The sequence below is a fragment of the Megascapheus bottae genome, chromosome 9 (assembly GCF_031878675.1).
Source record: "Megascapheus bottae isolate mThoBot1 chromosome 9, mThoBot2.hap1, whole genome shotgun sequence".
Taxonomy (NCBI): domain Eukaryota; kingdom Metazoa; phylum Chordata; class Mammalia; order Rodentia; family Geomyidae; genus Megascapheus; species Megascapheus bottae.
In genome coordinates this window covers 13,482,632-13,626,810 of record NC_143517.1, presented here as the reverse complement: position 1 = coordinate 13,626,810, position 144,179 = coordinate 13,482,632, and the positions used below count along the sequence as shown (strand labels likewise).

At 38.7% G+C, this 144,179-nt stretch overlaps 2 protein-coding genes and 1 pseudogene across 3 annotated transcripts; all 3 read left to right on the top strand.

Annotated features, from left to right (window-relative positions):
* Positions 1-45,759: 45,759 nt before the first annotated feature.
* On the top strand, positions 45,760-47,168 carry LOC150058798 (splicing factor 45 pseudogene; annotated as a pseudogene).
* Positions 47,169-54,076: 6,908 nt separating this feature from the next.
* Positions 54,077-76,972, top strand: Ttpa (alpha tocopherol transfer protein). Of its 2 annotated transcripts, XM_090338875.1 has the most exons (5): positions 54,077-54,280; positions 63,492-63,645; positions 68,548-68,741; positions 71,393-71,503; positions 74,457-76,972. In XM_090338875.1, the coding sequence occupies exons 1-5, from the start codon at positions 54,077-54,079 to the stop codon at positions 74,628-74,630; spliced, it is 837 nt and encodes a 278-aa protein (XP_090195001.1). In that variant the 3' UTR covers positions 74,631-76,972. The 2 variants fall into 2 exon arrangements, with proteins under 2 accessions (XP_090195001.1, XP_090195002.1); XM_090338876.1 differs by lacking the exons at positions 68,548-68,741; positions 71,393-71,503 and having other exon boundaries at positions 74,457-74,623.
* Positions 76,973-86,503: 9,531 nt separating this feature from the next.
* Ggh (gamma-glutamyl hydrolase) lies at positions 86,504-120,211 on the top strand. The gene is made up of 9 exons (XM_090338873.1): positions 86,504-87,024; positions 91,556-91,670; positions 96,915-96,965; positions 100,137-100,221; positions 101,953-102,091; positions 106,682-106,788; positions 106,869-106,959; positions 115,524-115,658; positions 119,398-120,211. The coding sequence occupies exons 1-9, from the start codon at positions 86,916-86,918 to the stop codon at positions 119,517-119,519; spliced, it is 954 nt and encodes a 317-aa protein (XP_090194999.1). The 5' UTR covers positions 86,504-86,915; the 3' UTR covers positions 119,520-120,211.
* The last annotated feature ends 23,968 nt before the right edge of the window (positions 120,212-144,179 follow it).

Here is a 144,179-nt window from a genome sequence, read left to right as displayed (position 1 = left end):
CCACTTCTGACTTTTTCTGGGTATGTGGTACCAAGGAATCAAACCCAAGGCTTTGTGTATGCTAGGCGAGCACTCTACCACTAGGCTACACTCCCGGCCCCCAGTTTCAGATTTTATTGTCATACTTCCTTCCTTAAAATCCTTCATGGTTGCCTTTCCCTTGGAATAGTTGTTTCCAAACATCATTGAACCTATATCCATAAAGTCAATATTTAGCCTCCATTCTTATAGTAGCCTGTCACTTTCATAATTTATGTATGCATATTATCATTCCATATAGTAATTATGTCACAAGATACACTGAAAGTAAAAGAATGAAATATATGTATATATATAAATATATATATCACTCTACCACTCGAGCCACAGTACTACTTCCGGCTTTCTCTGTGTATGTGGTACCAAGGAACTAAACCCAAGGCTTCATGCATGCTAGGTCACACTCCAGGGCCCCTAAAATATTTTTTCTTATTCTGAAATATCTACATTCACATTCACTTTATCTACTTTGTAAACATGGGTTCTCATGTTCTTCCACCTGTCTCCCATTAACTCACATACATATATATTCCCTGCTTCTAGCCACACTTTATCCTTAATAATTCTCACATTGTACTATATTCATTCTTCATTCTTTTTTTCTGTGTGTGTGTGTGTGTGTGTGTGTGTGTGTGTGTGAAAGAGAGACAGAGACAGAGACAGAGAGAAAATTGAGATAAAACTGAGGGCCTGACTGCTATGCTCAAAGCTAGCACTAGACTAGTAGAGCCACAGTTACAATTCTGGAATTTTTGCTGGTTAATTGGAGATAAGAGTAACACGAGGACTGGGAATGTGGCCTAGTAGCAGAGTGCTTGCCTAAGCATACCGGAAGTGCTACTATACCTCAAGTGGCAGAGGCTAGCCTTGAGCAAGATTGCTCAAGGACAGTGCCCCTGTCACCTGAGTTCAAGCTCCAGAACTGACAATAAATAAATAAATAAATAAATAATTAATTAAAAAAAAAAACTACCATGGAATTTTGTTCCTGGGGCTGGCTTCTAACATCAATGCTCAGATTTCAACCTTTTGAGTAGATAGCATTACACTTACACACCATCGTGTGTGTGTGTGTGTGTGTGTGTGTGTGTGTGTGTGTGTGTGTGTGATTAATGGGGCTTGAGCTCAGGGCCTTGTCCTCTTGCCTAGCCTTTTCTATTTAAGGCTGGCACACTATCACTTGGGCCATACCTCCACTTTCTTTTTTTCATAGTTTTTTAATTGTAATTAATAAAAGGGTTACATTATATTCACCAGATAGAAGGTGCATTACTTCACATACATTGATACCCTTTCTCATGTCATGGTCCCCATTTCCCTTCCCATCCCCCTTGCTGCTCATGTTGTTTTTCCCCTTTCCCTATCCAATTTCAAATAACCAATCAAGCATACATATAATATATCAGAAAACAAGGTGAAATACTGTAACAATATGAGATAACCAAGGGACAGCAAAAGAAATGAGAGATAACAGTACATTAAGGACAACAATCACTCATTATATGGCTTTTGTTTCTATATTCTGGAGGTCCTTTCATTTAGGGTCATACTATATGGCCTTATGTATCTAGGTTTTGTTCTATTGTAAATCTCTGCTAGGAGAGCCCAAGGTTTCTACTGATTATGACAAATGAGGGAAACCATTGAGCCTATGTTTCTTTGAGTCTGGCTTACTTCACTTAATACGATTTTAGATACGAGGCCTTTGTCCGTTGTATGGTTAGTAAAGATCTTCTCCCACTCTGTAGGCTTTCTAGTTAATTTTTGCTAGCTATGTCCTTTGCCATACAGAAGCTCTGCAGTTTAATGCAGTCCCACTTATCCAGCCTTCCTCTGATTTGTTGTGTTTCTTGGTCCTTATTAAGAAAGTTTCGACCTGTGCCAAGGAGACCTAGTGTATTTCCTATTTCTTCTTGTAAAGTTTTCAGTGTATTTGCTTTTACCTCGAGGTCTTTGATCCATTTGGAGTTAATCCTAGTACAGGGTGACAAAGAAGGATCCAACTTTGGTTTTCTGCAGGTGCTTAACCAGTTCTGCCAGCACCATTTGTTGAAGAGGTTGTTTTTCTTCCATTCTATTTGTTTTTGCTCTCTTATCAAAGATTAGGTGGCCATAGGTCTGTGGGTTAATATCTGGGTCTTCAGTTCTATTCCGTTGGTCTTCAGTCCTGTTCTTGTGTCAGTACCAAGCTGTTTTGGTCACTATAGCTCTTTATTACAGTCTAAAGTTTGGTATTGCAATTCCTCCTGTGCTGTTCTTTCTGCTAAGAAGTGTTTTTGCTATACGGGGTCTTTTATTCTTCCATATGAATTTTTGGATTGCCTCTTCTATTTCTTTAAAGAATGAATTGGGATATTGATGCATATTGAGTTGAATTTGTAGATAGCCCTTGGCAAGATTGCCATTTTTATGATGTTGATTGTTTTTAATCCAGGAACATGGGAGGTTTTCCCATTTCTTCAGTTCTGCTTTAATTTCCTTTTTCAGGGTTTTAAAGTTTTCCTCAAAAAGGTCCTTTACATTCTTAGTTAATTCCTAGGTACTTTATTTTCTTTGAGGCTATTGCAAAAGGAGTTGCTTTCCTGATTATTGCCTCGTTCCTCTCATTGTTGGCATATAGGAAAGCAGTTGATTTTTGAGGGTTAATTTTATACCCTGCTACCTTGCCAAAGTTTTAAATCAGCTCAAGGAGCTTGGGAGTGGAGTCTATAGGGTTCTTTAAATACAGAATCATGTCATCTGCAAAGAGGGATAGTTTTAATTCCTCTTTCCCTATTTGGATCCCCTTTATGCTTGTTTCTTGCCTTATTGCTCTGGCTAGGAATTCTAATACTATGTTAAAGAGGAGTGGAGAGAGTGGGCACATTAAATTGTTGGTTTGCAATTTTTCCAATTTGTTAATGTAGGCACTCAGAGCTATAAATTTTCCTCTGAGTATCGCCTTTCTTTCATCCCAAAGGAGCTGGTATTTTGTGTGCCCTTTTTTGTTAAATTTCATAAACTGTTGAATTTCTGTTCTGATCTTCTCAATGACCCATTGGTGATTCAACAATGTGTTGTTCAGTGTCCGTGAGTTACAGGGTTTTCATTGGTGGAGTTTGTGTTCAGTTTCAATTTTATGCCCTTGTGATCTGAGAGAAGGCAGGGAATAATTTCAGTGTTTCTGAATCTGCCCAGGTTTGTTTTATGCCCTAAAATGTGGTCTATTTTGGAAAATGTTTCATGTGCTCCTGAAAAAAATGTATATTGTGTTGTTGCTGGGTGAAATAATCTGCAGATGTCTGTTAGATCTAGTTGGTCTATACAGTTGTTCAATTCTGAGGTTTCTCTGTTGAGTTTTTGCCTGGTTGATCTGTCCATAGGTGAGAGTGGTGTGTTAAAGTCACCAACAATCACTGTGTTTCAAACTATGTATGGTTTCAGTGAAAGTAAACTTTGCTCGATGAAGTTCACACCTCTACTTTCTACTGTATTTATTCTTGGCTGTGTATCATTGCACAGTTCATTCCTTCTGCCTGAAAATCCTTTTATGCTTCCTTGCATTCCAGCCATTTATTTGTTTAATTCATACTTTTTCTTCAGGCTCGTGCTTGTTACTATTCTCAATGACATCTTCCTTAATCCTCTCAATCAGGGTTAAGTGGCACTTGGAATTCTCTACATTATCAGTCTTCTTAAATCTCCTTGATGATAAGAAGCAGATGTGATTGTTAATAGAATCACTGACAAGTGATGTTCTACAGACAGTATATAGTATATAGTGTCCATGTACTAATTTGATATTAACTGTTTTCAGAGGCCCATGGGTTAACAGTATGATCTCCTGCTTGTCAATACTCTAGTGGAGACCTGAACCACTTGGTGAGCCCTAGAGGGAGGTCTTTGGGATGTTGGTGTGTCCTGTAGGAGGGCTGTACATTGCCCAGCTTCTTGCTCTCTTGCTTGTGTACCTTGGTTTTGCTCCCTTATGAACTCCCACTGTGTTCTGCCTTGCTACAAGCTAGAGCATTGTCATAAATTGGTCATGAACTAACAACTCTAAAACTGTGACAGAAATATTTGTGTGTGTGTGTGTGTGTGTGTGTGTGTGTGTGTGTGTGTGTGTTGTGTATGCTGGTTGTGGGGCTTGAACTCAAGCCCTAGGCACTGTCTTTGATCTTTTTCCCTTCAAAGCTGATGCTCTACTACTTGCACCATGGCTCCACTTCTGGCATTTTTGCTGGTTCGTTGGAGAAAAGAGTCTCTTAGACTTTCCTGACAAGCTAGTTTCAAACAATAATCCTCAGATGTCAGCCTCCTGAGTAGCTAGGATTACAGGTGTAGCCAAGCAGAATTTTGCTCTTTATAAGTTTATGATTTATCTTGGATGTTTGTTATAGGAGCAGAAAGCAACAGTAACATTACTATTCTGATGAGAATAATTTAGCCACAGGTATCTTAGAATAAATTAAGCTGACCAACAAATGTCACAGAAAGAGTTTTATACTTTTATGTATTATTGAGAATTGAAGCATTTCTTCCATTCTTCCGTCTGTTTGTTTCTCATTTTAGTGGCAGGATTATATGCTATTTAGTTATTTAGATAAGTTAGTTATTGAACTGTTTTTCTTTTCCAGTTTATTTGCAGGTAGATTGCTTGGACTGGCCTCAGATCACAATTCTACTCCTTTTGCTGTCAGAGTTTCCGGGATTATAGGCAAGCATCACCACTCTCAGACAGGCAGGTGTGTGTGTGTGTGTGTGTGTGTGTGTGTGTGTGTGTGTGTGTGTGTGTTGATACTTTGTTTTGCCTGCTCATGATTGGTGCTCTATCACTTAAGCCATGCCTCCGGCCTAGCACTTTGCTAGTTAACTAGAGATGAAGTTCCTAAAATGTTTCTGCCTAGGCTGACTCTGAGACAACTTATATACCCAATAATTAATTAGTAGAGAGCAAAATAATACATATATTATTAAAATAGAAAAATGGCACACATGCTTTACATTTTTTTAGCTGTGCACCAGTGGCTTATACCTGTAATCCTGACCACTTAGGAGGCTAAGATCTGAGAATTGGTATTTCAAGCCAGGCTGGGCAGGATAGTTCATGAGACACTTACCTCCAATGAGTCACACTGCCCTCCACCCCCAGAAAAATGCCAGAAGCAGAGCTGTGACTCAATGTAAAAAAGCTCAGGAATAGCATTCAGGCTCTGAGTTCAGGCTTAGGACCAGAAAGAAAGCTAAAGGTACCATGCAAAGTATTAACATATTTTGTTATTAAACAAGCTTGTATTTAAAAATATTCTTATTTGTTTGTGACACTAGAATGAAAGTCAGGGCTTTATGTATAGTAGATAGATAATCTGCTGCTAAAGTATGCCTCCAGGTTTAGGTTTTTCTTGCTAAAACACTTCCTGTTTGTATTCAAAGTCAAAGACTACAATCACGCAAATATGTAAAAAGAGTTGTCAAGGCTAGGCATGGCAATTCATGCTTGTAATCCCAACACTTGCTTGTGTGTATCTAAGACAGGAACATTAAAAGTTACAGGCAAACTTGAGTAATAAACTGACACTGTCTCAAACCTCCCCACACACCCACATCAAAAAAGAAAAAGGAAAGCAAAATTTTCACCATTCTAGAAACAATCATCCATTTTATGGAGAGTTTGAGGACAAGGATGAAGAGATGCACCTTTGAATTAGAGATTGGTGGCTTTATTGCCAAACATTTTCTTTGTTTTTTGGCCACTGTTATCTATTCTACTCTGCTCTGCAAAGCCCTTTCTTCCTTCACTTGTTTTTCTCAGGTATCTAGTCTTAGTGATCATAAAGTGATTAACAAAGACTTTCCATACCATAGAAGTAGAGTTGTCCTTATAACTGAACCTTACCATGTGGTTCTTAAGCTCTTGGAAATGATTTAATGGGAAAAATTTAGTGATGCTTGACATGACATAATGTAGAAAAAGCTGGAAGTGATGCTGTGGCTCAAGTGGTAGAGCTTTAGCTTTGAGAAAAGCCCAAGGGCAGTGCTCAGACCCTAAGCTCAAGCTCCAGGACTGGCAAAATAAAATAAAATAATAAAATAAAATGCCTACATAAGCAGAGACGAATGGGAAACCTGGTGGGAGCCAAGAGGACCAAAATTCTAATAGAAATGTAGATGGTGAAGGCCTAGCTCAGAAAGTTTCAAATGGGAAGGAAAACTTTGTTGAAAGTGAGCTAAAGGCCATTCATGTGATATTCAGGCAAAGAACCTGCCAAAATTTTGTCCATGCTCAGAGATTTTGTTTGTGAATCAACTTGAAGGAATTAGTTACTATGGTATTTGAGATTTAAAGGCAGATCAGTGAATCAGCCCACGGATGCTTTGAGCATCAGTGAGAATCAGGAGCAAAAGCAGAGCAGAGAGACTTGAAAACCTTGTAGTTCAGTCAGGAAAAAAAGAAACACACAGCACAAAACTGTCAGAGTGCTCACTAAGGACATCAGGATTTCTGGTAATATTAGCACCAGTAAAAAAAGTACTAAATACTTTGCATCAGGATAATAGGACTTTTGGAGAACATCTCAGAAATGGTCCAGAATCTACCATCAGACTCTCAGTGGTTGGAAAGAGTAAACTCATCTGACCTCTCCCTGAGAAGAGAATGCCTCTGGGGCACCTGTTGACAGGACTGCCCAGGAAGTTGTTTCTCCAAGGATTCATTTCATTGTGCTTAGTCACCCAGGTATTCAGAAGTTGCAGCAACAATGACCCAAGGGGTTCAAGTACTGTTCAAGCTAATAGCAGACTTAGATCATGTCTGTGTGGTACTGGTTGGGCAGGCATACAGAAAACAAGAATGAGGAGGTTGGGGGCTTCTACCCAGAATTCAAAAAATAGGTATGCCAAGCAATGTGCAGAATGATTAGGAGCTTTGCAGGCAACTCTTAAGAGTATGGTGCAGGAAGCTGTGAAGGGAAGTTTAAATTGTAATAAGGACCCAGGTCTCCAGCTTTTTAGGGATCTACATAGCCCCCAAAAGAAGTCATGTAGGCTGCAAATGGAGGAACTGTGCAGGTAGACTTGCTCAAGCCTTTGGGAGCTAACATTGGGAGATCATAGCTAAGCATTTGCTTAGTTCATAGAATACATTTGAACTTGCAATTGTAAGTAATATAGTCACTATTAAGGCTGTAGGGGGTGGTTCTTGACGACAGACTACATATATTTTGCATTATATATATATATATATATGTATATATATATATAGGCTTTTGGGGCCGGGAGTTTGGCCTAGTGGTATAGTGTTTGCCTAGAATGCACAAAGACCTGGGTTCGATTCCTCGGTACCACATACATAGAAAAACGCCGGAACTGGTGCTGAGGCTCCTCAGGTGGCAGAGCTCTAGCCTTGAGAAAGTCCAAGGACAGTGGTCAGGCCCTGAACTCCAGCCCAGGACTGGCAAAAAAAAAGATATATAAAAGCTTTTGGAGTGCTTATTTGTGCCCTACACGTCTTTGAAAATATATCTGTTCAATTTTTTAAAATCCCTGTTCATGAAGTTGTGTTTCTACTCATTCACTGACCTATACATTTTAAAATATTTAATATAAAGATTTTTATCAACTTTGTACTTGCAAATTTTTTTCTTTCAGTCTTTGGCTTCTTTTTATATTTCATAGTAGTGCTTTTCAAAGACCTTTTGATTTTTTTTAATGAAAACTAATTTATAAATTTTATCTTTTATGATTTATGCTTACTAGGTTCTACTGAAGAAATCATTATAACCAAAATAATACAAAAAAACCCAACAAAAATATAGTGCCGGTACTAGGATTAGACATCAATGTTTGTTTGCAGGGTAAGTATTATAATCATTGAGCCCTGCCACTCTCTTTCCTTACTTTTTTCAAAAATTTATTATTATTTTTTGTAAAGGTGATGCACAGAGGGATTACAGATGGTGTGGGCCCAGTGGCCCCCTCTCAGGCTCTTTCTCTAGGCAGCACCAGGCCCCTTCAGTAGACATAGTAAACTATTAGCCACCATCCCCCTCACCTGGGATCATCCGTGGGGGCTGAGCTATAACCATATAAGGCAGCAAGGTTCCCCCTAAACCTCACAGGTCATATAAATCACCTGAGGTGATATACCTCTGATCAGCCATGAGCATAGAAGAAGGTAGTAGAATCTTCCAAACCTTGCAGGTTATAAAAGGTTCCCCCTACTTTTGTAGGCACCCTTCTTCTGGCTGTGAGGAGGGGGTCTTCCTAGTTTCTTTCCTGGCAATAAACCCTCTCTTTGTTCTCTGTACCTGGATGTCCCCGTGGTTTTCTGGCGCAGTCTGTATATTTTTTTTGACAGTTACATAAGTCAGATAGTGAGTACATGTCTTTTTGAACCATGTCATGCCTTCCTTCCTTTCTCCTGTTTTCCCTCCCAAATCCTCCACCCCAATGATATAGTTTATTTTCAATATAGTGTCTAGTGAGTATCACTGCTGAATAAGTTCAGCCTTTATCCCATTGTTCTTGTGCTTCCCCTTCCCCTCTCCCAAGCAGTCAAACTTACATACAAGACAGAAAGGACAGAACTCAAAAACAGCAACCAAAGGGTGGGGGGGAGGGGAACAAGAAGATAATCATATAAAATAAAATTTGAAAAAATCATCTTGCTTCTCTTTCTTGGAATTCATTTCTATAAGCATCATTTTATACGATCATAGGCAAACTGTTGAGCCTTTGTGATCCTTTCCTAAGGCTATCCTCTAGACTCCTTTGGTCTCACTATATGAATGTTTAGAGTCTTGTTTGGTTTATCATGTTCAAGTGTTATTTTTTATCTTTTATTATCTATTATGTTTATTTGCAGTTTTATTTGTATAGTCTAATTATTACAAACAAGGAAAGCCTTGCATCCTGTGTTTCTTTGGGTCTGGGTTACTTTGTTTAATATAGTTTTTGTTTTCCCCCAAATCTTTCCATTTCTCTCTTCATTTTCTTGGAAAGTGTTTTACAGCTGTATTCTATCATGTGTATCTAGTCTACCTTTGGGATTAAAATTGTGTACACTGTGTATAAAATTAACCTTAACAAAAAGTTAAGAGACAAAGCATTCTAACTTTGTTGACCTTTACATTCATGTGATCATTACTGTCACTCCACCTAGTGGATGTTTAGAAAACATGCTTACTCTGTTATTTCAAGTGGCATTTTTAACAGTTCATGGCAAAAGTACCTTTCTTTTCTTTTCTATTTTAAAAAGTAGCTTTATTTTCTAAAAAACAAAAATAAAAACCAAAAACCAAACCCCAAAACCATGTTTTGAGAAAATGCTTAGAAATCAACATTATTTTTGCTCTTGAAATATCTATATCTATAAACAAATTTCACCAACTCATTTTTAAAGTGTTCCATTTTAAAATAAAACATTACAACAGGGACCGGGAGTTTGGCCTAGTGGCAGAGTGCTTGCCTAGCATACATGAAGACCTGGGTTCGATTCCTCGGTACCACATAAACAGAAAAAAGCCAGAAATGGTGCTGAGACTCAAGTGGTAGAGCCTTGAGAAAGTCTAAGGACAATGCTCAGGCCCTGAGCTCAGGCCCAAGATTGGCAAAAAAACAAAACAAAACAAAACATTACAACAGAATTTAAATACTTTGAAGACTTTCAAGTTTTTTTTCTTTCCTTTCACTCTCCATTCCTCATTTCTTTTCAGTACTTTCTTTTTCTGTCATTCCTGTCCGTTTTGTTGTTGTTTTCTTTCTTTTAGTTTCTTTTGAGGCTTTGGGGATTGAACTCAGATTCCTGTTCGCACTAATTTTTTTTTTTCCCCACTCACTGCTGGCTTTCTATTACTTGATCTACACTTCCTGTTCCAGCGTTTTGCTTGTTAGTTGGAGATAAAAATCTCACAGATTTGTCTGCTCCAGCTATGAATAAACTTCACAATTCAACCTTTTGCACAGTTACTATTACAGGCATAGTAGGTAGCGCTTTCTAATTACTTGTCAGTACATTAGTTTACAGTAGAGAAGGTTGAAATTTACACAATATGTGTGTGAATGTGGTTGTGTGTGTGTGAGCATGTGTGTATGTCTGTTGGACGTCGAAGCCAGAGCTTTGTACACACTAACCAGATGCTCTGTCACTGAGCTCTAATCCTGATCCTCAATAAGACCTTTTGAACAGCATTTTTTTTTTTTTTTGCCAGTCCTGAGCTTGAGCTCAGGGCCTGAGCACTATCCTTAAGACTTTCTCAAGGCTAGAGCTCTACCACTTGAGCCTCAGCACCACTTCTGGCTTTTACCTATGTATGTGGTACCGGGAATCAAACCTGGGTCTTCATGCATGCAAGGCAAGCACTCTACCACTAGGCCAAACTCCCGACCCCTGAACAGCATATTTTTGAACTGAAAATTAGTACCAAACCCCTATCAAAAGATACAATTTTGTTTTGTGAGGCCAAGTAGCACAACATAGGGGTCGGACAAAAGGAAAAAAGAAATAAAAGTCATCTGCGGCCCGGGAGTTTGGCCTAGTGGTTAAAGTGCTTGCCTAGCATGCATGAAGACCCGGGTTCGATTCCTTGGTACCACATACATAGAAAAGCCGGAAGTGGTGCTGAGGCTCAAGTGGTCGAGCTCTAGCCTTGAGAAAGTCCAAGGACAGGGCTCCGGCCCTGAGCCCAAGCCGAGGACTGGCAAAAAAAAAAAAAAGTCATCTGAAGTTACCACTTATGGATTGTATAAAAAAGTTATAACTTAAAATTTAAAACAAAGATTATTATGTATATTCTCTTAGCTTCACTAAACACTCAACAAAAGTATTTCTAGCATGAGCAAAAGGATTTTATATCATTGAGAGAAAATAGACTTATTTTAAATTGTTTATTTCTTTATGCTATGAATTGATAATCTATATTTTATTATGTATATATATAAAGCATCATTGAACAAATTACTCAGTTGGGTTTTTTCCATTTGTATAATAAATGATTTTCATTATGTAACTTGCCCATGTTTACTTGAAAATTATTTCGTTATATAACTTTCCCTCTAGAGATCCTGTTTTAGGACTCTATGTCTCCATTTTTAAAGTAATACTAATTTTAGGATTCTCTGTAAGTTAAAACAACTGTGAAATTTGGATTTTTTTCCTTCAGTTTGAGGCCTCTCATTTCCCCATGCCTGAAGTCAACCAGAAAACTGTACAAATATTCTTTGAGGAATAAATTCACTATTTTTCCCCATGGTGGGGGAGGGGATACAAAAGGCAAAGAGATTGGAAGAGGGTGCCACTATGAGTGCTTCAGGAATGAGAACAGACACTGAATGTCATAGATAAAAGATGAAAAAACAAATCAAAGCCAAAAACCAAACAAAACAGACATGTGCAACAAATAGACATTAAGTTTGAAGAAAGAATTGACAGAACTTGGTGATGGGTTGGAAATGTAAAAGACTATGATGCAAGCAGAGTTTTAGTATCGTAGGCCTGTAAGTCTAGCTACTCAGGAGGCTAAGATCTGGAAGATCAAAGTTCCAGGTCCAGGTAGAAAAATCTGCACCGCTCCATCTTCATCTATCCAGCCAAAAAAAAAAAAATATATATATCCAGGCTGCAGCCATGCTGGAATGGAATAAGTGGTAGAGCACAGCTATGAAAAGGAAAACTGAATGAGAGTTTCAGTCCTTGAGTTCAAGGAGGGCGGAGGGAGACACTGGATTATAATGGACTGAAAATATGTTCTTCACCCCCAAAGTTTGGGAGGCAATGTCATTTATAAGGGTTTAGACCTCATGAACTGGATTTGTGCCCACATTCAAAGAATACCCAGGCAGTACTTTCACATCCATCTTGCAAGGACACATGACACACATTCTGCAAACCAGAAGTGGGTCTTCACTGGAACTCAATTTCATGGGTACCCTGATCTCAGAATCCAGCCTCCACAACAGAGAAATGAGTTTCCGTGGTTTACAAGCAAACCCAGTTGTTTGTGCTTCGGGGTTCCAGCAGCATGAAGCACATAGAGAACATGATTTTTATGAAAGCTGTTCCAGTTTTCTGAAGGGAACAGGGCGGCAGAGCGTGATAGATGAGGAAAGACTGATTAGGATACGTTATGTAAATGTGTGGAAATGTCACAAACTTTTGGTACAATTTACTCTAAAGGAAAAAAGGAGGGATGTTACACAGAAGACTCAATAGGAATTTGGAAAATTCTAATTTGAGAGGTTAGAAAAAGGGTGATATTGCGATTAATTTATAAGAATAGCAAAAAAAAAATTGTTAGCTGGCCACAGCAGGCATCCGTGGGGTTGGGGCAGGGGAAGATGGGTGCCATCTGTCGTGCCTCCCTTCCTACAAGTGGGGTGGGGGGTCGCGATTCTGCAGGCGGAGAGTCCCTCACTTTTCTCTGAATTAGCTTGACCATAATTGCAGATGGGAATTGCAAACTTAAAATATAGTAAAATTGATATTGACAGTGAATGTGTAGGGACCTGAGTTAATATTTCTCTAAATATTGGAAGTACTTGTATTACACTTTATTAAGTCCAATGTTCTCTTGGAGTTGTGTCTGTAATATTATAACACTGTGATGTGATCTCTCAAAAAGGCATCAAAATTTTAGAAACTGCACATTTGAGAAACCAAATTCAAATTGGCATTTGATTTTTCTTAACAATATATGTAACTTGGCATTGGTGGCTTAGGAGGCTACTCAGGAAACTGAGATCTGTTCAAAGCCAGCCAGGCAGGAAACTTCATGAGATTCGTACTGCCAATTAACCACCAAAAGGCTAGAAATGGAGGTGTGGCTCAAGTGGTAGAACATAAGCTTTGAGCATCCAGACCCGGATGCTATAGTAAAATAATGAAACAAAAATGCATGTAAAAATAAACTAAATATTTGTTTACTTATGAATATAACCTTATTTGGATACAATCTTTGCAATAACCAGGTTAACAAGAGGTCGTTGGGGTAGGCCTAGTCCCTTGTATGTTCATGAGAAGAAGAGGCATCATGAGAAGACAGACCCAGCAGGAACACTGTGACAGCAGAGGCAGAGATGAGGACTGCAGCTGCAAGTTGAGGGGCACCAGAAACCAGAAGGAGGCAAGGAAAGGATTTTACCAAGAGTCAAATACCTGGCTTGGCTTTCAAATACCTGTCCTCCAGAACTGTGAGAATAAATTTGCTGTTTTTAAAAAAGAAAATTTCTATCTGAGCAGAGAGGCATGTATCTGTAATTGCAACACTCAGGAGTCCAAGCAGAATTGTGTATTCAAGGCCAGCTCTGGGCTATATAGAGCAAGACATTCCTATAAATAAATGAACAATAGAGTAAGTAAATAAGTAAGTAAATAAGCAAGCCAGTTTATAATAGGAGAATGTCCAGCTCAATTGTAAAAGGCAAATTTGAAGTAATTGTAAAAAGTAAAAGTTTTGTTTGAAAAATCCATATTGCCCTAGGCTGTCACAAGAGAAAAAAAAAAACAACCCAGAACCTGTTAAAGATAAAACATCAGGAAAAAGATCATGTGGACTCTAGAGAAGAAATTCAAAAACAACATAATGAGGACACTTCATTTCACAAACTTCACAACTGTGGTGGTGCAATTTTTGGCAAGTCTAAATCTTGAGAGGAATGCAGTTAATTTGCTCATCTCCTTCTGACATACTGTTCTCTAATCATATGTCCTTATGACTTCCTGGTATTCTCCCTGAATTAAACCTTCTGAGGGCTCCTCACTTGGCAGATTAGAGTTTTTGCTTCCCCACTCCTTGCTACATGGAGTGGAATTTGGGGGCCTATCTATGCTTGAGAGAGGTATATTTACAAAAAATGTAAGGAGAAACCAGGTGCCAGTGGCTCATACCTAAAATCCTAACTACTTGGGAGATTGAGACCTGTAGGGTCTTAGTTTGAAGACAGTCAGCTCAGGGCAAAAACAAAGCAAAACAAAACAAAAACCCGAAAAACAAAGTTTGCTAGAGCAAAATAACCAGCAAAAAGCAAGGCTTAACTCAAGTAGTAGGGTGCCAGCTATGCAGCACACAGACAATACAATGCCCTCAATTCAAATTCTATCTGAAAATAAAGGAGAACCTGAATCTGATCTTGAATTGACTTCTTTGGATCATTTGTCTTCTTGGAGAGATAATAGCTTTGTGTCAGCTGCAATTTTTTTTTCTCTATGTTTTCACAGTTGACAAATATCAGATGTCTAAAATTTCTGATAACACATATAAGTAGTTGATAGTACATAAAATTTGCAGGTCAGGTGGTGTTAAACATAGAAATGATCTATCTTATTGTTTGCTAAGATGGTACCAATGTATTAGTTGATATAATAAAAAAAAAAAAGAAGTAATGTCTGGGAAGACTGACCAGAAACCGTGCACTCCGAAATGATTTAGGGGTTGGTTGTCTAGTTTCCTGCACCCTCTTTTGGGACTGTGCACACCATCGGCTGCTGAGAGATCACAGTTCATTCCAGAGATTACCTTCAGCAAGAGGATGCCTTGCTCAAGCGCCACCGCAGGTGATGGACAATGGACCTCCTAAGATACCTGCGGCTTTGACAGAGACCTGCCCAGCTACTGGATCGCAGTTCAGTGTTTTTTCTTTCCTACCCATTTTTACTTCCCTTAGTCCCTGAGAGGTGTGTTTCTGGGTGCATATCCAGATACACTCCACTCTTGCTGACGACTATTTCAAGAAAACTCAGACACTCCCAATAGTCTTCCAGAAAGTTCAAAAAACCTTGGAGATTATAAAGAGGTGGGCTTCTTGATAGTTTAGTATTATTAGCTGTTACCACAGACTAGCTTAGTTTAACTTTTAGTTTTTGGGGGTGGCACTAGGTGTATGCTTGCTAGAAAGGTGCTCTGCCACTTGTACCACAACTCCGGACCCTTTCTGCTTTGGCTATTTTTACGATGGGGTCTTACTTTTTGCTCAGGCTTGTCGGGCTTCAATCTTACTTAAGGCTCTCTCTCTCTCCCTCCCTCCCTTCCTCCCCTTCCCTCTCTCCCTCCTTCCCTCTCCTCTCTCTCTCTCTGTCTCTCTCTCTCTGTCTCTCTCTCTGTCTCTCTCTCTGTCTCTCTCTCTGTCTGTCTCTGTCTCTGTCTCCCTCCCTCCCTCCCTCCCTCTCTCTCTCTCTCTCTCTCTCTCTCTCTCTCTCTCTCTCTCTCTCTCTCTCTCTCTCTCTCTCTCTCTCTCTCTCTCTCTCTCCCCCCCCACTCTCTCTCTGTCACTGAGAGTGGCAGGCACATTACTGTGCCCAGTCATTGGTTGAGATGAAGTTTCATGAACTTTTTGTCTAAGCGGACTTTGAATCTTAATCCGCTGATCGCTTCTTTGTAATTTAGGATTATAGACTTGAGCCACTGCATCTAGAATTACTTGAATTTCCTTTGATAAGAATGATACCATAAAAAATCCATTTCTCTTCTATATTGTCATTATTTTTATAATTTCATTTAAGGGAGTTTATTCTAATGGAATAATCATTTTTTTAATATCTGAAGGGAATTGGTTCCAGGTCCCCCGTAGAAACCAAAATCTAAGGATGTTCATACTTCATATATATAATATATGTAGATAAATATTTTATTTTATTTGCTAGTCCTGGGGCTTGAACGTAGGGCCTGCCCAATTCCCCTAGCTTCTTTTGCTCAAGGCTAGCACCATGTCACTTGTGCCACAGTGCCACTTCATGGCTTCATGCATACTAGGCAAGCACTCTATCACTAAGCCGCATTACTAGCCCTAAGTAAACACTTTCTAGTGCTGCGATGTTTGCATATAACCAAGTTACATTCCCATACACATTAAGTCATGTCTTGTTCAAGGTTGACACTCAACAACTTGAGCCACACCTCTAGTAGTTATAATGCCGTACTGTTTACTTATTAATTATGAAAATGCTATGAAATGGTTGTTATATTGCCTTGTTTGGAGAATAAAAAGCAAAACAATTCTGTACATCAATATTTTTATGTGGCTAAATGCACAATTTCAATTTGGCTATACGCGCAAATATGGAATTTATGGAGACAGACAGCAGATTATAATAATACTTGAATGCAAAGATATATATAGGTAATGATTGTACCAGTTCACAAGTAAGATATGTTGCAAGCTGTAAATATTCATTACTGGTATTGTTTAATCAATGTTTGGTTTATTGTTTTGGTGCTAGAGATCAAATTCAGCACTTAAAAATGTTCTAGGCAGGTGCTCTATCACTGAGGTAAATCTCCAACACTGCATATATTCTTTAATGACAGAATAATTATGAATGAACACCTTCTTATATTTTGTAAAATAAAAAAATGTATGTCTCTATAACTAGAAAACAAAAGGACTTTTGCAATATGTTGGTGTTTCCTCTTTCTAAACACAGCAGATGAGATTCTTTGCTTATTTTAAATAGTGCACATAATTTATACTGAGTTGGCTTTTAAGAAAATCGTAGTGCTTATCACATTTTTTTTTTGCCTGAAATGCTGAAAAAAAAACCAGGGGTGGACGTGGGGGGGAGGGATATGGGGACCAAGACATGTGAAAGGGTATCAATGTATGGGAATTAATGCACCATTTATCTGGCAAATATCATGTAACCCTTCTATTAATTACAATAAAAAATATATGAAAAAAACAACAAAAAATGCAATTGATTTCTTCTGAAATTCCACTAGGTGGTGCTACAGTGAAATTAATCAATCCCACCAACACTCATAAAGTATGGCTACCAATTTATGAAAGATCAGCTCAATACGAGAATAGTGGTGACTCATAGAGCTATGAAGAAAATGACATCTATTAAATACTATTGAAAATAAATGAGTTTTTCTAGGTCACAACATAAGCCATAGTTTATGGTAAACAATTCATTGACGTGTATCTGATTCTTGTAACCATGAGGCCATTGAGATAATTGCAATAATAGTATAATAGTAATTTTCCCATTACTAACTGTTCTTAAAATTGGAATTTTCTTCAGTGATCCTAAATTATGGCTGAGTGCGGACCACAGGCATGTTATTATGGATGGTATTTAGAACCCTGAAAAAAATGTAACTCAAAAATTTCAGTGTTCTGGACAAAGGCTCTTAATCAGTGAAGCTTTTTTCCTTTGCTGCATATTGGTTCCCAGTGACCTCTGACTCATGGCTACAGACAACACTTTCTGATAAATACACCTCAGCTTTCTTCAGCTTGCATCATGGATCAGCCTAAGTGAATTTTAGGCTGTTTGTTTCATTTTGTGTCATTGGATTGATTCAGCAACTGAAAAATATGTCCAAACTTATTACTTGTAAATAAATGTGTGGACCGCTCACAAAAGCTTTCTGTGGTAGGCTTGATAAATAACGTTTAAATCTAGCTACACATTAATACTTGAAACCTATGTAGTTTAACTTATAGGGCTTATAGGGCCAAAGGGCTTTGCCTACATGATTGCATTAAACATATTGAGAAAGGAGACTACCTTGGATTATCTGAGTGGGTCTGAAGTTACATCACTGGTTTTCAGAGCAATGTAGGAGGAATCAAAGTCAAAGAAGGACACATAATGGTAGATGTACTGATTAGAGAAATGTGTTTTAAAGATAAAGATGAAGGAAAGGATCAAATACCAAAGAACATGATCTAGAAGCTGGAAAATTAAAAAAACAAATTTTCCTTTAACAGGTACTATTTAATAAAAGTCTCATTTTTTGTCTTAATGTAAAGGTGATGTACAGAGGGGTAATAGTTACCAAAAATAGTCTTAAAATTACTTTATTATTGCTTCAGGGATGATCTACAGTGGGGTTACCATTACATACATCAGGTAATAAGTACTTTTTTCCTTTTGTGTAGTATCATCCGTTCTCTCATTCTCTCCCATTCCTTCCCTCCAATCTCTGCATGTGAATTACATGGTTCCCTTTCATCAGCCTGTGGGCTCTGCTACTGCACTTTTTTCACCTGTTTTCCACTGAGTCTGTGCCCTCCCCCCACCTTCTCTTAGATGTTCATGTGTATACATTGAATACGAGGTCAAAAATAGTGTCATCTAAAACTGAAAAGACAAAAGGACAGAGGTCCTTGTTTTCCTTATCTTGGGAGTTTGTTTCAGTTTGCATATTATTTTATATGCATATGAAGAAGTGCTTGGGTGATTTTCTTCAAGAGTATCCTCTTTTGGTCTCACTGTATATGTGTGTCTAGAATCCTGTATACCTTATCATATCCTATGGTGTTTTCATACTATCTTCTGCATATCATGGAGAACCTGTACTATTTGTCTTTCTGATCTTGGCTTACCATGCTCAACATGGTTTGTTCCAATTCTATCCATTTCCCTTTAAATGCATTATTTTACCATTTCTAATGGCAGTGTAAAATTCCATTGCACATAGGTACCAATTTTTGATCTATTGATCTATTGTGGGGCAACTTGTTTCCCTATCTTGGGTATTGTGAGTAGTGCCCACCAGCAGTGTCGTAGGGTTCCCTTTTTTCAATATCCTCAACAGGATTTGTTGTTATATGATGATGAACATTTCCCTGTATGATTCTTTGCCATTCTGAGAAGTCTCTCTTTAGCTCCTTTGCCCATTTAGAGATTGGTTTACTAGTTTCCTGAGCTCCCAATATATAGGCCTAATATGTGGAATAAAAAAACAAGTCTTACAAACACCATAACTTTAGCCTGCATTTCAGATCTACAAATATCCACAGTATAAGACAATAAATTTACATTGACTTAAGCCTTTGAATTTGTGACTATTTATTAATGTAGTATAAGGAAGCTAATATCCTCCTAAACATATTATAACAACTCAGCCAAAAATCCATAAAAACAGACATATATGAAAGGACATATCTAGGCTCAGGTTCAGTAGTAAGTTTTTATATTCCCAGCCTCTTATGAGTTTTGAGACATGAGGAATATGATTTTGAAGACAGATTTAGCAAACTACCAAAGCTGAACCAAAAAAGAAGTAAAAATATGAATGGACCTGCAGCAAATGAAAACATGGAATTAGTTATTAACAACAACAACAACAAAAGCAACAACTTATTCAGTGATTTTTTGTTGTTTTTTTATATAGTTTTTATTGTAATTAATAGAAGGGTTACATTATCTTCACCAGATAGAAGGTGCATAACTTCACATACATTGATACATGTCTTGGTCCCATTTCCCTCCCTCCACATCCACCCCTCATCTTGTTTTTCCTCCTTCCCTATCTGATTTCAAATAGCCAAAAAGCATATATACAGTATATCAGATAACAAGGTGAAATACTGTAACAATATGAGATAACCAAGGGACAGCAAAAGAGATGAGAGATAACATAGTACATTAAGGATGACAATCACTTATTATATGGCTTTTATTTCAATATCCTGGAGGTCCTTTCATTTAGGGTCATACTATATGGCCTATGTATCTAGGTTTTGTTCTATTGTAAATCTCTGCTAGGAAAGCCCAAGATTTCTACTGATTATGGCAAATGAGGGAAACCATTGAGCCTATGTTCCTTTGAGTCTGGCTTACTTCACTTAATATGATTTTTTTCTTTTCTATTTTTTTATTGTAATTAGTAAAAGGGTTACATGATATTTGCCAGATAGTATGATTTTTTTCTAAGGCTTTCCATTTCCTAACAAATGGGGCGATGTCATTCTTTCTGACAGCAGCATAGAATTCCATTGCGTGTAAATACCACATCTTGTTGATCCACTCATCAACTGAGGGACATTTGGGTTGGTTCCATATCTTTGCTATGATAAATAGTGCTGCAATGCTTATTCAGTGATTTTAAAAAATGCATCTGAATCCAAGAAGCTTTTTTTTTTCTTTTGGTAGAAATTTCTACAAATTAAACTTAAAAGGGAACTAGGGACCTATCAAAAGAAGAGGTTAAAATGGCAGAAAAACATATGAGAAAGTACTCATCATCCATGGTCATAAAGAAATGCAAATTAAAACAACTCTAAGATATCACCTTACCCGAATTAGAATGGCCAGTATTTTGAACTCAGACAATGACAAATGCTGGTGAGATTGTGGAGAAAGAGGAACACGACCACACTCCTGGTGGGAATGTAAACAAGTTCAGCCACTCTGGAAAGCAGTTTGGAGGTTTCATAAAGAACTGAAAATAGACCTTCCCTACAATCCTGCCATACCACTCCTGGGCATCTATCCTGAATATCACAACCCAGAATATAATAAGGTCACCTGCTCAGCCATGTTTATCTCTGCATTATTCTCAAAAGCCAAGTGATGGAAAAAACCCAGATGCCCTACTGCAGATGAATGGATTCAAAAAATGTGGTATGTATACAATGGAATTCTACATAGCCAACAGACAAGATAAAATAATTGCATTCGCTGGGAAGTGGATGAAGCTAGAGCGAATCATGTTGAGTGAGATAAGTCAAGACTGAAGGAACAAAAGTGGCACTGTCTCGTTAAAATGTGGATATTAGATCCAAACAGTACGAGAGCAATGACTCAATATTTGGGTACCCAATGTTATGGACATGGTATTGGAGATATAGGCATAACTACATAGACATAAAAATCTATGATGGGCTATATACTTTATAGACATATTTTTTTATATAAATTATCATGTATCTATACAAACCCTCCGCTTAATTTTAATTATGTCCTAAAATTTAAGTGCCAGTGATTGTATAAAGAGATTCCCTTCTTGAATACTTGTTTGTTAAACATGACATTTGAAATATGATGTAAAATAAATGTTAATAAATTATTTAATAAAAAATTCATATGGAAATATAAGGTTCTCAAAGTAGTTCAAACAATCAGATGGAAAGAAAAAATATATCCATGACCCATGTGAAAACTTTCATTAATGCTATAACAATAATGATCTTGGTGGACTTGGAGCATAGCTCACTGCTAGGAATACACACACACACACACACACACACACACACACACTCACACCACTGAGTACTAGCATGCTAGCATGCTAGCATAAGTACTCATGCATATAAACAGAATTGAAGTGAGAGTCTAAAAATCAATCTTTAATTGACAGGCAATTGAATTTCAATGGAGGAAAAAATATCCTATAAATGGTATGGAGGTGATTGGATGGTCACAGGCAAAAGAATGAAACTTGATCTCTTCCTCACACCGTATACAAAGCACACCACCCTGGCTCCAGCTGTGAAAATAAAACCATCTCCCCAGGAATTCTCAAATGTCTTCAGGATGAAGAATCAACCTTGGTAGAGAAGCCATTGTTACAGATAATGAACTTTCATCAGCTGGACACAGTCCCTTCAGCTCCTTGTCTTCATTTGTGGTGTGAACTAGAACAAGTTAATAACATGGTCCGTTTATTTTGGAACCTGCACATTCCTTGATCCCCTTTTGGACAGAATTTAAAGCAGCACACTACTGGTTTTTGTTTTTTGTTTTGTTTTGCCTTCTCAAGATGTGTGTGGGGACATTAAGCAGTTCCCCTTTCTTCCTGCCATAAAGAGTGGCTACTGGCCAGGTGTGTTGCCTCATGCCTGTAATCCTAGCTACACAGGAGGCTGAGATCTGAGGATCACTGCTCAAAGCCAGCCCAGGCACTAAAGTCCATGAGACTCATAGCTCCAGTTAACCACTAGAAAATTCGACACGGTGCTGTGGCTCAAGGGGTAGGATAGTAGCCTTGAGCTGAAGAGCTCAGGGGCAATGCTCAGGCCCAGAATTCTAGCCCTAGTACTGGCAAAAAGACAACAAAATCCTCATATTACAGGGGTTCAGTTTTTGAGGGAATTAGTTGGGATTTGTGCAGTGCTGGGATCAAACCTAAGGTTTGTAAGTACTGACAACCTAAACAAATGAAATGAAATAAGCATTACTTATCATGCTGGACACCATATCATAAATAGTCTAATCATTTGAGACTGTGATTTGTTCATAAACCTCTTTTCACTTAGTTGTAGGCAGTTGTATTCCTGCTATAGAAGAGCATGGATTGTTTAGAAAACAAATTTGCATCAATTTGTTTTCTAAAGTTCAGTGTACATATTGCATATTGTAATTGTTTATAGAATATATTTCTATTCAAAATTTGAATGCATGATATATATTTAAGGATAATATTGGACTATAGTTGTATCTTTACTGATATTTCTCTTCACTTACATTGTTCTTAACTTCCAAGAGTATACTATGTAAGGATAAATATATATACAAATATATATTCATAATATGCTATTAGCATTAAGTCCCACAATAGCATGCAGACATCAGTATTTGTTACTCTACAACCAAGTATAGTTTCAAATTTCTCATAGATATTCATCTGTATTTGCTGAATGAGGTAGTTTAATCTAATAAAGTATTGTAGGGAGGCTAAAGGGAAAGAAGAAGTGGAATAGATGAGAAAGATGGACAGGGTTTCTTTAATCAATAAGCATCAGACCCTTAGATGCATATGGTAAACTGTAATCCCCTTGTACAACCTTGAAGTTCAGAAAAGAATACTTTTTTTTTTTTGAAAAATTCCAAATCTTAATTGCTCATGTCTACAATCCTAGCAGGACTGAACCCAGAGGTTCAAAGCCAATTCCAAAAGAAGAGACTGTGAGACTTTAACCTCCAATTAACCAGTAAAAAGTGAGAAGTGGAGGTTTTCTATTCCCTTACAAATAGGACAATGTCATTCTTTCTGGTGGCAGCATGGAATTCCATTGTGTATAGATACCATATCTTCTCCATCCATTATCTACTGAGGGTCATCTGGGTTAATTTCATATCTTGGCTATGGCAAATGGTGCAGTGAATATTGTGCTAGTAGCTATAGTTTGTCCTTGTTCCTAAACATTTGGGTAAATGCCAAGGAGTGGGATTTCTGGGTCATGAGGGGAGGAGGGGGGCTCTACATTGTCTTTTGAGGAACTGCCATACTACTTTCCATAGTGGTTGAACAAATTTGCACTCCCACCAACAGTGTGGTAGTGATCCCTCCTGGCTACATCTCTGCCAGCATTTATTGTTATTAGATTTCTCAATAATGGCCATTCTACTGGAGTGAGGTAGAATCTCAAAGTTGTTTTGATTTGCATTTCTTTTGTGGCTGGAGATGTTGAGCATTTCTTCATGTGTCTATAGGCCATTCTTATTTCCTCTTCAGAGAAATTTCTCTTTTAAGTCTTTATCCTACCTTTTCTTTCTTTCTTTCTTTCTTTCTTTCTTTCTTTCTTTCTTTCTTTCTTTCAGGTAGGATGGTTGTTTATTTGAGGATTTTTTTTGAGAGATTCAGTTTTTTGAACTGTAGGTATATTTTCAATATGAGGCCCTTGTCTTTTGTATGGCTAGTCAAGATCTTCTCCCACTCTGTGGGTTTTCTATTTAAGTTGCTAGCTATGTCCTTTGCCATACAGAATCTCTGAAGTTTAGTGTAGTCCCATTTGTCCAAACTTACTTTATTGTGTTTCTAGGTCTTTATTAAGAAAATCTCGACCTGTGTCAAGGAGCCCTAGTCTATCTTTTATTCCTTCTTGTAAAGTTTTCAGGGTGTCTGCTTTTACCTCAAGGTCTTTGATCCATTTGGAATTAATTCTGGTGCAGAGTGACTTAGAAGGATCCAACTTTAGTTTTCTACAGGTGTTTAACTAATTCTTCCAGCACCAGAAGAGGCTGTCTTCCTTCCATACTATTGTTTTTTTGGCTCCCTTACTGAAGATTTGGCGGTCATTGGTCTGTGGGTTGATTTCTGGATCTTCAGTTCTATTCCATTGGCCTGTTCTTGTGCTGGTATCAAGCTGTTTTAATTAATATAGCTCTATAATACAGTCTGAAGTTGTTAGTCATATTTCTCCAGCATTGTTCTTTCTGCTAAGGATTGTTTTTCCTATACAGGGTCTTTTTATTATTCTATATGAATTTTTGGATTGCTTCCTCTATTTAATAAAGAATGGCATTGGGGTATTGATGGGAATTGCATTGAATTTGTAGATGGCCCTTGGCAGGATTGCCATTTTCACGATGTTAATCTTCCAAATCAAGGAGCATGGTTTGGTTTTGATTTCCTTTTTCAGATTTTTAAAGATTTCGTTATGGAGGTCCTTTACTTCCTTGGTTAAGTTAATTCCAAAGTATTTTTCTTTGAGGCTATTAAAAATGGAGTTGCTTACTTATTTCTGCCTTGTTGCTCAATGTTGGCAAATAGGAAGCCACTACTATTTTAGGGCTATTTTTATAGCTTGCTACTTTGCCAAAGTTTTTACTTAGCTCCAGTAACTTGGGAGTGGAGTCCACAGGGTTCTTTAAATACAGAATCATGTCATCTGCAAAGAGGAAAAATTTTATTTCATCTTTCTCTATTTGGATTCCATTTATGTTTGCTTCTTGAGTTAGTGCTCTGGCTAGGGATTCTAATAGTATATTGAGGAGGAGTGGAGAGAGCAGACATTCTTGTCTCATTCTGAATTTTAGAGGAAATGGCTTTAACATTTCTCCATTAAGTACAATGCTAGCTGTAGGTTTGTCATACACAGCCTTTGTAATACTGAGGAATGTTCCATGGATTCCTAGTTTCTCCACAGCTTTTAGCATAAAGGGGCGGAGGTGTTTGGATCTTATAAAAAATGTTTTCTGCATCTATTGAGATGATCATGTGGTTCTTGTCCTTGGTCCTGTTGATGTGATGAATTATATTGACTTGCATATATTGAACCAGTTTTGCATCCCTCTGATGAATCCTATTTGATCATAGTGTATACTTTTTTGATGGGTTGCTGAAATTGATTAGCCACTATTTTGTTGAGAAGTTTTGCATTGATGTTTATCTAAGAAATGATGTTCTCTTCCTTTGATGAGTGCTGGTCTGCTTTTGGGATGAGGGTTATGCTGGCTTCTTAGAATGAGTTTGGTAGAGAATTTTCACTTTCAATTACATTGGTAAGTTTGAGGAGTATTGATGTGAGTTCTGCTTAGTAGGCCTTATAGAACTCAGCTGTGAATCCATCAAGTCCTGGGATTTTCTTAGATGGGATGTCTCATATTGCTATTTTTATTTCATTACTTGAAATGCATTTGTTTAGTTGGTTTAGTTCTTGGTTTAGCTTGGTTGTATCAATATTTGTTAGAAATTCGTCCATTTTTTCCAGATTCTCAAATTTGTTGGCATAAAGGTTTGTAAAGTATTTCCTTATGATATTTTGGATCTTTGTAATTTCTGTTGTGATATTTCCATTCCTGTCCCTGATTTATTTGGGTGTGCTCTCTTCTTTTTTTTTTTGGTAAGAATTGCTAAGGGTCTGTCAATTCTGTTAATTTTTTTTCAAAGAACCAACTCCTTGTTTTGTTGATTTTTTCTGTGTTTTTTTCTAGATTCTAATTCATTTAATTTTGATTTATTTTTAATAATGTTTCTTTCTACTGGGTTTTGATTCTGTTTTTTGCTATTTTTCCAGGTGCTTAAGGTACATCACTAAATTGTTGATTTGAAATTTCTCCAATTTGTTTTTTTAAGTTAAATTTAATTTTTTTTATTGTTGGGGAAATGTGTAGAGGGGTTACAGTTACATTTGCAGGGTAGTAGGGATATTACTTCTCACACGTTGATATCCCTTCTCATGTTTTTGTCCCCATTTCCCTCCCCCAACACCTTTCAGTCATCTTGTTTCCCCCCTTCCCTTTCCAATTTCAAATAAACATATAAACATATATACAATATACCAGGTAATAAAGTCAGATACAGTAACGATATGAGATTAACCAAAGGCAACCAAAGAGAAGAGAAATAACATAGTACATTAAGAACAACAATCACACAAGATAAAACTCTTGTTTCCATATCTTAGAGATCCTTTCAGTTAGTCTCGTCCTATATGACCTTATGAGCTATTGAAATCCTATGTAGGTATTCAGAGTTATAAATTTTCCTCTGAAAATTTGCTTTGTTGTGTCCCAAAGGAGCTGGTATTTTGTGTGCTCCTTTATGTTAGATACCACAAACTTGAATTTCTGTTCTGATCTCTTCAATGACCTACTGATGATTCAACAATATGTTGTTCCATCTCCATGAGTTACAGGATTTTCTATGTTGGCATTTGGTGTTGAGTTCCAATTTTATACCATTGTGGTCTAAGAGAATGCAGGGAATAATTTCAGTGTTTCTGAATTTGCACAGATTTGCTTTGTGCCCTAAAATGTGGTCTATTTTACAAAGTATCCCATGCGTTGCTAAAAAGAATGTATATTCGGGTGTTGCTGGGTGAATAATCTGCAAATGTCTGTTAGGTCTAGTTGGTCTATGCAATTGTTCAGTTCTGAGGTTTCTCTGTTGAGTTTTTGCCTTGTTGATCTATTCAGAGGTGACAGTGATGTGTTAAAATCACAAACAATCACTGTGTTTCAATCTATGTGTGTTTTTAGTGTAAGTAAAGTTTTCTTGATGAAGTTGATTGCTCTGTCATTTGGTTTGTAGATATTTAGAATGGCTATACCCTCCTGAAGAGATTCGTTTATTAGTATGTAATAACTTTTTTGTTTCTTGTCACTATTTTAGTTTGAAGTCTGTTTTACCTATTGGCAACTCCAGCCTGTTTATGGTGGCCATTTGCTTGATAGATTTTATTCCAGCCTTTCACTTTCAGAATATGTTTGGTTTTGCATGGGCAAGAGGCATCTCTTGAAGACATTAGAAAGATAGATCTTGCTTCTTGATCCAACTAGACAGTCTATGACACTCAGTTGGGGAGTTAAGTCCCTTGACATTGACAGTTAGGATTGAAAGGTGTTTGTTAGTTCCTGACATCGTATGTATTTCATTAGGGACTGTGTCTTCTCAATTCTTGCTGTAATTACTTGGTAATTATGTGCCATTTCTCTGTCAATGTCATGTTGGTTTTCAATGTGTAGGTTTTCTGTAACGCTGGTTTGGTTGATATATATTGTTTCAATTTTTCCTTGCTGTGGAAGGTTTTCATTTTTCCCTTGGCTATGAATAAGAGCTTAGCTGGGTACAGTATTTTTGGTTGATAGTTATTTGTCTTTACATCATTCCAAGCTCTTCTTGCTTTCACAGACTCTATTGAGAAATCTGTGGTTATTCTGATTGTTTTTCCTTCGTAGGTGATTGTTCTCTTCCCCTGTCTGCTTTAAGGATTCTTTTCTTGGTCTCTATTAATCCTGTTGGATTATAATGTGGCTGTGGGATGTCCTGATCTGGTCTGGATCTGTTTGGTGTTCTAAAAGCTTCTTGTATCTGGTTAGGCATTTCCTTCTGGATATTTGGGAAGTTCTCTGTGATGATTCCCTTAAATATATTTCCAATTCACTTACCCTCCTTTTCAGGCCTTCCTCAATACCTATTATCCTTAAATTAGGCTTCTTAATTGCATCTTGGAGCTCCGGATGAGATCTGTCATATTTATCTAGTACTTGTTTTGACTCATTTTGGTCTTTCTCCATAAAATCTAGGCTATCTTCAATTCCAGAGATTCTCTCTTTTGCATCATCTAACCCGGTATCTATACTTTCTATTTTGCTTTTTAATCTCCCTCCCTTCTGTTTGGTCATTTTTGATGGCTTGCATTTCTTGTTTTAGATCTTGCATGGACTTCTTTATCTCCATGAATTGGTTTTGAGTGCTCCCTCTGATGTCCTTTTGCTGAGTGACTGTACTCTGGTTGGCCATTTTTTTGGGAGTTCATCCAGCTTTCTGTTTGTGGATTCCATGAATTCCTCTATTAATCTTTGATTAGCTTCATCACCTTCACACATAGCCTATTCATGCTTTAACTTTTCATTCATCATGTTTACCAGTAGCATTTGTAGAGCATTTTGAGGACTCTCCGCTAGCTTTTTTATTTAGAATGGGAGATAGGATACATTGACTTGCTATTTTTCTTGTTTTGCCCACTTAGAAAGAGAGCAAAACTAATACCACGAAAGATTACAATTTCACAATAATCAACCTAGTGCTCTATAGCTGCACAGACTGTAGAGGGTCACAATCTTAGACAGGTATTTTCACTCTCTCTATCCTTTTGTACATTTCAGAACAGACCCAATACCATCACTGACCACAATTTTAAGGCAAAAACCAACATGATCCCTGTGAGATTTAAATCAATTTGGACTTACAGTATAATTCAACAAATACAGATACAATCTGGATCAATATCAATCATCTATAGCTCCTCCAACTATGGAAATGAAAGGAGCAAAGGGCCAGAAATAGAGGTATAATGAAAGGAAAGAGAAGAAAATAAGAGAAGAGTAATACAGGAAAAGAAGGGAATAGAGTGAAGATAACAGATCTAAAGTGAGAGAAAGGGAAAAAGAATGAATAAATAGTTAAAAATTAGAAAAAGTAAAAAAGAAAAAGAAAACTTGAAAGTAAGAGAAAAAATTCATGGAAGAGATAAATAATTAAAGAAAGAACTTAAAATTATGTGAATTTTAATACTAAAATTAAAAACACTAAGATTGAAAAATAGGGGTCCAGGAGTTTGGCCTAGTGGTTAAAGTGCTTGCCTAGCATGCATGAAGACTGGGGTTTGATTCCTTGGTAACACATACATAGAAAAAAGCTGGAAATGGTGCTGAGGCTCAAGTGGTAGAGCTCCAGCCTTGAGAAAGCCCAAGGACAGTGTTCAGGCCCTGAGCGCAAGCCCAGGACTGGCAAAAAAAAGAGAGAGAGAAAGAGAAAAAAAATAGGGGATTGAGTAATCAAAATATAATCTGAATTAACTATGTATGCAATAAAGGAGAAAGCCTACTAATCATTGTTGTTATGTTTCTAGGATTGAACAGAACCTCAACGAAGTAAAAAAGGGGGAAAGGATGGAGAAGAAATGGACAAAAAAGGAAAAGTTGATTGTATTGGTTTGTGGAAGGTTTGTGTTCTCTGCAGAATTTTTCTCTGGTGATCAGGTTAGGTTTCCATTGCTTTGAAGTCCTGTGTGCTGTTTGGAGAATGAATAACTTCCACTCTCTCAGGGTTTTTTTGGGTTAAGTGGGCAGGGCATGCCATAAGTTTTCCCTGACTGAATTCCTTATTTTTCTAATTTGAGCCTGCACTAGGTAACTCTTCAAATTCTGTCATTCCTGCACCCAATTTATGGGGGCCTGCCTATAGGCATTCACTTCATTATGTCTAGTGTTTCTTTATTTGTCCCCAAAGTGTATAATTTTTTAAAAAAGGAAAAGTTAAAAATGAAAACAATAAAAAGTAGTACTATTTTAAAAATTATAATTATAAAAAATTATTCAATTTATTTGGGGAAACATGTCCTTCCTGTGTCCAGGATCCATTCACTTGATAGAGCCTCTGATTTTCTTGTGATAATCATTTTTTTTCAAATCAGTTTGTTTGAGTAGGCAAAAGAAGTTTTTCCTTACAGACTTGGAATCTTTGTGGCTGTCCTCCCAGGCTAATTTTACTGGCAGGGCAACTGGCTTTGTATGTCCCTCAGGAGAACGTTGGCTGTTTCCCTGTAGCTTGAATGTGGGTGGAGTTGTATCATATCTGGAATCAATGGTGAGCTTCAGAGACTCTCTTTGACCCAGCCTGTAGCCACTATTGTTTTTGGCAGTTCAGCTGAGAGTGGCCCAGGGATGCGGCCACCTCTGGCTCTGTTTACCCAGAGAGGAAAGCTGCCTCATCCTGGGAGGAATTTCTTTCTCTAGGGCAGGGAACCAATACCCAGACTGAGCTGACACTGGTCAGATTTCTTTGCCTTTTGGAAAATGGCAATGCACACATTGCTTCACAGGCTCCAGTTATCTTCTAGGTGGTCTGGCAAGTTCTTTGCCAGTAGACAAGCTGGCACTGTTCCTGGCTTGTGGGGGAAGGGCTACCTTCCCAGTGTTGTTCTGTGAAAAGAAGTGAGACACTGTCTTTTGTGGGGGACTCACTCCCCTTGATTTTCACAGCTGTCTGCAATTTGCGTCCCTCCATAGTCCGGAGGATGAAGATCTCTACCTGTAGTCATCTAGTCTGTGCTGCAGGTAAGGGAGGAGCTGGGCACTCAGACTGTCTCATTTGCCTTGGCACAGCTGCTCTGGGGAGTGACTGTCACCATGGCAGCCACTGCTGATGATGTGGGCTCAAAATGATTGTTGTCCTCAATGTACTATGTTGCCTCTCATCTCCTTTGCTGTCCCTTGGGTATCTCATATTGTTACAGTATCTCACTTTGTTATCTGATATATTGAATTTATTTGTATTTGGTTATTTGAAATTTGATAGGGAAGGGGGGAAAACCAAGACGGGTGGGGGGTGTGGGGGGGGAGGGGAATGGGTACCAAGACATGTGAAAGGGTATCAATGTATGTGAATTAATGCACCTTCTATCTGGCAAATATCATGTAACCCTTTTATTAATTACAATAAAAAATTTAAAAAAAACTCTCTTCTTAAGCAGACTGTCTGACTTTTTCCTCTCTGCCCGATATTTCTGTGCTCTTATGGATTACTTGCTGTGATTCTTTAGCTAGAACATTTCGCTAGAATGCTATAACTTGTATCATGGTGAGAGCTCAGATAGAATCCACCTGAACCTCCACCATCTTCCCAGAATCCTTTTTCCTGATGCTCTTCTAACAGTTTGACCTTTTAACCAATTCCCATCTGATGTATTAAACTAGAGTTGTATTCTTTGAGTACAGTTCAGCTTCTTTTTAGTGTGTGTGTGTGTGTGTGTGTGTGTGTGTGTGTGTGTGTGTGTGTGTGCCAGTCCTGGGGCTTAAACTTAGGGCCTGGGAACTGTAATTAAGCTTTTGTGCTAAAGTCTAATGCTTTACCTGTTGAGCCATAGTTTCACCTCTGGCTTATTGGTGGTTAGTTGGAGATAGCAGTCATCTTGTGTTTGTCTGCTCCAGCTGGATTTGAATCATGATCCTCAGATCTCAGCCTCCTGAGTATCTAGGATTACAGCTACGATTTACTGATACCTGGCATTACGTCAGCTTTTTACACATGTATGAAAATAGCTGTTTAAAAAAATGCAGTTTGGGATCATTTACATTATGAAAACAACTTTATGCAAGCTACATGTAAGTAAATATTATTTTGAAGAATTATTTTAATTTGGCAAATAGGAGAAGGTAGATTTTCATAACTGATCTCCAGAAGTAATTCAAAGGGCAAGGCTAAGTAAACACATACCAGAGCTGGTCTTTGGATATTACGACACTTAGTAATATTCTAAAGGCCACCACTGAATAAACAGAGGCAGATGCCATATGTTTTCTAAACCTTTGCACACAGACATAGCAATACCCAGAATATGATAAGAAAAGATTTTCATATAATAAGAGAACTATTTAATGTTTTATTATGAAACAAGACACAGTATCATTTTATATTGTTAATAATGTTAAATGACAGCCAGCATAGGAAATGGTTTTCCTTAGATAAAACTTCTTTCACGAATACCACTCTTCTGCTACACCATGGGTGCAAGTGGGAGCTATTTGAAGGGTTTTCATTAGTCCTTTTTCTTCCATGTTTATTTATTTGTGGCACTAGGGACTGAAACCATAAGCTTCCAAGGGCTAGGCAAGTAGTCTATCATTGAACTACAGCCTCAGTCTTCTTGCTCTTTTTTTTTCTCCAGTCTTGGGGCTTTAACTCAGGGCCTGAGCACTATCCTTGGGCTTTTTCAAGGCTAGAGTTCTACTACTTGAATCACAGCATCACTTCAGGCTTTTTCAATGTACGTGATACTGAGAAATGGAAACTGGGTCTTTGTACATGCTAGGCAAACACTCAACCACTAGGCTAAACTACCAGCTCTCTTGTTCTTTTTATTTTATTTTTTTCTTGTCCTGGGCTTGAACTCAGGGTCTGGGTACTGTTTCTGAGCCTCTTTATGTTCAACGCTAGCATTCAACCACTTGAGCCACAGTGCCATTTCAGGCTCTTTTTAGTAGTTTATTTGGAGATATGAGTCTCATGGGGACTTTTCTGCTCAGGCTGGCTTCAAACCACAATTCTCAGATCTCAGCCTCCTGAATAGCTAGAATTAAAGGCATGAGCCATGAGTGTCTGGATCCTCTTGCTCTTAACTGCACATCTGGTATGCTATTTCAATGTAGCTACTTATGTTTATTATTTTGTTACCCTATGGAAGTGTTTTCTAACAAAGATTATATTTTTAGATTCTTCTTATTAAATTATTGAATTTAAAACATTATAGGAAGGGAAACAAATTTTAGATTGATCGAATTTTCTAGATCTAGGCCAGGAGTGTGGCCTAGTGGTAGAGTGCTTGCCTACCATGCAAGAAGCCTTAGGTTCAATTCCTCAGTACCACATATACAGAAAAAAAAGCCAGAAGTGGTGTTATGGCTCAAGGGGTAGAGCACTGCTGTTGAGAAAGCTCAAGGACAGTGCCTAGGCCCTTAGTTCAAGTCCCAGAACTGGTAAAAAATAGAATTATCTATAGCTATAAAGCATATATCTAGGAAAATATTTAGTTCAATTTCTTTCTTATTTAAAGAAGGTAGATTGAAGAAGGGTAAAATTTGTTAGCTTGAAGATTACAAAATAGTGTCATATTATCTTGTAGGGAGAAAGTACCTGACAAAAATTTACACAGCTAATGAATGACTAACAAAATCTTTCTTTTTCTCCTTTCTTCCTTCCTTTCTTTCTTCCTTCCTTCCTTCCTTCCTTCCTTCCTTCCTTCCTTCCTTCCTTCCTTCCTTCCTTCCTCCCTTCCTTCCTTCCTTCCTCCCTCCCTCCCTCCCTTCTTCCCCCTCTCTCTTTCTCTTTCTTTCTTTCTTTCTTTCTTTCTTTCTTTCTTTCTTTCTTTCTTTCTTTCTTTCTTTCTTTCTTTCCTTCTTGTCCTGGGGCTTGAACTCAGAGCATGGGCACGGTCCTTGAGCTTTCTCAAACGTATCTCTCTACCACTTGAAACACAGCACCTTTTCTGCTTTTTCTGTGTATGTGGTACCAAGGAATGGAATCCAAGGCTTTGTACATGCTAGGCAAGCACTCTACTACTAAGTCACATTCCTGGCCCAAAGTCTTATTCTTCATACTGGCGCTAGGGCTGGAATGCTGAGCCTGAGTGCTGTCCTTAGTTTTTTCACTCAGGGCTAGTACTCTACCACTTAAGTCACAGTTCTACTGCATTTTATAGTAGATAACAGAGATAAGAGCCTCATGGCTTTCCTGTCTGGGTTGGCTTTGATTCTCAGTTCTCAGTCTCTAGTGTAGGTAGGATTACAAGCATAGGCAACTAGAATCCAGCAGAGGATGATTAATGCTTCTGTTTATTTTCTGATGTTTAATTAATAATAAAGATGCTTGAGTGACTTTTCTCAAAACAGCCTGGCAAGCTGTAATAGATATAATATATAAAATGCTCTCTACATACCTGGCACATGGGTCAAAGTGTCTGGGTGATGTATGATGTAAATCATCTCTGTCCACCTCTATATTCATGGCTCCCGAGCCACAGGACTCTCCTTTGTTCTGCACTGCAATGATGATAAGCTTGGAAAAGATGGCTTCTGGAGGAAGAGACTAGTTGAGGTTAAGAATTTAGTGCCCTTACTCTGTTACAATCTCAGTCATTTATCTTAATGCTAATGCATACTGGAAATAGGTATATAATACAACTAGGTCAGCTCATCTTATAAATCAAAGTTTCCAGGATACTTGATGATCCTTTCAAATTGTGTCCAGTTGTGAATATTTCCTTGTTGGGCTCTTTGATGAAATGAGACAACAGGCAAAAAAGAAAAAAGAAAAAGAAAAATGAAAACTAACGATCTTCAGTCATATGATTTTGTGATAACAAAGGTCTTAACAAAAGAGATCAATGTGCCTTGATAGATGCCTTTTGCACTACTAGATAATACAGTAACAATAATGAATATAACTGTTTTTTGTAACTTCTTTCACTTGGGTGAATTTTAGTAGGACAGAATTACAACGTAGCTGAAGATGTACATTCTTTGATCTAAGCCAAGAAGAACTTCGAAAGGTTGTAGTTTACTTTCTTCAAAATGAAGATGGGCGCTGGTGACTCATGCCTGTAATCCTAGCTACTCAGGAGATTGAGATTTGAGGATCCTAGTTTGAGGGCAGGATGGCAGGAAAGACTGTGAGACTCTCATCTCCAACAAACTACTCAGAAAAAGCTGTAAGTGGTACTGTGGCTCAAGTGGTAGAGCACTAGCCTCGAGCGCAAAAGCTCAGGGACAATGCTCAGACCTGCGTTCAATCCATGTGACTGAAGACAGTAAGTCATAAAAAGATTTGTGGAGGTACCTGTTAACATTCCAGATTTCGGCATGGTGCCACATGTCTGTAATAGCAGTGAAGCTGATGTAGGAGGACTACGAGTCCAGTCTGGGATATCTAGTGAGAATCTAGATTTTTAGACTTTGGAGACTCAGCTTAATAAATGTAGGTGGGGGTGGAAATTTCTGGCTTTAAGAAAACTTGTGGTAAATTATTCTAATGTTTTATCACATTTTGGAGATAGACTCTGATTATCACCAGCAGTGGCTCTATGCCTCTTTTAGAGCAGTCATCCAGTAAGAAACATGGCAGGTTCCATCTCTGGATGGAAGCCCTTTGGCTTTACCATCGGAAAAAAATGGTATCATCATTAACACTGCATGTGAGAAGCCATGTAATAATTGGTTCTGTGCATTAGATGAGACAAAGATGTGCACTTGAGAGAGTAGAAGTATTCTAATATTCATTCTTGGATTTGTTTTGTATGTGTCTCAATATTGGGGCTTGAACTCAGAGACTGGGTGATATCCTTCATCTCTTTTAATGACTTTTTTCTTTATTGAGATTAAGTAGGTACATATATTTCAAAGTACTGTGGCATAGTATTCCTTAGCTAAAGTCACAATCACTTTTTAACTTTCATAATACTAAGCATCATTGTTCTAATCTACAAAACTTATAAATGTTGAAATATACAAAAACCTCTAGTCTTATATAGACAAAAGATTTGACTCTTCGAACACTGACAATAAAATCATTTCTTCCAGACTGTCATGTACATTTCTTCCCTTTGCGAGGGTATTAGTTATTCTCTCTTTCTCTCTCATTCTCTCCCTCCCATCATCCCTCTTGCATTGCTTAATTTCATTTCATCAATGTCTGGGGCCACTGATAGGCCCAACTGCTGCACTTTGTCACCTGCTTTCCACTGATTCTTTGCCCTCCTCCCATCCTCCCTCAGGTGTGTTCCTGTACACTCCATATATGAAGCACACCAAAATACAGAGTCATCTAATACCAAGAAGACAGATTAAAGTGGGGTCCTTTGTTTCCTTATCTTTGGGATTCTTTAAATTCTATATATTATTTTGTGTGCCTATGAGGAGGTGCTTGGTTCTTACACTTTGGTGATTTTCTCCTAAGACTGTCTCCTTTGGTTTCATTGGGTATGAACATCTTAAGCTCTTTTTTGTTTGTCTTGTCAAGTCTTAGATCGAACACCTGCATAACAGGGAGACCATGTGCCATTTGTCTTTTGGCTATCACTTAGCTTTTGTGTTCAAGCTAACATTTGAGCCACAGTTCCCACTTGTGGTTGAGGGGGAATCAGATACAAAGGCAGATTTCCTGTAAAAATTGTGTATTATGAAACTTCTTCCCCATGAAACTCAAAAAGATTTGCAGTCATTTATCAGAGACACAAAGAAGTAAAGGGGACACTTAGAGATTCTGAGGATTATTAGGTATTAGAAAGCTAATCACCAAAGCCACTAAATGCTGCCATAGTCTCTAGGCAGAACAGGGTACAAGAAGCTCAAATTGTGACCTGAGTTTATTGGCTCTGATGGTTAAGGAAACTGGTTTTGTGATTATTTCTTCTTTTATAGAACTTATAAGAACAAACCTATTTTGTATGCCTGCCCACTCACCCCCCAAAAAATCCCCATATTGGTTCCTTGAGATCCATGGAGTAAATGTTAGTTTTGTACGGAGAGCCAGATAGAGGCCCTTGAACTTGACACTCTCTCTCACTCTCAACTGCCATGCTCCTACAGAGTCAAGGCAGTAAACCAAAAGCAGTAGCCCGTCCCCACAGCAACTGTAGAGGTGTTATTTAACTTGCCCCTTTGGTTAGCAAACGCCAGCTGTTTTAGGAGATAGCCAATTTACTGAAAACATAATTGGGCATTGATGGCTGTTGCAACTTAGTTTCTAGATGTGGTTTTTTTTGAATGTAACAGTATAGCAAATAACTTTGTGGTAGCTGTCCTATTTCTATTAGCAAGTTAATGAAAAAAAACCAACTTGTCTTCCTGTAGCTGGCATTGTAATCTTATCTCAGGGCTATGGAGAATCTCTACCTTAAAAAAAGTGTTAAATTGTTATTATAAAGACAATATTCAGAGGGGTTACATTTTATAAGCCAGGTAAATAATACATTTTGGACAATGTCACTCTTTCCCTGACTCTCCTAGTGTTTCCCTCCTATCAATACCCACACTTATTTTCAATACAATTTCTAGTGAGTACTACTGCTGCATTTGTTCACCCTTTCTTCCTCCATTTCTGTGCCCTTTCCCTCCCAAGAATGATAAATGAACAAGACAAAAAGAAAGCAAAAATAGCAATGAATAATGATAATAAGAAAACATTGTTTCCATTAAGAGTCTCTTGTTCTCAAATATAATAGAGTCTAAAGAGTACTTGCTCATCATTGTAGCCTATATGTAGTGTGGGCAGACAGACTTCTTACCAAAAACAGAATATTCAAATTGGTTAATTAGGGTCATTTAAGGAAAAGCTTTTGCAGCTGTGAAAGATGTGAAACTAGTGATTCCTACTTATAGACCTTATCTTAGGTCTTACTTCCTAAAGTAAGCATCATCCAAGATACTCAGAATGTAGCCTTATTGGTAAACAGAGATTTTGTAGATGCAGTTGAGTTAAGATGACTTTGTAGAAGTAATTGAGTTATGAGGCCCTAGTCCAATGTCACTGATGTCCTTATGAGAGGGAGAAAATAGAGGCATAGGTGCAAATATGTCACAAAGAAAGGAGGAAGATGTGATGAAGCAGCTACCAGCCAAGAGACACCAAGTTACTGTTGTCAGGAAACAAAAGGTAAGAAGAAAAATAAGTAACAGGTTTGCTTTCAGATTTTCCCCCCGAAATACCAAAATCGGTCTCCAGAACCAGAATGAATTTCTGTTGTCTAAGACAACTGTCTGTTGTCTACACAATTAAGATTATACTCTTTGCTATAGAATCCTAAGCAAATTAATTACAGACCTGAACAGACAGAGCATAAGCAGAGGAGAGCAAGTAAGTAGTTTTGGATACCGAGAGAAAAAGACTGTAGTTATACAAGGCCACGAAAAGGTATGGGGTCTTCAATAAAGGGTGTATGAATCCACAGAAGGAGATCAAGAGAAATAAGACTCTGACCTCAAATCACTTATCTCCAATCAGTGATTTCTGTTGACTAAACACAACTGGAAGGTAAATCACAAGACAGAACATTGCAGAAATCAATAAAGTTCAAACTTGTGGCACATAGAGTCATGGAGGGTGTAGCTAAGGTGATGAAATGGAAAAAACTGATTGCATACTGATTGGGCCTGGTGAGAGGGTCACCATGTGAGGTGACTTGGTAAGATGCAATATACTAGAAGGGTAGATCTGCCTCATTTTCATTCAAGCGCTGTTACATCAGTGACATTTCTAGTTTGGCGAGCTACTCCTACTAATGCGAGAAAATTTGTTTTAGTGTTGTATTTCATCACCAGGAAAGACAGCCATTTGGTTGCCCATCTTATTTTGGAGGCAACATATTATAAGTGAGCACATCTAATTGGAAACTCTGAAATCTAAAATGCCTCCAAATCTGAAGTTTGAGCTGTGATGCATTTCCGCTAGTGGAAAATTCCACACTTGATCTTTTAAGAACTGCATGCCACAGTAAGCATGCAGGTACATCAAAAAAAAATTAACTTCAGCTTCTATACATGTGTTTATGTCTATGAAACAGAAATGAATTACTTGTTTAGACTTGGATGGGTCCCAGTCAATCCTCTGGTGTCTTATTGGGCATATGCAAATGATTGGGTGTGGTCTGTCTGCTAGGGCCCACTGGGATTAAAGGCTTGGTTGCCAGGGTCACTGTGTTGGGAGGGAGTGGGATCTTAGTGAAATAGGGCCTTGTGGGAAGTCTCAGGTAACTGGGGTATGAGGTACTTCTTGAGCAATCCTTGGATTCTCTTGACAGGATTATAGAAAGAACAAGTATAACCCCCGCTATCTCTCTTGCTTTGTAGTTTCCTGTCAAATGTGACTAATTGCTCCTTCTTATCTTCTTTTTTTTGAAATTGAGTTAGTATTCTTTTTTCATATATTTTTATTGTAATTAATAGAAGGGTTACATTATATTTGCCAGATAGAAGGTGCATTAATTCACATACATTGATAACCTTTCACATGTCTTGATCCCCATTTCCCTCCTCCCCACCCACCCCTCATCTTGTTTTCCCCCCTTCCCTATCCAATATCAAATAACCAAATACAAATATATCCGATATATCAGGTAACAAAGTGAGATACTGTAACAATATGAGATAACCAAGGGACAGCAAGAAAGATGAGAGATAACATAGTACATTAAGGATAACAATCATTCATTATATGGCTTTTGTTTCTATATCCTAGAGGTCCTTTCATTTAGTGTCATACTATATGGCCTTATGTATCAAGGTTTTGCTCTATTGCAAATCTCTGCTAGTAGAGCCCAAGGTTTCTACTGATTATGATAAATGAGGGAGACTATTGGGCCTATGTTCCTTTGAGTCTGGCTTACTTCACTTAATACGATTTTTTCTGAGGCTTTCCATTTCCTGACAAATGGGGCGATGTCATTCTTTTTGACAGCAGCATAGAATTCCATTGTGTATAAATACCACATCTTGTTGATCCATTCATCAACTGAGGGACATCTAGGTTGGTTCCATATCTTTGCTATGGTAAATAGTGCTGCAATGAACATTGTTGTGCTAGTGGATTTAGTATGTCCTTGTTTCTGGATGATTGGGTAAATGGCAAGTAGTGGAATTGCTGGGTCATAGGGGAGCTCTATGTTTAGTCTTTAGAGGAACTGCCATACTGCTTTCCATAGTGATTGAAAGAGTTTGCATAAGGACCAAGAATCACAACAAATCAGAGAAAGGCTGGATAAGTGGGACTGCATTAAACTGCAGAGCTTTTGTATGGCAAAGGACATAGCTAGTAAATTAATTAGGAAGCCTACAGACTGGGAGAAGATCTTCACCAACCATATAATGGACAAAAGCCTCATCTCTAAAATAAATCAACAGCTCAAAAAATTGAATCACTCCAAAACTAATCTCCAAAGTAACAACCATCCCATTAAAAGATGGGCCAAAGACTTAAAGAAAGTCTTCTCTGAAGAAGAAACAAAAATGGCCACTAGACACATAAAGAAATGCTCAACATCTCTGGTCATAAAAGAAATGCAAATCAAAACAACTCTAAGATTCCACCTCACTCCAGTTAGAATGGCCAGGATCAGGAAAATGAATAACAACAGATGCTGGAGGGGATGTGGCCAGGAGGGATCACTACTACACTGTTGGTGGGAGTGCAAACTCATTCAACCACTATGGAAAGCAGTATGGCAGTGCCTCAAAAGGCTAAACATAGAGCCCCTCTATGACCCAGCAATTCCACTACTTGGCATTTACCCAACCATCCAGAATCTAGGGCATACTAAATCCACTAGCACAACAATGTTCATTGCAGCATTATTCACCATAGCAAAGATATGGAACCAACCTAGATGTCCCTCAGTTGATGAATGGATCAACAAGTTGTGGTATTTGTACACAATGGAATTCTATGCTGCTGTCAGAAAGAATGACATCGCCCCATTTGTGAGGAAATGGAAAGACTTAGAAAAAATCATATTAAGTGAAGTAAGCCAGACTCAAAGGAACTTAGGCTCAATGGTTTCCCTCATTCGTCATAATCAGTAGAAACCTTGGGCTCTACTAGATCTGCAATAGAGCAAAACCTTGATTCATAAGGCCATATAGTATGAAGCTAATTGAAAGGACCTCCAGGATATTGAAACAAAAGCCATATAACGAATGATTGTTGTCCTTAATGTACTATGTTGTCTCTCATCTCCTTTGCTGTCCCTTGGTTATCTCATATTGGTATAGTATCTCACTTTGTTATCTGATATATTGAATTTATTTGTATTTGGATATTTGAAATTTGATAGGGAAGGGGGGAAAATCAAGATGGGGGGGCGGTGGGGGGGAGTGTAAAGGGTACCAAGACATGTGAAAGGGTATCAATGTATGTGAATTAATGCACCTTCTATATGGCAAATATCATGTAACCCTTTTACTAATTACATTAAAAAATACCAAGAAAAAAAATAAAAAAAGAGATTCTTAACATTCATTAAATTTCAGAATTCTGCTTCAACCTATTTATTGTGAAGCTCTCAGATTTTCAGTGTTGAATGGGACTTGGGATAAGAAAGGGCTTGACCATAAGTCTAGGTTTGCCATTTGGTTTTACAGGCAATCTATTGAGAGGGCTGAAATTGTTCTATGGAATTAGCTTTGTGTATTGATGGTGGTATAGGAGTTTGAACTTAGGGAACTCATGCAGGTGTTCTATTACATGAATCACATCTCTAGTCCCTTTTGTTTTTTGTTTGATAGACTCCAGCTCTTTTCCTAACCAGTCTGGACTCTGATCCCCCTACTATACTTTCTGTTTAGAATGGATGACAGATGCAAACCATTGTAGCCAGCTGTTTTTTTTTTTTTTTTGCCAGTTCTGGGTCTTGAACTCAGGACCTGAGAACTGTCCTTGCGCTTTTCTCAAGGCTAGCACTCTATTACTTGAGCCACAGCACCACTTCTAGATTTTTCTGAGGAATTGAACCCAAGGCTTCGTTCATGCTAGGCAAGCACTCTACCACTAAACCACACTCCTGGTCCATGGCCAGCTTTTTAGTGGGAGTCTTGTACACTTTTTACCTGGGCTGGTCTTCATATTTTCCTGATTTCTGCCTCCTAAATAGATACTACTGGAGGTGAGAGCTATATTAAACTTAAAAAATTAACCCTACCCCCAAATTAAGGCCATGTATACCTTGTTCTTTTTATTTTATTTTATTTTATTTTATTTTATCTTTTTGTATTGGTGCCGAGGAATAGAGCCTGGATCTTCATGCATGCTAGGTAAGCATTCTATCATTAGGCCAAACTCCCAGCCCCCTTACCTTGTTCTTACAACATTCTATTATCATCTGGATGAGTATAGCTCCAGCTTACTGAGACAGAGGTATAATTTGAGTTTATGAGTTTGACACCAACCTGGGCAACATAGAAAGACCACTTTCTAAAACAATCATCAAATGAGCTCCCCTAATGCACAAGTCTGGCTTCATGATGATTCCCCATAACAGAACCCATTTTATGAAAAGGTGTCTCTGCATTTTAATGCCAGCAGATGATCATGGAGCATGACAGCCCCATGGACAAATATCTCTGACATGGATGGAGGGAAACCTTCCCAGTGGGTCAAGTTTCAGGTAGCGCATCTGATTGTATACTTCATAATGGAGAAAAGAAGGCCTGAAATTTGTATTTGGCTTTCACCTAGGGCAGTGGCTAATTGACCAGTGAGAACCTTGGGCAGAACAATTCTAGGGACTGGCTATGAGGCAAATGAATAAAAATAAATGTGAGGCCTAGGCGTGTTCTAATTATTACAAATGAGGGAAGTCATTGAGTCTATGTTCCCAAAACCTAGATACAAAAGGCCACATAGGATGAGGCTAAATGAAAGGACCTCCAGGATATGGAAACAACCTATATAATGTATGATTATTGTTCTTAATGTACTATGTTATTTCTCATCTCTTTTGTTTCCCCTTGGTTATTCTCACATTGTTACAATATCTTACCTTGTAATGTGGTATATTGTATATGTGTTTATTTGAAATAAGAATAGGAAGGGGGGAAAACAAGATGAGCAACAGGGTGGGGGGAGGGAAATGGGGACAAAAACATGAGAAGGGGTAGCAATGTATGTGAAGGAATGCACCTTCTATCTGGAGAATATAATGTAACCCTTTTATTAGTTACAATTAAAAATGAACTTAAAAAAAGAATATACTCTGAGAACAAGGAGAGGACAATAGGAAGTAGTGGATCTGTTTCAAGGAAGTTTACTTATATACCAAAGGCTTAGAGGAAAGGTAAGGAGACATTTCAGGAAGGAATTGGGGATGGCTTCCTGTTTCCTCTTCTTATCCAGAGAAATCACTTTATTCAGCTTCTACTCTACTTACATGTTTGGTTCTGTAGAGAACTCTTGCTTGATCTTACATTTAAGCAGGAAACATTTTGCTTGACTAATTTTGCTTTATAAAGGACAAGTAAATAAAAAGAAGCAAACCCATGTTTAAATGACTCTGAGATGTGAAATTAGAATTTTGTCTCTGACACAGAATACCTTACTTAAATATTTAAGGTAAAATTAATAAAATGGAGTAGCAATATCTTTTTTTATTTTTTTTGCTATTCCTGGGGCTTGAGATCAGGGCCTGGGCACTATACTTAAGGTTCTTTTGCTCAAGGCTAGCACAATGACACTTCCCGGTCTTTCTGTTTATGTGGTACTAAGGAATCAAATACAGGGCTTCATGCATGCGAGGCAAGCACTCTGCCACTAACCCACATCCTCAGCCAGCAGTATCTTATTAGGGATAACAATACCTTATTGGGGAAATGCAGTCAAATAAGTGTGCCATTATATAGGACTTACTTTGCAGTTTTGAAAAATTACTCCAATAAAAAAAGAAAAATTACTCCATCTTTTTTGTTGTTGTTGTTTTGGACAGTCATGGGGCTTGAACTCTGGGCTTGGGCCCTGTCCTTAAGCTTTTCAGCTCAAAGCTAGCACTCTATCACTTTGAGCTAGTGTCACTTTTGGCTTTTTGGTGGTTAATTGGAGATAAGCGTCTCATGGGCTTTAGTGCTCTGGCAGGTTTTGAACTGCAATCCTTATATCTCAGCCTCCCAAATTGCTAGGATTACAGGAATGAGCCACCATTACCCAGCTTACCATACCTTTTTACAATTTCATTTTGATTTTAATTACGTAAAACATTCACTGGATTGAGTGTGAAGTAATATAAATGAAAGAATATCCCGAGAGGTTGTGCTTTCATATGTCACCTGCACTTTATACTTTCTTTACTGTGTTTTTAATATTGGTTATATTGGTAATGTTCTACTTCCTGTTTTGAGAGTAAAAGTAAATATAGTTAAACCTTGGAAAACATGGCTTGAACTACATAAGTCTGTGAATGCACTAACTTTTTTGGTTTGAACAATTTGGAAACACATCCAGATGAACTACATAATCTAAGCATATCAAAACTAATTAAGATATATTTATTGTGCCATAAAGTTAAGCCATAAATCCATAAATATATGTAGATAATACTCTATTTTATCATTTATAACCATGTAGCCTAGAAATAACAATAGTTAAGATAAATTTAGACACACTGTGAATTAAGTTAAAATGTAAATATAGTGTACCTCATTACTTTCTAGCATAAAACATATACAAATGTATTACAGAATGTTAAAATGTATCAAAATTGATTCAAGAGAGACCATAATGCATTTCACGGTTGAGAAATGCAAGTGTAAAGATGCAATATTAAATCATGATAGCATAAAATAAATACTAGTATAGAAAATGAGGTCATAAAGTGTCTCAGGACTGGCTTACGTTAGCAAATTAGGAAAGAGCCAAGTCAGACTTGTTAAGAAAAAGTCAAGTTTTATTTTAGTTCATGTAACCATTTATACTGAGTAATCAATTCTAAAGAGCATGAAGTGGAATGTCTAAGGAAAGAAGTTAATAATCACCCACAGAACTGGTCCCCTTACCCTCTTAAATGACTGACAGCCTTCTCGACACTGAAGACCCATCTTTTATCTTTCCACTGTCAATTGTTATCACTAAAGAAGAATTTTACCCTATCTGTACTCATCTCAAGAGATGGGTACTTTCATCTACATTTTTTTTTTCTGAGCTATTGTAATCCTCTGCTGGGAGAGTCCAGTGTTTGTACTAATTATTACAAACCACTGAGCCTATGTTCCTTTGAGTCTGCTTTTTTCATTTTTTATTTTTTGCCAGTCCTGGGCTTGGGCTCAGGGCCTGAGCACTGTCCTTGGACTTTCTCAAGGCTTAGCACTCTACCACTTGAGCCTCAGCACCACTTCCAGCTCTTTTCAATGTGTGTGGTACCGAGGAATCGAACCTGGGTCTTTGTGCATGCTAGGTGAGCACTCTACCACTAGGCCAAACTCCCTGCTGCTTTTTTTTTTTTTTTTGAGCTACAATGACACTTCCAGTTTTCTAGTTAATCAGAGATAAGAATCTCAAGGCCTTTCCTGCCTGAGATGACTTCAAACTGTGATCTTCAGATCTCAGCCTCCTGAGTAGCTAGGATAACAGGTATGAGCCACCAGCCTCCAGCTCCCAAAGATGCCTTTGGCAAAAGGAAAACTTTAACCCCAACCACAATTTGCATAGTTAATAAACAGAAATAGTGTGACTGTTACCTACCTCCTTCTGGGATACAAAGAAGTATCATCTCACAAATCATTCTTGTCAAAGTAAGAGGAAAACTAAATGAAGCTTCTGGATATACCTACAGTTAAGTAGGAAAATGGTGAACACTTGAACAAAACGTATAATAAGCAACCAGATGAACCCAGACTGATAAATCTTAAGAAAATGTACTTGGCAGCGTCAACAAACAAAACCAATAAGAAAACAGAGTAGTTTTTTTTTTTGCACATTTACGCATAGCGATCAAATGCAATGTTTGCATATTGTGTGGGGTGGACCCTAATTTGAACACCTTCAGAAATGTTTTTGAGACAACTGGGGACATTTCCAATGTGAAACAGACTAAATAATATTGATGGATTGCAGTTAACTTTTTTAAGCATTTTGAAAAGGACATGGTGGTGGCTTAAAAGCACATATTTATTATGTATCAAAATTGAAACAGCTCCATTCTGAGCTAGAATTAATGTGGACTGTGGCACATACCAGACTAATTACCCATGTCCATGCCTCGGGCCAAGACTGCAATGATGTAGCTTTTAAAGCTACAGTTGTTAGGACCAGACTTTCAGGAAATAAACAGTATTAGGTGTGAATTGTTTTACCAATAAAGCTTCAGGTCATTAGGACTGTATGTTAAAAATACACTAATGTGCAAGAAGAATTAAAAGTACATTAATGTTCAAGAAGAAATGTACTCACTACCTCACATTTGTAACTGTAACCCCACTATACATCATGCTGACAAAATTAAATTTAAAAACACGTTTTGTAGCATTTATCAGAAAAATGATATGACATGTTATTTCTCTAAAATAGTAAAGCTTGCATTACAAGTAGGAGAAATAGCTAAAGATTAGCAAAATAACATTGATTGCTAATGTGACTACATTGGTATTCATTTACTATTGTTTCTACATATGTTTAACATTTTCCAGGGTAAGTATTATTATTAGCCTCCGCCCTGCGCCGCCGAGTGCCTTGCGGACTCAGCCGAGGTTCGGCGCCGCCGCGGGGCTTCGGCCTTCGGGCGGCGGGGGGAGGAGGCTTCGGCCGCGGCCGTGCCCTATGGGCCAGATCCGCCCGGAAGGCCCGCATTAAACTGAAAAGATGTCCCTGTATGATGACCTAGGAGTGGAGACCAGTGACTCGAAAACTGAAGGCTGGTCCAAAAACTTCAAACTTCTGCAGTCTCAGCTTCAGGTGAAGAAGGCAGCCCTCACGCAAGCAAAGAGCCAAAGGACAAAGCAAAGCACAGTCCTTGGCCCTGTCCTTGACCTGAAGAGGGGCGGTTCCTCAGATGACCCGCAGATTGTAGACACACCACCCCACGTAGCAGCTGGGCTGAAGGACCCTGTTCCCAGTGGGTTTTCTGCAGGGGAAGTTCTCATCCCCCTAGCTGACGAATATGACCCTATGTTTCCTAACGATTACGAGAAAGTTCTGAAGTGCCAAAGAGAAGAGCGCCAGAGGCAGCGAGAGCTGGAAAGACAGAAGGAAATAGAAGAGAGGGAAAAGAGGCGTAAAGACAGACATGAAGCTAGTGGGTTTTCAAGGCGGCCAGATCCAGATTCTGATGAAGATGAAGATTATGAACGAGAGAGAAGGGAAAGAAGTATGGGCGGAGCTGCCATTGCCCCACCCACATCTCTTGTAGAGAAAGACAAGGAATTACCCCAAGACTTTCCTTATGAAGAGGATTCGAGGCCTCGGGCACAGTCTTCCAAAGCTGCAATTCCCCCTCCCGTGTACGAAGAGCCCGACAGGCCCAGGTCTCCCACCAGGCCCAGCAACTCCTTCCTTGCTAACATGGGGGGCACAGTGGCGCATAAGATCATGCAGAAGTACAGCTTCCGTGAAGGCCAGGGGCTGGGCAAGCACGAGCAGGGGCTGAGCACCGCATTGTCTGTGGAGAAGACCAGCAAGAGGGGCGGCAAGATCATCGTGGGGGACTCCACGGAGAAGGGAGAGACTCAGGATGCATCCAAGAAGTCGGATTCCAATCCATTAACAGAGATACTTAAGTGCCCTACTAAAGTGGTTCTGCTGAGGAACATGGTCGGTGCAGGAGAAGTAGATGAAGACTTGGAAGTTGAAACCAAGGAAGAATGTGAAAAATATGGCAAAGTTGGAAAATGTGTGATATTTTTAATTCCTGGTGCCCCGGATGATGAAGCAGTTCGGATATTTTTAGAAATTGAAAGAGTTGAATCAGCAATTAAAGCTGTGGTGGATCTGAATGGCAGGTATTTTGGTGGACGAGTGGTAAAAGCCTGTTTCTACAATTTGGATAAATTCAGGGTCTTGGATTTGGCAGAGCAAGTTTGATTATTTTTAAGAACTAGAGTCATTCCTGACGATCCTCAAATAAGCTACTGACTGAGCAGAGAGGAAGGCTGCAGCTCCGTGGCTGCTGGACACTGAGAGTCTTGGAAGGACTTCTAAGGGACCTGTTGATTGATCCCTTTTTTATTTTGTGGTTTTTTTTAATATAGTATAAAAATCCTTTAAAAAAAGTATTATTATTATTATTATTATTATTATTTTGTCGGTCCTGGGGACTGAACTCAGGGCCTAGGGACTGAACTCAGGGCTTGGGCACTGTCCTTGGACACGTTTTGCTCAAGGCTAGCACTCTGCCACTTGAGCCACATTGCCACTCTGGCCTTTTTTGTGTATGTGGTAGAGAGGAATTGAATCTAGGGCTTTGTGCATCTCTACCTCTAGGCTATGCTCCCAGACCAAGGACAAGTATTGTTTAAAATTTTTTTCAATACTAGGTTCTAAAATTTTTTATGATTTATTTTCTTTTTTTTTTAAATTTTTTATTGTAATTAGTAAAAGGGTTACATGATATTTGCCAGATAGAAGGTGCATTAATTCACATACATTGATACCCTTTCACATGTCTTGGTACCCATTACCCTCCCCCCCCACACTCCCCACCCGTCTTGGTTTTCCCCCCTTCCCTATCAAATTTCAAATAACTAAATACAAATAAATTCAATATATCAGATAACAAAGTGAGATACTGTAACAATATGAGATAACCAAGGGACAGCAAAGGAGATGAGAGATAACATAGTACATTAAGGACAACAATCATTCATTATATGGCTTTTGTTTCAATATCCTGGAGGTCCTTTCAGTTAGCTTCCTACTATATGGCCTTATGTATCAAGATTTTGCTGTATTGCAGATCTCTGCTAGTAGAGCCCAAGGTTTCTACTGATTATGACAAATGAGGGAAACCATTGAGCCTAAGTTCCTTTGAGTCTGGCTTACTTCACTTAATATGATTTTTTCTAAGTCTTTCCATTTCCTAACAAATAGGGCGATGTCATTCTTTCTGACAGCAGCATAGAATTCCATTGTGTACAAATACCACAACTTGTTGATCCACTCATCAACTGAGGGACATCTAGGTTGGTTCCATATCTTTGCTATGGTGAATAGTGCTGCAATGAACATTGTTGTGCTAGTGGATTTAGTATGCCCTAGATTCTGGATGGTTGGGTAAATGCCAAGTACTGGAATTGCTGGGTCATAGGGAAGCTCTATGTTTACCCTTTTGAGGCACTGCCACACTGCTTTCCATAGTGGTCGAACGAGTTTGCACTCCCACCAACAGTGTAGTAGTGATCCCTCCTGGCCACATCCCCTCCAGCATCTGTTATTATTTGTTTTCCTGATCCTTGCCATTCTAACTGGAGTGAGGTGGAATCTTAGAGTTGTTTTGATTTGCATTTCTTTTATGACCAGAGATGTTGAGCATTTCTTCATGTGTCTAGAGGCCATTTTTGTTTCTTCTTCAGAGAAGACTCTCTTTAGGTCTTTGGCCCATTTTTTAAGGGATGGTTCTTACTTTGGAGATTAGTTTTGGAGTGGTTCAATTTTTTGAGCTGTTGATATATTTTAGATATGAGGCCTTTGTCCGTTGTTTGGTTGGTGAAGATCTTCCACTCTGTAAGCTTCCTAATTAATTTACTAGCTATGTCCTTAATCTTGCCAAGGGCTATCTACAAATTCAACGCAATACCCATCAATATCCCAATGGCATTCTTTAAAGAAATAGAAGAGGCAATTCAAAATTTCATATGGAATAATAAAAGACCCCGTATGGCAAAAACACTTCTTAGCAGAAAGAACAGTGCTGGAGGAATTTCAATTCCAAACTTTAGACTCTATTACAGAGCTATAATTCTCAAAACAGCTTGGTACTGGCACAAGAACAGGCCTGAAAACCAATGGAATAGAACTGAGGACCCAGATATTAAACCACAGACCTATGGCCACCTAATCTTTGACAAGGGAGCCAAAAAATAGAATGGAAGAAAGACAGCCTCTTCAATAAGTTGTGCTGGCAGAACTGGTTAAGCACCTGCAGAAAACTAAAGTTGGATCCTTCTTTGTCACCTTGCACTAGAATTAACTCCAAATGGATCAAAGACCTGGAGGTAAAAGCTGACACACTGAAAACTTTACAGGAAGGAATAGGAGAAACACTAGGCCTCCTTGGCACAGGTCGAAACTTTCTTAATAAGGACCAAGAATCATAACAAATCAGAGAAAGGCTGGATAAGTGGGACTGCATTAAACTGCAGAGCTTTTATGATTTATTTTCATTTGTAGTGATTTTTTTTTGCCAGTCTTGTTGTTTGAACTCAGGGCCTGAGCACTTGGGCTTTCTCAAGAAGTTAAAGACTTGAAAAAAAATTGTATTAAACAAGGTAAGCCAGAGCCAAAAAAACATGGCCTCCCTCATTTGTGGTAACTAAAATGTGCCTGTAAAATCTATAAGTACAGTAAATACTGTGCAATCAACATACATTAATTAATACATATTAATATATTATATATGACTCTATATATTTTCACATTGGGGCCAAAGGAGAATATGCATAGGAGCATTGGAGTGGTTGAAAAAGGCTCAATAGCTATGTGCATATGCTCATATATAAAATAATATTCTATGAGATGAGATCTAAGAAAAGAAAACTTTTATTTGCCATTGTTGCTGTTTCTGTTTTCTTTTTCCTTTTTCTTATTTATTAGTTTGCTTGTATTTGGGAGTGTCAGGGAGGGAACAGAAAATGTGGAACAAGGGTAAACACTACAATAATGGTACTCACTAGAAAAAAAAGAAGCAATACTAGAGTTTGAACTCAGAGCCAGGCAGACCCTTACCACTTGAACCATGCATCTAGCCTCTTTTGATTCATTTATTTTGAAAAGGATCTTGACTTTATGCCCGCACCAGAATAGATCACAGTCCCCTATTTATGCTTTAGTATAGCTTGGATGACAGGTGCCTGCCAGCTTTTATTAGTTGAACTGGGATCTTGTGAACTGTCTTCCCAAACTGGCCTTGAAAGGCAATCCTCTTAACATCTGCCTTCAGAGTTCAGACAACTACAGTTGTGAACCACAGCACCCATACGAAAATCTTTTTTCGTATGACATTGGTGATTTAACTCAAGGTTTTGCACTTACTAGGTATGTACTCTATTTCCAGCCTCACATTTTTTGAGGTAGAGTTTTGATTGATAGATTGCAATCTTCTATTTATACTTCTTCATCTCCAATAGGTGAAATAACAGGCTTTTCCCACAACACTCAGTCATTGAGTGAGATGAGGTCTCATAAACTTTTATGCCAGAACTGGCCTAGCACCACAATTCCCTGATTTCTGCCTCCTAAATAGCTACCTTGAGCCAAGATGCCCAACATGAGAAACTTTTAAATAGGTTTCCCAAGTGGTATATTAGGAGACTTATGCTTCAAGGCAAAGTTATGCACTATGTAGAGAGTCTGGATCACACAATTTGGTTTACCAGAGTGATTTTTATCAAAGCTGCTTCACAGTTCTGTAAATTGTAGATAATTGATGGAAAAGACAAACAACTCTTACCAAAGAATGTAAAAATTCTGTCCTGCTTGGTAGTGTTTTAACTGAATTCTCTTTCTCCCTTTGGAAGAGTTAACTTTGCTTCCATTTGGGTGTTCAACTGCCTTCGCTCTATGGAAGAGGATGTATTTTTTCTCCTTCGAAGCTGCCATATCTACCTGTTTTCCTCCTTATGAGATGAATAAAATCGTTAACACAGGCTCACTTGTATATCTGTATACGATTCATAATTTTACCCTTTTTTGAGATTATTATTGAAAATGATGATAAACATGACTTTCTTTGGGAGTTGAAAGTAAAAGAAAATAATTGATATACTTATGACTTGTTATATGTTGAATACTTATGAAATAATTTTTAAAATAAATCATAATATGGTTGTATAAATAGGAATGTACTTTTCCTTTTATCTGCACATACTTTATAAGTATTGATCTAGGCTGCCAAATTACTTGTGCTGGACTGATGGCAGCCTAGAAAATTAGCAAAATGAGTTATGTTTAATGGTGACAGCAGGCACGTGGGTCAGGCAACTCATACGTGGAAAAAAAAAGCAGAGGAAGAATTATAGGTGATTTTAGGCCTCAGGTTTACATTTCTGGTTTTCATAGATAAAGTCCTGCCACTCACCTCAATATGCCAAGGAAATGATGAGTATTGGTAAAGGGCAAATAACTTATCACATGTGTATCAACAAGAGAAAGCATTTTCTACTCTCTTTAGAGAGCAGACATGACGAACAGATTTAAATAGACAAGGAATGAAAGATAGGGGTGAGATGCGTGAATAGTTAAGTCACAGCATGTTCTTCTGGTGCTATCAGGCAATCTTACAGTCGATTGCCACAGATTTAGACAGGTGGTACTTTCTTACAGTGTCATTGACACCTGGCAGGTGGCCTGGTCTTTCCTGGATTCTGAAAGCAAAAGGATTGCAGTGGGTAATGACTCAGGATAGAACAGAGGACAGACACAAAACAGAAGCCAGGATGCCTAGCTTTTATTCTGACTTTAGTTAGTTCACCAAATAAGGAATCCTTTCCTCTCAGGAAAATCAGGTGTTATAGAAGAGGAAATCTTGTATGCATGCCAATGATTGCATATTCTCAAGCAGGTATATTTTTGCTGCTTCCATTTCCTGTGAACATCAGACACTCAGTTCTTCAGTTTTGAACAGACCCTTATCAGCAGTTCTCATGGAAGCTTCCAGGCTATAGCCTTGACATGTGGCTAGGTCCTTGATTCCCTTTTTTTTGCTGAAGTCTCCAGCTTCTGGGTCTGAGAAGTTCACACATTTCTCCAACTCTCCTGTCTGCAGATAGACATTGTCAGAGTACCTGGAAAGCCAATTCAATCTAATAAGTCTCTATAACTGTATAAGTTCTTTTGGCAGTCTGTATGCCAGGGACATTTTCATGAAGTGTGAGAGCTCACCAGTATCTATGTATGTATGCATGTATGTATGCATGCATGTATGTATGTATGTATGTATGTATGTATGTATGTATGTATGTGTGTGTGTATGTATTTATCTATCTGTGGGTGTGTGAAAGTTGAAAACACTTCAAAACAAACATAGAGAACATCTTTTGAAAATGTGTATCAAGATTCCAACTTGTTTTTGGACCTCAAATACATTGTTGAAAAACCCAGCAAACCTGTATGCTTTGCCAAAAATAAACTTGTTTCAATGTAGGGGTCTCACTTTATATGTCTACTTGTTCATTTCCCCATTGTTCTCTTTCTCCATCTTTCTCTTCTTTCTTTTTCTCTTTCTCTTAACAGTGTACTGTTTTCTACAATGGAGCAAATGGGAATTGTTTCTGGCTGTAGTTACCGATTGGCACTGTGACCTCTGCCACTTCTTGGAATGGTAATTTAGGAATCACCTTCCATAACCATTTGGGCCACATAAAGGGTTTGTTTCAATTGAGTTTAGTGACAATCATCTGGTCAAAATTTTTTTATGCTTAAATGAATTGTACAAATGTAGAGATAGCAAATTTGGCCCCAATAACTACACTGAGTGTACTTTTGAGAAAGGTTACATTAGGAAATGTCCTTGATCTTCTATTGAATTTTTTACTCCACTTTTTAAAAATTCCATTTCTAAAAAAATTGCTAAGTCAGGCCCTTGTGGCTCATGCCTGAAATGCTATCCACTCAAGAGACTGGAATCTGAGGACTGATATTCAATGCCATCCTGAGTTGGAAAGTCCATGAGAGTCTTATCTCCAAGTAACCATCAAAAGAAGAAAAAACAAAACAAAACAAAACAAAATCCAGAAGTGGGACTGTGACTCAAGTGGTAGAACACCAGCCTGGAGTAAAAAAGGACAGGACTCAGGCCCTGCATTCAAGCCTCAGTCCTGGCATAAAACACACACACACACACACACACACACACACACACACACACACGCCATCATTAAAACTAAACTGGGTATTGGTGGCTCATGCCTACATTCCTAGCTACTCAGGAGGTTCAGAGTTGAAGATCAGGGTTCAAAGTCAGCCCAAGAAGCAAACTCTGGAAGACACAAAAACCACTTAATAACTCTTTCTTTAATGAATGAAATCGAAACTCAGCACCTTATAGGAAAGGATTGGGTTTTTACTTGCAAACCCAGGATCTACCTGGCACATAAAGCCTGTTTAATAACAGTTTCACTAACTTTCCATTGGGGAAATAGGATGATTGTGGTATCGTTTTAATGGAGGGAAATCAAGCAATGACCCATTTAATCACCTGTCACATTTCTCCATTGTTTCCCTTTCTCATATTCATCATGAGTTTGACGTTTCATCAAACACTACAGGTGCTTGAAGTTCTGTGGGGGTGGAGTATTACACAAATGTTTGAGATATTTAGTGCCCATAGATAGTTATTGCACTCACTAGCCATTGATTTGCATACGATACTAACAGAGCCAGTGCCAAGCACCTGGGAAGCATTTTTCTGTATGGGGGAGCAGGGGAGGGAATGAAGGGGAGGGGCAGGGAGGCCTTTAGGTGTTTTTGTGGAATTGCACGCTAGAACAAGTAGGTTCAGAATGAGGGCTCCTCCTTCGTCTGCCACAGGACCAAACCCCATCCTAAGGCTGTTTCCAGATCCAAGATTCTAAGAAGGGGTAGGAAGGAAAAGGAACAAGAGAAGGGAAGGAACAAGGAGGGGTGAGGGGAGAAGAGGAAAGGTCCCAAGTAACTTTTTGACATCCTGCGCGCTTCCTGCTGAACACCAATGGCCTTCCCATGGGGGCGCGTTTGGATGATCGCTGGAAACGACAGAAGCTGGGTTTAGCACGCACGGGGACCCCACGCGGGTCTCCTTTAAGAGGCAGTCCTGGCCTTCCCACACGCCGCTGGGTGTGCTGAGCCCCAGGTGGGTGTGCGCTGGCCGGCGGCCACTCGGTAGGGGCGGAGGATGGCGCCTGGCCCGCGCTTTTCCCCACTGGCCTGGCATCGGCGGTGGCGCGGCGGGGATGGCAGAGATGAGGCCGGGAACAGCCGCGGGGCAGCAGCTCAACGCGCTACCGGATCACTCGCCGCTGCTGCAGCCTGGCTTGCAGGAGCTGCGGCGCCGGGCCCGGGAGGCGGGAGCCGCGTTCTCCTCGTTGCCCTTCCCCGACGCCTTCCTGCTGCGGTTCCTGCGCGCCCGGGATTTCGACCTGGACTTGGCCTGGAGGGTAAGCACGAGCCCGGCGCGGCGATGGCACGGAGGCCTGGGGACCAGAAGCCGGGGACGGGTGCGCGGGGCTGCGCGGGGACACGGCATGCCACCCAGATGCGGGCAGAGAACCGCAGGTTTGCCCTCGCGCGTCCTCCTGCCAGTTCCTCCCGGATAGGAGACCTGGAGAGTCAGTCGCCCGTCCTGCGGTGGAATTTGGGGGAGAAAAATGCTGAATCTCCGAGGTCAAGCGTGACAAAACTAGGTCTTTTTAACAGAACTACTTCAAAGGGAAGTCGTACCAGCAGCTCAGGGAATCCTGAGAATTCAAAGATCAGACACACACCTGTTTCCAGGTGTGCTTCAGCGAGTGGAGAGAAATGGGGGCTTTGGAGAAGGGAAGGAGGGGGATGAAAAACAGAAATCTCAAATGCGACCTTGAGTTTGTCACTTGGGGGTTCAGTGTCCTTACTTGTGAAATAATGGCGAGATCGCTTACCTTTATCGATTGTTTTCGAGGCCTGGACGATGACCTGGAACAGTTACAGCAGGATGCACCCAGGCCGTGTAAACATTGTACCGCATCTAGTCCACCTGCCAAGAGAAAAGTCCCGTTTTGTTAAAAGTCAGTTTTGTTAAAGCGAAATTTTAAATTAAAATAAAATGCATATGCTAAAAACAATGAACGGAATACAAAAGAGGAAAAAGTCCAAACATTCTGTTCGATTTTTTTTGCATCAGCATGTATTAGCTGTATGTGCAAATAAGATTCCACCAAGTAAGTTTTCAAAAGGAGTGTTCTAACAGGAAAAACATTCTCACTTCCAAACCTGGGATGACATCAGTCAGGTTGCAGAGACGTGATTCTGATTTATTTATGTACCTTTCCAAACCTGGCCTATTTTCACAGGAGCAGGTGTACCTGTGGTTTTTATATCTTGATTATGTGATTTGAAGTACAGATCATCTCATATGAATATGTCTGTATAAATCTTAATTTTATTGGGCAGCTATTATTCCATAAAATAAGCACATTAGGGTCGGGTGTTTGGTGATAGAGTGCTTGCCTAGCATGCACCAAGACCCGGGTTGGATTCCTCGGTACCACATACATAGAAAAAAGCCGAAAATGGTGCTGAGGCTCAAGTGGTAGAGCTCTAGCCTTGAGAAAGTTCCAGGGCAGTGCTCAGGCCCTGAGCTTAAGACCAGGACTGGCAAAAAAAATAAGCACATTAAAGGTATCTAAGCAATCCTACTTTTGGATTACTGCCTGTGGATGCTGGTGGTACTTGTATGATATGTATTTCATTTTATTTTTAGACACCTATTCTTTGTCCAGCAGTACAGACAATCCAGTGAACAATGAGTCTATGGTTTCTTCCATTTGGGACAGCATTCTAGAATGTTTTCATACATTATCTTGACCAATCAGTAAGGATACAGACTTACTGGATAAATTCAACTTGCAGAATTACTGGGCAAAGTTCTGAGAAAGACAGAGAACTATCTTCCAGAGTCCACATTCCTCTTTTCCCTGATAAAAACGTGTATAAAAAGTCTTGTTCTTCCTTTTAGGAAATATAATTTTTGTGACAATTTGCTAGGTGAGAAAGTCTTTTCTTTTAACATGATGTTCATTTGTTTAGTTCCAAGTGATGTTAACCATCTCTTAAGTATCTAAATATTGAGTTAATTGTTTTGATTACTTGTTCATTGTGTGTGTGTGTGTGTGTGTGTGTGTGTGTGTGTGTGTGTGTTGATACTGAGGCTTGAATTCAGGGCCTTGTGTTCTTTCTTCGATTTTTGCTCAAAACTGGCATGTTACTACAAGAGTTACACTTCTGTTTCTGGCTTTTTGCCAATTAATTGGATGCTAGAGTCTCATGGACTTCTTTTGAAATCTTCTTGATTGGCTTTCAACTATGACCATCAGATCTCATCTGCCCAGGTAGCTAGGGTCACAGATGTGAACAACCAGTGCCTGGCTACTTGTTCATTTTTATGTTTTCATTCATAAAATGCCTAACTATGTCAAAGGAAATAGATCTTTGTCCTAGTTTGTTGCCTCTTGCCTGTTGCTTGAAAGTATTTCTACAATTTGCTTTCTGAAAGAAGATTCAAAAATGTTCTCTGATTAGTTTGAAATATATGTGTATGTATATCTCTGTATATATATATTAATATTTTTGTCGAGAGGTTGAACCCAGGTCCTCATACATGCTAAGCATCTTCCCTTCTACTGAAGTATAACCACTAGCCCCAGTTTTGTTGAACATTGCTACCCACTCCATTTTTCTCTCACTATCTCTCCCCATGACTCTCCCCACCCAAAGTTGTAAGGTTCATTTCCAACCTAGTGTCTTATGAGTATTGATGTTGTATTGGTTCTCTCTTTATCCTTGTTTCACCATTTTCTTCTCCTTTCCTTCCCCAAACCAGATAAGCATATATATAAGAGCATCATTTTCTATGATAATATGTACATAGCTATTGAGCTATTGTGATCCTCTGCATGACTATCCCAGACATACAGTAATTATTACAAATGAGGCGTTGTCCCTGAGCTCTTCAAGTCAAGGCTACTGCCCTTCCCTTGAGCCATAGTGCCACTTTTGGTTTTCTAGTGGTTAATTGGAGATGAATTTTAGTGCCCTGGCTGCCTTTGAATTGCGATCCTCAGATCTCAGCCTCCAGAGTAGCTAGAATTACAGGCATCCTGTCCAGCTTCAGTTTTAGGTTTTATAAGTTTTCTATTCAAAATATTCTCTAAAAATGGCTTTCTGCTTTTATGAGATTTATTTTGATGTGGGAAGTAAAATAAGAATATAGCTTTGCTAGCTGGGTGCAGTGACTTACACCTGTAATCTTAGTTACTCAGGAGGCTGAGATCTGAAGATTGAGGTTCAAAGCCAGCCTGAGCACTAAAGTCCATGAGATTCTTATCTTCAATTAACCACCAGAAAACCAGAAGTGGTGCTGTGGCTCAGGGGGTAAGGTAGTAGCCTTGAGCTGAAGAGCTCAGGGACAGTGCGCAGGCCCAGAGTCCAAGCCCCACAACTGGAAAAAAAAAAAGAATGTAGCTTTACTTTACCTTTTTATTTGTATTTATTTATTTATTTTTCCTTTTAATGTATTGAGCAAGTGTCCCAACAGTAGAAATAATAAATAAATAAATAAATACTCCGCAGTTACTAAATATAATACAATGCAATCTCAGGTCCAGTTGTCGCCAGGAGTAGGTTAACAGGTCAGGGCCAGAAGGATCTTGGTTGTGTGGGGGAGGGATTTCAGGACAGACACAGGAGACTTAATGGGAGCAGGTTCATTAAGGCAAAAGAAGGCTGAAATAACTGTCTTAAGGTGAGATGGGGGAATGAGCAGGCCAAAAAATAATCAGCTGCCTAGAGGGTCTGAAGATCTAAAACTTCTATCCAGGTTCAAGGACATTGGAGAGGTCTTTCTGGGAGAAGAAAAGGATTTTCCTGGGAAATTGGTTGCGTAGCATGAATTCCTAGAGATGGGGTTATTATATGTTATTAACTTTTCCTACGCATCCAATATGGAGGCCACTGACCAGATGCTCCAAAGAGGCAGACATGGAAATGTTGTGATGAAACCTCTTGTTTACACAATGTATTCTATGCCAGTGGAAGATAAAGATGGCAGATCTAAGAGTGGGACAACAGCTATAGCAATATTAACTGTTATGTGTTAATCGGCCCTGGTAGTCATGGTTGCTGCGACTTTTCATCCATCATAAGCTGTGGTTTAATAGGACATAGCTAACTGTCCTGAGCCATTTTGACCAGGATCTAATTTTCCTACTAACATTTGAATCATTGTTCTCAGTTGTCAGGTTTCCTAACTCTTTTCCTAACCCCTATGTCACTATAAAAAAGGCAGAGATTTTGGAGGGATGGTTGGTTGATTCTTCAGCATAAAGGTTTGAACTCAGAGCTACATGCTCACTAGTCAAGTGCTCTACTATTTGAACCATGCCTCCAGGACTATGAGTAATTTAAGTAAGGCATAAACACACACACACATAAACTAATAAACACATATATGTGTGTGAATAACAAATAATAAAAATGATTTGCTAATTTCATGTGAGCTGCTCTTTAAATACTGATGGGTAAAGGTTTAATAAAATTTACTAAAGATTCCGTTATAATATGTGTTTTTTCTCATATATTTTTTCTTGTAATTAACAGAAAGGTTACATTATATTTGCCAAATAGAAGGTGCATTAATTCACATACATTAATACCCTTTCACATGTCTTGGTCCCTATTTCCTTCCCCTCACCCCCACCCCTCATCTTGTTTTCCCCCCTTCCCTATCCAATTTCAAATAACTAAATACAAATATATCCAATATATCAGATAACAAAGTAAGATACTGTAACAATATGAGATAATCAAGGGATAGCAAAAGAGATGAGAGATATCATAGTACATTAAGGACAACAATCACTCATTATATGGCTTTTGTTTCTATATCCTAGAGGTCCTTTCATTTAGCGTCATACTATATGGCCTTATGTATCTAGGTTTTGCTCTATTGCAAATCTCTGCTAGGAGAGACCAAAGTTTCTACTGATTATGACAAATGAGGGAAACCAATGAGCCTATCTTCCTTTGAGTCTGGCTTACTTCACTTAATATGATTTTTTCTAAGTCTTTCCATTTCCTAACAAATGGGGTGATGTCATTCTTTCTGACAGCAGCATAGAATTCCATTGTGTACAATATGTGTTTTTTTATACTCTTCCTTGTGTCATACAGTCCCTTGAGGAATTGGCTAGCAGGATCAAGACTCAATTCATTGGCTGGAAACCAAGATTCTGCCTCTACTTTCTTTGTCTTGTTATTTTTGCCAATTTTAAAGTAGATTGCAAAGAGAAAATATGTGAAATGGTTATTTTATTTTTCTCTACAGTTAATTATAGCTCCACTATTTTATATATATATATATATCCCATTAGGTTTTGTTAGAAGAAATCTCAGGTATAATGAAATGTCTCATTATTCTAGTATTTGTAATTAGGTCATTGTGCAAAGGGGTTTTAATTTATATTGGAACAATAGTGAATTAATAAGGTTTTTCAATTCTAATATCTAATGTACTTATGGAGTTCAGAGCACATTTACACACAGTGTATGTATGAATTTTTGTTTTGTTTTGTCTTGTGATGGTACCAGGGCTTGAACTCAGGACTTTAGCTGATGGTGCTCTACCACATGAGCCATGACCCCACCCTTTAAATGAGTTTTGTCATTATTACTCATTGTAGAAGAAACTGGGAAATAAGAAGTCATTTGTTGGGAAAGAAAACCCCTCATATTCAGTGCAGGAGCGGGGACTTGAGCTTGGGAGGACCTGAGGAGGTTTGTCATGCCTGTACATTTCATAGACCCCTTCATGTGAAACCAGCTCCTCCATCAGCTCCCCTGTCTGCTCTATGCATTCTATGAGCCAATAGTCTACTTTCTTTTAGTTTTGTTTTATATTGGTGTGGTTTGAATATGACTCAATCCCTTCAAAACTCACATTGAGATTTAATATCTATTGTAAATACTAAGAGAGTAGATAGTTAACCTAACCCTGGTATTGGTGTTTAGAAGCAAACAAAGAGTAGCTCTACTTTTCTTGTCTATAGAGTGGGGTAAAAATAGCTAGTTTCAGAGTAGTTGTGAGAGGAAATTGAACTATGAAGGCCCATAAAAGTTATGTAGAGCAGTGATTTTCTTAAAAAAAGGAAAATGGAAAAAGAAACTTATTCAGAGTATAGTTAAAACTTATAAAAATATTTTAAGTATTTTGTGCAAAACAGGTGCACTTTTCTAATGGATATTCATTTTCCATCCTATTTTCATTGTGGTAGAGGAAAGGTGGTTTGACTGAACATTTGTCACTAGCAGTTTATTTTATTCATTTATGTAATACATTTTCAACATAGGGACCTGTGAATTTATTTATCAGTGGAAAAGTAACTCTCAATCTTGATCTTGGTTTAGACCATTCCCATTGGAAAGTTAGATGTTAGAAGCGTGAAAGCAATTTGTGCACCTTTATCTTTTTTTTAAGTGTGTAGAGCCAACTGGATTATACATACACGGATGCAATCTCTCATTCCATACACATCTGCCTGCTGGGGGAGAGAAGTGATCTAAATATCCTGCTTTTATTACCTAAAATATCCTGTCTAGTGAAGCCATGATCATCCCCCAGGCAAGCAAAACCAGTTCTTGTACACACACAGTTACTCATAGGCTGTTTCCAATATTTTGCTTGAAACAAAATGTCAGGCATCCTTTTATGTCTGAGACATTATGGAGAGCAAAAGTCAGTGAGTGTTGTAAAGGACTTTGGATGTTCAGATACCTCTTAGGACAGGAGAAGGATGGCAATTTGTTTTAAAGAAGCCAGAACCTACAATACACTGGTTGTTCTGGCTGCCTTTGGAAATGGCTATTTAGGTCACTAATTATTTCTCTATTGGCAAATTGACTGGCTCCCCCCCACCCCCTTTTCTTACTTTTCAGTTGTGTTTAACTTAAAGCAGCAGTGTTATTTTTTAAAGAAGAATTAATTAGCTGAAGAGAAAAAAACAGAGAGAGGGATACAAAACAGAGAGAGAGAGAGACAGAGACAGAGACAGAGAGAGACAGAGAGAGACAGAGATTGAGAGAGACAGAGAACAGAATAACACAGATGACTCTGTCCACCTCTTTGTACACCACAGCTTTGCTTCTCTCATATGTTAATGACATTTTCCAGAATTTCACCCTTGGAACATTTGTAATTTCTCCTCTAGATTATTATTACTACTGTGTTTGTGAATTATAGAGACAATGTTTATTGTAACAACTTTCAAATAGAAAATCTGCCTTTTCCTTTTTTCTGAGCTATCTCCACATGATTAATGGATCCCAAAAGCATATAGGCATTTTAAGAAAATGAGAAGGTCAACACTTGGAAGAAAAATTAAAATATAATATCATGTAGATGAACTATTTTTTACATACAACCACCAACAAGTCCCCAGGAAATGGGATTCTTTTGTTCTTCTTACATGTATTATTTGGGTATATTGTTCCTTTGGTTCTCCTAATTAATTTGATTGATTATTATTCTGGTATGTTTCAAAACATACTAAAAGTATTACTAAAGGTAGTGTTCTGGTTATCATTTGCTAAGGAACTTACTGGTTGAAACACAGCTTTGTAGCTTATGTTCTCCACTTGGGCAAGGCTCAGTGGAAAGAATGTCTTTTTTATTTTAAATTGTATTTTATTGTCTGGATTATGTATAGAGGGGTTACAGTTACATTCATCAGGTAGTGGGTAAATTACTTCTTGAACATTGATACCCCTTCCTATGTTTATTGCCCACTTTCACTCCCCCCACCCCTTACCAAATATCTTGTTTTTCCCTTTCCCTTCCCTCTTTCAAATAAGCAAGTAAACATATATACAATATACCAGGTACCATACTCAAATACAGTAACAACATGAAATAAACTATAAGGGGAAAAAAAGAAATAACTTCACATAGTACATTAAGAACAACAGTCACAAAGATAAACCTCTTGTTTCCATCTCCTGGAGTTCATTTTGTTTAGTCTCATGGCCATATGTACCTAGCTTTTGAGCTATTATGATCATCTGCTAGGAAAATCGTAGATGTATACTAATGATTACAAATGAGGGAAACCATGGATCCTATGTTTCTTTGGGTAAGGATGTCTTTTGGATTCCAGAGTGGCATTAGATGGGAAGCTGGATAAAACACGCTATCAGGATAACATCTTCTCGAGAGAAGGAATCTATGTCTCTCCATATGGCTAGTTACCACTTAGGAACCTTACAGGTGTCTGGATCCTCAAATCAAAGTTCCTAATGTTTCTTTATTTTTTTTGTGTGTATGCCAGTCTTGGGGCTTGAACTTAGAGCATCCCAGAGCTCTTTTGTTCAAGGCTAGTTCTTTCCCTCTTGAGCCATATCACCACTTTTGGCTTTTGTATGGTTAAATTGGAGATAAGAGACTCACAGAGTGTCCTGCCTGGGCTGGCTTTGAATTGAGATCCTGAGATCTCAGCATCCTGAGTAGCGAGGATACAGATGTAAGACACTGGTCCAGCTCAGATTTGTTTTATTCCCCCTTAAAAGTTCTTCTTAATGTACTATGTTATTTCTCATCTCTATTTTTGCCCTTATGGTTAAGCTCATATTGTTACTGTATCTGACTTTGTTATTTGGTATATTGCATATACTTTTGTTTATTTGAAATAGGAAACAGAAGGGGGGAAAACAAGATGGTTGGGAGGGAGTGGGGTGAGGGAAATGGGGACAAAAACATGAGAAGGGATATCAATGTTTGAGAAGTAATGCACCTACTACCTGGCGAATGTAACTGTAACCCCTCTATACATTTCCAGATAATAAAAAAAGTCTGATGTAATGCCATTTCCACTACATATCTATTAATTACAGCAAATTGTAAGGCTAGTCTACCTTCAAGTGTTTGGATAAAGTATATCCGCACTCGTTGCTGGAAGGAATGCGTATGAACCTTAGGATGGGGAGGACTTATTGGTGATTGTAAAGACTATCTACTGTAAGTGTCAACTGAAAATTACTCAAACCTGAACTTCAGGTTTTATAGCTATAAAGCTATTCAAAATCCTGACAATGGATGGTAAGGTTCATATACAATGTCAGGGCATTCTTATTGCTGTGTGTTTGTGTGTGTGTGTGTGTGTGTGTGTGTGTGCACATGCATGCATGTGCGCCAGTTCTAGGGTTTGAACTCAGGGTTTGGACGCTGGTCCTGAGCTTTTATGCTCAACTAGTGCCTAGGCCTCTACCACTTAAGCCACAGCTCAGCTCCACTTCTGGTTTTGGTGGTTAATTGAAGATCGATCTCATGGACTTGCCTGCAGGGGCTAGCTTTGAACTGTAATCCTCAGATTTCAGCCTCCTTAGTGGCTAGAACATTGGCATGAGCTAATGTTTCCTGTCAATAATTTCATGTGCATGTGTGTGTGCACGTGTGTGTGTGCACGTGTGTGTGTGTGTGTGTGTGTGTGTGTGTGTGTGTGTGTCCTTGTTAGGCTGGCAAGGTACTACTGAGCCATGACTCTGACTTCTACTGCTGTTACAAAAACAAAACAAAACAAAAACCATACAATGTATGTTGTTTATGGGTAATTTAATTGTTTTCAGTTACTACAAAACTATTATAAATGGAGAGCAGAATGTCCAGAAATAAGTGCTGATCTTCACCCCAGAAGTATTCTTGGTCTTCTGAAGGCTGGCTATCATGGAGTTCTGAAATCCAGGGACGTCACAGGCAGTAAAGTTCTTATTTATCGAATCGGTGAGTCATATACAGCTCATCTTCCTTTCCCACCTGTTCCTCTTCCTCTTTCCTTCTAAGTTTTCTTTTTTGTGGTTGCCATATAGAAAGCTTCAATGAAACTATTGTTAAGAATTCATGTTTTATTTGTCTTTCAGATTAAATTAGTTTTGATTTTGGTTTTAACAATCCTCAACTATAACAAAATTTTAGTAGTTGAAAGATTTGAACAGAAACATGTGACAATCTTACTTCCATTTTCCCACACAGTCAACTTTACAAAGTGGAGGAAGTAAAAAAAGTAAAAAAAAAAAGAAAGATCAAGATGAAGGGTTTTAAAAATGTGTAGTAAGAAACTGGGGAAATGGGGACCATGACATGAGAAAGGGTATCTCAATATTTGTGAAGAAATGTACCTTCTGTCTGGTGAATATAATGTAACCCTTCTATTAATTACAATAAAAATATATGAAAAAATTCATTCTGAATGACCAATAATACAAAGCCCAGGAAATCCCAGAATTTTGTCTGTTATACTTGGTGATATACCTGGAGCACTGAGAAGAGAGTCTAGTGTGTGAAAAATTCCCATGAAACATTTATGGAATGAGTGTGTAAATAATGCTAAATGACATCTAAATAGTGGTGCAGACATCCTGTCCCATTAGCTTCTTTTTCTTTTTACTGCTTTCCCCCTTTTCTCTGTTTTTTTTTTTGTTGTTTTAATTTTAGTTTTTGTTTATCTCATGAGGCTTGAACTCAGGGCCTGGGTACTGTCTCTGGCTTTTTTGCTCAAAGCTAGGGTTCTGTTCTGGTTTCTGGTGTTAATTGGAGATGAGAGTGTCAGGACTTTCCTGCCTGGGCTGGCTATGGACAAAAATCCTCAGATCTCTTCTTCCTACATAGCTAGGACTACAGGTATAAGCCACCAGTGCCTGGCTTGCTTTTCCCTGTTATTATGACGTGTTTTGAGTATTTTCTATAGATTGGTTTCTCCTCTGCTCAGGCTACTACAAATAAGAATATAACAATAGGGCTGGGAGTGTAGAATACATAGCGTGTACAAATCCCTGGGTTTGAATCCTTGGTACCACATACACAGAAAAAAGCAGAAGTGGTGTTGCAGCTCAAGTGGTTGAGCTCTAGCCTTGAAAAAGCCCAAGGACAGTGTCCAGGTTCTAAGTTCAAGCCCCAGGGATGGAAAAAAAGAATATATATATGCATACACACACACATACACACACATATCCATGGTCTAGAGTGCTATTTTTTAGTATAAACATAATATATAAACATATATATTAATATGTGTGAACATACCTATGTATATAGAATATATATGTTAAAATGTCCTATTTATCTGAAATTCAACTGTAACCAGGTGCCTTATATTTTATTTTATCAGCCATCTCTGTTTTCTTTTATCTTATTTTCCTTTTTTTTTAAAGTGAGGGTTCATTGTAGGGCTTGAATGCAGAGCCTTATACTCTTACTTGACACTTTAGCTCAAGGCTGACTTTCTACCACTCGAAGAACAGGTCTGTTTACTCTCATCTTGTGTTCTTCTCCTCACTCCTGTAGTTTGTTTATAAACTACCTGAGACAAAACAAGAAATTAAAACAGCATTATGATGATGAGAAAGCAAATGTGCTGTTTTGATCACAAATGCCTTAACTGTAAATGAACTGTTCTATTTGTGGCCTGAGTTGGTTATAGAATACTAGCTTAAACCATGTGTTAACTCAAAGAGATCTTAAAATCAAGGCAACATGGAGGTTTAATGAGGATTAGGACAAAAAGTTAAATGGTATGTCAGCTGTTTGTTGTGTTAAATTATTCTAGGATGAAAAAAATATTTAGAAGAGTTTTTTAGAGTAAAAAAAGTAACCAAATAAGGAATTGTAATTTTTTAGTAGAACCTTAGTGAAGACACTAACCATGTAGCGTAGATCTTATCTTCTCCCTCCATGCTGGCAGGGCAGGCAACTTAAGGTAGAATGGAGGTAGAATAGATCAGGAAGAAGGAGGCATGAGACACAGCAGCCAGGAATGTACAGACAAACTATATTAAAGAGCTTGATGGAAAGCATATAAACATTGCCAGATGTTGGTGGCTCACTCTTGTGATTCTAGCTACTTCAGGAAGCTAAGGTCTGAGAACTGACATTAGAAGCTACCTCAGGCAGGAAAATTCATGACTCGTAGCTCTAATTATCTTCCTTGATAGAGCACTAGCCTTGAGTAAAAACAAAAAATTCAGGGCAGTACCCAGGTCTTGAATTCAAACCCTAGGACCAACACAGACACACAGACACACACACACACACACAGACACACACACACACACACACACACACACACACACACACACACACCAGCAAAAGCATCACCTGTTGGAAATGAACTGTAAAACTTGCCCATAAGTAGTATAGGTAGGGGATTGGGAGGGGAAAAACTTGGAGAAAATGAGGGAGGGGTGACACAGTTCAAAAAGAAATGTACTCATTACATGACTTATGTAACTGCAGCACTTGTGTACATCACCATTACAATATTTTTTTAAAAAGCACCATATTCCTTACTTTAAACCTTATACTTCCTCATTAAACTGAAACATGAAGAAGAGGAGGAGGGGAGGAGGAGGAGAAAAGGAAGAAGAAGAGGAGGAGCAGGAATAGCAACTTTCTTCTTCTGCCCTTGTCTGTGTCCAAATCAGGAATGTGCTCTGGGCACTGAGCAAGGATATCTTAAAAACTTAATTTTAGGGGAAAAACAAAAACAAAAGTTGGGAAAGTGAGTCCTTTGGGAACAAAAGTGTTTGCAAAGAAAAACATTTATCCAATATATGGACACCTGTCTTGAAGGAAGTATCTGGCAGAATGCATCCTTTGAAGAAACGCTCAGAAATCAATAAACAAAGGGCAGTGAGCAGGCCAACTTGCTCTGTGTGCCCAATTGATTAGACAATGTATTAATAAAAGTAACAGAGTGTACCAGATGTTAGAACAGAAAGGAGCACATAGCCTACCTCGGATTTGAGCCAACCCTCCCCCACCCCCTCAACCTACCTTTCCATCATAGATCCATGGTGTCAGGGAATTCGTTGCCACCTGTTGGCAGATGTGCCCACACTCAGTTCTGGGTTGTATACTTGTTCTGTCTTTGGTTTGCTTTTTTCTTTCTTTTTCTTTTGATGACAAGTCACAATCCAAGGGCCAGATGGATCCTCCTTACTCCCACACAGCCACCTCTATGTCCCCTTTTGTGTTTCAGAGAAACTTCAGTTAGTCTTCTCACTGCCCATACTTCCTTACAGTGCCTCCCCTGTCCATTTTGGACTGATGCAATTCCTATCTGCAATGAAAAGGCCTGAGGTAATCCCCAGAGACCTTTCCATCAAATCTGGTGAATCACCAGAGTTCTATTTTACTTGTCCTTTTAATACAAAGAAGCTATTTCTTGTTTTGAAGTAGCCATTTCTGAAGTTCTGAATCCATATAATTCTCTGTATTCTGCTCTTCTGCATCTGATTTGCAGGGTGTTGTTCTGTTTTGTTTTTGTTGGTTGTGGGGCTTGAACTCTGAATGTGGGCCCTATCCCTGAGCTCTTCAGTTCAAAACTAGTGCTCTACTACTTTGAGCCACAGCACCTCTTCTGTTTTTTTGGTAATAAAGGCCTTGTGCCTGGGCTGGCTTTGAATTGTGATCCTCAGGTTTCAGCCTCCTGAGTAGCTAAGATTACAGGCATGTGCCATTGGCACCAGGATTGATTTGTCGTTTTACCCACCCTTTTTATTCTCTTTTCTATCTCAGTTTTTTTGGTGGTTTTATTGTTTGACCTCTAGACTTTGTGTTTGCTAGGTAATTTCTCAGCCAGTCGAGCCACACCCTCAGGTTTTATTTTTCAGATATGGTCTTATCCTTTTCCAGATCATAGCTATCTAGGGGTGCTGGGAAAATGGTGGGATATGCAATTAGGAGCATGTACAGCTGCCTGGGTGCTTTTCTAGCTCTCCTTTCCCAAGGTTCACTTCCTGGTCAGGCCTTTAGGGACAGGATTAGTATGTGCTACCTGTCTCTGAGAGCTGTCACAATGGCCAGAATGTCTTCTTGCTCTTCCTACACTTCCTGTAGCCCCTTTGTCGGTTGTGCTAATAGTCACATTTCCATTCTATGACAAAAATATGTGAGAAAAGACAACTTAAAGGAAGAAAGATTTATTTTGATTCATGGTTTGGATGGTTTCAGTCCATGGCTGTCAAATGTATAGTGGAAGAAAGCTATTTATAGCAGCTGGGAAAGGGAGCTTAAGAGTGAGAAAAAGTAGCTAGGGACAAAATGTGCCATTTAAAGGCATATTTCCTTCATCTGCTTCAACTAATCCTTGTCTCCATCACCTCTCATGAGCCTGTTAAGTTATGAATTCATCAATGGATCGATCCACTGTTGAGATCAGAGCTCTCATGATTCAATCATCTCCTAAAAGCCCCACACAGGAATCCTGCTGCTTTGGAAACCAAGCTTTTAATGCTTGAAGTTTTGCGGTATGTCTCCTATGCAACGATTACTAAAGGACTAGCACTACTGCACATAGCCCAAACCCTTACACAGTAGGAGGTGAAGCATAGCCAGGGGTACAGCCAGTCTCCAGGCACAGTCCTCTCTTGGAGGGGAAGGCAGTGTTCACTTGGTCATCAAATATAGCCTGTATTCATGGTTTCCTCCTGTCCTTCTCAAAGTTTGTTCTTTGCCTTGGAAAGTTATTCTCTAGCCAATCAATGTACTATTCAATTCATGATCCTTTGCACAGGCTTTTGTTTTTATTGATCCTTTAAATCTAGAAAGAATTAATTCCCCTAAGCCACTTTTCTGCTTGTGTACACAATGCTGATATATGATCTGTGTTTTTTTTTCTTTTTAAAGCATACTGGGACCCAAAGGTGTTTACAGCTTATGATGTATTCCGTGTAAGCCTCATCACTTCGGAGCTTATTGTTCAGGAGCCAGACACTCAACGGAATGGAGTCAAGGTTATATTTGATCTGGAAGGCTGGCAGATTTCTCACGCTTTACAAATTGCCCCATCTGTGGCTAAGAAGATTGCTTCTGTACTTACAGTAAGTTGATATTTTAAAAATTGTTAGCTATAATGCTTTCAAAAATAGCTTTTTAAATGTGTGAGTACAGCAGGGTCAGTGGCTCACGCCTGTAATCTAGGTCTCAGGAGACTGAGATCTGAGGATCACAGTTCAAAGCCAGCCCCGGGCACTAAAGATCATGAGACTCTTATCTCCAATTAACCACAAAACACTAGAAGTGGAGTTGTGACTCAAGGGGTAGGATGGTAGCCTTGAGCTGAAGAGCTCAGGGACAGCGCCCACGCCACAGTTCAAGTCCCATGACCAACAAAAATAAATAAATAAATAAAAACAAATGTGTGAGTGCATTAGAAATTCAAAGAAGAAATGTAAATAGTGTCAGAAACGATGCATACAATTTAATATTGCTAACAGGAAACATAATTAATTGATTAGAAAATTAATGAACTTCTGCCTGGTGTGGCAGATCACACCAGTTATCTGAGCTACTCAGGAAAGAGAGCTCAGAAGAATCTCTGAGATCAGCCCAGATGAAAAAGTTCCTAAGACCCCATCTCAACCAGTGGAATGTTGGATGTGTTACGTACCTGTCATTCTAGCTAGGCAGAAAAATGTCAATAGGAAGATTGTGGGCTAGGTCTCCATGGGCAAAAAGTGAAACCCTACTGGAAAATAACTAATGCAAAAGAGTTGGGAGTATGGCTTAAATGGTGAAGTGCTTGTTTTGCAAGGTCAAGGTCTGAGTTCAAACACCACAGTACCCCACCTGAAAAGTAACAAGCTACAAAAATAATACTCAAACTTAGTTAAGCACAAAAATGATACACTAAAATAATAATGTCAAAATATCAAAAAAATGAAAAAAATACATCCATATAAATGCACATGCTTTTGACATTGGTATACATCCTCTTTTATTGCTTGTTTTAGGGATTTAATTCAATTCAAATTCTCTACTACTTGTGTCACACTGCAGACTACTATCATGTGTCCTTTGCATCAAAGGAATTCAGGCTTAGAATGTTTTAGGCCTTTGAAAGTTTTTTTTTTTTTTTAAAGTGCTTACCCATGATAGATGACTATTAGAGTCCCCATTTTATAAATTAATAAAAGATGGTAGTTGGGCCGGGAGTTTGGCCTAGTGGTAGAGTGCTTGCCTAGCATGCAGGAAGACCCGGGTTCGATTCCTCAGTACCACATACATAGAAAAAAGCCAGAAGTGGTGCTGAGGCTCAAGTGGTAGAGCTCTAGCCTTGAGAAAGTCCAAGGACAGTGCTCAGGCCCTGAGCTCAAGCCCAGGACTGGCAAAAACCAACCAACCAACCAACCAACAAACAAACAAACAAAAAGATGGTAGCGTGGTAACATAGTAGTGCCTAGGCACACAAGATCATCTGAATGTCAAATTATAAGCACCAATACACATAAAGACAGTTGTTACATCATATCTTTTTTCTTTAAAATTTTGTGTGCCAGTCCTGGGTTGAGCTACAGCTCCATTTTTTTTTTTTTTAAGGAGATGTGAGTTCTACAGACTTTCTTGCTTGGAATGGCCTCTAACTACAATGCTTAGATTTCAGCCTCTTAAGCAGTTAGGATTTTAGAATGGGACACTGGGGCTTTGTATCACATCATTTGTGGTGTGTGTGTGTGTCTGTGTGCACTGTTACTGAGGCTTGAACTCAGGGCTTTATGTTCTCTCTCTGCTTTCTTGCTCACAGCTAGAACTATACCACTTGAGCCATGTGTCTAGCCTGTTTTTTTTTTTTATTGGTTTCTTGTAGAAAGCATGTTATAGACTTTTCTGTTGACTTTAAATTTAGTTCCTCCAAATCTCAACCTTCCACTGGCACCTAGCTGATATGATTTTTTTTCTGTTAAGTATTAACTTTTAAAACTTTCTAAAGGACTGGAGATATGGCTCAGTGATGGAGTGTCTGCCTAAACTTTTTAAGGCCTGAATTTCTTTGATGCAAAGGACATATGCCAGTAGACTGCAGTGTGACTTAAGTAGTAGAGTGTTTGGACAAAATTAAGTCCCCAGGGGCCAGGAGTTTGGCCTAGTGGTTAAAGTGCTCGCCTAGCATGCATGAAGACCCGGGTTCGATTCCTCGGTACCACATACATAGATAAAAAGCCAGAAGTGGTGCTGAGGCTCAAGAGGTAGAGCTCTAGCCTTGAGAAAGTCCAAGGACAGTGCTCAGGCCCTGAGCTCAAGCCCAGGACTGGCAAAAAAAAAAAAAATTAAGTCCCCGAACAAGCAATAAAAGGGGATGCATACCAATGTCAAAAGCATGTGCATGCGTATGGATCTATTTTTTTCATGTTTTTATATTTTTAAGATTTGATTTTTCAAACAGAAATGTAAAATAGTAAATGTTCAAACTCATCATAGTTTCCTTACATGTGGCTATTTATGGTTGGGAACAGATTTTTTTTTTTTAATAGTGAATGTATGTACATACTTAGTCCAAACTATAAGAGAAACCAAGAAATCTTTTCTTATACTTGTAGTGGTGAATGGTAAGCCAGGCTTTTGTATTGGTGGGATGAATGATTATAAAATTGTCACAATTAGGTGTGACATTTATCCAAAAAAGAAAGTTGTTTTAAGGAATGTAATTGCAATGCTTGTTTTCCTATTAAAACGTTTATTTTATTTTCAAAAGGATTCTTTTCCACTGAAAGTTCGTGGTATACATTTTATAAATGAGCCAGTAATTTTTCATGCTGTCATTTCCATGATTAGACCATTTCTGACGGAAAAAATTAAGCAGCGGGTAAGTAAAACATATTCAAGTCACCAATCCTCCAGACTAAACATTGCAAACTTTTGTCATTTAGGTATTTCTTGATTATCTTCCACATGAACATAAACTCACATCATCTGTCTACTATTTTGATTTTTAATATGCCAGCTGCTTGTATAAACTAAGACTTAGTTGTAATTTTAAAAATCAAGCACGTTGGTTAGAAGACATTGGGAATCTAAACCTCTCAAGTATTACTGGCTGGAATGCCTGTAGAGGGCAGTGTGGTAATAGATATAAAAATCTGTACCTTGGAGACTCCGTGAGCGTAGTTTTACCTGTACACAAAATTATTACGTATACAGAATATTTATTGCAGGCAATGATTGGAAACTACCAATTACTCACAATTAGAGGACTAGTTAAGTAAACTATGGTTCATCCACACACTAGCATACAAGATTTCAGGCTGTCTGCAAAATAAAATATGCAACATACAGGCAAGGGTTGATTCTATGCAATCTTTTCTACCAAAAAGAGAGAAGCCGAATATATGACTATAGTTGCATAACAATCACATGAAATTATATTCAGGAAGATACCTATAGGGAACAGAATGAGGTAGATTAGGATGCGTAGGCTGGAGTCACGAAGCTGGAGTTGGTAGCAAGATTTCTCCCTATGAATTTTATTTGCCAGTCCCTGGCTTGAGGTCAGGGCTTGAGCACTGTCCTTGGATTTTCTCAAGGCTAGAGCTCTACCACTTGAGCCTCAGCACCATTTCTAGCTTTTTTCTATGTATGTGCTACTGAGGAATCGAACTTGTGTCTTCGTGTGTGCTAGGCAAGCACTACCATAGGCCAAACTCCCAGCCCCGTGAATTTTTTTTTAAATCCTGATTTGATTTCTAATTATGTAAATGTGTTCTTATGCAGATTAAAATACAAATTTTTTCATAATGAAATGTGTAACTGAAATGCTTAGTACTTGGGCTATATGAATATTAATATCATGCTAGTTAAAACAAGCAAATTTTGTCTTTTTAAAAATAAACCAATCCCATGGAGCTTTTAATCTCAGGTAGACATCTAATATCTTTTGGAATTCCTAAAAAATTGAAAAGAGAGTCTATATTCTCAAGAAGAAGATATATTCCACAATATTAATCTCTATAGAAACAATGTTAACCTTTAACTTAGGATCTGACTGTACTATCCATCTGGTTTCTAGCTCCTAGCCTCACATGATCCTCCTGCTTCAGTCTCCCAAATAGCTAATAGGATAGGCATGTACCACTGTGCCTTGATGAAAAATAGTCTTTAAAGGCTTTTTCTATTAACAATCACAAAATTAATTAAATACAAACAGTAACCTGATTGCAATCAGACATTTGGAATTTTATAAGCCATATTATTTTATCTTAAGAAAATATATCTGGTATGATCAGAAAATTAAGACCCTAGAGCTTCTTTATATGTTATTCTGTGCTGTTCCCATCTTCAAGAAGAACTTAAGTCATATGCTCTTCTGAATCTGGAAAATTTTGATCACTTTTCATTCTAGAATATTTTTTAAGATTTGCTAGTCACATTACTTTATTAATTTCAAAAACAAATGAGCAAACAAATATTCTCTGGTATTTTTCAGCATTCCAACTGTTCAACTGTTCTCAGACTTAAGACAAACTTCTAGATTTTTTTAAAATAAAAGTCACATTTTTGGATCCCTTTCCCACCTTGGCTTCAGTATATCCAGAAAACATCTGACTACACTATTCACTCTTTTTTTTGTGTGTGCAATTGCAAACAAGTAGCAAGCTTGGGTTTAAATCTTTAAAACAAAAATATGCATTTTTATTTTGAGTTATATTCTAAAACAATAAAAAGCCACAAAGCCCAAGAATGTCTTGGATTTAATTGAAAAGGATGATATATAGAGAGAAATTTCAAAATTGAGAACTTAAGTGAAATGCAGCTGACATGAAACAGATTTGGATTAAAAAAGGGTGAAAAGAATATCCAGCCTTTCTTTTTTTCCTTTTGAGCATTTTGGCAGCATGATAAAAGTGTTCATTTCCCCTCTTTCTTGAGAAAATAATCTAGGATTAGTATCAAACATTTCAGAAAAATTCAGGCTTGGTATGGTGAGCTTTTCCTAGGTAGAAGATGCCGAGTTCCTTAGCCTTCATGCCCCAGCACATCCCAGGGCCTTAGTGAATTCTTGTTGAATGCTCAGATGAGCATTTTCTACTAGAAATGGAAAAAAATTGTTTATTTATTTGTTTGTTTTAGCAAGGCTTTATTTTGATTCCTATGACTTTATTCTTAAGGAAAGTCTATAGCCAAGTTATAAAGTTAAACTATAAGTTTAAAAATTTTTAAGATTCTCTAATCATAATTTCCTGATACACTAGCCAAGCGGATCCATTGGCTAAACCATATAAATCATTCCTCAAAAATCTCATTATGGGCTTAAATATGGGCTCTTTGAATTAATACCAGTTAGTACATTTTGCTATTTTTTAATAAACTGTGTGCATTTATAAGAATGCCAAGATAAACTCAGGTGGCTCATTCTTGTAATTATAGATGAGAGGCTGAGATCTGAGATCATGGTTCAAGCAAGCTGGGGCAGGAAAGTCTATGAGACTCTTATCTACAATGAGTGAGCAAAGAGCTGGAAGCTGTGGCTCAAGAGACACAGTATCAGCCTTGAGGGAAAAAGCTAAAGGACAATGTCCACGCCCTGAGTTCAAGCCCTAATATGGGCCCAACAACAACAATAAAAGGTCAATCTAAGGAAACCAGCAGCACAATGTTAACATAAGCAGAAATTTTAGGAATGCAATGAAACACCCTTCTAGTCTGGGAGTTAGTAGCTTATCTTGCTAAATGGGCTCAATTTTTCCCCCACTGGAAATGTATCTAATATGATGAAAGGCAATTGGGGAAGCATATCTTCTAAAACGTTTTGATTATTTCAGATTCACATGCACGGGAACAATTACAAGCAAACTTTACTGCAGCATTTCCCCAAAATTCTTCCTCTGGAATATGGTGGTGAGGAATTCTCCATGGAGGATATTTGTCAGGAGTGGACAAATTTTATCATGAAGTCTGAAGAATATCTCAGCAGCATTTCTGAGACTAGTCAATGACAAGTTCTTTCCTGTGAATGAATGATGTCCAAATTAAAAATTCATGAGTGAGATCCAATCTGGTTACATAAATGAAAGAACGATCTTCTAATTAATGTTTGTCTGATCTTTAGCAATGTGAAAAACAAATCTTTTGCATAAGCCATATGGGTATTTGGGAAAGCGTTTTACTTTTTTCTTTTGCCAGTCCCTGGGCTTGAACTCAGGGCCTGGGCACTGAGTGTCCTGTGACACTTTTTGCTCAAGGCTAGTACTCTGCCACTTGAGCCACAATGCCACTTCCAGTTTTTTCTGTATATTGTGGTACTGAGGAATTGAACCCAGTACTTTGTGTGTGCTAGGCGAGCACTCTACTATTGGCTATCTCCTAGCCCAAACTTTTTACTTTTTAAATATACATTTTTTTCTGCTTTTGAACTACTTAAGTGTTAAGTGTATTTTAAAATCATAAAGGAGTTAGTGGCTCTTCAAACTTGGAGAATTACTTAATTACTTTTTAAGGCTGTTTATATGTATCTTTGTATATCTTTTTGTATGTTTCTATTCTTGTTTGTGTCATTTTAAACAAATTTTCTGATTGTAAATCAGTCCACTGAAAAGAAATGCTTATATTTTCAACTCATGATAGAAAAATGTATTAACACTCATTTTGGGTAAGTGTCAGATTAGATTTTTAATTCAGATTGAAATCTGAACAGAGTTTTACAGTTATTTTTGTGGGCCAGCAAGCCAATTCATCTCAGGGAAGTTCTATGCTTAGTACATTTGCACAAGAAACCTCTTTGATCTAAGAGCCTCTATGCCATTGTACTGTAAACAGCATCCGAAAGTCTTTATGAAAGTAGTAATGTTAATATAAATGATTATATATAAAATAATTGTTAAAACTTAAAATACTTCTGGTACAGTTGATAGTTTTCGATAGTGTTTTGCTTTTTGAAAAAAACAAACCAAGAATACAATTTGAACTTCTTTTTGTGGTTATTCATATCATGCTTATATAGAATAGTAGAGAAATAATATTTGCTTATCTTCTACACAGAGAATTTTTTATTGAATGATTAATAGAACCACATAAAGGAAAGGGAGTGTTACATTTTCTGAATCGTTCTCAATTACATCTGATATTTTTCAGAGTATTCATAACATGATTTAGGTTTTAGTTAGAATATTCTAACTAACCTTTGCAATTCTTATTTACTTAAAAAAATCAGTAGTTGGGATGTGTTCTTTATACTAGAGTTATGTTAAAAAGTACTTCATTTACCAAGAAAGACATCATATCATTCCTCATACTAAACACTTGCTTTCAGTGTGTGGTATAAAACATTTTATACTTAAAATAACTATTGTAATGATTTTATTTAACCTATGGCAACACAGTACATGAGATACAAAATTTGTTGAAGATTTGTTCCGCTGTTTGGGTTTCAGCAGTAATCACGATGGTATCTTGGTGCAAGGATAATTTTCTTCACACAAAGTGTTTTCTTTATGAGAAAATCCATCTAATCAGATGAGCTACTATGTGATTCTCTGTACCTATATTGTATATTTAGCATAAAATTGAGAGTAATGCTAAGTGTTCTTTAGAGAATGTGTATGATTTTAATTTATTTTGGGGAAGTTAACTTCACATTATAACTTTAAAACACATAATGTCACTTTCTAAAAAATATGGAAATCTTTATAAAATCACATAATTTAAATTTTTATAAAAAGAAGAATGGAAAAACACATGAAAGAATGAGTAGCCCCAGCAGAACACATCTGGCTTATTCCTTAAAGGACATTTCTGTCAGTTTCCACTTCATTTAAAATACCTTACCTTGTTAAGCTATAACCCTAACTACGCAGTGGCTGAGATTTGAGGATCTCCATTTGGACATTTGATGTCAGCCGGGGTAGGAAAGTCTGTGAGACTCTTAATTTTTGGTTGATCATGGGGCTTGAATTCAGGGCCTGGGCACTGTCCCTAAGCTCTTAGCTCAAAGCAAGTGCTGTATCACTTGGAGCCACAGTGCCACTTTGTTTTCTAGTGGTTAATTGGAGATAAGAGTCTCACAGACTTTCATACCTTGGCTAGCTTTGAACCTTGATCCCTAGGTCTCAGCCTTCTGAGTAGCTAGGATTATAGGCTATGTGAGACTCTTATCTCCAACTAACCATTTGTGAAACTCTTACCTCCAATTAGCCACCAAAAAGTCAGAAGTGGAGCTGTGGCTCAAGTGAAAGAGTTCTAGCCTTGAGGGAAAAGCTAAGGACCAGGCACCAGGTCCTGAGTTCGAGCCCCAGTACTGGAATGTGTACATGCATACACACACACACACACACACACACACACACACCACCGCCATGGCTGCCACCACCACCACCACCACCACTACCACCACCACCACAACAAAGAATCCTTACTTTCTTATGACCTTCTGAAGGATTGCTTGTTACAGTAAAGAATAGCATTTAAAATATTTCTCAAGTATAATTTATTAGTAATTAATTAGTAGTAATTAGAATATATTTGTTAAATATACATTTTATGATGAGTCTTTGAAATTTGTAGAAAATAAAGCAGTTCTTTAGAGAAAACTAACAATGTGAAATGTCAAGGTGATTTTATAAGATGCCAAAGTAAATAACTGTGCAGTTGTCTAGGTTATTATACTGGAACTGTGCCTGAGTGCCTTTGAACATGTTAACTCTATCAATGCTTTCTGTGTTGCTGCACAATAAAATAATTTATATATATTAATACTGTTATGTAAATGAAACCTTTTTCATTTAAAAATATGCATAAGGCATTCTCCCCTCCCCAATTCTGGTTTTCCTTTCAGAAAGTTTTAGAGAAATGTACTACCTCTAGTTGTTCATTACACAGACGTCAGTCTTCACGCTGCTGGTTTTAATTATAAGCCAGGATTGCTTACTGTTGAGACTTCCTCTTTTTCCTTTAGCTGTAGATGACGTCTAAGCTCTCTGACACTGAGCTAGATCCCAAACCTTACACTGTTTTTGTACCTTGTACTCAATTTTGCTGTGAATCTAAAACTTCTTTAAAAACTAAAGTCTATTAAAATTAAATTATTCAATGAAGTAGCACCCTGTGGAGCTTTTTATTTTATTTTATGAACTTTAAGTAGATTTACAAAGGAGTTCCTATTTAATGAAGCAATGTGTTTCTGTCAATGTCATTTCCTTCAATATTCTCACCTATCTCTCTCAACCTACACCTTCCCTAGCTTTTCTTAATTTTGTAGCATATACATTGAATCATTGACTGCATTTTCCACCTACCTTTCTGCTTTTTCATTTATCTACCCTCTCCCCTGAACTCTACCTCACCCCTTTCAAGTATCAGTTTCCTGGTGTTTATTTTGTTGAACTTGAACTTTGCCTAAGGAATTACACTACTTGTACACTACTTGGTTTTTCTTTTCTTTCTTTCTTTCTTTTTTAATTTACATTTTGCTTAGTTTCAACTTCTTCAGTAGGCATGCTTTTACTTTGTGAATTAGTTTATGGCCCTATTTATGTAAATAAATGAAGACATGGATTCACAGCATTGCACAATAGAAACAAAAAGCTAATTGCCACGCACCTAAATTAAAACTGTAGATAAAACAAATCCAGGTCACACAAATAAATAAACAACTCAGCCAACTGGTAAGATGCTGTTGTGCAAAAGGTACCCTATACACCTATACACTGACTTTTGTCATGCTTGGATAGTCTAGACTCACCTGGCCTGTGGACCATATACTTCTTTGGTACAAGACAGGACAGACCCGTATGCCTCTAGGACATCTGTCTTTACTGAGACCTTTGTAAGGCCAATGAATGTTACAGATATCCAAATGGCCCTTAGCAGGAAAGCCACACCTCACCCCCCATAGGAACCAACAGTTACAAATGTGGAACTAGAATTGAGGATAATAAGAGGAAGACTGGCGGCAGTATCTTCTCCAAACTTCCTTATTAGTAAGAACATATCCTCTCCCTCTCCCAATCTACATACTTTTGTACTTCGTGCTGCTATCCAAGTGAATCACATTCATCAGCTATGTATCTATTTCTATGTCACTCTAAATGATTTAAGTACATTAGTAAATAGAAAAATTAGTCAGATGCTACCTAGAAGTCGTATGTATGTATTTATGTATGTATGTATGTATGTATGTATGTATGTATGTATGTATGTATGTATATCCAAAATAGCCAAAGTAGAGAACATTGGAAAGATGACTCAAAGAACCCCACTGCAGTGCTTGGTGTTTCAATCTTTTAACTGAGCACTCAGTCCAAGAAGATGTGCTATTTTGAAGCTGCCTTTAAGTATAAATAAATGTCAAAGTAGTAAAAAAGAACAGGGAAAGAAGGCTTATTTAAGAAAACAAATAGCCAGAGCAAAGACTTAGGCATGACTAAAAAGTAGAGCACATTCAAAAAAATTACAAATGGCAGTATATTTTTTGAAGAGAGGAAATGGGTAAGGAGAGTGGTTCCTTTGCCTAGAAAGATCTATATGAAACATCATGGGAGGACTTGAATTCCAGGTAAGAGGACTAAAAGTTATAGATTGCTTATTTTGTGCCAGGTATTACATTAGATTGGCCTCATATTTATTTGATCTTAAAAACTACAAGGATGTGGTATTTGTGTCCATTTTTTACATTCTGTGTCCCAAATCACAGTGATTCAAATACAAAGTGACAGAACCCTGAGACATCATGATGTACCCACTGGACTGACTCCACAGTCTGGGGCATCAATAGCCCCACAGTTTTTTTTTTTTAAACAAAAAAACCCCCTCTGACCCCAACCCATTTCTTTTGTTTTGTTTCTTAAATTTTATTTTATTCTTGGGGTGATATACAGAGGGGTTACAGTTATATTCATCAGGTACTGGGTACATTACTTCTTGAACATTGTTAACCTTTCCTGTGTTTTTATCCTACTTTCCCTCCCTCCCACTTTCCCAACTCATGGTTTTTCCCTTCCTTTCCCATTTTCAAATACACAAATAAACATATATACAATATACCAGGTACCAAAGTCAGATACAGCAACAATATGGGATAAAACTTAAACCCCAATCCATTTCTAACCATCTCCCACTCAGGCTGCTTCCATAGCTCAGGCTTTCCATCGATCTTCACATTACCCCTTCCATGATGCCATAATTGTCTTCCTACACGATTTCTTCCCTTGACATTCAAGGCAGATGTTACTTGGGCTCAAGACCCTTCACACCCAGGTCCAACCAGTTTTTCCATCCTTCCACCGCAGGACTCCTGACTCCACCTATACTCCAGGCATATTTATCTCCTCACCAGTTGGCAGACTCACCTTTTTCACACAAGAGAGACAAGGGTGGGGAATGTCTACTTTATGCTTTGGGCCTTTGTTTTTATTGCTTCCACTTTTCAGTGAGTGAGCGAATGAGTGTGTGTGTGTGTGTGTGTGTGTGTGTCTTTGCCAGTCCTGAGGCTTGAACTCAGGATGAGCGTTCTCAAGGCTGGCATTCTACCCTTGAGCCACAGCACCACTTCCAGTTTTTTCTGTGTATGTGGTACAGAGGAATCAAACCCAGAACACTTCGTATGCTAGGCAACCATTCTACCACTAAGTCATACTCTTCAGTGTGTTTTATTCTGATTATCTTCATTCTTGCTTCCCTGTCATCTCTGTAAAGCCTTCCAGTAAGAATTTTTTGTTTCCTTCTGGATATTTCCTGATTTTGTAGCTGCCAGCTATCTTTGTCCCATCTAATGTCTGTGCTTAATGGCCCTGTCTTTTTCATTGTTATATTATCAGTATCTAACCTATGGCCAGCCCAGGGCCAACAGAAAACAGACCAGGGCTGTTTTGTCACAGAGCTGTGTAGTATCCATCAGAGGGAAGCAACTTGGCTTGTGTGGCACAATGAAGTCTTGCTCTCTGCTACATAGGGTATCACTCACTGTGAAGTTGGCTGTCCTCAAAGCCTCCTTACAAAGCCCTTAAGTGTGCCCCTTCCCTCTTTACAACTGCAACTTCTTATCTATTGGGCTTTATTATCTATTGGGCGTTGTTCCTGAGCTCTTCAGCTCAAGGCTACCACCCTACCCCTTCATCTACAGCGCTACTTCTGGTTTTCTAGTGGTTAATTGGAGATAAGCGCCTCAAGGACTTTAGTACCTGGGCTGGCTTTGAACCACAATTCTCAGATCTCAGCCTCCTGAGTAGGTAGAATTATAGGTGTGAGCTACTGAGCCCAGCTAATTTTACTTTTTTAGATCCCTCTCCCTCTCTCTCTCTCTCTCTCTCTCTCTCTCTCTCTCTCTCTCCCTCTTTTTCTGTGTGTGTGTGTGTGTGTGTGTGTCTGTCTGTCTGTCTGTCTGTCATTTGTTGTCTCTCTCTCAGTGTTGGGAATCAAGAGCCATGTCTTGGCAAGGTAAGCAAATATTTACCACTGAGCTTAGGCCCTACTAATCCCTTAGGAAAACTTTTTTTTTTTTTGGTTGGAGTGAGGTTTGAAGTGAAGACTTGCACTTGCCAGGCAGGTGTTGCACTAACTCCTGCAGTCATGCTTCTAGACCTTTGGCTGACTGGTTGTGATGGAGATAGGGCCTTCCATGCTGCAGGGCTATGATCCATCTACTTTAGTCTTCCTGTTGTAGCTTAAAGGCCTCTACCACTGTGCCCAGATCCTGGTTAAGAAGATGTCTTGTGGAATTTTCTTCTGGGGCTGACTCAAACCACACAAACAGGACTGTATTACAGATGTTAGTCTCTACCACCAGGCCCACTTTTTTTTTTGCCAGTCCTGGGCTTGAGCTCAGGGCCAGAGCACTGTTGTTGGACTTTTCTCAAGGGAAGAGGTCTACCACTTGAGCCACAGCACCATTTCCAGCTTTTTTTTTTTTTTTCTATTTTTTCTATGTATGTGGTACTGAGGAATTGAACCTGGGTCTTCATGTATGCTAGGCAAGCACTCTACCTCTAGGCCAAACTCCTGGCCCCTGAAGGGCTCTTTTTTTTTTTTTTTTTTTTTGCCAGTCCTGGGCTTGAGCTCAGGGCCTGAGCACTGTCCTTGGACTTTCTCAAGGCTAGAGCTCTACCACTTGAGCCTCAGCACCACTTCTGGCTTTTTTCTATGTATGTGGTACTGAGGAATCGAACCCGGGTCTTCATGCATGCTAGGCAAGCACTTTAACCACTAGGCCAAACTCCCGGCCCCCCCTGAAGGGCTCTTTTGGTGGTGGGTATGCTCTGGTAACTGCATCTCCCGAAAGGCACAGGTTACATCAAAACATTATTCTAATTCTCCTTTCACTGCTAGACCTGAAGATAACCCTCCAAAGGAATCACTAGCACTTACTGGTAGACAGAGGAATTTAAATGGGCTTTGAAAGTAGTTGTGTTACATATATAGCCAAACTCTGCTCTGGTCCTATGTAAAGCATTGGCTTAAGAAAATGAATTGTTGTGAATAATATGTTTAGTTGGAGTATATTAAATGCTTTAGGTAACAGATCTACATGTTGAAGGGAATTGAGAACTATCCTTTTTAAAGTGGGGCAATTAGATTCGAGTCCCTGATATATGTGATTAAACCATGAGGGTTAAAAACCTGTTATTGTACTGTAACATTTCAGGTTCTTCTTAAATGGATTCAAGAGCAAAATGTCATTCTAGAAGTGAACCAGTCATATTTAAATACTGATACAGTGGGAAGGATAATATGTTACAAAGTGATTGTGACCTTCACAACACCCTGGCTAGGCATATTAGACTTTGCTATGGACCTTGGAGCCTCTGTATCCCTATTCATCAGGTTCATATTCTGAAACACAGCTCCCTTCTAGAATGTACCTGATGCTTCAAGTCCTACTTTGTCTTTGCTACTATGTATTTCCAGCACTATTTCTGTGATCTGCTTTTATGGTTTGTTGTTGTTACTTTTAGTCCTTGATTCCTTTGTTTTCCCCACTGATGTTATTGAAATTCACATTTGATTATTTGTCTTGGGTTTGAGAATTCATTTGTGAAGATACTTTGTCATATACTTGAAGGATTTTTTCCCCTGATTTGATCAGCTACTATCTTATTCCTTCTTGTTTTTGTCCATTCCTGTTTTTAGGTTTTGAATTTCTAGTTCCAGATTTTATTCATCTTGCCACCCCCTCCCCACCCTGTGTGTGTGTGTGTGTGTGTGTGTGTGTGTGTGTGTGTGACTTGAACTCAGGGCCTGGATGTTGTCCATGAGCTGCTGTCTTTGCTTAAGGCTGGCACTTTATCACTTGAGTCACAGCTCCACTTCCAGCTTTTTGGCAGTTAATTGGAGAATAAGCCAGGCTGCCTGTGAACCTCAGTCCTTAGATCTCAGCTTCCTGAGTAGGTAAAACTATAGGCAGGCATGAGCAACCTGTGCCTGAATTTTTTTTTTTAATGAAGATTTTTAACTACATGAAAGGTCACAATTTACCATTTAGGTTTTCTTTTTTTTGCCTATTTATTTATTTTATTTTCTTTTTTGTGCTGACAATGAGGCTTGAACTCTGGGCCTGGGAGCTGTACTTGAACTCTTTTGTTAGTGCACTATCACCCGAGTCACAGCTCCACTTCCAGCTTTTTGTGGTTAACTGAAGAGTCTCATGAATTTTCCTGCCTGAACTGGTTTTGAACTGTGATAATCAGATCTCAGTTTCCTGAGTAGCTAGAAATACAATTATGAGCCATCAGCAACGGGCTGTTTGCAATTGTTTTCTAAAGAAATTTATTTTTATAATCCTATTGTTTTCTTATCAGTATAGCCTTTTATTTATTTATTTATTTTTTTACATTTTAAAATATTTTTTATTGAAATTAATAAAAGGGTTACATGATATTTGCCAGATAGAAGGTGCATTAATTCACATATATTGATACCCTTTCACATGTCTTGGGTGGTGGCCATGGAGGGTAGCTGTTATACTTTTTAAATGGATACTTGACTTCCCTCTTTTTGTTTTTTTTCCCTATGTCATGGAAATTCTTTTTTTCTTTTTTATTGTAATTAATAGAAGAGTTACATTATATTCACCATATAGAAGGTGCATTACTTCACAAACATTGCTACCTCTTCTCATATTTTTGTCCCCATTTCCCTCCCACATCCCCTCCCCCATGCCCTCCGCTCATCTTGTTTTCAACCCTTCCCTATCCTATTTCAAATAAACATATATACAATATATCAGATAACAAGATACTGTAACAATTGTCATGGGAATTCTTATCTGAAACCTTGAACTGAGGTCTCCCTCATTTTGGCATTGAAATGTTTCTTTGGGGCTTCAATTTTTGTCTTTGCTTTTTGTGTATCATTCAAACCTCTTTCTACAAAGATTCTCAGAGTTCTTACTCCCCTCACTTCCAAACAGGAAGTCTCCAAACAGGAAGTGATGCATGACTGGACATGGAACTTATATTTATTTTCTGCTAATTTTATGTTTGTAGTTGCTTAATCTCCTAGAATTGCTGAAGGTGCCTCTCCTGTGTAGGTTTATTCACATTCGTTATATATTTCATGGTTTTCTGGAGAAGATATATAGCGAAAGTCTGGTTCAGGCAGATGAAATGCTCCTCTATGAATTTTTATCTCTCTGCTACCTCACTTTAGGAGAATTATGTCTGTTAATAAGTACCCCAATTCATTTATTTTCATGTTCTCACAGCATTGGTTCAGTTGGTTTTATGTGTCTATAAACAAAACATCTGAAGCTGGATACTTTCTAATAAAAAGAAGCTTATTTAGCTCACAGTTCTGGAAATTGAAGAACAAGGTGCTCACATCTACACAGCTCTGGTGAGGGCTTCAAGGCAAATGCCATCCACAGTAGAGAGGGTGAGTATGGAAATAGGAGAGTGACTCTTATCTCCAGTGAGCCAGTAAACAGACAGAGGGGGAGGTGTGGCTAAAGTGGCAGAGCACTAGCCTTAAGAGGCTCAGAGAGAGCCTACAGGCACTGAGTTCAAGGCCCAGCCAGGAGAGGCACACATATATACACTTATCATCTTAAAATCATGTACTGATCATATTCATTATATATACATTTATTGTCTTACTACATCCTTGGTTATATCAAATGTTTGTTAATGGATATAATAATGTATAACAATGTTTGATGATTTAGTTTCCTCTGATGACTAGTAAAATATGGTTTACTTTTTCTGTTTTCTGTTATTGATTTTAAATTTGTATATATATACACACGTGCACATGTGTGTGTGCTGATCTTGAGGTTTCAAGGCTAGCGGTCTACCATTTGATAAACATCTCCACTCCTGGCTTTTGGTGCATAATTAGAGATAAGAATCTCACAGACTTTCTTGCCCGGGCTGGCTTCCAATTGTGACCCTCAGATCTCCATCTCTGGAGTAGCTACAATTACTAGTAGGCTTGAACTATTGTTTCTATTTTTAAATTTCTATGTATATTCTACAAGTAAATACTTTAAAACTCTATATTTTAAGTTTTATAAATGCCTGCCTGCTTTCCCTTCTCCCTCCAACCCTCCCCTCTTCCTTCCTTCCTTCTTTCCTTTTTGTGTATATGCCAGTACTGGGGCTTGAACTCAGGGCCTGGGCATTGTACCTGAGTTTCTTTTGCTCAAGCTAGCACTCTACCACTTGGACCACAGCATCACTTCTGGCTCTTTCTGTTTATGTGGTATTGAGGAATCTTAGGGATCTGTGCATGCTGGGCAAGTACTCTACCACTAAGTCACATTCCTAGCCCTTTAATTAGCTTATCGTATAGAAATGATCACATTTAATTTTTCCCCATTAACATTTTTTTTTTTACCAGTCCTGAGTTTAAACTCAGGGCCTGAGCACTGACCTTGGACTTTCTCAAGGCTAGTCCTCTACCACTAGAACCACTTTCAGCTTTTTTCTATGTATGTGCGACTGAGGAATCAAACCCGGGTATTTGTGCATCCTAGGCAAGCACTCTACCACTAGGCCAAACTCCCATCCCTAACATTTGGGTTTTTAATGCTTCATGAACTCTTACAACTGTCAAAGTTATGAGCATACACCGCCTATATTTTCTTGCCAAGGTATATTTTGCTTTTCATACTTACACCTAGCTTAATACCTGTAATAATGATCTTCTCCTTTGTGGTTAATCCAACACCACAAACTCATATTGACATACAAATTTACAAAAGCTCCTTGTATATTCAATATGCCAGGTTGGCATTTTCACAGCACATTTCACCACATCCTTGGGGGAATAATCGCTCGCCACACCTTTCCTTGTTGTAGCAAGCTTTTCTTGTTCAAGCTACTTATTGTATTCATTCTCCAGGAAATATGCCAAGACATGGCTCCTGTTCTCACCAACAAGTCACATTGTCTTTTTTTTTTTTCCTCCCAGACCTAATTCTTGTAAAAAGGATAATGTCTTTTCATCCTCAAAACTCGACCCTGAGTAGGTCTGCAAATACAATTTAATCTTGGCCTTTACAGGTGACCATTTCCATGGGGCACAAGGTATGTATACATATACATCTGAATATATCTGGGAATCATGTTATCTCTCTCCCTCTTCCTCTCCCTTCTCTCTCTCTCTCTCCACAATACTCTTGAATGCATAGGAACCAAAATTGTGGTTTGCAAGCGAGGTTCCATGGACAGGGATGGCGGGCGTGGGTTGGGGACTGGCCTGCAGGGCCGGGGTTCGGGGGTCCTCCGCCTCCTCTCTGGTCCCACGCCGCCCCCTCCTCCCCCGCCCCCGCCCCCGAAGGTCGCATTCCATGACACAGGAGCCAGGCCTTTCACCCCGCAGAGTTCTCCAGAGACTTCTAGAATGTCCCCGGCCTCCACGGCTGCTTGGTTACCACACTGGCCCTCGAGGCCCGGGCTGGCGGCCTCCGCTTGGCACCGGTGACTTGGGGCCACGTCGGCCGGATAGTGGAAAGGGAAGACTCCCGGGGACGCGGAGCCCACCTGGTGCCCGTCCCAGGCGTCCGTCGAGTCCCCGTAGAGGTCGGGCAGAAGCTCGGAAATCCCGCGAGGGGGCGCGCGCCGGGCCCGGGCGAAGCCATGGGGCGGGCACGCCGTGCGCGCTCCCGGAGCCGCACGCCCCCGCCCCGCGGCCGCCGCCCCCGCGCAGCAGGACTACATTTCCCATAGCCCCGCGCGGCTGCGAGCGCGTTCCCGCGAGCCAGAGGCTCCAAGGTTCCCCGAGTCCCTGGCCGCCGTGGCCCCCGCCCGCCCCGACACAGTGCCTTTGAAACGCGGCGGGAGGCGGCTGGTGCGATGGCGAGCCTGGGCCGGCTGCTGTGCGTGGCGGTGCTCTTCTGCTGGGCGGCCAGCCTCGGGCGGGCCAGACCCCACCACAAGCACACGGTCAAGAAGCCCATCATTGGTGAGAAGACCGAGGGGCGCCCCGGGGCAGGGTGGGCGGCTGCTGCCTCGCCGCCGCCCGCGGGTCCTGCCGTGGGAGCCGGGGCCAGGGGTTCGAGACGCGCCTCCGCCGCCGGTGCAGCGCCCGCCCGATGCCTTCGGATGGCACCGAAACGGACCAGGCGCCGTCGAAGGGTTTTTATTATTATTATTATTATTATTATTATTATTATTATTATTATTATTTTTCTTGGAACTCAAAGTTGCGGGGAGAGGCGAAGAATCCTGCAAATCCAGCAATCAGTCCATCAGTCAGTCAGTCTGTTGGTCTTTCCTTCCCCTCCCTTCCTCCTTCCTTTCTCTTTCTCTTTCTCTCCTTCCTTCCTTCCTTCCTTCCTTCCTTCCTTCCTTCCTTCCTTCCTTCCTTCCTTCCTTCCTCTTTTTCTCTTTCTCCTTCCTTCCAACTTTCTCTTTCTTTCTGCTCCTCTTTTTCCCTCCCTTCCTCCGTTCCTTTTTTTTTTGTACATAGGTATTTTTGATTCAAAGAAAAGCAAATCTGTTTTTTCTCTTTCTAAACATAGCTAGCACTTCTTGCTATTTTGCATCTAGAAATTCTGTATGTGCATTATACTTAGGAAAAGCTTCCTGGTGAGGGCATATTTCACCATACAGAAAAATATAATGGATTGATTGCATCATGGGACAGGGATGGCCAATGTGAACTTAATGTCATTTTTTTTTTTGTTTCATAACCGTGGGTTAAATTTAGGGTCTGTGCATTATCTTCTAGCTTTTTCACCCAAGGCTGGTGCGCTACCACTTAAGCCACACCTCTACTTCTGGCTTTCTGGTGGTTAATTGGAAATAAGAGTCTCATGGATTTTCTTGACCAGGCTGACTTTGAGGTACAGTCCTCAGATCTTACCCTCCTAAGTAGCTAGGATTACAGGTGTGAGCCACTGGCACTTGGTTTCTATATAATCTTCAAGTAACATATGTAATTTTTTTTCCAGTCCTTGTATGTGTTCAAGAGAGGAAAATCAACTTGCATTTTCAATGAAACAGACTTTTGAGACAGGTTTAGCAAAAACTCTGTAGGAGATACTAGTCTGAAATTAAAATTTGCCAAAAGAAATTTTTGGGTGGACAAGTAACATAGCTTTTATTCCACTTTGTGTAGGCTCTTTGCCATTCCTATTTTTTTCCCCCAAGAAGCTGAGCACTATATTTGCAACTAAATAAACTAGAGGTTCATTCCATATATTTGCTCCATTAATTGGGTAGTAATATTTGGAGTCTGAAAAGCCTATTCCCACAGCTGTTTACAATGATGGCTAGGAGGGAGAAAAAAGGGAAAGAAGACAGGAGAGTCATTTCCCTTTCTCACCATCTGGAGTAGTCCTGGATGGAAGACACAGAAAGGAAGTATACCTTTGGTCACTCAGATGGACTGAGACAAAATTGTTGACTGAGCACCAAGTATGAGCAAAGGCTAACTCTAGAAACTGCAAAGAACTCTTGAGACAAGCCACAGAGGTTATAGCAGCCCTCAAAAGGGTTACCCCTTTTGAGTCACATGTTTAAGGAATAGAGTTAGAGATGGCACAAGTGAGTATTTGAGGAGTAGGCAAGAGAGGAGGAAGGATGCTTGTGTGTCAATTTTTTTTTTTGGTCAGTATTAGAGCTTAAACTCAGTCTGACAGCTGTTTCTAGGCTTTTTCTCTTAAAGTTGGTGCTCTACCATCTGAGCCACAGCCCCACTTTAGGCATTTTGGTGGTTAATTAGAGATAAGAGTCTCATAGACTTTTCTGCCTGGGCTGACTTTGAACCATCATCCTCAGATCTCAGCCTCTTGGGTTACAAGTTATGAGCTACTGGCACTTGACTTGTTCATCTCTGTTTCTGGCCTCCTGCATTCTCCTACTGCCCTGTGCTGCCACTACCTTCTTTTTCCTTCTTATTCTCCTTCTTCCTCTTCCTCTTTTTCCTCTCCCTCCTCCTTCCTTTTCCTCCTCCACCCCCACAGTGCTCCTTCATTTTCTTTTCCCTTGGCCAAGCTTTATTTTCCTTAGTGAAGATGGTCGTACCTATCAGACATGTGAAGCTGGAAATCCAGGCATAATTGACACTGATGACAGGCTGCTATTGTCTGGTGACCATGGCAAATGATCCAGATAAAATACTAAGTGCTATAGGCACAGCAGTTCACTCATCTATCTATCTGTCTGTCTGTCTGTCTGTCTATCTATCTATCTATCTATCTATCTATCTATCTATTCATTTTCTTTTTCTTTCTCTTTTTCCACCTTTTCTTTTTCTCTTCTTTTTCTTGTCTCATTTATTCCCCTATCCCCTCTCTCCTGCTCTCTTTTTTTGTTGTTGCTAGGAATGGAATCCCTAGCTTTTCCTATGCTTAGTAAGTGTGGAAGTGTTCTAATGTATGTTGGATGTCAGTGTACTGTGCTGGACTTGGATTTCAGTATTAAGAGAAGGCCTAGAGAGATGGTTGGGATAGAACACAGATAGAACACATGACATCTTACAGCTTATTAAAGTTTAGGAACCCCTGAGTGCGTAAGCAAGGTAGTGACTAGTTACTTTGTATCTCTATCTTATTTCCTGTTACTCTCCCTCCATTCTACAACTCTATTCAGATGGACTCTTTGCAGTGTGCCAGGCTGACTCAACCTTTACACTTGCTGTTCTTGTTCTGGATTGTTCTCTTCCCAGATGTATACATATAGTGAACTCTTTTCACCTCTCCAAAGTCCTGGTTCCATTGTCATATTCTGCCTTTTCCAGGATGACCTGCCTGCTCACCTATTTAAGAAACTTTATAAAGAGGATATCTCATATCCTGTTGTTATTGAAAAGATGATGTTCAGAGCGGGTATAGCTAGGTCAGTCACATAAACAGTACATTTCTTTTTGAGCAGTGTCACCCCTTCCCTTGCTCTCTCCCAGTTTGTCCCTCTGTCGGTCTCTCATCATTCATTTTCAAGATAATGTCTGGTAAGTATCACCCTTTATTCTTTCCCATGTCCCACTCTTATACTCCCCCCAAACAGATAAACTTACAAACAAGACAAAAGATAAAAAACAAACAGCAACAAAGGAAAAAAACCTCTCATTTCCATTTCTTGGAGTTCACTTGGATAAATATTACTTTATTCAAAGTAATGGATACATAATAGGTATATATATATATATATATATATATATATATGATCATATGTACCAATTGAGCCTTTGTGATCCTCTCCTAAGAACATCCATCCTCCTTTGGTTTTCCTTTCTGAATGTCTAGAGAGAGACCTGTATAATTTATCATGCCCTGGTCTATAAGTAAACATACTAGATCATAAAAGACAAAAAAAATCCAGAATACCTCCTTGGTTTACTTTTTGTCCTTAGCACTATCAGACATCACACTGTATCTATAGATACACTATCTGTATTTATATCTATAGCCATCTATATACAGTCTTTGTACATTTTTTTTATCTTATTAATTATCCTCCCTCTTTTCTCTCCTATACACTAGAATTAAAATTCTAAGGGCACAGAATTTTGTATTCTTCATTTCGTGTTTCTGTAGAGTCTAATTCAGAGCCTGGTATGTAGTATTACTCAACACTATTTAAGGAATGAGGAATATAATGTTAACATCTTTGTTTGTGGAAAACTCATTGGAGGTGGAGGGTTCTTCTTTCTTTCTTTCTTTCTTTCTTTCTTTCTATTACTATCATTAAGTAGTTGTGCAAAGAGGTTTAGATTTAACATATATCTTGATCAGCATCACTCCTCTCATCATTCACTCCAATCTCTTCCAACCTTATTCATTCTCTCAATTTTCCTAGTTCCATTTTCACATATGTCCACTGAATATTATGAGTGCATTCTCCCACTCCTCATCTCTTGGTTCAGTCATCCTGCATTCTCTTCACTTAACTCCCTCTGAACACCCCATGGTCCAGCTTCCTGGTATTCATTTTGTTGTACTGTAGGTTAGTTGTTTAAAGGAGTTGCACCATTGCAATTCTCCTCTGTACATTCCACACTGTAGTTGGTAAGTTTGTGAATATGACTATTCAGTCTAATCTATATGTTTGTAGATTAGATTAACTTTCACATATGAGAACCATATGTTCCTTGTCTGTCTGAAATCTGTTACTGGGCCAGGATGGCCAAGGTTGGTTGCGTGGATTACAATGGTAATGGAGAAGAAGAATGGCGGGTATCTCCGCTCTTGTGCTTTGGTGGCAAGGAAACAGTTGTATCTGTATTCCAGGTCTAAGTGTGCATGAAGTACACTAGTGTCATTGTAATCTATCTAGGGTATAGTCTCCCTGAGGTGGTATGAAGTGGAAATTGGCTGAAGCTTGGCTCACCATCTAGCATTTCCCAAATTCTGTGGATAGACTTGCCGAAGATACATCCTATTTAATTCAGTGAATTGAAAGACTAGAGATAGATGCCTTCATGGTGATGTGTTTCTGAGCAAGAAGTAAAGGAGTTTGCATGAAAATAAGACTTTTTTTTTCCAATTTAGGAATTGTGATGCAAAAATGCCATAGTAAAGAAATGAAAAACCTTGGGAAATACTACATTGCTGCATCCTATGTGAAGTACATAGAGTCTGCTGGTGGAAGGGTTGTTCCAGTAAGGTATGGTTCTTTATTAGATACAGTGTATAAAAAATTGGTCTTTTATCTCAAATGAATGCATCTCTCATGATTATCTCACTTCAGTGTGGTTAGTTTACCACAAACCTAATGACTCAAGACTCCCAGTAAGCTGTTTAATGTCTGAAGCAGTATATCTCAGAAGCCATCAGAAATGATATACAAAGTATCATTGAGAATGAAATGATAGCTTCCCTTACACCAGAAAAAAATGGCCCTCACAGATGCCATGAAAGTAATGAAGTAGCAGCGTCTTGAATGAAACCACCCTTTTCCATGTTAGAAAGTTAAGGGGACACCTAGGTAAGGAAGGAGATGTTTTAGAAGATGACTATTAAAGTTTGTCTTCAGATGGATGCTGGTAGCTCATACGTGGTGAGAGCATGCAGTCCCGAGTGCAGGTCCTTGTACAGGCTCACACACAGATGCAAACACTATATTTTACTTTAAAAGTTTAAACATGATTAATGTATGGGTATTGATTTATGTTCAAATGGCCCTGTAATAATAATGATTTATTCCCTATTTTCATTTGGAAAGTGCTAACAAACAAAAATCTTTTAAGTCTTTATACTATATTGCCGCTAAAGTATGTGACTTAAAATTTCCTGTAACTATCATCTGGTCCATTCTAAATGATTTTTCCAAAAACCTACTTCATGAATAAGTATTTTTTCTTTTCTTTCTTTTCTTTTTTTTTTTTTTTGCAAGTCCTGGGCTTGGACTCAGGGCCTCAAGGTTAGAGCTCTACCACTTGAGCCTCAGAACCATTTCTGGCTTTTTTTTCTATGTATGTGGTACCAAGGAATGGAACCTGGGTCTTTGTGCATGCTAGGCAAGCATTCTACCACTAGGCTAACCTCCCGGCCCTCTTTTTTTTGTCAGTCCTGGGACTTGAACACTGGACTGGACACTTTCCCTGAGCTTCTTTTCCTCAAAGCTAGCACTCTACCACTTGAGCCACGTGCCACTTCCAGGTTTTTCTGTGTATGTAGTACTGAGGAATTGACCACTAGACCACATTCCTGACCCTAAATATACTACTTATAATTTGTAACAAAAAATTGGATTGTCTAAGTATAACATTAATAGTAATCAAAATGGTAATATGGCAGCTTAGAGAATTGTGCCAATGGAAATAAGTAAGTTGAAGGGATGGGTGAGGCTGGGAGAGATGGGGAGAAGGATGGGAGGGGTGACATTGTTTAAGATATATTGTGTTAGGAAAATTGAAGGGAGAGGTTGAATGGGGGGAATGATGAAAGGGTGATATTGATAGTGATGCATTACACTTATAAACTGATTTTGAATTTGTTGATTGATAACCCGTTTGCACAACTGCTTACACATAATAAAATATAATTACAATACATTATACTCAGACAAGTTGAATTGGCCCCTTTGTACAACTACTTAAGAATAATGTAAAAATTGGCAAGCAATGTCTTATTTTATTTTTTTACATTTTGATTCACTGTGTCTCAGATGAATATCTATTTAACTATTTTTATTGTTATTGTAAAGGTGATGTATGAGGGGTTACAGTTACATAAGTCAGGAAAGGATACATTTATTTTTGGACAATGTCACCCCTTCCTTTGCTGTCTCCCAGGTTTTCCTTCTGGTTCCAACATTTACTTTTAATATTAGTCTTTATTCTCTGGGTAGCAAATGGGATTTTTGAAATGAAATATTATTTGGAATCTAGATAGGCCCAGGGAGAGGCCCCCTGAGTTTCTTCAGTACAGTGTGTCAAGTTTTTTTAAGGTGGAAGTTTTATAATATAGACCACATGTGATGTAAGAGGTTACTGCTAATCATGTGGGTGAGACCTTGTCTGGGAGACAAAAGTTGGTGTCCCACCTCTGCAGGTGTTTCTAGTACTGGGTGTAGTGTGAAGGTGGAGCGTGGGGCTTAGAGACCTAGCTGTGAAGTTGGTAGGTCCAAGATTTAAAAAGAAACCAGTAGGGTGTGATGACTAATAAGATCAGAGACACAGGAAATAAGAAATAGATGAGTAAGATGAAAGCTTTGAAACTGGAAGTGGGACTGTCAGCATAGAAGTTAATCTCCAGCTTGAGTTTACAAAGTTCACAGTAAGGAATGTAATATATACATATATATTATATATATAATATATACACACACACACACGTATACACACAACACACAACACACACACACACACACACACACACACACACACACACACACACACACACACACACATGTACTGGAATCCTGTGATTCCATAGAAACAATACCTGGAGCTGGATTCCCAGACACCTTTAGGAAGGATTACCTGAGATAGAATGGGCCTGGTACCATCCTCCCACATCTGTGAGGTTTCTGCCTGTGGGCCACCTGCAGGACACGACCTTCTGAAATTCAGAAGGGAGAAAACAGATGGGAGACACAGGCACATTTCAGCCAGAAGCAGTTCAGTGAAGCAGTTTGTGTTTGGTCCCCTTCAATCTTATTTCTGCCTGTGTTTCTTGGTGCCGGGTTCCGCTGTGTCCCACTGTGGGGCTTGTGGAGAATAGTTTTAGCCCACCTGAAAGGTCACCCAGCAGCCCAGTGGCTGGCAGCATCTGCTTTAAGAGTGAGTGTAGTCATTGTGTATTTAATATCTTTAAGGAAATGATGACAAATCAGAAGACTTCAAAAAAGGCTGAATTACCTGAGTGTGACTTTTTGTGGAGGGAAGGTGCTCTCCACTTTTTTGTGGTTACACCTTTCTGATGGGTGCCTGCTTATGAGGCCGTCAAGGCTGTGGGCCACCTACCCTCATGACTGGACTCAGCCATTTTCTTTTGGTGAAGGAGATAGTGAAGTATGGTCGAGAGGGTCTCTTGTATCCAGAAATGTCTGAAAATATACAGATTGTTTCTGTGTTCAAAAGTAGAATTTGGCATATTTTTTTTTTTTACTAGTAGGCTTCTGAAACAGAGGAGTCAATGACCCATGGAACACACAGGGCCTAAGGGAAATGCAGGCGCTATTTATTTAGAATTGATGAAATGTCCAAAGTTTGCCTATGCCAGGTTCACTCTGGAGCCCTTCCATTATAGCTGAGAGATCTGTAGACCTGTATTCCCTAGCTCCTGGTGGTGGTTGTTGTCTACCCTGACTATTATTGGTACAGTCTGAAAAGACTGGATGGGCAGAATATTGAGAACCTGTGTACTCAAATCTCCCCTTCCTATCACTTTCCAAGATAGGGTCTCCTCCAGTTTAACCCACATTTAAGACAGTGGAGAGCAACATTTCCCTGTCACCCATGGCTTTTGGCCATCTGACCAAAGGAAATTTCTTTTAAACTTCTGAACAACACACCTAGACTTAGCTAGACTTAGACAAAGTTAGCAGAGCACAGGCAACTGTTTAGACTTAGCAGAGAGCCTACAGGACTATCTAGCAGAGCACAGGCAACTCTTGGCACCTGGGGTGTTTGCTTGATAATGAGAGAGGTATTGTGACTCCTGCTCAAACTGTTCCCTGGATTAGAAATGGACGACTGTTGATATAAGATGGTAAATCCATATTTGTGGAGAATGGAGGGGGTATGTGACATGTTATTCCCACATAGATTCAGAAAAGACTGCCAAACACAGGAAAGCAAGGATTTCATATACTTTTTTTATTGACCTTTTAGAAAAAAAACATTTTATGATTAAGATGAAGACATCTTAAGATTAAAGGCTGTCAACAATTGTCATAGATAATCCCTATTAAGTTTTCTCTGGGAATTGATAACAGGGTTATTGTTCAGAAGTTCTTTTTTTTCCTTTTAAATATGATTGTAAAAGTCATGTACATAAGAGTTATAGTCAGGCAATGAGCACATTTACTTTTCACCCACTCCCTCAGTTTTTCACCTCCCATCTCCTCCCTCCCCCAACTTGTGTAGTTTATTTCCAACATCGTGTCTAGTGGGTTTCACTGCTGAATTGGTTCACCCTTCGTTCTGCTGTTTCTGCACTTCCGTGTTTGATCCAAAGAAGTGCAGAGTAGCTAGACTAGTCTATGGAGATGTGTCTGTTAGATGCCATTAGATTTGAGCTGGTGTGGAAGCAGAAAAGCAGCAGTTCTCAGACCTTCACAGCTAATGGGCAGAATAAAATAGAGACGTAGCTGCTACAACTGCTGCTGCTTCTTTGTTTTTTATTCCCATACCTTCCTGTTGTTAAATGGACATGATAATAAAAAGTAGGTTGTTTAGTCATTACATATACTCCAACGAGAGCTTAGAATTCTTTTATAGTTCTTTGCAAACAGAAAATTGCTCTTGTCTAATTCTCATGAGCGCTTTTTTTTTCTCTCTCTCTTTCTTTCTTTCTTTCTTTCTTTCTTTCTTTCTTTCTTTCTTTCTTTCTTTCTTTCTTTCTTTCTTTCTTTCTTTCTCTTGCCAGTCCTGGGCTAGGGCTCAGGGCCTGAGCACTGTCCCTGGATTTTCTCAAGGCTAGGGCTCTACCATTTGAGCCACAGCACCACTTCTGGCTTTTTGCTATGTATGTGGTACCAAGGAATGAAACCCAGGTCTTCGTGCATGCTAGGCAAGCACTCTACCACTAGGCCAAACTCCCGGACCCTCTCATGAGCTTTTAATGTCTACATCTTAGCATACCCTTTTCCAATATCAGATTTCTTTAGTTCAGTTCTCAGATCTTTCATGTTTCGCATATTAGTACATTCTGTACACAATTGAATTTCACTAAACCCCAGAATGACTTGTCTGCCTAGCAAAGCAGGGATGTAGTAATGTAGCTTTCATGGAGTCTGAAAAAGAATGCCTTTAGGAAGATATATATATATATATTTTTAAGGTCCTCTGGTCATCTATTTTTATTTTTTTCTTTTATATTTTTTATTGTAATTAATAAAAGGGTTACATGATATTTGCCAGATAGAAGGTGCATTAATTCACATACATTGATACCCTTTCACATGTCTTGGTACCCATTACCCGCCCCCCCACTCCACTCCCCGTCTTGGTTTTCATATATATATCTATATATATATTGTTGTCAAGTGTTTTAGAATTATTTTCTTATCTGTGGATGTAGAGTATTTGTACAACATTCACAAAGCTCAGGGTTCAATTGCCAGTACTGCAAAAAATAGTTTTTGAGTTTTAAAATTAATATGTTAACTTCATTTGGAAGTTTTTTTCCCACTTACATTTCAGAAATGAATGTTTAGTAACTTTTGTTTGTAAATTTTCAGAACTGATCTTACGTATGTAGAGTATTCACATCTATTCAGATCTATCAATGGGTAAGTAGGCTTACTGCAATATATGGTCAATTGGTTTGACTACAAATGGTGTCCACATATCTGTCAGTTTTCTTTAAATACGTATTATATGTTTCTATATAGTGACTAGAGTTGTTATATCACTATCGCAAATATTAGTTTTCTGAGTTTTTTTTTAATAGGAAATGTTTTCTTGGGAGAGGTAAAAGTGCTGTGAGGGGCCAGGTGCTGGTGGCTTATGCCTGTAACCCTAGCAACTCAGGAGGCTGAGCTTTGAGGATTGAGATTCACAGCCAGGCCGGGCACTAAAGTTCACGAGAATCTTATCTCCAATTAACCACCAGAAAACTGGAAGTGATGTTGCAGCTCAGTGAGGTAGAGGATTAGTCTTGAGCTGAAGAGCTCAGGGACTAAAAAAGAATGTGCTGTGAGGAGTAGGAGACAGGTTGAGAAATACATAATTATTACATAGTAGACACAGGCAATTATTTTTACAAGTGTAGCATTGTCTTTGTTCTTTTTTTTTTTGCTGGTCCTGGGCTTGAGTTCTGGGCCTGAGCACTGTCCTTGGACTTTCTCAAGGCTAGAGCTCTACCACTTGAGCCTCAGCACCACTTCTGGCTTTTTTCTATGTATGTGGTACCGAGGAATCGAACCCGGGTCTTCATGCATGCTAGGCATGTACTTTAACCACTAGGCCAAACTCCCGGCCTCTATCTTTGTTCTTTTACTGCTGTGTTAAATAGTATTGAAGCCACTTTGAATGGTAAGTAATAGTGCCTCCTTAGGGAACTTTAAGTCTTATATTTGAAGACAGAGTGGTTATCTTTCAGAGATAATTTCAACAGAACTTGGACATTGTTGTTTTTTCCTCCAGTCCTCAGGCTTGCACTCAGGACCTGAGCACTGTCCTTAGGCTCTCTCAAGGCTAGACCTCTGCCACATGAATCACAGTACCCTTTCTGGCTTTTTCTCTGTATGTGGTACTGAGGAATTGAACTGGGGCCTTTGTGCATGCTATACAAGTACTCTACCACTAGGCAAAACTCCTGGCCCATTTTTTTTTTTTTTAAATCTCTACTTTCACCACAAAATAGGATTGGTTTACTTACAAAGAAAGACTTTTAATCATGTGAAAAAAATGTTCTATGTAACTCTTCCTTTAGGGAAATACAGTTACTTATAGCAATTAAGCATTGTAACTGTCAGGATGGCAGAGTTCAAAATGTTCTAATATTCTGTGGCGAGACAATGAGGAAAATATGAGTAGTCTCATATCCTACTAGTGGGAATATAATAATAATAATTATAGAGTCTCTCAGGGGGCAGTTTTATAATACATGTTTCAGTTAGAAACACATATCTTTCACTGTTTAAAAAGAAATTTACTCAATATCTAACATATAACTGTAACCCCTCTGTACATCAGCTTTACAATAAAATTTTTGCCTTGGGAAATTTACTTAATGAACATATTACTTTATGTAAAGATTTAGGCCTATACACACACACTGTATTGTTGATAGGAAAAATCAAGTTGAAAGTTACCGAATAGTCTATCAGAACTAGTTAAATGAAATAGACTAAGTGAAATTAATAGAGTAGGATGCAGGAGTTATCTGTCCATCATTCAGTTTGGATTAGTAAATATTTAATGTAAAAATCAGGTCAATTTAGTAAAACATTTACAGTTTTACTAACACATGGGTAGAGTACTTTGGAATGGACAAATGACAAATATAGGTAATTCCAGGCCAGACTATACTAAAAGGGCACTAAAAACATGCTTTTGAGTCATTTCATTCCTTCCAGCCCTCTCCCATTTGCGTTCCTGTTTGGAATGGAATTTGAAATGGTTGTTGAGTAAAAGGGAATAGGTATTTTTGGTAGCCTTTTGTCCAGTTGTGCTGTGGGAAGCAGCTTTGGTTCTTATGCTGACCTTTAAAATGGTAGGGTTTTCAGTATGATTTTGTGGCAGAGTGCCACAAGTCTTCTAAGACTTCTTCATCTTCCTTACAGTGGAGGTGCTGTTCTTTGTATCAGGCGAGTCTCCTGCCTGAATCACAGAAGCACACACACAGTAGAGTTGGTGAAGGGAAATAGTTTCTGAAGTGATCTTTCATGTATCTCTAATTTTTATTTATGTATTTTTAGAATTTTAATATGTTTAAACAGAAGTTGGAATAAATATATTAAAGGCCAGAAAGGCCAGAAGTCTTTTGAATATCCTTAGTTACTTTAAGACTGAATAAAGATTTTTTTACATGTAGCTTAAAAGCTAGCTATTTTTTTTTAAAAAAAATTTCATGTTTTGGATAGAGTAAAAGAAAAGTAAATGTTTGTGATTGTTTTTTCCCTAGAATGGTCTCCCGACCCCCCCTCCCCCGCAAGGTTGTCTATTATTGTGCTTCTTTCTGGAAAGATTTCAGGGTGATAACAAACACATTTTTCTGTGTGTGTGTGTGTGTGTGTGTGTGTGTGTGTGTGTGTGCGCGCGTGCATGTTCAAGGCTAGTGTTCTACCACTTAGCCAGTCCTTGATTTCCAGCTTTTTGCTGGTAAACTGGAGGTAAGAGTCTCTCAAAAGATTGTCTGCTCGGGCTGTCTATGAACCAGGATCCTCAGGTTTTAGTATTTTGGTTAGCTAAGGCTACAGCATGAGCCACCAGCATCTGGAAGTCAATTTTCATAGATAATTAGAATCTAAATAAAATTCCATGATTACCTCCTCATTGCTAAAACTATTTTGAGTTAAGACCTGAGTCATGGCTCAACTAATAGAGCACCAACCAGCCAAGCATTCTGAATGTAAGGCTCTTGAGTTCAAACCCTGGTTACTGGAAACTGAAAGATATGGGTTAAAATTCATGGCAATTTTGCCTCTACTCGATTTCTAGTTCTAGATAGTCTCCTGCCCTCCTCCATTTATTTATATTTAATTTATCCATTATATCATTAAGTAAACTTATTTATTGAAAAAATGTTTAAAAGAAGAGACACTAAAGTGTTGCTAAATATTGCAGTTTGTAAATGGCTGACTGAAACATGTATTTTAAATGTTTAATTATATACATGCATATATATCTGTGCTTTAATTTTCTGATTTTTTTAAAGGAACAATGTGCTTTACAGTGAAAAGATTATATTTTGTTTATGTTCACGGGGGAAATGCATCTCATTGCTGTTGTTTCAGACTCCTTTTACCTGGAGGAAGTGTTAGCCTTGTACACTCAGAATATGCCCACGTGGCCAAAATTTTTTACAAGATGGCTATAGAGGTAAATGTCTGTGATTGTGCATCGCTGTAGATGGGTTTTGTGGGTGTCTGGGAGGATGATTCTGCTTTTAGGCATGTGGCAATACTCTTTTAACAGTAACCCAGCCTGCCCCTCTCATCTTTTAGGCACCATTCTCCAGCAGCACACAGCTTCCACCGTATTTGTATGCTTCATCTAATTCAGGGTTTCTATGTGTGAACTACAGCCTGGCATGGCTTACTAATTCTAGTATTTCTCTCTAGTTTATTATCATTTCATTTTTCACTGAGTGTTATCCATCTGTTATTAATTCTCTTTAAAAATTTTAATTAAAAAATTCTCACTCTATATCTCATAGGCAGAATAAAAATAATAAATATCTACTTTTTTTGGCCAATTCCTGCTGTCCCATTGATCTTGCTTCCCAGTTATGTGTAGCTAGAAAACATAGCTTTTGTTTCAGAAGAAGTCAGTGATAGTTTATTTTGAGTGACCAAAGCCCTGGAACACAATATCAGGTTACCTTAAATAATATATTTGGATGTAGAAGAAGGCACACTAGCTTTTATAGAACAGAGAGGTGTCATGCATTAACACTTTTTTCAGTGACATTGGTGAGTGCATAGTTGGGTAGGCTATAGAGTTGTAGGTTTCACATGTTAGAACTTTCTCAGCTTTAGGATTAAGGGAAGCTAAAAGTCTTCTAAGTTTAGCAGTACCTTCCAAAAGTGGTATCTTGTACTCACATGGATGTTCATTATATATATTGATAGCTATTAAAGGATAACCCCATATGCTGTTGGCTCTTCATCTGTGATATTTCATCTCTCCAATCATAGTATTCTATTCTAATCTGCAGGATCTTCATCACAGATGGGTTTATTTGAAAACCTTTAGTTCATACATTTTAGAGTACATGAATCAAACATGAAGAGCCTCTGATTATTTGTTTAAAAATGCCCAGTGGATGGGCCGGGAGTTTGGCCTAGTGGAAAAGTGCTTGCCTAGCATGCATGAAGACCTGGATTCGATTCCTCGGTGCCACATACATAGAAAAAAGCCAGATGTGGTGCTGAGGCTCAAGTGGTAGAGCTCTAGCCTTGAGAAAGTCCAAGGACAGTGCTCAGGCCCTGAGCTCAAGCCCAGGACTGGCAAAAAAAATGCCCAGTGGGTTACCTTTGTAATATAGGGTGCTCAGGAAACTGAGATTTAAGGAGTTTGGTTTGAGCCCAGCTCAGGCAGGGAGGTCTGTGAGATTCATATCTCCAATGAACCAACAAAAAAGCTGGAATGGAGCTATGGCTCAAGTGATAGAGTGCTAGGCTTTGAATGCAAATAGATCAGTGACAATACCCAAGCCTGAGTTGAAGCCCCAGGACTGGCACATGAAAAATGCCCATATTCTACCTTGCTTACAATCTTTACTCTTTCTCACCTTAACTATTAACATCAGTTTTATAGTGGACCTAGTATCTTGCTAACTCTCTGTTACATATTACCCTAAGTAACTGCTTTAACATTTGAGACATTCACTTAATAACTTTTAATAGCTGGATTGAATAATTTTTGGCCTTTTCCAGTCTGTCTGGGTCTTTGGTCTGATAGTCTATTTATGAATTCTGGGAAAGTCTGCAAGAAATCCATGCATGCTTAACTCATGTGCCTCGGTGGTAATAACAAGATACCATTTTTGTTTAAAAATTTTTTTTTGCACAAACTTAGTTTGTTCTCTTTCTGTCTCACTGTCCACAGAGTTTTGATGATGGAGACTACTTTCCTCTGTGGGGCACATGCCTTGGATTTGAGGAGCTTTCGTATCTGATTAGTGGGGAGTGCTTACTAACTCTCACAGACACTTTCTCAAAGACATTGCCGCTGAACTTCACTAAAGGTGAGAATACTCTTTCAAACTTTAAAAATGGGCTTTAAGAATAGGATTGGGTGGCAGCAAGAGTCAGTCAAAAACCCATATCAAAGGATGTGCATGGTTCCCTTGGTATTTGTTTATGAGGATGACTAGAGGAATTCTCAATTTTTTTAAAAAGTCTTTTTGATTATTTTATTTTTGAGTTAGAACATATTTGTAGTATGAGAAGGCGTTCATTGTGATGTCTTCATACATGCACAAAGCTGTACTTTGAACAAATTTACTGCTTCCATCATTTTCTAGTTCTTTCCTTCATTCCTCTACCCTTTCGGGATTTATTATATTAAATTATATATAATATATATATGCATGTATTTTGTGCATGCATGATGTCTCTTGAACCTCTTCACCCCTCAGTATCCCTTTCTTCCTCCTCCTCAACTCTCACTACCCCCCACATTCAATAATTTTGAATGTTGATGATACTTGTATGTATACTAGTTATATACAGAGCCATGCATAATTAAGATCTTGAGATTGGTCCTGGTTTTGAATCCTCACTTTCTCCCTATAACTTTGTGCAATTGTTTTTATTACTTTTAGCTGTAAATTCTTCATTGCAAAAGGAACTACCTTTTAGGAGTTTTGGTAAAAATTAAACAAGGTGATGTTTTCTGCCCAAAATGCTCAGTACTTCTTACTATAATTAAAAATAGTTTTAACTTTTCCCCCTCAACTGTATACTTTGTGTTAATTCCAATTGGGTAGACTGTAATTTGACTCACTAAAAGTGGAGTTAGTACAGATCCCATAAAGGGCAAGGAGAAGTAATGCATCTAGTACTGATGAATGTAACTGTAACCCTTCTATCCATTATCCTGACAATAAAAAATTAAAATTAAAAATAAATAAATAAATGGCAAGGTGCCCAATAAGACTGATAATATTTGAGATGTCAAATCAGGAGTCTTTCTTAGAAGGCCAGTGACTGCAAGTGGATTCTTGTCATAAAGATCTGCAGGCCCGCGAATACCACTTAACACGGTCAGAAAACTGAGAGCCATGAGAGCAGAAAAGGAAAGAAAGAGCAGAAAAACAATGCCAACAAACCAGGTCAGCTCCATTGGAGAGCTGAAGGGGAATGCTATGTTGATCGGAGGAGAGCCAAGAGACAAGACATGAGCATATAGGAGACAGGTGACATGGCATCCCTGTGCCTGAGCTGGTGTGGGCCTTGACAGGGTAAGGTCAGGGGCGGGTCACTGGGAGCTTGAGAGTTTATGGTCCAGTAACTTATTGTCCAAGTCCCCACCCATTACCTGGGAATTCAAGCACACCCATCACCTGGGAGGTAAGACTTCCCTGCCTTCACTGTGAAGGCAAGATGTTGCCAGTTAAACTTAGTACCCTATCATCTACCATGTGGCCAAGATGGTGACAGTTAGAGTCAGCATCCTTACTTCAATAATCCCCCCAAATCACACCCTTACACCACCCACTCTTTCCAACTGCTACCTATCTGGAATTCCTAGGCTTCTCACATTTCATAATGTTGTACAATGACTCACAGAACTCAAGAGAGTGCAGTATTTGCTTACCAATGAGGAAGTCCAATGAACTTTCGTGTCTAAAGTTTTTATTGGGGTTTCAGCATGATTGATTGAAAGATTGGCCATTGGAGTGAACTCATGTTCCAGCCACTTTTCTATTTTCTGTGATTGATTACTTACAACTCTTTAATCTTGTCATCATTGTGTGTGTGTGTTTGTGTCTGTGTCTGTGTCTGTCTGTCTGTCTGTCTGTCTGTCTGTCTGTCTCTCTGTCTGTCTCGGTCATAGGGTTTGAACGCTACGCCTGGGTACTGTCCCTGAGCTCTTCAACTCAAGGATAGTGCTCTACCTTGAACCACAGCACCGCTTCTAGTTTTCTGGTGGATAATTGGAGATAAGAGTCTCATAGACTTTAGTGCCTGGATTGGCTTCGAACTGTGATCCTTAGATCTCAGCCCCCTGAGTAGCCATCGGGCGACTCTTGCCAATTTCTTTCTTTCTTTCTTTCTTTTTTTTTTTTTTTTGCCAATCCCACTCTTGAGCTAAGGGCCTAAGCACTGTCCTTGGGTTTTCTCAAGGCTAGAGCTCTACCACTTGAGCCTCAGCACCACTTCCAGCTTTTTTCTCTGTATGTGGTACCAAGGAATCCAACTGGGTCTTTGTGCATGCTAGGCAAGCACTCTACCATAGGCCAAACTCCCGGCCCCTTGCCAACTTTTTTTTTTTTTTGCCAGTCCTGGGGCTTGAGCTCAGGGCCTGAGCTCTGTCCTTGGACTTTCTCAAGGCTAGAGCTCTACCACTTGAGCCTCAGCACCACTTCCGGCTTTTTTCTATGTATGTGGTACTGAGGAATCGAACCCGGGTCTTCGTGCATGCTAGGCAAGCACTTTAACCACTAGGCCAAACTCCTGGCCCCCTTGCCAACTTTTTTATAATCAGATAATCTAGGGACCTTTTAGTCATTTCATGGTACCAGGAGCATCATTCTTACCATTCCTGTAGTTTTAGATGAGGCAAGAGATTATGCCTAGCAGTATAAGGAGCCCCATGGGTTCTGTACTTTGTGTCACCTCTCCCTCTGCTACTACCCTTCCTTGCTCAGCCTGTTCCTTGAGCCTCACCTGGACAGGAAGGCCTAGCGCTGTTGGATTGCTAGGTGGTATAAATATAAGCAGATAATGATCCCTTGTAGGTTGATTATCTGATCTCTGGATCTTCATGTTTTACTACTAGGAACTATTTCTGTTTTCTTTTGGAAGGAAGGAATAGTGGTCCAACATAGAACCTTAGGAATGCTTTTATACTTTTTTGTGTGTGTGTCAATCTTGGGGCTTGAACTCAAGTCTGGGTGCTGTCCTTGACTTTTTCCCTTAAGGTTAGATCTGTACCTCTTGAGCCAAGCTCCACTTTCACCTTTTTGGTAGATAACTGGCAATAAGAGTCTCATGGACTATTTTTTTTATTATTTCTTTTTTATTGTAATTAGTAAAAGGGTTACATGATATTTGCCAGATAGAAGGTGTATTAATTCACATACATTGATACCCTTTCACATGTCTTGGTACCCATTACCCTCCCCCCCACACCCTCCACCCTCATGGACTATTTTTGCTCAGGCTGGTTTCGAACCAAGATTTCTCAGCCTCCTAAGTAGCTAGGATTACAAATGTGAGTCCCTGATACCTAGATACTTTACTCTTTTTTTTGTGTGTGTGTGTGGATCATGGGGCTGGATCAGCCTGGGCCTGGGCGCTGTCTCTTAATTTTTCGGTTCAAGGCTACCACCCTACCCTTGAGCCAAGACAGGTAAGAGTCTCAGGTCCTTTTGTGCCCAGGCTGGCTTTGAACCTTAATCCTCAGATTTCAGCCTTCTGAGTAGCTAGGATACAGGTGTAAGCCACCGCCCCAGCTTGACACTTTACTCTTTGAAAGAGCTTTCTTCCATTATCTCATCTAATCCCTGCAAGAAATATGTGTGAAGTACATGTTGAAGTACATGTTTTGGTCAGACTATTTTGGTGACATGTTGCAAAAGCACAGTTTATGTACAGACACTCTCTTGGGAGCCATTATGTCTCTACTGGAACAACTAGCACTAAGGCTTGAACATATGAGGACTTAAAAAGAAAAAAACCAACTTTCCACTGGTATTTCACTCTATGTGTTTCTATAAAGTTGACAGTCAGGGTGCTGGTGGCACACGCCTGTAATCCTAGCTACTTAGGAGGCTGAGGATCTGTGGATTGGTTTCCAAGCCAGCCCAGACACAAAAAGTTGGTGAGACTCTCATCTCCAGTTAACTACTAGAAAACTGGAAGCGGCACTGTGGCTCAAGTGTTAGAGTGATAGCCTTAAGCTTAAATGCACTCTGGACAGTGCCCAGGTCCAGAGTTCAAGCCCCATGACTGAAAAAACATCTATAGTTAACAACTATAGTATATTGCTTTTTTGATCTGTTTAACTAAGTACAAAGATTTTGGCTTGGTTAATGTTCTTTTCTGTACATTGTTGGTCTCTCCCTGTCTTTCTCTTTCTTTTTTCTTGAGTTAGAAATTTTAGATCCTTCCTTGGATAAAATAAATATATACACATTTGGAAAGGAAAGTTTCCCTTGCTTTTCAGAGATGTCTGAGGAGCTGAAGTTAGGATTCTCTGCTTATATACAGGCATTTGAACAACCCTACTTCCTTGCTGACATTTGTTACTTTGTACCTTTTTGACTAAGGCCAAATTTGTGAAGTTATGGATGCAAGTCAATGTCTTATTGTAGTTTTAATTTGCATTTCCCAGTGACTAGCCTACATAAGCTTTTAATTTACATATCAAGGAAAAAGAGTCTCTGTTTATTCCATGGTTAACCTATAAGTTTTTCTATCAGAAGAATTTCACTTATTCATTTTAAAATGTCAAAGAAAGGGACTTAAGTTTGGAGCATATTTGAACACATTTTGTGCTTGACTGACGTGCAAATGCCATGTTTTGCTTATGACTTAGTCGTCTTGATAATGGCTTCATTGGCTACAGGTAAATTGACTTATTCTTTTTTGTGCTTACATTAATTTAGGTGCATTACAGAGCAGAATGTTCCGGGATTTTCCTCCTGACTTATTGCTGTCATTAGCCATAGAACCTATGACTGCAAATTTCCACAAATGGAGCCTCTCCGTGCAGGTATCATATCAGTTACACAATGACTCCAAGACTTTCTGAGTAAATAACCATTAATCGTTTTGTTTTATTTTTATATCTAGAATTTTACAATGAATTCAAAGTTAATGAAGTTTTTCAATGTGTTAACTACAAATACAGATGGCAATCTTGAGTTCGTATCATCAATGGAAGGTAAATGTGTTGCTTCAGGGATAGTTTGTTAATACTTTATTACTTTGATTTTTTTTTCTCTCTCTATGAAGATAGGGTCTCACTGTTCTTCAGGCTGACCACGGACTCTTGATCTTCTTGCCTCCTCTTCTTGAGTACTGGGATTGCAGGTTGTGTATCTTTTCTTGTGAATCAGAACATCCTGCTACTCTTGAACAAGGAATTGGTGCATTTCTGGAAAAAGAAGACATGTCCATGTTCCAAATGAGTTCTAGTTTCTGGGGTTATTTTGTAGAATGAGGTGATGAAGGTGAAAAAAGTACTGAGAGGAGAGAGGATGAAGACGTAAGCACTGAAATTGACTTCTATTTCTAGGTGTATTACACACATAAGTACTTCAGTGGTGTCCTTAAGAGAATAACAAAAACTGTGGCTGCTGGAGAAAAATATGTTTTACAAATAGATTGATGAAGTAGGAAGAAAAAGAGGTTATTCAGGGCTACTTGCTATTTGTTTGTTGGTTGGTTGGCTATAACACTTGAGGCTTGAAGTCAGGAAGTGGGTACTGTCCTTTAGGCTTTTTGCTCAAGGCTAGACCTCTACCACTTGAGGTATAGCTCTATTTCTGGATTTCTTTTTTTGCTGATTAACTGGAAATAATAATAACACAGCCTTCCTGGCCCAGGTTGGCTTCTAACCACTTAGAATCCTGAGTAGCTAGGATTATAGGCATGAACCACTGCAACCTGATTTACCTGTGGCATTTAAATCAGCATTATTGTTAAATGAGAACTTGAGACAAAGCTAAGGGCACCACCCTTCATGAAAAGAACCTATAGACTAGGACTTGAAAGTCTATGATTATGATAAAAGGGTAAACTGAGAATACGCCAAGGGAAAATTGCGCTGAGGGAGTGGGATATGGTTGGGTGAATTAACCTGGAGTAGTCATAATGGTAGGTTAGTTTTCTAGTGTGAATGCATCCTGATGAGGTTGGACGTTTGTTTAAAGTTATCTCAGAGTGGTAATATTCTCATAGATCGGGCCCCATGGCATGTTGACACTTGAGTTTTGGAGGAATATGAGCATTTCATGAATGGAAATCACTAATGGACAAGGAAGCAAATTACTATGTATGAAAACTTAGCAGAACACCAGATTGAGTTGGCCTTTTACAAATTTAAGATGTTAGAATTATGAGATATAGTATAGTCACTTACAGTTTTATTTTAATTTCTAAATGAAAACATTTTTGTTTGTTGTTCATTGGAGGGCATGAACTCAGGGCCTGGATGCTGTTCCTGAGCTTTTTCAATCAAGTCTAGTGCTTACACATTGTAGCAGCATCACTTCAGGTCTTTTGTTGGTTAATTGGAGATAAGAGTCTTACAGACTTTCTTGCCTGGGATGACTTTGAACTGAGATCCTCAGATCTCAGCCTAATGAGTAGCTAGGATTATAGGCATGAGCCACCGGCACCTGGCTAAAATGAAAACTTTTAAAGTGAAAATAGAAAATCTTGAAGTGAAATGAGGTTTAAGTGGTAGAGTGCCAACTTTGAGCAAAAAAGCTCAGAAACAGATCTCAAGCCCTGAGTTCAAGCCCCCTTATGGTAGCAAAGATAAAGAAAAAAAAAGAAGGAAATTAAAATGAAAAACTTTAAGAAGAAGCTTAAATATAAGGAAAGATCAATGAACTAGATCTGAAGGAATATCATACACAGATACTAAAGTAAAATGTATTGATACAATGATTAGAATCTGGAGACCAGAGTTGAGTCTTCTTACATTCTAGCCAAAACTCTGGATGGGAAAGGAAAAAGTACAAATAGACTCCATTTTTTTTTAAAGAGTAAGCCAGTTTCCAGTGGTTCATTGCTCTACTTCTAGCTACTCAGGAAGACCTGAAGATCTGTGGTACGGAGTTATCCTTGGTAAGAAAATTTGAGGTATTCCTATCTCCAAAGCAACCTACAATGAGTAGGGCTGGAGATCCTGGCTCAAGTGGTAAGAGCTAATGCCTAACAAGCATAGGCAGATGTTCAAACCCTACTACTGCTCTCAGTCAGTGAGATGAATAAAAGACTCAAGTGGAAAGGAGAACTAGAAAAAGGTTTTGGAGGAAATATAAATATAATGATCTTGTGTAAGGGCAGAAGCTTTCAAGACACAATGAAATTACAAACTATAAGGGGAAAGACTGATGAATTCAATCCAGTTAAGAAGTGATGGTCACCAAAAATACAAAATTGAGATATTTCTAATCTATATAACTGAAAAAAGGATCCGCTTGTATTAAATATAAAAGTAAAACAGTGAGTTAAGTGGGAAAAGAAGCTAATTACACATGGGGAAAGAGATTTGAATAGGTACTTTGGGAACAAAATTTAGGTGTCCTGTAAATACATGGTTGCATGGTTCAAGAAGATGAGTTGCTCAGTATAATTTTAATTAGGAGCATGCAAATGGAAGCAATGGCAGAAATCCATCTCAAACCTGCAAGATTGCAAAATTATGGCTGTCAGTTACAGGTTCCGCCCAGGGTGTGGCATAGCATGCATTCACGCAGGTAGGATGGGAGGAAAGGGGCGACAACTACACTGAAAAATATTTTCTAGTGTTATTGGGTAGGAGTTCAATTCAAATCTTACCCTGTGCATGAAAGTGTACATGGTGCTATTATTTATGCTGGCCCCAAAGGAGAAACAATACAAATTGCCAAGGATAAATAAATAAATAAATGTGTTGGAATACTGAAGGTGGCTTTCACCATATTCTGCAGGAATTTTGGAACAATTTTGAGCTAAAGGAGATACAAAGAAACACATGCTTTGTTGGTATGTTGTTATTTATGTGATGATCAAAACTGGTTAAAAAAAAGAAACCGTAGAGATAGGAAGAAAGACGTGATGAGTAATTTACTGCAATAAAACTCTCTGAGCTGACAGGAAGGCAGTACAGTGTCCGGGGAGATCTTTTGGGGACTTTTGAAGTATTAGTCATTTTTTTCTTTTCTGATCTGGATATTAGACATTTGGATAATCAGATACTTGTTTTGTTTCTTAATCTGCTGCTGCTGCTATGTTTTCTCATTTTTATTTTATTTTATTTTTTTCCAGTCCTGAGACTTGAACTCAGAGCCTGAGCACTGGTCCTTAGACTTTCTCAAGGCTAGCAATCTACTACTTGAGCCACAGCACCATTTCTGGCTTTTTCTATGTATGTAGTACCGAGAAATTGAATCTGGGTCTTCATACATGCTAGGCAAGCACTCTACCACTAGGCAAAACTCCCAGCCATGGGAAAAATATGTTTTCTCATATTTTTAAAAGAATGGTTTTATGTTTTCAGTTTTAGAAATTTTTGGCAGAGGAAAGAATTGACAAATAAAAGAAGAATATAGGGAAAATAGTGACCATTATATGACCTGAGCTTTTATCACCAATTAACACTTTGTATTAAGTCAGAGTCAGAAGAATTAAACCCTAATGGATAATCATGCCTTAAAGAATTGCCCCAGTAGCTGTTTTTCTTTCAGTAAAAGTCATGTTTAGGTTGGACACTGGTGGCTCATACCTCTAATCCTAGCTACTTAGGATTATAACTAAAAATCAACTCAGTCAGGGAAGTCCTTGAGACTCTTAGCCCAGTTAGCAAAATGCCAGAATTGGAGCTGTGCTTCACATGGTAAAGTACTAGTCTTGAGCAGAAAAAGCTAAGGGGCAGTACCCAGGCTCTGAGTTCAAGCCTCAGTATTCTAATACCAGCACACACACACGAACACGTACACAAAAGGTCATGAAGAGAGTTTAACATGCTAGACTATCAGCTGCATCAGTAACCAATGTTAGGAAACCTTAATACTGTTAAGCTGTCAAGCATATCCTATCCAGATAGTTTCTGTGAGGTAGAGTTAACTGTGATTTTTTTTGGTGGGCAATAAGATTTGAATGTAAGGCCTCAAGATTGTGAGGCTGTTCATCTACCAGTTGAGACATATTTGCAGTGAGGTAGAACCATGTCCGTGCTTAGAATGGCTGGATATGTTAGGAATTTTATTTTGTTAAGCTATAACAATGCTTTTCCATTTTTCTTTCTCTTTCTTTTTGCCTTTCCCCAGCAGTTCTTAGGGATTTTAAGCATCATGCTTGAAGGCAGAAATTCTACCACTTAATCTGTGTCTCTTAATTCCTTTGCGCTGGTTGTTTTCAAGGTAGAGTCTCCCGGTCTTAATACCAGGCTGGTCTAGGCTTCCTCATTACAGGATGTGACAGGCAAATGCCACTGCACCCAGCCATTGTATTTCTTTCAGATCTGGGTTAACAGATACATTCCACTGCACCCAGTCACCAAGCCATTCAATTGAAATGGCTGGCCTTGAACTGCTATCCCCCAATCTCTACCTTCTAATGGCTTAGATTGCAGATGGCCACAGAACCTGCTAAATGTTTTGTATTTTTTTAATTAAATATATGTCTCTGTGTGAGTATATATATGCATCTTGAATATTTCATTGGGTATATTGCCTTTAGGTCTATAGAATGTAGTTACAATAAATATAGGTAACAATAAATGCCTTGACATGCATAGCTAGGTGATGATTTACCTGGATGTTGTTTTATATAGACTTTGTCTCCTAACTCTCCCAGGACTATAAGCTTACATGGATCTTGTAAACACAGCTTGATGGGAAAGGGAAGACAGAGAGATGGGAGAAGCTAGAAGCAGTAAAGGGGCCTGACAAAGGATGGGTTGGGGATCTCTATCTATCTGCTTTGTGTACCAAATGAACTCTATGCTTGTCTTTGGGCCAGTGAGGCTAGGTGGAACTACCTGGAAGACAGGGTGGAGGAATGGAAAAAGTAGAATTAAGTGGGATTCAAAGATTGCCTGTATCACTATGTCTTTAGTGAGTTTTCTGTTGCTGAATACCAGAGAATAGCTTTATTGAACTCATGGTTCTGGAGGCTGGATAAATGCAAGAAATGGCTCAGGTATCTGCTGGTGTCTGTTGAGGCCTTCTTGCTACATCATAACATTGCTGAGTGTGTCACCTGGCAAGACAGAGAAAGCATGTCTCCCATTTCCTTTAGTTTTTATTTTTATTTTTGCCAGTCCTGGAGCACTGTCTTTGGGCTTTCTCAAGGATAGCAATCTAGCACTTGAGCTTTAGCACCACTCCTGGGATGGATTTTCTGTGCATGTGTTACCAGGGAATGGGATCCAGGGCTTCATGCATGCTAGGCAAGCATTCTACCACTAGGCCACACTCCCGGCCATGTCCCCCATTTCTTATCTTCCAGTAAAGCCACTAATGCCCTGGGATTAATCTTCCTGTCCTCATTTCATCCTCATTACTTCCCAAAGGTCCTCCCTCCATATACCGTCAGCATATGGTTTAGGGCATTGTTTCCAGCATGTTAATGTGAGGAGCACACCCCAAACCACAGCCCATTAGTCCAATAAGTGGGGTCATAATAGTAGCATACAAGGAATTCTGGGAAAGGTTTGTCAGCTCAGGGCAAAGTGAAGTTATCTTTTCTTCACCCCTGTTCCTCTCCTCTCCTGTCCTTTCTTCTCCTCCCCTTCCTTCCTCCCTCCCTTTCTTTCTTTCTTTCTTTTTTTTTTTTTGGCACCAGATAATGGTATCACCATTGACTAAATTTAGAAATTTGGACTCCACCTTCTTGCCCTCATCCTCCTAGTCTAGAAAATGCATTCCAGTTTCTGTTTCCTAGAGGTGTTTTGAATGTGTTTCCTCCCCCTGACTCAGTCGCCCTCATCCTTCTTCAGCATTAAGTATCTTGTAGCTGGATTGCTGTGGTCACCTAATCGTGTTCCCATAATGTATCTTGTGGTCAGCTTTGGTCATCCCGCTGATATCCCAGTTGGAGCATGCAGCCTGAACAAAGATCCTCAGCAGTTAGGGGATAGTGATAGTCTAGATTTACCCCATCCCTCTGCCTGCTTTCCTGCTTTTCCCTCGAGCCACCATTCCCTTAAGATCTCTTCAGCACGTGTTGCCCTCCAAACAGCAGTGTTTCTCACATGTTTTCTTTTCTTTAAAGCTCCATTCCATTCCACATGCTTCTGATGGACCCTCAGCTATATTGAAAGACTCAGGTCAGCTGTCAATCCTGAGAGGCCCTTCTCCATCATTCCTTCTCCTCCTGCTCTTCTGTTGTGCTCGCTTTGTGTTCCTTGGTAAAGTTTCTTTTATGTTTTATTTTTGTTTGTTTGTGTGCTTTTGGAGGATACTGGGGTTGAAATTAGAGACAACTTGCTGGAGTACTATACTGCTTGAGCCATGTCCCAACCCCATTTTGCTCTTGTTACTGTTCAAATAGCGTCTTGATTTTTGTCTCAAACCAGTCTTCTTCACTTTTCTACACAGCAGGAATGGCAGGTATGCACCACATATCAGTTTATTTGCTGAAATATGTTCTTGATAACTTTTAGCCTGGACTGGTGTTGAATGCTGGGGTTACAGGCATGAACTCCCGTGCCCAGTTGGAATGCCTCATATCACATGTATCACATGCCTCGTATCATGTGTTAAGTTCTGCATTTCCCCAAAGCCTCAGAGCTCCCACCGTTGGAGCTGTGTGCTATTCTGTTTCCAGAACTTGGGGTAAAAGTATTGAGTAAATGATGGTTTAAATAAAAGAATATTGAGTATGGACTCCTGCTCCATGGTTCTCCTGACTATGTCATCCTACAAGTATCTTTGAATATTTTATCACCAGAAAAAGTTCTAACGCTTTTAAGATGGGAAAATATTTATTCTCTTCCCATTCTTGAGGTTCTTGTTCCCAACTGGTGAGACAGGTCATGAATCCTACAACTCTCAGGAAACTTCACTGGTCTTTTAGTAATGCAGGCTATAAAAGAAGGCAAATTCTATTTCCTGATCTTCGTGTATATACTTATATCCCTCTGTATACCAGATTAAATCCTCATTAATCTTCATCATTTAAAACATCCAATTTCTTATATTTATTTTTTGGTCGGTCATGGAACTTGAACTCTAGGACTGGGAGTTGACCCTGAGGTCTTTAGCTCAAGGCTAGTGTTCTGCCACTTGTGCCACAGTGCCACTTCTGGTTTTCTGGTAGTTAATTGGAGATAAGAGTCTCATGGACTTTTGTGCCAAGGCTGGCTGGCTTTGAACTACGATTCTCAGATCTCAGCCTCCTCAGTAGCTTGTATTATAGGCATAAGCCACCCGTCCCCTGCAAAGGATTATTTCATTTCATTTTTCTTTCTTTTCCCTTTTCTTTTCTTTTTCTTTTTTTGTCAGTTGTGGGGCTTGAACTCTGGGCCTAGGTATTCTCCTTGAGTTTCTTCAGCTCAAAGGTAGTACTTTACCACTTTGAGCCACAGCACTACTTCATTTTTATTCTCAGTAATGATTTCCATATCCCAGAGAAATATCTACGCACAGGAATATCCACCTTTCAGTTGATTGTAGGTCATGTTACTTCCAAGTCACCTGGCTTGTGGGTCCCAGGTCAGAGCGAACAAAGGAGATGAGAAGAAAGCATGGGGTGATGGAGCCCATGCCCAGAGCTGCTTGCTGGCTTCACCTTGTATGCACCCCAACAAAGCTAGGATGAAGTGTTTACCTCTTGTAATCTGTGCTCCACTGGGAGAGAGTGGTGGGTTATGAGCGGAGAATTATCTACATGTAGCTAATTCTCTTCATTTCCTTTACACATTCTGGTGTTGTTATCAATGTATATCCAAAGAAACACATGTTAGAGGGGAGATGTTCTGTTAACAACAAGAGATGTGTGTATGAATTTTCAATGTGTATTACTGGAAATGCCAGTAAATATTACTTCACTGAAAATCTGTAGGAAGGGAGATGAGGAAGAGAACTAGATGGAGGAAAATTATATTATTAATCAAATGTATATTTAAGCCAGGGCTTGCAATTCTGTGGTGAGGGTTGTACTTAGTATATTTGAAGCCCTGGGTTCAGTCCATAAAACACTCCCTCCTCTAAAAAAACAGAGCCAAAATGTACATTTAAACTGTTAAATTGTTAAACTGGATATATTTTAAGGCTAGACTAGTGGCTTACACCTTTAATCCTAATCTATTTAGGAGACTGAGACCTGGAAGATTGCCATTCAAAGCCTGCTCAGGCAGGAAAGTTCTTTACATTCATCTACAAAATAACCAGTCAAAACCTAGGCTGGATTGGAGGTGTGGCTCAAGGGGTAGACTTCTGGATGTGAGCAAGAAAGCCAAGCAAGAGATCAAGTCCTAGTTCATTCTCAGTATCACAGGCACAAAACTGAACTATTTTACTTTACTACGAGTTGCAAGTGCAAATCAGTAACAGTTGGTATTGAAAATTTTTAGATTGACTGAATAAAAGTTATTTTGTGTTCAAAAGAATGTGTACCATTTTACTTAGATGTAGGGAGTTATATATAAAACAATGTTTATATGGTATGGTATGGTATAGGACATGAAAAAAGTAATATTCAAAGTAATTTAAAAGTGACATTAAAAGTAAACTAAAAGTAACATCTAAAGCCATTCTTAATACTTACTGGTTTGTACTCTTCTTTCAGGATACACATATCCAATATATGGGGTCCAGTGGCATCCCGAGAAAGCACCATATGAGTGGCACTCAAAAGGCATTTCCAATGCACCTAATGCTGTGAAGACTGCCTTTTATTTAGCAGAGTTCTTTGTTTCTGAAGGTAATACATGGGTACATAATTTTTTATCAATTTAGTATGGTTGATTTTTGTGGGGAGGAAGGTTGTTATTGGGATTTGAACTTGGGACCTTATAATTGGTAAACAGCCCTCTACCATGTAAGGCATGCAGCTGGCCCTTTTTGCATTGGTTATTTTTGACATAGGTTCTTGTTTTATGCACAGATAGCCTAGATGTTGATTCTCCTACTTATGTTTCCTGTGAAGCTTGGTAGACAAGCATATGTCTGTGCATCCATCCATGGGTTGAAATAGGGTCTTGACTTCTTCCTGGCCATGAACCACAATCCTACCATCTCTTGCCTCCCAGTAGTTAAGATCGCAAGCTTGAGCCTCTGTGCCCCAGTGTAGTTTGATAGGAAATTGCCCTTGTTTAGATTTGATTCTTGCCAGTCCTGGGGCTCGAACTCAGGGCCTGGGCACTTTCCTTCCATAGTTTATGTTCACGGCTAGTGCTCTGCCACTTGAACCACAGCACCACTTCCAGCTTTTTCTGTGTATGTGATATTGGGGAATGGAACCCAGGGCTTCTTGCATAGTAGGCAAGCACGCTACTATTAAGCAATCTTTTTTTTTTAAATCTAAAAGGTCCATTAAATCTATATATCATACTTAAAAGCTAATAATAAATAATGTGAAAAGCGGCAGCAAAATTGAGCTGTTCAGTAATCAGGAAAAGCCAAACTAGTTATTTGTGTCACGCATGATAAAGAAGGTTGAATTCTTGGACATTAACTTAACCAATTTCGAGAGTTCTTTTCTTTTTGTCTTTATTGATACTTTTTATTTAGATTTTTCTTCATTCTTATTATTTTTAAGAGAGCCTGAATTATGACAACCTGTGAGAATTAGGTGTTTTTGGTTTTCTTAGGATAGAAATGTTAAGCAATACCCACTAATCTATGCCTTTGAGGCTGCCTGCATGGAAGCCCTGGCACACTGGAGGAAATGACTAATGTTGCCCACCTTTTGGTGATGGGAGAACAGAAAATTTTCAGAGTATCTTATGTCTGTGGTTTAAATTGGGAGTTTTTTTTACATTTAATTTAATTTTATTGTAAGGGTGATGTTAGAGGGATTACAGTTACTGTATTAATAAGGTCATGACAACACTTCTTGTCAGACATCATCATCCACTCCCTTGTTTTCTCCCATGCTCCCTCTGTGCTCCCACCCATTGTTAAGTTCATTTCCAACACAGTGTCTGGTGAGTATCATTGTGCCATCGGTTCACCCTTTGTCCTTTATCTCACTATTTTCTTATTCCCCTTCTTTCCTAATTCAGATAAGCATATATACAAGACAAGGGATATCAAATAAAAACCAGTGACAACAGGAATTAAATCAAGGGGAAAAAAAGAAAAATATATTCACACAGTCTATTAAAAATCAAAAACAAAATAAGGAAACAACAACAAAACCTTTCTTGTTTCCGTACCTTAGAGTTCATGTCCATAAGCATCAGTTTATACAGTGCTAGGTGCACAACTATTGAGCTATCGTGATTCTCTGCTAGGACTATCGTAGACATTTAGTAATTACAAATGAGGGGTACCATGGAGCCTATGTTTCTTTGGGAGTTGAATTATAGGTGGTATTTTTCAGTTATTAGGGTAAGAGAGTTTACTAGGGCCAGGATAATACTCAGGCAAGCCTAGGCCATTTAAAAGATATCTGGAGACTTGTTTTTGTTACAACTCAAAGCTTGTCCCTAATTTATCTTATTTTATATTCTTACTTTTAAGCCAAACATTTCCTACTGGGTTCATTTTTCTTTAGGATCATGGATGGTTTCAAGACAAAAACTCCAAATTAAAAATGAAACAACAAAAGCCCTTCTAATGACATCAGTCTGTAGGATAATTTTCTGGTACTGCGGTTTGAACTCAGGGCCAGGTACTAGAGCTTGAACTCAGGGTGCTGTACCTTTGCTTTTTCTTTCAAAGTGGGTGCTCTGCCATTTGAATTGTAATTCAAAGCTGTAGCTTTACTTCCAACTTTTTGGTGGTTAGAGATGAGTCTCACAGACTTTCCTGCCCGGCCTAGCTCTAAACCGGATCTTATCCTCCTCATAGCTAGAATTAGAAGCATGAGACTCCAGAACTCTCAGCCTTTGCTGTAGTTTTAATCAGTGAAGCCACTGTGTCTTTATCTGCTAACATCCTTCCCTGTCAAAATGTTAAGAGGCCATCTTTATTTCCATGTTAGGATAAGGTGTGTGTCCTTACTTTCCATGTGTCTAGCTCTATCAGATGTCTCATGGTACTTCTTTGTAATTTCATAATTCTGCCTTATGTGGAGAATACCTCTGATTCTCCATCTGCCTCCTCTTCTCCAGTTTCTCCATCCTTATTTGGCTCTTGTGGCACCTTGATGAGTGCCCTTCTGTGTGTTTACCAGGCTGGGCTTCTCCAGGGTGAGGGCCCTGACTTGTCTCTCTCCCTAAACCCAGGCTCTGCTCAGTAAGTGTTTGAATGAACTGAGGAGAGGGTACAGCACAGGATCTGGTACAGGGCAAGTCCACCTGATGGCACAATAAGAGACTGTTGGTCTCAGATGCAGCGTCACTGGAGGACGTTCTGTGAAGGATTCCTCTTCTTGCTGGCCCTTGTTTTACTCACAGCTGATTTCAGGATGAAGTATAAAGTCATCTTTTGAAAACCTCCTTATCTGTTTTTTTCTCTTTCTTTCTTTTATTATGAAGGTGATATGCAGAGGGGTTACAGTTACTTAAGTCAGATAATGAGGACATTTCTTTATGAACAGTGTCACTCCTTCCCTCATTTTCTCCGTATTTCCACTCCTGAACACATTTCCAGCATAGTGTCTAGTGAGTGTCACTGCTGAATTGGTTCTCCCTTTGTCCAAGTTTATTTACTTCCTCTTTCCCTCCTCCAGTCAGGAGACTATATAGGACCGAGGTGACAGAAATCAAAAAGAGCAACAAAAGGGTAAAAAAATCAGAAGAAAAAAATGTCATTCTTTCTGATAGAAGCATAGAATTATATAGACATATGATTCATATATAAAATGTATAATATATAAATATATATGGTATATATATATTGTATATATACACATGTGTGTGTGTGTGTGCGTGTGTGTGCATACGCCCCATGTTTCCTTGTCCCATTCATCCACTGATGGGCATCTGGGGTTGATTCCATATCTTGGCTATGATAAATTATGCTGTAATAGTTGTGCTGATGTCTCTAGTGTGTCTCTAATGACCACAATCATTAGGGTAATCCTGTGATCATTAGGGTAAATGCCCAGGAGTGGAATTGCTAGATTTGCTAGGTTATAGAGAATCTCTTTGTTTAGTCTTTTAAGCAACTTATAAGCTGCTTTCTAAAGTGGTTGAACAAGTTTACACTCCCACCAACAGTGTAGTAGTGATCCTTCCTGGCAATATCCCTGCCAGTATCTGTATTATTAGATTTCTTGATAATGGTCATTCTAACTCAGGTGAGTGGAATCTCCATGTTGTTTTGATTTGCATTTCTTTTATGGCCAGAGATGTTGAACATCTCTTCATGTGTCTATTAACTATTCTTATATCTTCTTCAGGGAAGTCTTTAGCCCATTTATTGAGTTGTTGTTTGTTTGAGGATTTGTTACAAGGGGTTTACCTTTTTGAGCTCCAAGTATATTTTAGATAGGAGGCCCTTTCTGGTACATAGTATTTTTTTTTAAAGGAAATACTTTCTTTGTCTTACAGCTCGGAAAAACAACCATCGCTTTGAGTCTTCCCTTGAAGAGAAGGAATCCCTGATTTACCAGTTCTCTCCAGTTTATACTAGAAAATTTTCTTCATTCCAGCAATGTTATATGTTTGATTGAAAGTCAACAGAATAACTTTGGATAAGTCCTTGAGTCAACTGTTACAAATTGCTAATCATGGCTGTAAGAGAAAGCCAGAGATTTCTTCTCTATGTGACTGGCTTTGATTCTTTATCAAGAACATGATTTTCTATTGTATGTGATAATTCAATGACAAGACAGATAAATAATCAGTATTTTTCATAGAAAAGCCTTCTTTAACCTGAAGATTAGAAAAAATAAATTTATTAGGTGTACAAATATTTTATTTGGGTTTATTGACCTGGAAATAAATATTGTATAATTTCCTAATCCCATTTTTGCTAAGGATTTTTAAAATTCTACCTTTCCTTTCCTAGGATGTCTGTTTCCTTTGGTTATAAGGAATATTCTGTATTTCTTTGTAGTTTGTGGTAGGTGTATAGCAATATACACAGACAGCTCCTTGCCTGCTCTTTTTTATCAGTCATTGGATACATATCCTGTTAGTAGCTTTATAATCTTTTACAATGTGGACCTTTGGTAAATTTCTGTAACTTCTTGTAACAGAATTTTTCTCCGTGGAAAATGATTCAAAAACTATTGTGTATTTATTTTGGTACATTTTAAATGTATTTCTCCTATGTGTGCCACCCTTCTCTATAACGGAAATTTAAGAATTCCATTAGGAGAAGTAATTGGATAGAAAAGAATGAATTTCTGGTCTGTATTTAATCCATCTATGCTCATCTATGCTTTGGGCTTCTCAGAGCTGCGACTGGAGAAGACATGGGATACTGGGAAAGATGTAGGGGACATTGTGAATCGCTTTGGGGGCAGATGGAAAAAAGGAATAATCTGAAGATGCTGAGATAAATCATGTTTTTTTGGGTAATAAGGACAAAGGAAATGTAGAAACAAAAAAGGAATTATAAATGTCATCTCCAAGAAAGAATTTTAATAAAAATGTGTCAGATATGTTTTCTTTGTTGACTTTTTTGTTCTGAGTGCTGTTTCTGGGCAAGTTTGGGTCTGAATGGTCTTTTGTATCTTTATAGCCAAGGTCATGTCTGAATGACTGAGATCATGTCTTCTACCACTAGAAGAGGGATGTACTAGTACTACTCACCACACCCCTTTGCAATGGCATGTCATGTCATTATTCCTGCTATTATGCCCTTGAATGCTAGAATCTAACTACTCCCAAAGCATCTTACTGTCTATTGATCATGAGCAACGATGCAAGAAAATGGATACAATCTTGTTTTACACTCATGAAATTTGGCATTTTTTAAGACCATCACTGAGTTTTGAAGTCATTTGCTGGAATCACTTTATTCCAATAAAAGAATTTATATAGATATAGATATAGATATAGATATTGTGGCGCTAGTGATCCAACAAAGCTTTGCACAAGATAGAGAAGTGCACTCACTCTGAGCCACACTTGGTGCCCCAGGACTCTCAAAGTTGCCCATATTCTGCCTTCCACATATCATTTCCAGCAGAAAGTTCTTAGGAGCAGGGACTGAAGGGCAAGAATGAAAGCCAGGCTTTTCAAGAGAAAACTGCCCTCATCAAGTCAGATGCCACTGTATCAGTGGAAATGAGAGGCCCCTTGGTTAGAAGAGCCTGCTGCTGCTGAGAAGCAGTCTGGAGCCTTTAAAAGAAGGGCTGGCTACTTTTGGCATGTGCCTGATGCGTAGTCTGGAGGCTGAGGAGGGAATGGGTCATACACTTGCCAGCAGGTTGACAGCAGAGATAAAGGAAAAAAATGACCGAGGGCCTGTCCGTGTTGATTAGCAAAAGGAATAGCTAAAAAGAACAAAAGAAGAGACACAAGACATCCTCAGGCTTCAGCTTCTAAAGCTGTTTGGTTGAATGCCTGTTTAAGTTCTTACCACTTGCATTTCCCATTATTTCCTATGTAAAACACCTGAATGGTGTGGAAATATTGGTCTAAGTGACTGGTTCCGTAGTCATTTCTATTTAGGTTATACAGGGCCTAACGAGACCTTGCACAGGATGTTTTAGGACAATGCATGTCCAGTGTCTCCTTACTCCCTATTGCAGAGCTGTGAAACCCAAACCTTGTAAGTAAGCTGAGATTCTGGTTAGAATGGTCTTGTGCATTCTAGAAGTACAAATCACTCAGAAGTACACATCCTGTGGGTGCTTTCTGTCTAACAACTACAAAGACAACAGATCATTGAATTTTCTCAAAGGGAAAGAATTAAGGTCTTTCACTCTTTTGGAGATTTGTTGCTTTTATTTGGAGTTGAATCTTTTTACTACACTTATTCATTCTAAAGCTTTTTATTCCATTTACCATTTTCATGCTGAATAGTCTTAAAATTAACTGAAGTGTTTTGCAATAATACCTAGAAACACTAGATGTCAGAATAGAACCAGATAGCCAGGTGTTTATTATTTTCATTTGCAAAATAGATTATAGAAACACTACAACCTAAACAATGTTAACTGGTACCATTATTACTTTTATTTAAATAATACTGGCAGTAAACATCGTCTTAAATCAACTGCTGTATGTTTTTCATGCTGGTCTTCAAGGAAGTACTGGATAACTGAAAAAAATTAAGGACTTAAGGCTTTCACATACATAAATGCGTGGACTGAATATGAAATTTAAATCCCCTTTCTTCTGATACCAAATTGACAATGTTTAGGCTTAAGCAGGTTTTTTTTTTTCTGAGTGGTAGAACCAACTCCTCATATGTGAAAATCTGTGAGTATGTTCCTTGATCATCTGTGAAGCAGAGGGAGAGGTGCTTTAGTCAAACATGGATGCAGTTTATATTTTCCTCTACAGATTAAAGTTTTCATATTTTAAAGCTCTTCATGGCTTCTCCTTCAGTTTTAAGAAAAAGCCCTTAATTAGTTTTCCCCTCTTTTTTGATTTGCTAAGTTGTGCACATATTTGGCATGTTTTTAGGCTTCCACTTATCTGATATTTATTACAGTTTCTTTAAACAGTTTAGAGCTAGGATATTTCAACATTCAGAATTGCAATATAGTTTTTAAACAGTTTGCTATAGTTAGAGTTAGTATCTTCTGAAAGCTTTCTCATTTTATTGAGAAATTCAAGGGTTAGAACAAATTAGAGAAACTCAAAATGGAAAAGTTTGGCTCATCATAGTAAGCAATGGAAATTTGCTATTTACAGTCACTAAGTGTGAACAATATCTGTTTTGGGTTAGCTACCTTACCTCAGGGTTGCATAGAACTGTTCACAAATAAATCACAAATCTTTCTTGTCCAGTTCATGGCTCATATTTTCTGGCTTCTCAGATGGTAAGACACGAAGAATAATCAAAAGTCAAGAAGTCAAGTATAATTTCTGCTATTTCCTAAATGTAACTTTGGGCAAACCTTATCATTATTTAACCCTGAAACTTTACACTGTGAAAACTTAAGGTCCATTTATACTGCAAAGTTCATTTTTTTCTTTCTCTTTTTGTTTTCCTTTTTCTTTTTACTTTCAGTATGGTATTGATGCTTGAACTCAGGCCTCTCATTCCTACTTGGCTTTCTTTTAATTGTAATTAATAGAGGGGCCTACTTGGTTTTTTTACTCAAGGCTGTGTTTCTACCACTTGAACAGGCTTCCATCTCTGGCCTTTTGATGCTCAGAGCTCAGCCTCCTGAGAAGCTAGGATTATAGGTGTGAATCACCAGTGCCGTGATCTCCTTCAATTTTAAACCTCACAGTAAATATTTTTATAGACTCTGATAATTTGAAAAAAGTATTTGAGGAACTTAAAAAGTATATATATATATATATAATCATTATAAAGGTGATATACAGAGGAGTTATAGTTAGGTAAGCCAGGGAAAGAGTAGGTTTCTTTTTGGACTATGTCACTCCTTCTCTTGCTCTCAGGTTTTTCCTCCTGTCTCCATTCACAAGTTACAGGGTTCATTTTCCATATACTGTCTAATGGGTACCACTGCTGTATTTGTTCACCCTTTGCCCCATCTATCCTGCAACCTTTCTAACTAACAAGATAAAAGGAAGAGACAACAAAAGACAGCAACAACAAAAATCTCTTGTTTTCAAGAAGCATTTAATAGGGTTAAATAGCAATAGAAAGTTTTATCTTGAATTAGAAAGACATACACACAAATGTATAATTACCTTTCCAGTAGGTAAATCTATCATTCCAATTCTGCAACATGAAGAATGAACATTTTTTTGATTTCTTCTCTTGCCAAAGGCATCTATAAGTCTTTACCCAGAGACAACCAGAATATGCAAATCTGCTGGTGTAATTATAGTTACTGACCTTAATTATAAAAGAGCTTCATGAAACAAAATATTAATTATCTTAGACTACACATCAGTATAAGAAATAATGTATCAATTTTAAAAAATGAGTTAAGCGTAACTTGTTAGTTCCCCATGGAATGTTTTCTCAGTTGCAAATGTACTTTGTGTCCTTAGCACTTTGTGCTCACTCAGCTGGATCAAAAGCATGTTTTGGGATTTTTTTTGGCCTTCTTAGCTGGTTGGAACTTTGCCTTTAGGGAGCATTGGACAGCTGAGTTATTAAGCTGACCAAAGTCAGCTGACCAAGGTCAGGATGGATCAGTGTGTGCTGTCCTCACGGGAGCCCGGCCTAGGGCAAGAGCCCTCCTTCACACAGTCTAATGTGGGGTGGTGAGTCAGACTCCAAAGTGCACACAAGCAGCCAGGAAGTGAAAAGGCAATTCAATAACTGGCCAAAGGAACACGATTGAACTGAAAAATATTTGAAGTATAGGCAGGTTCCTACAAGCCTGGAGAGTCCAGGCCCAGGGCCCCAGGGTTGAAGGCTGTGGTAGGAGCAGTTCACAGCTTATTTTAGGGTATTTAGTATGGTGAGTAGAGACTTTCTTTCTTTCTTTCTTTCTTTCTTTCTTTCTTTCTTTCTTTCTTTCTTTCTCTTTCTTTCTTTCCTTATCCTCTTCCTCTCTTTTCCTTCCTTCCTCCCTTCTCCCCGTCTCCTCCTGCTTCCTTCCCTCTTGTCTCTCCCTTCCTCCCTTCCTTACATCCTTTCTTTTTTCTTATCTGTATATATTACTTGTACAAACACAGTTTCATTGTGACATTTTACATGTGTATAATGCATACAGATCAACTTACCACATCTGTTGCTCTCCTCACCATCCCTCTGACAGAATCCATCTACTTTAGCCATGTATTTGATGTAGGCCACTTTAAAGTAAGCACAGGTTGACAGTCTACTTCTCCCAACACTGAGGTTGTGATCTCTCTGTAGGTCTCTCTTAGATAATCAGCCATTGCTCTGTGCAAACCTCCTCTCCTCCAGGGTGTTCTGGTTTCTCTCTCAGAGACAGTTAGTACTCAGTGTGTTTTTTTTTTCCACATTCATGTACAGACTCCTTGGATATGTGGGCCTTGGAGGTGGTCTGTTTACCTTTGTGACTGACGGAGTACTCTATGAGGTAAGGATATAGGTCCGGACTTGGCTCAACAGGGAGAGTGTCTACTGCCTTGCCAGCAGTAGGATAGGACCTGCTGGCTGAAGATCACCCTACCCAGAACTCCCAAGTTCAAACTGGAAGCACTATCATATTGACTTTCTCCTTAAGCTATGATTTCCACAGCAGCTGTAAGAAACAATCAAGTGATGATTGAGTGTGTGTGTGTGTGTGTGTGTGAGAGAGAGAGAGAGAGAGAGAGAGAGAGAGAGAGAGAGAGAGAAAGAGAGAGAGAGAGAGAGAGAGAGAAAGAGAGAAAGAGAGACAGAGACAGAGACAAAGACAGAGACAGAGAAAGACAGAGACAGACAGAGATAGAGATAGAGAGGGAGACAGAGAAAGAGACACAGAAAAAAGGGATAGAGAGACAGAGAAGGCAAGAGGAGAGGCAGAGAAAGACAGAGAGAGAGAGTACAAGAACCTTGTGCTCTCGCTTAGCTTTGCTAAGCTTTTCCACAATGACCGTCTTACTCCTTTTCTGTGTATAAGAAGAGAAGGTAGAAGAACTAGGCCCCTGAATACCTCGAATACCTGTAAGGACAAACCCCATGAAGGCTTTGCTTCCCTTTATCACATGGGCTTCTGTTTGCAGTCACCATCAGGAGGCAGGCAGCAATGGCCTGATGTTGGGGCTGTGCCTCACCACTCAGGGTGACTCTAATGCATCTCTGGATACTTCCCAGCCAAGGTTATCTCATTCACACATGTCTCCCAGGGTGGGTAAGATGTGGGTCCAGTTTTCTACCACAGGAAGGGGTTCCAGATTCAGAGGGAGGGAGCACTAACTTTCAAGATGGCAGAGAGTATTTCAGAGACTTTTGTTATGTGACAGTGCTCTTCTATCCCAATTTAGTATTATTTAAGGTCAACATTTTAGAAAAGAGGAATGGAGAAGGAATATAGTCATAATACTCAATGTACATACATGACAATGGACTAGGAAATTGGATAGGTTGTTAGGGATGGAGTATGTGTGTGTGTGGGGTGGGGAGAATGTCTCTGATCAAGATGCATTATGCCTATAAATGGACATGTTAAATTGAAACCCTTTGTAGAGCTATTTGAAGAATATAAATATATATATAGGTATCTATATATAGAGATAGATACCTATATATAAGAATTCTATATTTGAAAGCAATATTATGTAATATATGTGTATAAAGATGTAAAGGTATATATATGTGTGTGTATATAAATATGTATAATATATATATTATATTTGGAAAAACACATTATTTTGTAAAAGATATATAAAATATATATTTGAATATTACATAGCTGAAATATTTTTTCATATATTTTTATTGTAATTAATAGAAGGGTTACATTATATTCACCAGATAGAAGGTGCATTAATTCACATACATTGATACTCTTTCTCATGTCTTGGTCCCCATTTCCCTCCCCTACTACCCCTACCCCTCATCTTGTTTTCCCCCCTTCCCTATCCAATTTCAAATAACCAAATACAAATATATCCAATATATTAGATAACAAAGTGAGATACTGTAACAATATGAGATAACCAAGGGACAGCAAAAGAGATGAGAGATAATATAGTACATTAAGGACAACAATCACTCATTATACGGCTTTTGTTTCCTTATCCTGGAGGTCCTTACATTTAGTGTCATACTATTTGGCCTTATGTCTCTAGATTTTGTTCTATTGTAAATCTCTGCTAGGAGAGCCCAAGGTTTCTACTGATTATGACAAATGAGGAAGACTATTGGGCCTGTGTTCCTTTGAGTCTGGCTTACTTCACTTAATATGATTTTTTCTAAGGCTTTCCATTTCCTAACAAATGGAGCGATGTCATTCTTTCTGACAGCAGCATAGAATTCCATTGTGCACAAATACCACATCTTGTTGATCCAATAATCTACTGAGGGACATCTGGGTTGATTCCATATCTTTACTATGGTAAATAGTGCTGCAATGAACATTGTTGTGCTGGTGGATTTAGTCTGTCCTTGTTTCTGGACAATTGGGTAAATGCCAAGTAGTGGAATTGCTGGGTCATAGGGGAGCTCTATGTTTAGTCTTTTGAGGAACTGCCATACTGCTTTCCATAGTGGTTGAATGAGTTTGTTCTCCCACCAACAGGGTAGTAGTGATCTCTCCTGGTCACATCCCCTTCAGCATCTGTTGTTATTAGATTTCTTGATCCTGGCCATTCTAACTGGAGTGAGGTGGAATCTTAGAGTTGTTTTGTTTTGCATTTCTTTTATGACCAGAGATGTTGAGCTTTTCTTCATGTGTCTATAGGCCATTTTTGTTTCTTCTTCAGAGAAGACTCTCTTTAAGTCTTTGGCCCATCTTTTAATGGGATGGTTATTTCTTTGGAGATTAGTTTTAGAGTGATTCAATTTTTTGAGCTGTTGGTATATTTTAGATATGAGGCCTTTGTCTGTTGTATGGTTGGTGAAGATCTTCTCCCACTCTGTAGGCTTCCTAATTAATTTACTAGCTATGTCCTTTGCCATACAAAAGCTCTGCAGTTTACTGCAGTCCCACTTATCCAGCCTTTCTCTGATTTGTTGTGATTCTTGGTCCTTATTAAGATAAGAATAATGGGTGATGGATATAGATACCTGTCTCTCTCTATTGAGAGATGAAGAGATAGCTAACTAGATAGATAGACTTCTCCACCTATTTTATTTAGCTCCTAATGCAGGACCACTGGGCAGGTCATGAGGTTTGCGTGGGCAGATGTGCCTTGCCTGAGATTCAGATCTTCCCAGAACAAGCCTACTAGGTGATGAGTACATGGCGGTGGGGGGTGGGGGGTGGCAGTGAGGGCAGTTTAGTTCTGCATCCATGAGTTGTCTTTGCCCAAAGTCTAGCCAGTGGACATGGAGACAGGATTGTCAGTCCGGATGTTGATCATCTGCTTATCAGTCACTGTTTCAAAACATAGGCTGTGCTCTTTTCTTTTTCTTTCTTTTTTTTCAGATAAGGTCAATAGATCAGGAGACACCGTAGCATTTAAAAGGCACCTTAATCTGCACAGCTCCCAACAGGAAGGGAGCATGTGATGCCACCCTACAATGACCAGAAAAGGGATACTAGGAGTGTTACAGGGAAGGAGTGAAGAGAACTGTATGAAAGAAACTTTATTGTGCTTTAGTGGGAAGATATAGGTGAGGCAGGCTGAGCAGCCTAAACAGGTTTTAGACTGACTAATTTGACTAACCTTTAGTGCCTGACTGTAGAATGAATAAGACAATGTAATACACAGTGTATGACTTCATGAAGAAGGTAGATGGCTGTGTGGGAGGAGGGGGTGGGGGTTAGTTTGCTTACAATTCAATAGGCTTGTTATCTATAAGAAGTAGCTGGTTCTGGGTCTGGGAGTGGCAGAGATGAAGACGGGCCCATCCCATCACCGGTGCTTACTGCGCATCATCATCACTGACAGCCCAACCTTCTGTGGACACCCAAGTCAGCCACCTTCTTATCACAGCTCTCTGTGTAGGCACAGATCTTGGAGTTTGGGTTTGAGTCAGACTTATCTATCCACTGTTACTTATTCATAGATCAACACCTAAACAGAGTTTCAGGTTAGCGCCTGGAGTAATCTGCATCTAATCTGGAGATATGTCAATCTCCATTGGCAACATCGTAGGGATGGAAGGCAAGTCTCCTTCCCAGGAACTGTGGCCATTGCCTTGCTACCTCTAAGGGTCATGTTTCTATCTGCTGCTCACTGCCCACAATTTCCAGTGTCACACAGGGTCCTCCTTGGTTTTCTCACACCCCAGGGATGGAGCATCACCCTTTTTCTTTAGTGCAATATCTTTCTTTGGCACTATTGCATCTGACAGATGCTGTTACCTGGGCCAGGACCAAGGATCCCTCACCCCCCAACACTCAGATTCCCAAACTGTCTTCTGAGCTCAGAGTCTATCCTGATTGGGCAGATCCTGACAATAATGTTATTTTGCATAAAATATTTTTTGTGTTCCCCCCTTCTTCATTTGGATAATATTTTTTAGAATCTCAGTCAAAATAGGATTACTGGGAAACCGAGTTGTTTCCACAATTTTATTTTTGCCAGTTCAGATCCTCGAGTTTTTATTAAAGGGCCAATGACTGCATTGATGGCTTGTGTCTCAAAGGCCAGCAGCCAGAAATCAATACAGTCAGGAAACAGATGCAATACTAATAAGCCAATTCAGCTCCTATGGAGAGCTTAATTGGGATGCCATGCTGATGGGAGAACAGCCAGGAGACAGGACGCAGGACCTAAACATGGAAACACATGGCAAAAGGTGTCTAGAATCAATATTTTAATTTTAATTTTGCCAGTCCTGGGCTTGTGCTCAGAGCCTGAGCCCTGTCCTTGGACTTTCTAAAGGCTAGAGCTCTACCACTTGAGCACCACTTCCAACTTTTTCTATGTATGTGGTTACCGAGGAATTGAACCCAGGTCTTCATGCATGCTAGGCAAGCACTCTTACCGCTAGACCAAACTCCCGGCACCCAAGGATCAATATTTTAAGTGTATTTATTTGTAAGGGACACCTGGCAATTATGTATTCCGATCGAACACCATGATCAGAATATTTGTCTCTGGAAAGTTTCTTTGTTAAAATCTTGGATTCCTGTGGCAGGGCCTCTGAATGTGATTAGAGTGGATCTCTTAAAAATGGGATTAATTCCCTTCTAAAAGAGGCCAAACTTCTCCACTTGACCCTAACAAACACATGGAATTGAAGTGGGGGGGCTGGTATATTATCCAGGAAGTAGGCCTTCAGATCTTGGACTCCTGTGCCTCCAGAGCTGTGAGAAACAGACATCTGATGCTGCCCAGACTATGGCAATATTTTCTTTCACAGCCACCCAACTGGAATACAACAAGTATTTTCATTTACACTAGTAAAGAAAGTAAGATATACTACTGCTCCCTTTTCATTTCATTGTTTCATTATTAGTAATATTTGAATGAGCTTAATCTTTGTTGAATTTAGCTATTCATTTGCAATTAGCTATCTGTGTTGTTTTTTTATTAGCTCCCCAATGTTTCCTTATTTGGATTGTAGTTCTTTACCTAGCATTATAAGCCCATTACTTGTCTTCATTATAGACCCATCTTCCCTGTATTTTTTAATGTAGTATTCCCTAGAGACAAAGGTTCAAAAAATGTTCGGGGTAAAATTTTAGATTTTTTTCTTTAAATACTTGTTTTTATTAATCTATTTTTTAAGGTATCTTACATAACATACACTTCATTTTATTGTCTCACAATTTCAAAGTCTTGAAAATACAAGAAATACTTGCTGGAGTTTGAGATCACGGGTGCTCCTGAGAAGTTGGCTTATAAATGACACCTTCCTCTGTGCCTCACAGAGACTTTCTTCTGCTCAGAAGCAACAATAAAGTCTCTGTGAATCCAAATTTCCTCTTCTTCTTTTATGTAAGTTCATTTTATTTTATTTTCATTTGTAAGTAGCTGTACAAAGAAGTTGCCATTCAACAACTACAAAGTAGTATGTGAATACAATACTCAATCACTGTCATCTCTTTCATCATTCTTTCTCATTCATCCAACACCATTTTACTTTGTATTAATTTCCAATGTTCTTAATGTTGTAGCATATGCTTTGAATTTTATGGCTGCATTTTCTTCTCTTCCTAGATTTTTTTTTTACAGTCATTGAAAAATAGTTTCATTTAAATTCTCCTAACGTTCATCTGGTGTTTTTAAAGATGTTTTTCAATTTTTTTAACTTTTTATTGTATTTTTTATTGTGATTAATAGAAGGGTCACATTATATTCACTAGATAGAAGGTGCATAACTTCACAAACATTGATACCCATTCTCATGACATGGGCCCCATTTCCCTCCCACCCTCCCCCCCGCTCATCTTGATTTCCCCCCTTCCCTATCCAATTTCAAATAATCAAATACAAATATATCCAATACATCAGATAACAAAGTGAGATACTGTAACAATATGAGATAACCAAGGGACAGCAAAAGAGATGAAAGATAACATAGTACATTAAGGACAACAATCACTCATTATATGGCTTTTGTTTCCTTATCCTGGAAGTCCTTACATTTAGTGTCATACTATTTGGCCTTATGCCTCTAGATTTTGTTCTATTGTAAATCTCTGCTAGGAGAGCCCAAGGTTTCTACTGAATATGACAAATGAGGGAGACTATTGGGCCTGTGTTCCTTTGAATCTGGCTTACTTCACTTAATGTGATTTTTTTCTAAGGCTTTCCATTTCCTAACAAATGGGGCGATGTCATTCTTTCTGACAGCAGCATAGAATTCCATTGTGTATAAATACCACATCTTCTTGATCCAATAATCTACTGAGGGACATCTGGGCTGGTTCCATATCTTCGCTATGGTAAATAATGCTGCAGTGAACATCGTTGTGTTAGTGGATTTAGTCTGTCCTTGTTTCTGGACAATTGGGTAAATGCCAAGTAGTGGAATTGCTGGGTCATAGAGGAGCTCTATGTTTAGTCTTTTGAGGAACTGCCATACTGCTTTCCGTAGAGGTTGAACGAGTTTGCACTCCCACCAACAGTGTAGTAGAGATCCCTCCTGGCCACATCCCCTCCAGCATCTGTTGTTATTAGATTTCTTGATCATGGCCATTCTAACTACTTCCTAGATTTTTTTTAACTTGGAAACCCTTCTCTTATTTATGTATTGTGGGACACGTCACATCAGGGAAATGGGCTCATTACCTAGTTTTGTGACTCAACCTGCCTGTCACCTGGTTGGAAGGCTTGGTTGGCTGTGGTTTAAAGCTGCCTCTGGGATTGGCCCGGAACTCTCTCGCCCTCTGGAACAGCACCTACCTCCCCCTGCCCTGCCCACCTATAGGCTCCTGCATCCTTACTAGCTCATTGTACTTTCCCAGTTCTTGCCTTGAGGAGCCTCCTTGGCGGGTCTGATTGTCCTCCCTCAGGTGAGGGAGGGCTGGGTGCGGGCAGCCCACCAGTCCTTTCCTTTTTTGGCCTAGTCTTAGTTGGGGTGTGTTCTCTCTATCTCTCCTGAGGGCTGCGAGGGAGGAAGAACTAAAAACCCTGACAATGTATTTTCTTCCTTCTTATTTTCTCTAGTATGATTTATAATATAATGTTGGTTTTAGAGTGTCATGTGAAGTTAGTCACTACTGCTTATTCCTAAATTTGTAATCATTGTTTTTTTAGCATCATTGTCAAAACTCTTCCTTATTTCAAGCTATTCATAATACATTTTATAGAACATATCAATGGTGGGAAGATGACTGATCAAGTCCACTGTAACGACCATATCTTAGTCTGTTTATGTTGCAATGAAGAATACCTGAGCCTAGGATTTTCAATTTGGAAAGAACAGAAAATTATTTCTGACAGTGCTGGAAGCTGGAGAATCTTAGGTCCAGGAGCTGCAGGTTCAATGTCTGTTAGAGCCTTCTTGCTGTGTCAAGTGGCAAAAGGGCAAAAGTAGGACCTAACCATGTATGAAGCATTAAAAAAAATCCTATTCTATCCTGTTCATAATGGCTTTTGATTTATGATTTAATGACCTCCCAAAAATACACTTTCTAAATATTATTGTATCAGTGATGAGTTTTGGGAAACATGCACACCCTAGAAGACCTCTGTTAATGAACTCTTCTGACTGGTGCTTTTGGTGACCATGGAACCCAGTTATCTCTAACCCCTGTTACTTTCCTGCTATAGTGAGACCTTTTCCCTTACCTCTCACCTGGAGTACTGCCATGTGCTCACCTCACCTGTAGCCTTTTTGTACTCTTCAGAGAAGTCAGAGTGATCCTTCTACCACAATTACTCTGTGGCTTTCAACTCTCTGAGTGATTCTTAAATCACCCTGCTTTGTGCACTGCCCCCCAGGACTCTGGGATCTGGCTGGAGACAGCATTTCATCTCTCCTCCACCATTGGGCCTTTCCCAAGAGCACAGCAGGACACTGACCTCTGTCCGCTGTAACCTACTCTGAAAGCATACGTGCATGTTAGATCCCTGTGCTTGCAACTTTCTCTGACCCAAAAAGCCTCTCTTCAGAGGAAAGACTCTCTCTTTTCTTACTTCAATGTCACCTTCACAGGGCAGTCTTCTTTGAGCTGTCTTGGTACTGTGACTTCTCTTCCCCTGCTTTATTTGTTTTCACAGCATATAAAACTTTCTAAAGTAATTTTATCTACTTGCTCTTTTAATTATTTTCTGCCTCCTTACCTGGAATGCAATTTGCATGAAGACAAGAACTTTATTTTGTCTTATATCACTGTCTGCATGTGCCTAGTATCTCATAAATAACGGAAGGGTTGTGTGTTTAATGCCAGAAAAACCTCCTGACAGGGGATGAATATCTGCTGGGAGCACAGTTCCAAGAGGAATGAAATGCAGCCTGTTTGCAAAGGAGACTTGAACTACACTTAACTTCTGCTTGTAGTCATTTCACAACTTAACTCCATGAAAAGGATTTGACCTTATTATACAATCATCAATGCAGGTGCTTTCCCAAAATAAATGACAAAACCCTGATGACCTAATGTTCTTCCCAATCATATTCAGTAAGTTAGACCTGAGGCCACTGTTTCCATGCATCAGACATTCTGAAAAAAAAAAAAGGTGCTGGGCTTATGGTCAATTCAATAATTCTACCCAGCTAACATGAGCAAAATACATAACCATATGCAGAAAATAAACTCCCACAAGTCTGATTCCATTAAAGCACTCAAGAATAATAAAGACCTTTTGTAAAATGTTTATTTTAATTTTTTAACTGAGGTGGTTGTGAGAAACAGCCACCCATGCTATCATCATAGATTTAGACAAGTGCAGCAGATCAGGTGTCTGGTAGGCAGGCACTCTCTGGGCAGTGACATCACACAATGTATCCCTAGTGTGTAGGAGCTCTCCTGTAATTCCTTACTGGCTGAGTACTATGAGGGCTTGCATTGTCTCCTGGATGTTGCTTGTGTTACATTATTTTCTATTGGGTAACTCAAATATATGTACGTGTTGAGATTGGTTGAATTTCACAAGTGGGCTTTTGGCTGTCTCCACTCCTTGTGCTTTAGTGGCAGGAAAGGTTTTCTGGGAATGTGCTTTCCGGAGCATACATAATTTCTACCTATTGTCTTATTTATTTATTAAATTCAGGGTTTGGGCACTGTCCCTGAGTGCCTTCAGATCTCAGTCTCGAGAGTAGTTATGATTACATCCCTGAGCCACCAGGACAGGACCCATTTTTCTTATTTTATTGCAATCCATTCTTTCCCTTGTTCATTTGTACTGTTTTTCTACAGATTTTCTAGTACATGAACTTTTTTCCCTATGGCTGCAAGTTGCTATGTAATCAAGCTATTGCTAATTTTCCATTTAGGGTCAAATGTCTGTCTTGAAAATGGACCACTACTAAATTTATTTCTGTTAGTTATGGATAAGTGATTACACTGTGAACAATGTACTAAGATTTCCTAATACATTCTCCAAACCTTGTTCTTTTCCCCTTCTCTGTTGCCTCTTTCTCTTATTGTCCTTTTCTTCTTCCTCCAGTATCTTCTCTTCCTTTGTTATTTCATTCTTTTTTATTTTTGGTCAGTTGTGGGACTTGAATTCTGGGCCTAGGCACTGTCCCTGGACTTTGGCTTTTTCTATGCATGTGGTATTGAGGAGTTGAACCCAGGTCTTCATGTATGCTAGGCAAATACTCTACCACTAGGGCAAACTCCCAGCCCAAAGCGGGAGAGTTTTATTTTTCTGTCTTTCTTTCAGCAAATGGACCTATCTAGAGAATATGTAGAAGACAACTTCTAGCAATTGACACCATTTGTACATTTAGTTGGAGCAGGGACTGTTACAACATTGATCAATCTGGATATCCTGTTAAATAGAGATGTGTTTCAGTGGCTCTCAAACTTGAGAGCCTCTCTACATCTCCAGATTGCTGGGGTGCCCTTGAATTTCTTCTTCGGAGACTCAGATGTGAGGTGAGACTGTATTTTTCAGAAGGCCACATGATGCTGCTGCCACAGGTTTGAGACAACACCTTTGGATTCTTTAAATCTACTCTGTTAAAAAAATTACCATTTTAGGGCTGAGAGTTTGGCCTACTGGTAAAGTGCTTGCCTAGCATGCACGAAGACCCAGGGTTTGATTCCTCCGTACCACATACATACAAAAAGCTGAAAGTGGTGCTAAGGCTCAAGTGGTAGAGCTCTAGCCTTGAGAAATGTCTAAGGACAGTGCTCGGGCCCTGAGTTCAGGCCAGACAACTGGCAAAAACAATTACCATTTTAGTCTGCGTTCTGTTTGTGTATGGAAGTACTATCCACAGGAGATTGAGAATGCCACAGGGGTGGGAGGGGGGAATGGAGTATGAATATGGTTCAAATAGGTTGTTTGACTGACAACAGAACAATGTAATCTGTTGGAAACAGTTTTAAGAAGTGAGGTAGGGGAGAGTATTAGAGTTGGTAAAATTGATTGGGATATGTTTACTTAACTTGTCTTGAAATATGACAATGAAATCTCCCTTAGACAACTCACATATGCAATTTAAGACTTATTTTAGTTTTAGCAAGGCAGAATTGAGAGCAAGAAATTGTAACTATTGAAGAGGAACAGCTTGACCTTTTGTGATACACCTGAAGGGGATTTAGTACTACACAGGTAGCATAGGAAGAGAGAAAGACCTTGGTGGGGGCGACACCCTCTCTACTTCCTGGGAATCAAGGGGAAACAGAGGTGGCTCTTGGAGCATGTCTATGAAGTCCTTGGGAAAGCAGAGATCACTCAGTGGATGCTAGAACCCCTCCTCTGGGAAAGTTGAGACAACAGCTCTAAGAAAGCAAAGACCTTGACCACATCTGCACATGGGGGACAGATGCCCTTTCCCCTTGGGGTGATAAGGTAGGCGACTCATCCAGATGCCAGATCAGCTGAGACTTGCCAGGAAAACTCTAAGAAAATGACCCACTGAACCTACAATGGGGCTAATGATTTCCAGGTGCCATTTCTGGCTTTTATACTCTAAGAAGTCTCTCCATTTGCTTAGGAAACAGTGGATAAAGCCTCATATAGCATGAGGAAGATTTCCCAATCTACAGTCTGGGCTGGGGGCTTCTTCCAAACTACCAAATACTGAAAGGCTTTCCCTGTGTCTTCTCTGGTTTCTTACTCTTACTTTCAATTAAACTTTGCCACTATTTTCACTTTGCCTGCTTCATCATTCTCTGTCTGGTAAAGTTGTTCTTTGGAAGAGTTTGTGGCTTTGGCATTCAACTAGTTTGGCTGCTGTGATAAAATTCTCGACTTGTTAATCCTTCTTCTTTTGGCCTCCTCTTCAGTTCTTTTTCAGATCAAGACAATGAACTGAAGGCCCTCTAGAAAGTATCACATACACATTTTGAAATGATTGTCCCGCCTCTGAAGTGCCTATATCTTTCCAATCTTCCTTGATTTCCATCCCTCTAAGATTTTCTCCCTGTTTTTCCTTTTTACTGTCTAAGAAGCTGTACAAAGGAGTTGCCATTTAACAAAACAGCTTATGAATATAATATATCTTGATCAATATTACCCCTTTCAACATTCTCAACAACTATCCCTTCCCTAACCAACCCTTCTGTCACTTTTTGTAATTTTGTAGGATATAATATATATTGGACTTCTGGCTGCATTCTCCCTCTCTTCTCCTCTCCATTCATCTACCCTTATCCCCTTGGTCCCCCCACACCTTTTATTACCTGCTTTCTGATGGTCTCCTCTCTTCTTTATTATCTCTTCCTCCTCCCCAGTACTCTTTCTATTACATATGGCCATGACATTTATAATATAGGACAGATTATCCTTTTACCTGTGTTTAGCTCAGGACCATCCCATGTATTGATGTAAATAACATTTGGAGGACTTTTTTAATCTTTATTTTTTCATTTTTCAGTCATGCTGTTTGCTATACTATTTGGATTTATCAACTTTAGGTACAATCTCACAGAATCTTCCAAGTCTTACTCCAATATTTCCATCCAGAATGACAAAGTTAAAAGCTTTAGTTAACAATCTAATGACATATGCTTAATTTTATCGTTCACTTACTTTTGCTGTTTATTTACTGAGCTGTAGCCAAGCTGAAAAACTAAGCAAGTGGAGTCTGATTGTTCATGAAGAAAACATTGCTTTCCTTACTGAAGGAGAAAACCCAAAGTCTCCTTCCTAGTTGGCATGCAAAAAGGTCTCTCTGCTCAGTAGGAGGGAAGTGGACTAAATGGCTCTGACATTTCTCATAGTAATGCTTTATCCAGACTGGTTTCAGGGAGATGTTTCTTCTCTGAAATGTTCCAGCTCAAAGAGCTATGACACCTCTCTGTAACCATGGAGCTGTCAGTGTAAGAGTAGAGCGTCGAATGAATGAATCCACAAATTGTTTTACTTTTATCTTGAAATACTCTGAAAGAATGGTATTTAACAAAAAGCCAAAGACATCTCTTTCCTTGGCTTGTCGATCCCAGATAGCTAGTTGTCCTTTCAGGGATGATCAGTGCAGCTGATTTCTTTTAAATCCTTTGTGAAACACTCTGTACATAGACAAATAACTGTCTTAATTAGTTTATCTCTCGTTCATGAACACAGTGATTATCCCAATTGGATTTCCATTGTAATGACAGATTGCTGAGATAAGTCAACTTGAAGGAGAGAAGCTTCACTTTGGCTCATGATTTAGAGACTTTAGTGTATGACCACTTAGCCCAGTTACTTTTGGGCATATGGTAGCCAAGTACTTCATGGTAGGAGCTCATGGAGAGAAGATGCTCACCTCACTGCATCCAGGATGAAAATAGAAATGGCAAGGTGGAAGTGTTAATATCCAAGAGCACTCTCTCAGTAACCTAATTCTTTCCTACTATGTCTCACCTACTATTGAGTCTCAGTAGCTTCACAGGCATGGCATTTATGGGGATGCTGAATATCCAAACCACAATTGTAGCATACGGCACATGATGTGGAGCATGTATTTACTTGTTATTCAACCTTGGAAATCACACAGTGCCATATTTCTCCTGCTTTTCTGATAACTACATAATGACTGGTCATGTGACTATATCACAATTATTTAGGCAGTTTCCTATAGATAGGTATTTGGGTTGTTTCTAATTGTTCTTACTACCCAAATTCTTCAAGAAAAATGGTGTATGCATCAGAGATATTTCTATAGAATGGCTTTCTAAAGTTGACAGAGTCCAGAGAGAGATTTACATCTGTAATGTTAATATGTCATATGAAATTTCCACTAACATTCTAATTTATACTCACACACAGGGTATACATACAATGCAACAGGGTTTGCAAAGGATTCTGCAATAAAGTAAGGACCCAAAGCATTAACCTATAGCTAGATAGATTTATGAGCTGCAGCTTACTCTGGCTTGCAGTCACGTACTTTTCTTAGTTCTCAATTTGCTGTTACAGAGCACAAATGATGTCACTGAATTCAGTGAAGATAGTTTATTCTTTCCTTCCTTGTCTGTCTCATACCTTCCACATCTCTAAGTCAGAATGTGACAAAAAGAAGTCTTAGAGAAGGTGTTCTAAGGAGTGTGAAGTCATTAAGCAAACTTTTGACATAGTAGTTTTCTTATCTCCATCTTCCTACCTCCAATTTCTGGTCCAATAAGAACTGATGCAAGAGACTGAGCAGGAATGAGTGAGTAGGGAAAAGAAAGCTCAAAGAAATGGAGGGTACATGGAAAGTGGGAAAGAGAGAAGACAAGGTAGAAAAGAGAAGCAAGGAAAGAAAGGGGAGAGTGGGAAAAGGCAGGGGTTTGGTGCATGGTGACATAAGTAGCACCCCACTTTTCTTGAAAGATGTTTGTTCTGTAACCAAGACTGCAACCCAAGAAAATTACATCTGCCTATTTTTTTTCCCTAGAATATTTTATCCCTTTAAAGACATGCTCAATTAAAAAGCTAAAAGGATTGCACTGACTGCAGACATGCATTTGTCTTTTATTTCTCATCAAAATGACAATGACAGAGTCAAGATCAGTACTGATCTTTCTGCTCATGTAAGTCTTCATTGAAACCATTGAAGGAGACATCAGCTGTGGGGAAAATATACTTTGGGAAAGCTAACTTAATGAAGTCACTTCTACATAACTGGGAAGCAGAAATGTCTTGTGTGATTGAATTTCCATTTCCAACATATTGACTAATGTCAGATTATTCTATGTCACCATGAGCTGAACAAGCACAAACTTTGCTTTTGTATTGCTAGCAGTGTATTCTCAGTAAGTTAAAATGACAGGAGCAAGGAGAAGGAAAGTTTAATTTAATTTCTGCTTAAGTAAGAGGAAGAGTATAGTATCTTATTCCTTTACCAACAGTTCTGGTGCTTAAAAGATACAAATGGTGGAGTATAATGACACTTGCCTGCAGTCTCAACCCTAGGGAAGATGAAGCAGAAGGATCGCAAATTCAAGGCCAAATTGGGCTACAAACTGAGATTCTCACTCAAATAAATTGCAGTTCCTAGGAATTATTGGTAATTTTCTTGCACAGAGATGATGTTGGATGTGATTAGAATAATCAATTCCTCATTTCTTATTGAATGTAACATTCTTGCTTTGATCTACAAGTCTGTGGGAAGGTGCTTCCTAAAAGCTTCTTCTTCCACAAATGATTGACCTTTTAGGTCAGACAGGCAATTATTTGGCATTCAGTAAAGTTTTTATAATGCTTATCTCAACACAAATTAATTTTTTCTTTGTATCAATACTAAGGCTTGAACTTAGGGCCTGGGTACTTCTATCTTTGTTGCTTAAGCTGACTCTCTACTACTTGAGTCACACACAGACAGCCAAAATATGATCTCTTGAAATGAACTAATAGTATATATATATGGCTAAGAATGAGCTCTGAAGCCCAATATAGTGGTTCCTGGAACAATACAGAGTTTACTTTGTACTGGTTGAAAGATTGAATAAAGAGAAGTCTGCATAAGATCATTAGTCTTGCTAAACTTGGAAGATATGAGAAGAAATGAGAGATGCCAGAAGAAAACATGACTTATCAGCATGAAATTTTGAAAAAGTCAAAGAAAGGATTTTGAAAAGCATGCATTTGTGAATTTAGTGGAAAGCCCAATAAAGATTTTAATGTATAGTATCTTTAAAAAATATAGAGATTTTTTCCTTGAATACTTGTTTATAGAGCATGATGCAAAAACTCAGTGTTAATAAAAAGTTTTAATAAAAAAAGAAAAAGAAATCAGTGATAGTCTTAGAAATCAATATGACCTTTTAAGGAATACTTGAGATAGAAATCTTCCTTTTTTTTTTTTATTAATCCATTGACCTGTAACTGGAGAGATTAGATTGGTTGTGAACCCGAGCTTTAGAATGGTCACTTTGTAAAGTAGTATAACACTCCTATTCTAAAGAAGTTTGGAGGGTCTGGCTGATGTAAATACTGAGACCATTTGACAATAATTTTCCAATTATTTTCTTATTTAACATTTTCTCTCTTCTCTGTAAATAATAGAAAATTTTCAGATCACATTTAGAACTCAAAATGATGCAGAATTTGAGATGGAATGGATATTGTCTGTATTTGTTTTGAAATGCTATCACAGAATGCCATGGGGATTTATTTATTATAATTCTAGAGGCTAAAATGACTGAGATGAACCTCTAGGGTGTTGGTTCTCACTGTATGATCACTTTACCATGGCAGAGGGAATGGGAAAGAACAAGAAGGTACCAAACTCACTCTGATAACAGACCCATTTATACTGGCCGAGGAAGGCTCCTTATGCAAGACCTAATAATCATTGCTAGAAGTCCCACCTTAGTACTGTTGTATCGGGGACTCAATTTTTAACACATGAACATTAGCAGAAACATTTAAGCCATATCAAGCATTATACATTGAGTTCCCAGGAGCTCTCTTGGTGGTGAAGTAAAAATAAAAGTCTCACAGATTTTCCTGCCTGGGCTGGCTTCAAACAGCAACCATCATGTCTCAGCCTCCTGAGGAGCTAGGATTACAGGTGTGAGCCACTGGTGCCCTGCACAGAAATATCATATTTCTTTTTTAGATGCTATGATGTAAGCCTGTACTCCTAGTTTTCCTAAGGCGGAGGTGTGAGGGTCCCTTGAGCCTGGGAATTTAGAGCTGGTCTAGGTAACATGAGGTGACTATCTCAAGGAGGAAATAAAGACAATAAGAAAAAGAAAAGAAGTAAAAGAGATACAACACGGAAAGCAGAATTTTGGGGGAAAGGTGGAAGGTTTAAGTTCCATTGGGAGGCTATTTAATTCAATTGAAGTTATTTTGTTACTAGTAAAACAAGAAAAGACATGCTTGCCTGTGCTTTAAATTTGTAGCCTTGATTAGATTATAGGAGCATATAATGTCATTTCCATTGGCCACCTAAGCATCGAAATTCAAATGCTTGCTCAAGGGGAAATGCAATGAGATATACAATTTGAATTAGTCTTTTCCTTATTTTGCTTGTAATTAGACAGGAGCTCTGAGATTAGACTATATTTAAATCTTTGATCAATGGAGATAGAGGCAAACTATGTACACATTTCTAACATGCTTACTTTTCTAAGGGAATACGTTGCTATGCTAGCCATTCCTCATTATAACAAATAATTGGGATAAAACAACTTAACAGAAAAGGTATTTGGGCTTACAGCTTTGTAGATTTCAGTTTGTGATCTCCAGGGTCTATTGTTTTGAACCTGAGACAAGGCAGCGTAGATAGCAGAATGGGTGTGACAGTGAAACACATCCCATATCTCCTAGCCAGGAGGAGGGAGGAAGAGAAAGGGTCAGGAGTCCAGTATTCTTTTGCGTAGTATGTCCTAAAGACTCCTGACTGCACACTAACACCCTACCATCAAAGGCTGGGGATCAAATCTTTAAATCCATGTACATTTGGGACCTTTCATGGAGGTACATTTGGGGAAATATTTAGGTCCAAATTATAGTAGTCACTAAAATAAGTTTCCTCCATTTTTAATAAACTTAGGAATTACAGAACAATAGTGAAAGTAAGATAAAGTTTCCATGCACAACTTCCATCTCCCTTCCTTATTTATATATCTATGTATCTATCTATGTATCTATTTATATGTATATCTATCACCTATCTGTCCATCCTAATCTATTACCCATGTTTTTCACATTTCTTAAACTTCAAAAGGATGTACAATGGGTTATAATTTAACACATCTATCTTAGTGTTCAATGCTTTTTGGTCAGAGTCATCTCTTCCATCATTCTTTCTGCTTTATCTGCCCTTTCTCCACAGACTAATTTCACATTCCACTTCCTTTATCAGATATGTACTTTGAATGGTCTGGCTGTATTCTAGATTAATTTATCTACTGTTCTTGAGTAGAATTCCAGGATAGATGATTCAGGGCAGATGCTTAAAATTATTTTGCAAGTAATCTCTGGGCAGATGACACTGATGTTAAGGGAATTTTACTCACCATTTGGGTTGGGGTGGGCATGACTTTGGAGACATGACTCAGAGACAATGAAGAAGTCAAATTAAGGCCTTCCTGAGAGCAATAGCATAACAGGCCAAGAGGGTGAGGACTTGAACAGGATGGTGAGTGACTTGAGGGTTACTATGACCTAAGAGTTACTTTAATCATTGCTTTTGTATAGTGCAATCCTTTATTTAGCATTAACCCCAGTAAATTTATTAGTGTCAAAAGTTCATCTCCATTTTTCTCTCTCTAGAAAGATATTCCTGCTTTACTGTTTTGGAAGAAGCACCATGAAGCAAACTGCAAGAGCAATTTTCTCTTGAGAGTATGAGTTCTTGGCAGGGAAGGCCAGAGTTTCTGGGGCAGTGACCAGTGGCCAGTCAGGTCCTAAATTGTACAGAATCTAAAATTCCTCCAGCTTGACTTGGAAATTCTCAAAGAGAAGGCTGAGTTTTGTGAAGTCTTAAAGGGCTATGATTATCTGTCTATCTATCCATCCTTAAGTAGTGGAACAAAGGGGTTTCAATTCAGCAAATAAGTTTGTGAGCACAATATATCTTTATCACTATCACACTTTTCACCATTCTTTCTCATCTCACCCACTTCACTTGTAAATAATTCATTTATTTTTTTTGAAATATGGCTTTTATCTTTTTGTGAATAAAGGTACAAACTCTTGAAATCTGATGGACGCAGAAATATTGAAGACACATATTTTGCCCAAGTTCACTATAATGAACATATGTTTCAGGTCAGTGGCTCTTGTCCAGAATGCTGAGGATTATTCTGGGATATTTTTATTTTCATAATAGGATGTCTTGGGGATGGAACCCAATATAAAAATACACCTCATATGCATACCTTGAAGGAAATTTTATACTGCATTTTTCATAATTTTGTGCATAGTTTCATAGTACAGAATTTTAGACTTGTGACATTATGTCAGTGCTTAAAATATTTTGGATTCTGAAACACTTGAAGTTTGGATTTTTGTTTAGGGATACTCAACCTGTATTATAAGGGAAAGAAGAAAATGAACCACCAAGCAGTCTACTTCAATGTACATATTTATTTATAGTTGAAAAGAATAATCTATTACAGTTGACTTATTGTAAATTGACTTGGAATCAAAGGGTTCAGAGAAATGTAAAAATGCATGTCTTTCCTATTAAATAATGCTTTCTGGACACTTTAGAATATGAGTATAATATACAGGAAGCAAATGCACAAAAATGTAAAAAGCAATTGTGAAAACAAGTCTTGTTAGCACTTTGTATAAGAAAAAAGACAATTGTATTTTTACAGGCTACCAAATATCATATAGGATAGTTCCTGACAGGATCTTATGTTTCACAATTGATTTGTCTGCTAGCTTACAGATCTGTAGAAAATAAGTTCATAAAGAGAGTGAAGTCACTACACAGTGTTATGGGACAGTAGAAATTCATACCAGTACAAAATATCATTCAAGATTTTTACATTGAGTTCTAGTGTGAAGTATGGGAAACATGTTGGTTGGCAGACAATCTGCAAACTGTGAAAGATGGCAAGATTTAGTTTTTGAAAAAAATTATTTCTGCTGGTAAAAGTTTAAGGTTGTAAAAATACGTAGAAATAGACAGAAGTTACTACATCCTAATCTTTCTGTCATCTTACCAGCACATCCTTGTCTTGGAAGCAATGCGATGCTTTAGCTACTTTCAGAATTTTCCA

Coding starts and splice junctions, on each gene's coding strand:
- Ttpa (XM_090338875.1), top strand. CDS start 54,077: ATGGCAGAGATGAGGCCGGGAACAGCCGCGGGGCAGCAGCTCAACGCG. Junction 54,281..63,491: donor ACCTGGACTTGGCCTGGAGG/GTAAGCACGAGC, acceptor AATTGTTTTCAG/TTACTACAAAACTATTATAA. Junction 63,646..68,547: donor AGTTCTTATTTATCGAATCG/GTGAGTCATATA, acceptor TTCTTTTTAAAG/CATACTGGGACCCAAAGGTG.
- Ggh (XM_090338873.1), top strand. CDS start 86,916: ATGGCGAGCCTGGGCCGGCTGCTGTGCGTGGCGGTGCTCTTCTGCTGG. Junction 102,092..106,681: donor GCCGCTGAACTTCACTAAAG/GTGAGAATACTC, acceptor ACATTAATTTAG/GTGCATTACAGAGCAGAATG. Junction 115,659..119,397: donor AGAGTTCTTTGTTTCTGAAG/GTAATACATGGG, acceptor TTTGTCTTACAG/CTCGGAAAAACAACCATCGC.